This window comes from Cydia fagiglandana, chromosome 20 (assembly GCF_963556715.1).
Source record: "Cydia fagiglandana chromosome 20, ilCydFagi1.1, whole genome shotgun sequence".
NCBI classification, from domain to species: domain Eukaryota; kingdom Metazoa; phylum Arthropoda; class Insecta; order Lepidoptera; family Tortricidae; genus Cydia; species Cydia fagiglandana.
The window spans coordinates 9,426,979-9,553,297 of NC_085951.1; the positions used below are offsets into that span (position 1 = coordinate 9,426,979).

Here is a 126,319-nt window from a genome sequence, read left to right on the forward strand (position 1 = left end):
ATTTCCAGCAGCACAGTAATGCAATCGTCAGTAATGCCACTAAGGGTAACATTCCATTTCCAACGACAGCTGCTCTACTGTCAATTTTACTATGGAAATTGACAATGACAGCGACGCGTTCAGTACCGGTAGTGCAGCTGCGGTTAGAAATGGAATGTTACCATAATGCCGCTCTGTAATACTGTTAGTAAGTACCTACACAGTTTACAGTCATGCTTCCGAGTGCATCACTGCAGGAAGTGGCAATATTACACTATATATTGTAAAATCCCCATACTGTATCAATACAAATAAATAATTTCTGAGTCTGATTCAAAACCACATTAATGAGCAAAAAACAAAAAAACAATATCTCAAGACGACTTCACCATTTTAGTTCAACCGGAAAATCCCCTTGTAACGCTTGATAAAACTCCGTCTATTGAAGGTAGTCTACGTACAAGTCAAGAAAACTGTCATGTCGCTAGTTTCGACGTATTTCAAGTCATTAGACGAAAATTGCACAATGAGTCATGGGCTTAGGTCGTTGTCCCCCGGTCGTTATTGCCTCTGTCATGTTAATCCTTCAAACATCACATAGCTGTTAAGTCTACGCTTGTAAAGATTCAGGTTAATGGCTCGTGAAAAAAAAAATGAAAAACCTGGTAGGTACTTACAGTTACACCAAGAAAAGTTTGCAAGAAAAAAAAAAGATCATCGCTATCAAAATCGTTGCAGACGTTTCTTGGTCTAACTCACGATGGTGTTATAGTTCATTTTTAGCATTAGAAAAAGGTAAACAATGTATGTATACTGTAACAATTATAAATCATATACGATTATTTACATTCTTTTGCTTTCTTAAGTAAAATAAAGTCAGTTTTAAAAGCGTTTTTCAATAATTTTCAATAAAAAGACGCGTCAAGATCGCTTACCTTCTTTCTAAAGCTAAAAAAACGGACTATATAAATATTCATATTTTATAATAAGCATGTATATTGTATATAGTTAGGTTACAGTCGTGTCTCCATTATCGCATTAGTGATAGGTCAGAATCCATTAATCCCAGATCCCAGATAAGGGGCGAGTTACTCCGTCTTATCCTGCTGAGGTCACGTTTATCTCAGTCACGTAATCTATGGTCAGCGGTGTACCGAATATTAGTGTCGGTTAAAACTAGTCTTCTGAGTTGGCTGGCTTTATCCATCATTTATTTATTTATTAATTTTATTAGCCTATTGTACTGTCCCACTGCTGGGCAAAGGCCTCTCCCCCTGATTTCCACAACTCCCGCTGTAGTATCAGTGTATCCATCTTTATCCACGTGATAAAATAACTGTCACCTTTTAACACCGTGCACCGTGGAGTAGAAAGTGACGGACTCAGTTTTATCACGCTGTCACGTAGACAAGAACGATCATCATATCCGTACGAGGGCGTATTTTGAATTTCGATTGCTTGATTTCGTCACTCGGATATAGGTGGAAAACGGCGAAAGGCAAATTTTTAAGGTTCCGTAGTCAAAGGGTAAAAAAAGGGACCCTATAATTACTAAGACTCCACTGTCCGTCTGTCTGTCACCAGGCTGCATATCACGAACCGTGATAGCTAGCAGTAGTATACAGTTGAAATTTTCACACATGATGTATTTATGTTGCCGCTATAACAACAAATACTAAAAAGTACGTAACCCTCAGTGGGTGAGTCCGACTCGCACTTCTCCAGTTTTTTTTAATACGAGCGATAGAAATTACGAATCTTAGTGGTATTGAGCACTCGTTTTCAATTCTATTAGTAGATGCTAAATGCCTAGTAGGGGAGATATTATTGAACGAATTCATTATCAATCAGCTGGTGCAGGAAATCACCTCGGTCCGACCTTCCGACTGGTACTTGTTTCGCGTTGGACGGCTCATATTGAGAAAACGCGGTTGTTGTGACATAATTTGTTTTTAATTTATAACATTATTAGCGACCCGCTTCGCACGGGTTGCACAAAATATGAACAAATTACACACTTAAACCTTCCTCGCGAATCACTGTATTGATAGGTGAAAACTGCATGAAATTCCGTTCAGGAGTTTTCGAGTTTATCGCGAACATACATACACACAGATAGACGCGGCGGGAGACTTTGTTTAATAAGGTGTAGTGAAGTGTTAAACTATTTACAACAAAATTAAGCAATTAAATTTCCCGTAGCTATAATTCATAGTGGAGTTTTGGTATATAGTTGCTTAGTTACGAACATCAGTGAGATTTTTTATTAATTTTGTCTGAATTAAAAATTTAATTTCACAATTAGGGCCACTACTTACCTATCTACCTTACCTTAGGTACTACTATTGGGGTAGGTACTTCACTTTTTATTTATTTGCCATTTGTATTTAAGTATTATCATTTTATACCATAATAAAAACACTAAACAAAAAATAATAATAAAAAAAAATAAAAAATAAAATAAAAAAATTGACCTGTATGTCGTAGTCGCTCAGTAGGGTGCCCAGAAGGCTAGCCGCGTTGCCCCGCTGGATGGCAATGCTGATCCGTTGGGCATAATATTTATTTATTTATTTATTTTGAATTACGAGCTCATAAAGTAATATTTCTAAAAATAATCAGTTTACTTACATGATTAAAGTGTTAAGATGAGACAATGATTTGGCATTGGGTGCCATATTTGAACATGTAAACATACTTCATATAGCATGTAACCTAGTAACTACGTTTCCCGTAATTGTACAGCACTCAAACAGAGCGATATGTAAACAATTATCAATGCCTCAGGTGTTACCTTATCGATCAATGGAGCCCTCATTTGGATACGCTAATGATCACTAATTTGTGTACACTATTACAGAATTCACTAATTAGTACAGAGTATATATACCTACGTAATATACTACACTATACACTTTTTTCTCGCATAGTACCGAATTAAGTATTTCCAAGTAAGGGAAACATAAATACTGGTGCTCGACACGGTCCCAGTACATGTCATCTTGAAACTTAAGTCATTGTCAATAGAGGTGACATCAAGGTGCCATCTATGGGCATTAGCATCTCAAGCACTAGTAAGTTTACCTTATAGCAAAATTAAATGAAACACGGAACATGTGTTCAGTTTTCCCGGCGCGCCTTTTCTGGTAGGTATTAAATATCTCGCATAATAACACTGGCAAAACATATTCTTATTCTAGTCACGTACTCGGAAATATACCTGTTTCAATTGAATTTAAATTACAATGCACTCATAAAATACTTATTTTAAAACGTAGCATTTAAAAACACATTTATTCAATATTTATTCTAAATTCTAACTTAAATCGCAATAAACCATCACCATTTCACCCCAAAATTATTTAAATCATAACAATACATAAAACAAAGATCCAAAATCACAAAATACTATGTTACTTTCATTCAAGAAATCACGCTAAGAATCAAAACAAAAACAAAAGAACATACCGAAACGTGCGTGCGCGCAGACGCTGCGCTCTGAGCACTACTGATCGATAGTCACTTGTTCCACTCCTGAGTCACTCCGCCCTTGACCTTACCAGATTTGGTGCATTTGTGGTAGAGCTTAAATAACACAATGCTATTTTTTACTATCGCATTTACTATCGTGGGTCGTGGAATCTTTTATTATTCAATGACATTTTATGCTTTGGGGCTATTCATAAATTACGTCATTTCAATTTAGGGGGGGGGGGGTCTGGGCATCGGATGACGGTAGCATGAAGTAGGAGGAAATGGGGTCATTTGAAGCATGATTTTTGGATGATTATTGGGGGGGGTCAAAAATCGTCAAAAATCGATGACGTAATGTATGGACAGCCCCTTTGCTTAAGCTTCGATAAGAAATTAAGAATTAAAAAAGTAAGTAGTAATTATGCTTTCAATTGCCTCTGTTGACATCTCATCTTCTGGGGTCCGCTTGGCAACTAGTCCCAAGAATTAGCGTAAGCAGTAGATTTTACGAAAGCCTGTCATCTGACCTTCCAACCCAGATGGGAAACTAGGCTTTATTGAGATTACTCCAGTTTTTCACGATATTGTCCTTCACCAAAAAGCAACTGATAAATACCAAATGATATAGCGTAGGTATTAGGTAAGTTCGTCTGACTGGTACGAGCCAGGGCGTGCCAGGGCTTGAATCCGCAAACTCCGGATTGAATGTCAGACGCTCTTGCCGGTTATAAGCATTCCAATGCGAGTATAACAATAGTTGTTTTCGTGAAGCTGATTGCTTGTAAGCATTGTACTTTTTATTTAGATCCATTACTGTCCAGAACCCTAAAAACTGAAAAGGAGGCCCAAGAGACATCGTAAGTAATTAAACAACACAAACTCATTGCGGTTTTGCTATTGAGATTTTTTTTATGATAATTATATAGGCAAGTAAGGACACCTGCAAAACCAGAGGGGTTGCAATATTCACTATAATTTTATCATGCGATTGAATTATTCACGGACTGGATCCCACAGGATGGATCTCGGGGCAGAGGAAAGACCCAAACGGAGATGGCGGGACAACCTAGATACATTCTGTGTGGAGTGGCGGGAGTGTGCATTAGACAGAGACAAGTGGCGGGAAAGAGGGGAGGCCTTTGCCCAGCAGTGGGACACACTAATAGGCTAATAAATAAAAAAGATTGATGGTTTTAAAAGTAATAATTATGTCAAGAAACTATATAAAAATTATACTCGCCATAGTGGCGGTGGCAATAGTTAAGCCACTGTTCATCAGCGATAAGATACAAATATTATTTAATTACCTAAAGGGGCCCACTGATTAACAGTCCAACGGACGGTATCGGCCTGTCAGTTGTTCGGAACTGTCAAAGTTTTGTTCTAACTGACAGGCCAATACCGTCCGGCGGACTGTTAATCAGTAAGCCTTAAGTATGTTTTAAGTCAGCCAGTTCGATACAATAGTTATTTGTACAACAAGAGATCAAAGTTAGATATTTCTTCGAGTGCTTATTTTGAGTCCCGTGCAAGTGAAAGATTCTATAATAGATTCACGAGCGTAGCGAGTGAATCTAATTTAGAATCTTGAGCGTACTAAGGGATTCAAAAGCGCACGAGATGTAAATAACTTTGATCTCGTGTAGTACACAAAATTTTTCACCCTGAGCAGTGAGAACATACCTAGAGGGACAGAGATAATAGAACCCAAGTATATCGAACTTGTATTAGACCCCGCATGTTGAAATGACATTTGACTATAAAGGTCACTTGAATGACATTTTGTCTCACTCAGTGAGCAAAATGCGATTTTGCTCACTCATTTTGTCACACTCAGTGAGCAAAATGCGATTTTGCTCACTCATTTTGTCACACTCAGTGAGCAAAATGCGATTTTTCTCACTGAGTGAGACAAAATGGCTCAGTGAGCAAAATCGCATTTTGCTCACTGTTTTTAAGAAGCAAAGTACCCTTGTTCGAGCTGCTGAGGTGAAAACTTTTTTTCGTCATCAAATATCGAGAAAACAATTACTATAACATGACTTATAACTTAATAACTTATGTTACCCAACTTGTTTATATTTCCAGTTCCTCAACTAAAAGAAAGCTAAAGTGTTAATCCAAGGAACACACAAAAAGTTTCCCGTAATTGGTTTCCACCGGGAAACGAATTTGGCCTTATTTTATGACTGTCAGGAATCGGCAGGCCATTTTCTTTGATTAAATTCGAACGTCTCTTGGGGATCAGCTCTAGCATTGAAGGAATAGAAGTAGTTGAAGTTATTGTGTTTTTGAGCGAATTGGGGCAACGTTTGAGGGAGGGAGGTCATGACCCTCGTTCCGGGTCAGTCATGACCCTCGTTCCGGGTCATTCCTGATGCAGAGACTGTCTATCGCGGTCCAGCGTGGCAACGCGGCGAGCGTGATGGGCACCTTTGCGTCTGGAAGGGCGCGGGACGGGTTGTTTGATTGAGTTCTCGGTTGTGGCTTTATTTAGCTTAGTTTTAATTTAGTTTAATTTAGAGTTAATTTATTAATTTAATAATTGATCGAGTGTGTTTAGGTATAAGTTTTAATTTGTAATAGGTTAAGTTGTATATGATTTATGATGTAATTCTTATGAAATTAAATAAATTGTTGTGTTATCATTATATATGTTTATTTCGCTCTTAGTTGTTCTAGTCTAAGAGCTAGCTACGGCAATAGGTTTGCAATTTATAGAGCAACGAAATCCCTCTAGTTAGTGTACCATACTATCATTAAGTATTAATTAATTCGAGCGCCTGGCATCTGTTCAGCGGTATAAATTGCAATCCTATTTCCGTAGCTAGCTCTCCGTCTATTCGTACATATGCAAGCGAGCAAGCCGCACGGGCGAATAAAAACAAAATAATATCATGAATATATCAAAATGTACGTTTGAATTGGTCTTCTGAGCCTTATAAATAAATATTCTATAGTCCGTTTTTTTTAGCATTAGAAAGAACTTCGCAGAAGTAAGCTTGTGGTTCCAAATGCGGCACTTTTAGCAGTAATCAATTGAAATAAATTATATGTATTGACCATGCTACATTAGATAATTCAATAATTATTAACAAATAACGAGCCTGATAAAAACTGCACGCTTGCTTCTGTGGAGTTCTTTCTAATGCTAAAAAAAACGAACTATAAATAATGGTTAAGAATTATTTTTCAACTACCCTAATTTAGTTTCAAAATCAAAAGTATCAACGAATTTGGCATGTCTGGTAAAATAGAAAAAAGGAACATAATTATTGTAAACATGACACAAAAACTACAGAAAAAATAAAGTAAGTAGGTATCTGAAGGTAATTATTAATTTATCTTAATGAAGTCGGTACCCGACAATAGGCACTTCTTGGGCTATCCAAGGTGGATCCGTGAAGTTCAATGAATAGGTACCCTAAGGTGTATCTGATTATCTGTCAGCATTGAGGTCACCGTCCGCAGATCAATAAAACTGCCAAAACTCGAACAGCTGGCGGGACCCGGGAACCTCACGCGCCTGCGTACAACGGAGTTGCCAGTTTAGAGCCGTTGAAAAAACTTGAATATATTTTTTTTTATATGAATACTTTTTTTTATGTGGATGTTCAGAGTTTTTACGGCGAATTAATTTCATTTGTTATCTTTACAGCAAATATTCGTACAAGAGGTACCTAATCGGCCCGATTCGAACTTTAGGATAGGTATGTACGTCTGTACGTCAAATATTATAATACGACTAGATACGATATAGATTAGGTATTTCAGTGTCAAAAGTAACGTTTCTTCAAAGAAAGACGTCAGTTTTGACACTTGAATATCTTATCCATATCGTATCTAGTCGTAATACTTGACGTACCTATCCTAAAGTTCGAATCGGGCCGATTATCCAGTATTTGCAACTTTTCCTCTAATCATTTTAAACGAATCACTTAGATCAGCGGTCGGCAACTGCGGCCCTCGGGCCGCATGCGGCTCGTGAACCTGTCACTTGCGGCCCGAGTGCCGCCTTGGCTATTTTGTATGTAATAGTGACAAACGACAATGTCTCATAAAGTCATAAATATTAACAAAATACGTCCCGTGTCACCTCCGTTAACTACTATGTGGCCCTTGGCTGCTAAAAGGTTGCCGACCGCTGACTTAGATGGTTGGCAGTCCTCAACTGTGCGTTACTTCAGAAACTTTCTACGTCGCACAGCTATACTGGTGATACGACCTTCGATGTATAAAAAAAGCGTACTCTGATCTTAAAGACAACAACTTAACTATAATAAAAAAAATATTTCCCTTATTTTTTATACCGTTGAGTGTATTTTAACTTTATCCAACTTTAGTAAAACATAACTATGGAACCTATAACAATACTGTCTTTAATTTTAAGTTTCAAATATATACCGAAATACAAGAAATTACGGTTGCCAGCATTCGAAAATCCAAGATTTTGTAAATGGTCAACATGGCAACACCGTTTCAAAGTGTCAATGTCGCGAAATATGGAGCGAATCCACTCCAAATTATTTTGTATTTCCATTTATTTATGAATGAAAATGGAACATTTCTGACTTAAATCTATAATAATACACCGTGTTAATTCATTTTAAACTATTTATTATAACCAACATGAGTGAGACTACTATTTCTGGATGTTGATAAACTATAGTTAATAATTGTTGTTGTTAACAGTAATTGTTGTATTAGATTGTTGTGAAATTGTTGTTGAATCTAGTCTTCCGCGAGTTTTAGTGATTTTGAGCTTGTTACTTAAAATATCAAGGCAAAGAGTTGTGTCGTAGGTTGTGTATTAAAATAGATATCGGTGTTATTTTTAAAGGTGAGTTCTAATCTGAGGTACTTAGTCAACTTACCTGTAACCCTTTGCCTCTGTAATGGTTTCTGAGACTGAATAAGTCTTCTGAAAATGTATTTTCTAATGTTTTCTTTCAACACAAATAGACAAGAGCCTAAAATTTTAAAATTTAAGTAAGTAAGTAAATATTATTTATTGCACCAATAATCATACATCTTACATACATGTAAAATTACAAAGAAATTTTAGTGGAACAATAGAACCCGGTAACAACAGGCCATATGTGGTCATATTCGAATTATTTTAAAAGATTTTCAGGTGTTTCACAGAGGCACATTTTCTTAATATCAAAGTTAATCAACTTATTTATGCTAGTATTTAGCCCACAACGTAGTCGTCTCGTCATTGTACTTGACTCGATGGCGTCTGTCAACATAATCGATGTCAGATACTTAATCACCATGTTGGTAGTTTGACAGCCGGATTTGACCCGACAATACGAGTAGGTAATCCCCCTAGTCGAGGGTGGAAGCCTTAAACCCGTGGTTGACCTTTTTATGCTCTGAGCACACTCAACTACCCGTCTCGACCAAAATCTAGTGTGCCTTCTGAGCTGGAAGCGGTCTACATGTATTCAATAATTAGACCAGGCGGTCTAGCATAAGTTGCGTTCTCGCGCGCGAGTCCTTACTTAAAGTCGCGCTTGATGTATGGAGTCGCGCGAGTGAACGCAACAGATGCTAGCAGGTCTGAGATGACATACAAAGAATACAATTGACATGGGTTCGTACATCTGTTTTCCACTACAAGTCGCATATTTCAACCGATTCTCGTGAAATTTTGTGAATAGGTTTCGATTCTAACATGGGGTTTTTCTGTCGATTCAGATTTTGGAAAAACTTTAAAGTGCAAGATTGTCCATTATTAATTTATATAGTCCTTTATTCTGAACATGTTTGTTGATTTTAGTAGTATTTTAGTTTTGAATGTTTTTATGAAGTCTCTTAGTTTAGTGTGGTTTAGTGTCGGCAAAGGCCTCCTCCAACTCCTTCCAGTATTTCCTCTATCTCTTGCCACCCTTATCAGGCGTGGCTCACTCTGCGATTTCGTCGCAGGTAGCTACAAGTACATATCTGTTCCACATCAATTTTGGTGGCTAGCCATAAGCCGCGCGTGACGCTGTCGCCACCTAGCGGCCATACAGACTGATCGTAACAGACGTGTTAGAGTGAGTCTTCTGTACCTAGTACTATTATTTATTCTGTGCCCTTGTCCAGAGTGGTCCCACTGTGAGATTGATTAGATTAGTATTAGGTACCAAACTGTGCTTCGCTAGCGTGTGTCAACATAGCTCGCGATCGGTTAGCTAATCAATATATTGGCAGCTGTGTTTGGCAGCCGGCTTTGATCCGACACCCATAATCCCCTGTCCCGACTAAACCTAATCTAGCGTCTCTGAGCTGGATCCAGTCTAGATTTAACCGTCAATTAGATCAGAGACAAAGTACCTAAAGATTGTCAATCTCCTTCCAAAACCATTTTCCATCTTATTGTTAAGTATGGCCTATATGTTTTATGCAGAATTTCAACCTTTACTTTGCTAGGTTGATGAATGTTGAGAGAGTTTTTTGTTATTATTTAACTAACTTTCATTATAGCTAATTAAGTTTACTAGAAGTAGGTATTAACAGAACAGAACTTCTAAATTAGTTGCTCTGTGAGCCGTAAGTAGACCTCGTAATCCCCAGGGCTCCACCATTTAGAAATTAATCTTCCAAAAACTTAATCGAGAAAAAAACCATAGCGTTGAAACCACTCAACCGATTTTGAAATGACTCAATCGATCATTTTTAGAGCTCCGTACTAGGGTGGGTCACTCGTGTATGGAGAAAAAAAAAAGTATTAGTTATCCTTCGGGCACAGTTACAAAAAGTTGCGTAATAATGCCAATAAACAGTATTTCGAATTATTCTGTAATCGGAATTCATTTTCTGCCTCCGGATCCATTTCAAAGTTTTCATATAAATATTGTTACATTTTGTATGGTCTTCGGAGTATATTTATGTATCGTCTCTTTATTCAAACTTTAGCTAAAAAGTTATACAATTATTAGCTCGAAATAGCATGGTAAAGGTTCAGAGCCAATAAATAAATACTCAAAAAGAAATATTTTTTTTTCACAATGGCCATACATTTAACAAAAACTTTGACTAAAATCCGGAGGCAGTAAAATTAAAGCTAAAAATAAAATAAAAATACGTGCAATAATTAATTACCAAATGGCACCTTTTTTTAACTGTGCCCCCTAATAAATTAAAAAAAGTAAAAATGACCCACCCTATTCCGTACCTAAAAAAGAAAAAACGGAACCCTTCACTCGTGCGCCTGTCTGTCCGTCTGTCACAGCCTATTTTCTCCGAAACTACTGGAACAATTAAGTTAAAATTTGGTACACATATGTAAGTTTGTGACCCAAAGACGGACATATAACGTAAACAAATGAATTTTAAACCTGTAGGCCACTTTTGGGTGGTAAATGAGATAATTAAAAAATTAAGTTTTTTCAAACTGTATCGTCTTGCATATCAAATGAAAGAGCTCATTGTGAGAATCTCAAACATATATTTTTTTAATAATTTTAGGACTAATAATTTAGGAGTAATTCAAGAAAATTGGCAAAAAAATTCCCATTCCTCCCCTTTATCTCCGAAACTACTGACTGGGTCTAAAATAAAAAAAAAATACACAAAATAGTTCTTTACCCGTAGATGACAGAAAATCTATTAGAAGTGTGTAGTCAAGAGTGAGTAGTACGTGACTGTAAATTCCCGAGCGCCTGTGGACACCGGAATGGCAATTCTGCCCGCGCGGAATCTGTAATCAAGCCAATTGCCCGCTCAGGCGCAAATTCTATTGTCTACCAAACGCAGCTGTTAATTTGGAGCAGGCTGCCAAAATAGTCATCGGGTTACAGTCTGGTTACAGTATATAATATTTTAAACTTTCGCGTTTTGAACACATATTAACTCACATTATAGACGGGTCTAACGCGAATCATATTCAATTACCTTGATTTACCGACGTTTCGACACAGGTTTCACTGGTCGTGGTCGCGGCTGACTGATGTCCCAGCAAAATGTCAAAACAGAGATTTGTGCATCTACCCGACGAATAATTGAATATAATTCGCGTTAGACCCGTCTATAATGTGAGTTAATATGTGGTTACGGTATATTCACCGAAACGAGTGATTGAAATGCGTGACAGTTAAAATTTCTCACTCCTTTATTCATAAACGCGCTACAAACCTCGATTAGCTAATAATCGTTTGTCTTTATCTGTAATTTTGACTTATGTATTTGTAAGAAAGGGATAATACATAATTTAACTAAATCAGGCCCATTAAGTTTTATGAATAAGGGGGTCAATATTTACATCAACACGTGCGTCGTACAGTTATCTAAATATCTGAAACTTAACTAGTTTCAGTATTTTGTTATCATCATAATGTATGTGTTAGGATCAAGCTTTCCTCATGGCCCAACTACGTATGCACAACTAGTTGTGTCATAAGGATTTTTTTTTCTAAATCCTTCCCATAGACACAACTGGTCTACTGTCGCTTTAAAGATTGCGCAAAGAGGGACATGATTGCCTTCCATATAGACCACCAAGACTGGGAGAAGCTCGCAGAGCAGCGGACGGAATGGCGCAAACGTGTTGTGGAGGGTCGCAAGTTTTGTGATGAGACCTGGTTCGCCGCACTTGCTGACAAGAGGCAAAGACGACGACAAGGTGTCTCAGTACCGGTTTCCGCAAACTTCTCTTGTCAGACCTGTGGTAGACCATGTCGATCTCGCATCGGTCTATTTAGCCACCAAAAACGGTGTTACACCATAAATCGTCTGATATAGACGAAAAGGCCTATGATGATGAATTTGAGTTCCCAAATACACAACTATTCTTGACTCTTGCCTGTTTTTGTAGAATTGTACAGTCGCCATCAGATATACGTAGGTACTTATAGGTCTTTTTCGTGCACATTTGGAATATTTCCAATTTATTAAAAGCCAGTAGGAATATGTGAACATTATAACTTCCATAAATATCCCCAGCGGTAGAGCTAGCGTAGCGGTAGAGTTGTGAAAATAAAAAGTCATTTCTCACTTTTCTTCAACAAAGTATAGCTCCCGCTTTCTTTATCTTAGGGGTTGTGCACAAATCACGCGAGGTGTTTTCGGCTACTTTTTGACCCGAACCCCCCTCCCCCTTGGTGATATTTGGTGTGGTTTTTGGCTACCCCCCTCCTCCCACACGTGTATTTTTTCACAACCTCGCGTGTATTTTTTTGAATTTTTTTCATTCGACCTAATTTTAAAATAAGTAGTATTGTATATAGAAAATCTTGTTTATTTTTCTATTTTCATTAAATAGACTCGCTATTTTGAAGTGCAGAGTGAAGATTTATGTTTAACGAAACCGAGAAAAAGTATCTACTCATGTGGTAGGTTTTTTTTCTTAGTTTCGTTCACTGTAGAAAAATACACGTGAGGTTTCCTTATAGCCCCCTAACATAACCCTCCCCGGTATAAGACACATTCGTCAGATTCCTTTTTCGTCAGGATGCATTTTAGCCTATTTTTTGTCTGACGAAAGCTATCTATTTCCTCTTTTGACTGTAGTTGTGTTACAAAGAATGGGTTAGAGAGCTTTCCTCATGAACCAACTACGTATGCACAACTAGTTGTGCCATTAGGAATACATATTTTTGATGGCACAACAATAGTTGTGCATACGTAGTTGGTCATGAGGAAAGCTTGGTTAGGATCAGCTTCATTAAGTGATAAAAGATAGTCATTAAAATAAAAGACAGTCATTACTAACACCTATAATAAAAACAATAAATTTGCTCATAATCATATATTTATTTGCAAAAAAAGGGTTAGTAGAAACACTCTTTAAAAATAATCTCTGAAAAAAATAGAAAAAACAAGTACATGACATGAGCTGAGATACATTGTAGCATGTCCTAACTATGAAATCGGAGCGTAAAATAAAAAAAAAAGATTGTGCCATACCCTACAATTGTCCTGTAAGTATGTAGGTCATAAAACATGTGCCTATCAGACCAATTCGACCTAACATAATGCACTAACATCAGAATAATATTATTTTTTACAAGCTTTTATTTAGTTTCATCTGACCGTTGTCTGTGTGTAATCAAATCTTACAAGTTAAATTTGATCCACTTCCCGGTTTTCGATTGAGCTGAAATTTCGCATACAGACATACGTAAGTTGGGTGATAATGCAATATTATGGTGTCATCGAGCTGATCTTATGATGGAGACCGGGGGTGGCCATAGGAACTATGTGATAACACAACGAAACCTAGTTAATTAGGTTTTTAGAATTGTCTCGATGCGCATTAGTTGCCTGTGGAAAAGAAAAGTACAGTCAGCGATAAAAGCTTGTACCAAAAATGAAATTTTTGCCAAAAACTTATTTAGTACTTACCTAATGTTATTTAGTTATCATTTAGGTATTATTTTGATGACACAATGTAAGTTTAATCTAAACCTCAGCGGTCCTATGCCAATGTAGTTCATCTTCATTGTGGCAAATGAAAATTGGATTGTCTTGGCAAGTTTTAATTTGTGGGTGGTGTTCGGTATTAAAACCTTATTTATTGTTTTTCTACATTTTAAAAATGACATGCATCAAGAAGATGACTTTTCGTATTCGATTTGTACCATGAACACGTATTTTATATAAAAATAAAGAACCAGTGCGAAATATGTGTTTAATTCATATATAATACATAATCCACTTCATTTTTGGTCCTTCGAGCCGGATGAAGTGGATAACGATAACCACCATATATACGGCGTGGGCGTGACAGGTAAGCAAACGCAATTATGTATGAAAGCGAACGTAGCTTCTAGACATTCTGACTTTACAACGAATCTTGAATTTATTGTCATGGATAAAATAACCCTTCCTCTACCTCATGTACACATAAACACAAGTACATGGAACATTCCTGCAAAAATTAATAAATTGCTTGCAGACCCTACATTTTACGAACCTGACGAGATAGACCTTCTTATAGGAGCTGAATATTTCTATTCGTTGTTGCTAAACAATAAGATTAGCCTTGGACCTAACAAACCTTTACTGATCGAAACGGTCTTTGGTTGGGTCGTTGGAGGTCCTCTCAAAGAATGCATATCGGGCACACATAAGACACATAGCGCTCATATTGCTTTACACATTGTTGACTCGCCTACAACTGATGATTTATTAGTTAGGTTTTGGCAGCAGGAAGAGGTAAGTCCTAAGGTCGTGTTTACACCTGAGCAAAAATATTGCGAACAGTTATTTCTTGACACAACAGTGCAAGCTGAGACTGGACATTTCGTTGTCGAAATGCCTATACAAAACGAAAAGGTTCAAGATTTAGGTAATTCGTTTCAGAAAGCCTATCGATGTTTATTAAATCTTGAGTCTAAGTTTCAAAAAGACCCCACGCTCTACACATTATACAAGGCGTTCATTTATGAATACATTGAGCTAGGTCATGCTGAGTATATTGATGACTTTCAACACACACAAGTGCCACAGTGCTTTTTGCCACATTTAGGTATTTTAAGGCCAGAAAGTCGATCTACAAAATTAAGGACGGTTTTCAATGCGAGTAGCAAGACGTCGTCGGGATTGTCTCTCAATGACATAATGTTAGACGGACCGAACATATACAATGACGTACTTGACATAATACTCAGATTTCGAATGTACAAATATGCGTTCACTTGTGACATAGTCAAGATGTTTAGGACTATTTTGGTCAAAGAAGAGCAAAGGCCGCTACAAAGAATATTATGGCGAGATTCGAAGTCAGAGCCTTTAAAAGGCATTCAGTTAAAGACTGTAACATACGGTACAAAATGCGCGCCTTATCTAGCATGCCGGACATGTTTAGGTTTATAAATAACTTACGTAATTTGACTAAAGTTGTGTCTTTTCTCACAACACAAGAACTGAAAAGTGCACACAACTTCATAATTCAAACGATTCAGCGTGCACATTTCTCTAAGGAGCACCAAGAGTTACAAACATTGAAATCAGATATTATACAGTCCACAAATAATACAAACATAAACTCGAATAGTACAACTAGTGAGAATAACCACACTGACGTTCGTAGCTTACACACTTACAAGTCAAGCCCCCTACGTAAGCTCAACCCTTTTCTTGATGACGATAATATTATTCGTACGGGTGGTCGTATTCAAAATTCTTACATACCTTACAGTCAAGCACACCCGATAGTGTTACCATGTAAAGAACACGTGACAACTTTGTTAATTGAACAGTTTCACCTTCGTTTGTTGCACATAGGCATACAAGGCACGCTTTTCGGACTAAGGTTAAAATATTGGCCAATTAACGGTCGTATGGAAGTCAGAAAAGTCATACATAGATGCGTTCGCTGTGTCAGATACAATGCTGAAGCCTGTGAGCAGCAGATGGCTAGCTTACCCGCTCCAAGAGTCAGTTTAACACGAGCTTTCTTACATGTTGGTGTTGATTTTAGCGGAGCAGTATATATTCGAAATTCTATGCTTCGAAACTGTAAGTACACCAAAGGATATATATGCTTGTTTATATGTCTGTCAACTAAGGCAATACACCTAGAGCTAGTTACAGAATTGTCTTCACAAGCCTTTATTTGCGCCTTGAAACGATTTATTAGTCGCAGAGGTTACTGTACGCATTTGTACTCGGATAATGCTACAAATTTCAAAGGAGCAAATAACGAGCTTCATGAATTGTATCAATTATTTAAAAATGATACTTCATATAGTCAAGTAATAGACTACTGTAATGTCAGTTGCATAGAGTGGAAATTCACGATTCCTCTTGCCAGCCACATGGGTGGAATTTACGAGGCTGGAATTAAGTCTGTTAAAAGTTTATTGAAAAGATATTTAGGTAATGTCAGATTGACTTATGAATTTTTTTACACAGTTCTTGTTCAGATTGAGGGTATTCTGAATTCAAGGCCCTTATGCTCAGTTTTTGACATTCCTGATAATGATAATATTGTTTGCCTAACACCGGCTCATTTTTTAATTGGATCTCCAATTTCAGATATTCCTGAGCCTAGTATTGTAGATAAAGCAGAAAATAGATTGAATACGTATCAAAAAGTTACTCAAATAAAACAAAAGTTTTGGGTACAGTTTTATAATAATTATTTGAGTGAGCTGCAACCAAGAAGCAAGTGGCTGCAGAGAAGGACCAATTTAGATATTGGACAAATTGTTTTGTTAAAAGATGAAGCTACTCCACCTGCTTGTTGGCCGCTGGGTAAAATAATATCTATTAATAAAAATACATCGGACAATTTAGTACGGTCTGTCCAAGTCAGAACCCAGAAAGGTGTTTTTGTTAGGCCAATAAACAAAGTTATTTTGTTACCTATTAATTAGCTAGAATAGCTAGTATAATTTAAGTTAATTTTCTGTTAAAAGGGGCGAGAATGTTCGGTATTAAAACCTTATTTATTGTTTTTCTACATTTTAAAAATGACATGCATCAAGAAGATGACTTTTCGTATTCGATTTGTACCATGAACACGTATTTTATATAAAAATAAAGAACCAGTGCGAAATATGTGTTTAATTCATATATAATACATAATCCACTTCAGGTGGCTAGGGGTTAAATATTAAATAGGTACCTACCCAATTAGAATAGTTCTAAATTTGGTCGCCTGACATTTTATAATTTAATACCAAAGCTGATGCCCATCATAATTATCCGAATCAAAACTACCTAACAAGTCCAATAGACTCGAGTTATATAGCTCGTTAGTGTGCCAAACTTATACAATTTAGATTTGACACAACTTCTCTAACGAGATTGGATCCCAGTCGAAACAATTGTAGTTATGACAACGTCTAGTTTGTAATTTGACTAAAAGTTAGCCCATATTATTCATATTGATTAAAATGTTTGTGAGTGGAATGGTTGGGTTGTTGAGATAACTTTTGCATTGAATTCCGAGTGCCTTCATTGGCGTAGGGAAACTGCGGTTTGTGAATCGATATCATCATTAGTCCAATGGTACAGTCACCTGCTATAATATGTTACACAACGGAGGCCGCAAAAATATCTGACACGATCTTATTTGTAGCGCAATAAGAGCGCGTCACATATTTTTGCGGCCTTCGTTGTGAAACATAATATTATTGCAGGTGACTGTACAGCCAGCAGCAGAAGTTGCTAAGCAGGCGAGGTGTTCAAAATAATCTTGACGCGACTTTATTATTAAGAGAATAAGAGCGTGTCAATGTAATTTTGAACACCTCGCCCGCTTAGCAACTTCTGCTGCTGACTGTATTATGAATACTTTTATAATAACACTAAAATCAACGACTTTTACTGACATGTCCAAATGTATGTGCGTGTTTTCATGTTGTGTACTTGAATATTTGTACTCGTACCAGTCCTCCACTTTGTATCGGGCTTCTATTAGACTTACCTACGATACAGTCTCTTTCTTACATTCCATTTATTTTTAAAATGCACTATTAAAGTCAGCCATGTTTTTTTTTATTATTTTCAAATGTACTTGTTTTGTTGCAGAATCCATAATGCGGTATAAACGTCGTACGTCCCAGAGCACAAGGAACACACGTCACTGCGACAAGAAGTATACAATCCGTAAGTACTACTGATGGTTGTGAAGTCATAATCATTACCTATCTTTTTAAAATCTAAAAAATTAACCCCTATTTTAATAAAAAGATTTCTGTGCTGTAAAATACCAAAACTAGCAATAAATGATATCAGATGTCCAGAAATTTGATGCTTGATTTCAAATCTCACTCCCAAATGTATTTAATGACACGATATCATAGATTTTTTATCGTGTCTTTCATATTCAAGCAAAGCTGTATCACTTTGATATGTCGGCGGCCGATCGTAAGATCAGGCATATCGTGAAATTCCTAGGCATATTGTGAAACGTGAAAATCTTTGACTCGTTCCCTGAGTCGACGGAGCCCCGCTACGCGGGCTCCTATTTCTGGGCAGTTTGCCCTTCGGGCATCTGAAGCAACCTAACGAACCTATCTTACCTATATATTGGTTTAATGTGACTATCCTCAAAACAATACACAGAAACATTACGATCTTCCTGATCTTACGATCGGCCGCCGACAGATATAAATACACTGAAAAAAGCTGAGAAAACTGAAAATTCGCGTATTGAGGTTAATCAAACTATTGGCATCAATTCAGAAAGATACTCATGTAGTTGATAATAATTATAAATGTGGGGGATGTTCATCGTCAGGTCCGCAGGCACGCCTCTACTGAACATAACTACTGAACTGGTTACTATCCAATATCCTTACACGATTTTGACCACATTATATTGTCGCGCCACTGTTTTAGGAGAGTTAGACCACAAACTCTCCATTACAAGCGCAGTGGCTTAGAGAATCTATGTACGGTCAGCCAAGAAAGTGGTTTACCACTTTTCGACTCTATCAATCAGATGATAAAAACGAAAAGTGGTAAACCACTTTCTTGGCTGACTATACAGTCGCCATCCTTTGATTGAAATTGAAACATACCTTTGTATGTTTACATTTTTTCATCTGACCCCTTCGTAATCCTTGTTCTTCAACCTAGCGTTTTCCCGGCCTAGCGCCAGGGTCCGCTTTCCTGCTCCACTTTGCTACTGACCCCTTTATAATAAGGTACAAAATACATTTTACTCGCCATCCGCCCTTTTTAGTGCATCATTAATCATTAAAGAACCCAAACATAAATAGATAAAGGCTCACCTCGCTTTATATTCGCCAGGAAGCAGAGTTGCTATGAAACAGGGCAATAAATGTTACAGCGCACTAAACTGGGTACGGCCAGCAAACCGTTATGTAAACAACCACTAAATGAAGGCCTTTTGTTACACCGTTGCATATGGATATACCGGGTGTGGCCTGTAATATGAGCAAAAAATTAAACCGTAGGCTGCACTCCTCATACTGACCAACATTTGTTCAGCAACTTTTAAAAATAATTTGGTTTTTGATTTTTAATACACTTTAAAGTTTATTCTAAGACGCAATGTATTGCGAATTTTGTTATGTTTAAGGCGTGACAAGCTCTGGTGACAAGCAACGTCAATCACAATGATATGGCGTGGCGATGGCGTCCATTGAAGATAATATTTATTTTGAATGAAAAATAGGGAGTCTAAATACTTCATAATTTTTAAAAGTTATTGAACAAAAGTGTCACCGTTTGAGGAGTACAATCTATGTTTTAATTATTTGCTCGTGTTACAGGCCACACCCGGTATATTTTGTATATTAAATTAACAAGGAGGAGTTCTGGCCGAAGGGTGTCAAGTTCCGGCGGTTTCGCGGCCGGTTCTCTGACACTGCGCGGTCGCGTAATATATCGCAACCATGATTATGTCTTGTAGTTTTCAGTTTAAATATATGTATAGGTTTTGTAATAAACTAGTTTTAAGGTATTTATCTTTGGGCCATTAGTTGCCTGAAATAGAGTTTTTCATTAATTCCTTAATTAGAACGTGAGGATCACTATGACTGACGATGACAGCGCGAACATTATAATGGCCTATGACAATTTGAAATAGACATCTATTAGACATCTTTTAGACATCACCAACATATCTGTGCCTCCAGTGTAAAAGGGTTAAACTCAAAAAATGAAATTTTTCAGTATGGCCGAAAAACGTTTCAAACCGTGTTTTCTCTGCATTGTTTCTAAAAAAATTAGGTTTTTGTTTTTAGTTTAGATAGTTTAAGTCAAGAATTATAACTTGTCATTTAAATTAACCTGACTTATGTGAAAGTGACGGAAATATTGGCTTTCAAAAACAACTTATATCCCTTTTCACAAAAATAATGAATGTGTGAAAAGGTTAAACTGCACTTTCTCTAGTGTTGCTAAAATCTTTTTGAACTTTTGTATTGTGTAAAGAAACCATTTTGGGAACTTAATATTGCATTTTTTTTAGATTGATGGTAAAAAAACAAACCAAAAAGAATAATATCAATGGTTTTAAAGAGTGACTTAATATATTTAATTGATCTGTTGAAATTGTGAATGGTTACTGAACCATTCACAATTTCAACAGAGTAATGTTGTACTGGTAGTAGTGTTGTACTGACACCAGGGCAGTTGTACTTGTTTGTCTTACTTCCCCATCTTTGTTTTTTTTGTTATTGTTGCACAATTATTTCATAATCAGCCTTTTAGATGTCTTTTCTTCTACAGGACTTTCTTTTTGATATTTGACTTCCACCGTTTTGCACAACATTGACCAGCTAAAAAATATATGGAAAGGAATCTAAGTGAACATTAACCATAATCATTAACTCAATTTAGCGAAACTAGATGGTGAAAAACGGTCAAAGTAAATTATTTATACTCCTTTACACATCATGACGTCTTAAAAAATGTTTGTGAATAATAATAAAACTTAAGTTTTACCGTCATTCACGAACTAGACTCGGTAGTAGAAATAGATCTAAGTGAATTTTGATTTCTTTACACCAAATGTTTCTTAAAATGTATTTTATTCACTAAGATTAAACTTTACTTTAACCATCGTTCGTAACACGATTCTTAAGTATCAAATTTTTTAAACGAGATTATATAAAAATAAATCGTTTTGAACATAATGGTTATGATTTTTGGCAAAGTTTAATCCTTTTGCACAATCGATATCTCAGCAATTAGAAGTCATAGGGCAGTGGGTGTCAGCACAAAAGATGTAGTTTCATGAAATATTATTATTTATTATTATTATTATTTATTTATTCATGAACAATGTGACAATTGTATTTGAATATAACTACATACTAAGTTGCTTAAATCTAGGTCCTTAAATCTAAGAATTTTAAAATCTAACATGCAGTACAATATCATACGTATTTATCTAAAATAGTTAATACGAACATTACGAAGACAAATTACTAAGGTAGGTTGTAAACTCCACTATAGAATAAAAGCACTCTTTCAGCAGCAGTGTTTTTAATTTATTTTTAAAGATAACAAGGCTATCGATGTTCCTCCACTCACTGGGAAGCTTGTTGTAGAGCTGCACACTCTGAAATTCTGCGCAATGAGTGACTATATTAAGTTTAGGCTGCAGTTTACAGTGTAGGTATTTTCTTCTAGTACTTACACGTGTCTCCCTCTCTTCATTGGTCTCGTACTCCTTTAGACTTTTGACCAAGTCAGTGAGGAGCAGAAGGATGTACAGACACGGGACAGTAAGTATTTTGAGATTTATGAAATATTCCTTGCAGGACTCAGTTTGTGGAATACGCACTATAGTCCTCATGGCTCGTTTTTGGATAACAAAGGCTTTGTTCATGTTATACTCATAGCTATTCCCCCAGCACTTGACACTATAACGAAGTTTTGATTCCACCAGTGCATAGTATATCATCTTGAGGTATCTTTGCTCCACTATGTTCCGTAAGCTTCGTAAGATATAACAAGCCGAACTAATGGAGTTTACTATGCTTACGAGTTCGTTTTTCCACGTAAGTAAATCGTCTATGTGAGTACCGAGAAACTTTACACTGCTTACGTTTTCTATTTTATCGCCACAGAACGACAGATTCAAATGGTCTCTTTGCCTGACTGTAGACCTCAAGAGCATAACGCAGGTTTTACCTGGGTTCACCTTCAGGTAGTTACAGCTAAACCACCAGTCAAATAATTCCAGCACTCGATTCGCCTTTCTGTTCAGAGCCTCAAGTGAACTAGCGCTTACAATTGCATTGGTATCATCTGCAAAAACTATTAGGCCGATATCCGGAATTTCTTTGCTTATAAATTGTATCAGGTCGTTAGTGTAAAGCACAAAAAAGACTGGGCCCAGGATAGAACCCTGTGGTACTCCTCGCATTAGTTTGATTGATTTTGATTTGATAACATTCTCATATTTACCTTCTACGTTTGTAATTTCCACAAATTGAGTTCTATTGTGAAAGTAAGATTTTATAAGATTTAAGGCCTGGCCTCTAATGCCGTAGAACTCCAGTTTCGCTATGAGAATATTATGGTCGACCATGTCGAATGCGGAGCTTAGATCCAAAAAGATTGCAGCTACTTTAAGCTTTTCGTTAAGTTTTTTTACGACAACATTTATTAAGGTATCAATTGCTTGAGTAGTGCCTTTAGATTTTTGATATGCGAATTGCGTATCGCTCAGGATTGCGTTCGAGTAAAGGTGAGCCATCAGCCTATTTAAAACAATTTTTTCGAGAATCTTGGACAAGGTAGGCAACACCGATATTGGACGATAATTCGTTGGGTCCGTTTTTAGCCCTTTTTTGTGAATTGGAATTATTCTGGCAATTTTAAATTGGTCAGGAAATACCCCCTGAGAAATGCATTTATTATATAGATATGTTAATGGTCCCGCGAGAATTTCCAGATTTTCTTTTATGATGGATAAAGGAATGTCGTCGTGACCCACAGATTTCTTATTTTTCATATTTTTCACGATTTTAATAATTTCTTGGGCATTTGTTTCGTTGAAAGCTATGTCGTTATTTTGCCTCCGATTATTGTTCACTAATATATTTATAGCTAAGTTGGGGTCAAGGAATTGCCCCCCGCCACTGGTGCCTTTGTCAAACACACTAGAGAAGGTTTCTGCAACGTCGTGAGGATCGCTTATGACTGTGTTGTTTATCTTAAGTAACAGCTTTTGGCGATAGGTAGCAGGTAGCTTATTCCTATGTTTGTTTACTACCGTCCAGATTGTTTTAGATATATTAGTTGCATTTTTTAATTGGTGAGTAATACAATTCCTTTTTGCTGCGTTTATTGTTTTCCTATACAAGCAGATATACTTTCTTCTATAGTCGGCAATGGATTTGTCTATACTATTTATGTTTCCACTTAGCAAAAATCTCTTCATCTTGCTCGATACTCTCAGGCCTTTGGTTATCCAGTTTAATTTGTTTTCTTTTCTTAAGTTTATCTTCTTCTTCTGTTTTTTAAAGGAATGAGTAAATACAGTGTTAAAATTGTTAATAAATTGGTCAATTCCTAGTGCGCACCAGTCTCGTTCCATTAGTTTGGTTTTAAACGTAATCTTATTTCCCTCGGATAGGGTTCGTCTTTCCCTGTACAGTGCTTGCTCTTTCGCCGCAAGGCCCGTACTCTCCACTTTTAGACGGCACGAGATTCCTGCATGCCCGTCACCTAAACCATTGTGATCCACTTCTGTCTCGATCACGTAGTCCTCCGGCAGGTTGGTCAGTATGTTATCCAAACAGGAAGAGCTCGAGTCCCGTTGAAAGGTAGGTACATTTATAAGGTGCCTAAAGTTGTAACGCTTAATGAGTGAGAGAAATTCCATAGCCCTGTTCGTATCATTTAAAATATTTATGTTAAAGTCTCCCATCAATAAACATTTCTTGTCGAAAAAGTGCTCCATAAACTTTTCTAATCGATCCATAAACATATCGAAATTTTTATCTACCGGATTTCTATAGCAACAACATACACAGATGTTCGTGGACATATCTTTAATACCGCATATTTCGAAACTTTCACATTTATATAGTTTTTTACATATTAGCAGATCTTCTACAAGCTTATTAGTTTTCCCTACAATTAAGCTACCACCTCTTTTTTTAATTGGTCTGGTATTATAGCACATTAAAGTATGATTATTTAAGTTGAATAAGGGAGCTGTATCTTTGTTAAGAAAGTGTTCGGTGATTCCGATAAAGTCATACTCGACATCAAGACCTTCAAGATACAGCTCAAGCTCCTGTTTTTTATTGCTAACACCGCAGAGGTTCTGGTGGAAAAGGTTTAGGTAAGTGTACTCCACTTTAACCAAGCTATCACACAGTACATTATTCATATTTGGCCAATGTTTGACAGATCCTATTTTCCCGCTAGACACGAAAAAACGATAATGTCTCAGATTTTTCTACTACGGAGATGTGTTCTTGCAAATTTACAATGATATTTCTCATGCCAATGTTTTTAAGTTTACCATTCCGCGAAGAGAACATATCACATGTTAGATTTAAGTTCGGATCAATAAAAATTGAGTATTTATGCTTCAGAATATCGTTATACAAAAAAGTGTTAAAAGTATCTACCCTAGCATTAAACAACAAAGCGCCACATATATATGTCGGACACACAATAATAAAGTTCGTATTACTTAGCTCTTTTAAAACGTTTCCAGTTTGTTTTACCAGTTTATAGTAGTCTTGTGTTTTGCAGAAGTCCCGTTCCCCTGTTAGGATTACACAATAGTCGCTTTTTGTTAGGTTTTTTGCCTGAACGCTCGCAGCACTTAGCAGGTCCTGTAGCCCGCTACTAGGCAGGATGTGGTGACAATACTCGTAATGCTGTAGTTTTTCTTGTCCTTTTATTATTTGTAGAATCTTATTTCTGTTGTTGTCGCTGAAAAAAAGAACCTTCCGTCCCTGTTCCGGCGTCTGGCTGAAGTGATCCTCTTGTTCTTCTTCTCTATCTATGCTAGTTTGCCTTGACCGATGTTCTACTTTACTCGTATCCCGAGAATTTTCCGTTTCGCCTAAGAGTTTTGATTCGTCCGATTGGTCATTTAAACTTAAGGCAGAGTCCGGGCCGCCCGAAACGAGTGGCTTGTTTACTACAGGCACTTGTTTTCTGCATTTTGCCTGTGCTTTGGGTGTCCCCGTTGATGATACTGGTGCTGTTCCCTTCAGCAGGCTCCGGTACAAATCACACTTCTTACGTGTCTCAATTAGGTCATCTTCTAGTTTGTATTTTTCACCTAGCAGCTTTTGGATTTCTGTATCTGCTCCCAGCAATTGTTCCTTAAGATTCTCTATCTGTTTTTTTAAGTCCTCTACTATAAAATTTTGTACTTGTGAGTGTATGTTAGGCAAACTATGTGTATTAGTGTTTCCTGTCATATTCAATTCACTCTGAGAATGTCCATCCTCACATTTTTCGGCTTCCGTGTGTATATTTCGGCTTAACGACACGTCAGGACAACTTGTGTTTAGGGTGTTTTCCAAAACTGAAAGATCTGAGCAACTTTCATCTTGGGATAAAGAATCAAAAGAATTCTGTACTGGTAGGTTATATTTTCGCCTTGTGGTGATATTTTCTGACGTAGGTTGAATATTCGTTTGTGAAGAATCTTGTACTTCGCTGTTATCTACCGGCTCTAATACTTTTGTCTCGACCGGTGTAGCTATTTCTACAGTCTCTAGCTTACACCTCTCCTTTGCATTCTTTACCTTGAAATTTGGCGTAGATGTTGAAGTACTAGATAGTCTTTTTTGTTGAGCTATAGTTTTGTATTCTTGGTCTTTTTTCTTATTACAGTTCATACAAGTCCACTTAGATTTAGCAGACCTATCCATTAAGTTATAACGTTTCTCAGTATTGGTGCAGGTGAGACAGTATGTTTGTTTGCAACATGAACATTTCAGGTAGTGTTTAACTTGTATTATTTTTTTACACTTTTTGCAGGCAGGATTCGGCGCCATGGTTGTGTTACAAATTGTTAAAAGTTTTAGATTATTTTTTTTTTTAACAAAAAAATAAAATAAATTTAAAAAAGAAAAAAACTTTTTCACCCGGGGATCGAACTTGAACTCAAACTGTTTGTTACATGCACATAGTAAAAAATAAAAATACAAAAAGTTATCCCGATCGTAGGAATCGAACTTGGTCGCACCGTTTCACAGCCATAACATTTACTACAACGCCATGTATGCATAGATGTACTGGACGAATTTTAGGACTGTAAGAATGTCTTTTACAAATACACACGATGATATGCTGATATGGTAGGGGTCAAAGTTCAAAACAATTTAAATGTTGAAACGGTCACTTTTATATTTACAATATTCTTATTTGCAATCACTTCGCAGTTTTTGTTGCATAAGTCACTGTATCACACTATTTTAACACGGTTGGTTGTCACTTAATCATAGTTTTGTTTGAAATTTAGTCTTAAAACAAACAATAACACGTCTGTAGTCATTTGTAAATTTACAACACTTCTTGGTCATATTGCACTTAGATAACACTTTCACAGTTTTTATGGATAGTTATTTACATGTTAGACTTATATTTATTTCATATTGTTAGAATTTAATATTTTTTAACAATAAAACATCGCGGAGCACTTGTTTTCGTGACAGCTAGCGCCATCTATCATATATACTATCTATAATAAACCTTTTACTAGCAAAATTTGTAATTTAGATAAACTCGAGTTTAACCCTTTTACACTGGAGGCACAGATATGATAATGATAACGATATGTTTAAGATCTAATCTGACAAATTTGACATTTGCGCGATTCTGGAGATACTCTTGAACGATTTCCACAGGATATGACTTAGAGATCCAATTCACATCTAATAGATATATTATCTTATTCTATCTAACGTAAAAGTGACATTGGTTGCCCGAATTGCGCTGCAAAAGGGAACTAGTTGATATCTAAACTATAACGTATCTAGAATGGACCTAGTACGTGTCGTCTCTTGTGAATAACTTGAAGTTCGAATACGGCAGTAAGTTTCTATATTCTGCTTCTCGTCGTCGTAAATTTAAGAGTTGGACTCTTGTCGGTGTAGCTCTCTCCATTTGACTCTATCCAGAGCCGCCTCCTTGATTTCCTTATACGACATTACAGCTACCTTTTCTTTTATTTGTGTTATGTAGCTTATCCTCGGCCTTCCCCTTCCTCTCTAGCCTGCAATCTTTCCTTCTATTATGTTATTTATAAAAGCGTCATGTCGTATAAGATGACCAATCATTTTCCCTCTCCTACTCTCTATTGTCCTCAACAATTGCCTTTTCTCTCCTACTCTTTTTAACACTTCTTAATTTGTGATTCTTTCTGTCCATTTGATCTTTTCCATTCTCCGCCAGCACCACATTTCAAACGCTTCTAGTAGTTCTCTGTCTTTTTGTGTCATGGTCCATGCTTCGCATCCATACAGCGCTATGCTCCATATTCTGCTTCTAAAGAATATAAATTATGCTGTACATGTTACGGCCCCGTGTGAGGGGAGCCATCCGCCGTTAGCCTGGCCGAACAAAGGCTGCCTAAAGTCAACTCCAACCTTTATTAAACCTTTGACTCGTATGTAACGTTTGCTGATGTGCCCTTGCTATAGAATAATGTATACTAGTACATCTTTTCAATAGAGGTTAGGTACTGTAAGCTTTGGGTATGTAGCTAACGTGCAATCGTTAACGCTCCGTAGCGAACGAAACGCAACTGTCACTGTCGCACTAGTGGGGAAGAGTGATAGAGAGAGATGACTACGACACGCTAAAGAACGTTAACGATTGATCTGAGATAGAAAAAAAATACTGAATCGATTTTAATAGGAAATATTTCTATGGTCGAATATTTCTTTTACACGAGTGTCAAGGAGAAAAAGTAGAAAGAAGTTTATTCTACGACTAGTTGTGACAGGATCCCAATATTCCCAACTACCGGTAATGAACGCGTCGCTGTATTGTCAATTTCCATAGTAAAATGAATAGTAGTGCAGCTGTCGTCGGAAATGGACTGTCACCTTTACTAAAGCAGGCCACTGACGAGCCTTCCAAATGGATGCCGTTACAATGGATTCATCCAAATGGACGGCATCCTAATATTAAACATTGTACGTTTTTGACATTCACGAATCGATTTTGGATTGCAGCCACGCTATTTGGACTGTTGGAAGGCTCGTCAGTGGCCACTTTAAGACTTCCTCTGTCCATCTGTCTTTTTTTTACAGATGATGTATTTCTGTTACCTACCGCCATAACAACAAATAAGTGAGTGACTCGGTGAGCGAGTCTGACTCGCACGTGTCCAGTTTTTACAAGCTTTTATTTAGTTTCACCTGACCGTTGTCTGTAATCAAATCTTGCAAGTTAAATTTGATCCACTTCCCGGTTTCCGATTGAGCTGAAATTTTGCATACATACGTAAGTGACAATGCAATATTATGGTATCATTGAGCTGATCTGATGATGGAGACAGAAGGTGGCCATAGGAACTCTGTAATGAAACAACGAAACCTAATTGTGTTTGGGGTTTTTAGAATTGTCTCGATGAGTATTAATTGCCAGTGGAAAGAAACGTACCTGCAGTCAGCGATAAAAGCTTGTACCAAAAATGATTTTTTTGCCAATAACTTATTATGTTTCCCCCGAACATGAGCTTTTTCATTGTATCCTTTTAACAATGTAAGATAGCGTCTTTATTTATCTTATTCATCCGGTCTTGTTCTTTTCTGTCTAACGAACTAACAAGTTTCTACGAACTAAGGGACATTTGTTCTGCAACGCTGGACTGAGTCCAAACGTACCGCCCCCGTCTGGCTGGCGTCTTGCTAACTACTAATTCAACCATCTTTAACTCTTACATAAGTGTCTAATGGACCCGGGTATGTCCTTAAACTACGTCCAAGATAACCGGTGAACGGGCAGCAGCGTCCCTCAAATTCGGTGTACTCGACTGCGATCGCCAACCTGCCTGTTCAGCAGTGGACGTCTTACGGCTTAGATGATGATGATGATGAATTGTCTAATGCCCAGTTGCACCAACCACATTTAGCGGACTGATCAACATCACTTAGAAGTCAACTAACTATGAAACTTCCATACGATAATAATTTCCTTAATTATTAGTTTATTAGATTAGTTTCTTCTTAACCTTTTGCTTACACATTGAAAACCCGGCTGCCACATCACAGGCATAGCCTAGTGTGGGGCCACAGGATATATATATATATTGTCAACAAGGTTATTTGAAATAAATATTATTCTTATTCTTATTCTTATTCTTATAATATTTAGCGAATGCTTTAACGGTGACAGACGGTTTGGTGCAACCGACCCTAAGTCTAATCAAAGGTCACACTTGGTCGCTTACCATAAGGACGAGATTTGCTTGTATCTTGATACGAATAGCATGTCAAAGCGTTCTTATGGCAAGCGAAAAGTGGGACTTTTTGCTAGAAAATGACACATAATAAGTAGTGGTATGGTATACTCTCTTCCTTCCATTCACGCTACATGGCTTTACGAGTTATATTGTTGCTATGCTTGAGTTTTATGTTTATTTTATTGAGTTACTTTAGATTTTCATTTTGCGTTTAGATACTGCATATAAAGATGCTGATAAAAAGTTTCATTCGCAGTATACCCTATCCCCCCATTCTCCCTACAATTTATATTGTTATATGAATACAATACTTATATCCAGCAAAACTAGTTTTATTATGAGATTTATGAGGGCAATGGCCTTTTAGTATGTCTATTCTGATCGAGAAATGCTCTAAAACATATAGATCGCATGTCTTTATTGTTCTAGCTAGAGCATAGCATACTGTATGCCATGGTAACGTATTGATACTGATAATAAAATTTACAAGTTTTTCTGTTTGTAGGTAAACCTGGCTGGTTGAACCCCCTTATTCATAAAACTTAGTAAACTCTTACAAACATCTGTTAAATTTTTAACCGGTTAACAATAAAACAAATGAAAATTAATGAGCAGTACAGTCGAGTTCATAAATATACATTTCTGAGCGTTTCTTTTATTTTTTGCCATTTTATACATTGTGACCTTTTTGCCACTTTTGTGTTATTTTTAGTCAGGTTCGTGATCCCTGTTCATCCTTATAGAAGAAAGAGTGTCATCAAATTTCCATACCTTTTTCAAACTTTCCTTAATTGTTACCGCAATGCAAAATATATAGGAAAATGGTAACACAATAGGAAAAATACTCTAACACATTTTTTAAATCCCATTAAGATCGAAAGAGCTCGTGATTCTGAGTAGAAATAACATAAAAGTGGAAAAAAAAGTTCACAATCGGTATATAAAAATGCCAAAAAATAAAAGAAACGCTCTTCTTCACCTTAATACAGTAAAATGAGGTGAAAAAAGGTACATATTTATGAACTCGACTATACAAGTGACCAATGTGATGAAAACGCAAAACGGCCTAACAATAAAATTTTGCGACTGCTGTAGATTGTTAGTCCCGTGTGAGTTTGCAAATATTTGGGTGACAGCCAAAAACCGAAGCGGCCTACGTTACGGCCCGGAAAAACAATGGACGGGAGGCTTATATCCCTTTGTTTACCCGACGGCTGCATGTAAAGGCAAAGGTTTTTTTGGAATGTAGACCCTACACTAGGTAAATACATATATACCTAGGTAATATATTATGTATTTTTGGATCATTATATTCTGTTTGTTTATTTATGTAGGTATACGAAATTGAAACGTTTTGTATAAATGAACTGATTTTTTGATACAATGAAATACAATTATTAGATGAGGTACAATTTGCCACTAGATTGACAGTTTAGCTGGTTAACCCCGGGTTAATGGAATGGTGCAAGTAGCGCTTAAAAATATTTCAAGGACTCAGTTAAAAGTTAAGTCATTAAAAGTTATCGCTTGCTGAAACACGATATCTCAGAATCAAGATAACAAGAATTTGATGAAAATTTATTGAAGAAATTACTTCTAATTCAACTTTACTAACATTTTTAAGGGTATATTTTGATAATATACCTAACAAGAGTACCATCAAAAAATGTATAATAGAAAAAAACCTTGGGTTGTCAATGAAACATATTATTATAGTTTTTTATGCGTAATGGGGATCGTTTTATTTGGTTTTTGTCACTCAAGTATTCACCACACGGGATTGTTATGCCTTTTAGGGTTCTTGCTAAATTGGAAATACTGTAGCGTAAGTATTGAAAAACCAATTTAGCTAGCGGCGCGATTCGAGAAATGAATTTGATTTTCACTAGATATGAAAAGGTAAAGATATGATGCCTTTTGCCGTGGAACGTCAAATATCTTTATTATTTCATACTTATCTAGTGAATCTCTAATTCATTTCCCGAATCGCGCCGCGCCGTAGGACCTTTAAAGGCGTAACAATCACGCTCCGTGAAACAAAACACAGAAGTACCTAGCAACAACTTGTCAAGTGGGCATTTCCTTGTCATTACCCCCTTTTCCCACTGGGTGTATAATATAGCGACATTACCTAAAAGTATTGCGGCCACATTCGCTGCAGGTCAGCACCCCTCCGACGTAATTATACATGATGGCCACAGGTGGTCTGGCCTTTAGCTTTTGCATTTGCTTTGGCTTTTGCTTTTGCTGCAAAGATTGGCTACGTCAGTCACCTGAGAGCGCACCAGCGACGCTCTCAGCTGTAGCATAGCAGTCGCTGTAGCCGAAAATGGCTAGGAGGAGATGATGATGAAAAGTATTGCTAAATATCTAAATATTAAAGGCGAATTGATAAAACAAGGCAAGTTTTAATTAATGTGGAGGAGTTTTAAACTCCGTCAGGGCTTACAGCTGACGATTTTATTAAAACAAAACTGACTCCAACTTTGTCTTTTAAGTGATCAAATTAGAGACTTCGTAATATTAAACACGCTTCACTGGGAGTTCACGAATTATTTAAGTACTGATTTGTGTTATGATAAATTTCCTCTCATTTTTAGGTTTTCGTACCCAAAGGGTAAAAACGGGACCCTATTACTAAGACTCCACTGTCTGTCCGTCTGTCTATCACCATCACCAAGCTGTATCTCTTGAACCGTGATAGCTAGTTGAAATTTTCACAGATTATGTATTTCTGTTGCCGCTACTACAAAGAATACTTAAAAGTACGGAACCCTCGGTGGGCGAGTCCGACTCGCATTAGTCCGGTGTTTTTACCTGATTGTGATGTAATGTCTGAATTCCGTAAATGACAGGAGATACCTAAGCTATTTAAGTAGGTTCCTTCAAAGTCAATAATTATGCACGTTTTATTTTTAATTTTATTATTGAAGAAAGGTAATTTTAAAAAATCAAGTTATTGAGTGGACTGGCGGCAAGTTGTGGCAATGGCAATGTCCCGAAAAAAACATTCATTTTGGAAATTTTCGCAATTTTTTCTATTTTGTGAGAGAATATCAGTACTTTCAATGATATTATTAGAGGTCGCAATATTACTGTACAGGTATTGATTTTATACTTTGAGTCTTATTAAATAAAATTAGTTTTTACTTACATATTTTCCTTGATACTTTGCTTTTAGAAAAACATGACTCATATAACTCTGATAGTAATATTTAAGACATTATTTGTAACTTTTAGTTTGATCGACGCTTATAAATAGGAGCCCGGCCGAAAAGGCTTTAGGTTACTTTTCGCTCATTTCGGCTCAGATATAGATGCATATTATTATGGTATGAATGAATTCAGTATAATGCCCTGAACACAAATATATGAATGTCTCGAATGAACTCATACGAATTAATATATCCATATCCAAGACGACTAGAGTGTATATAGATCGGTTTCTAGAAGACTTTTCGTGAACGGGCCGGGCCTCTATAAATTTTAAATATCAAACAACCTACTTAATAATTTAAATACAGAGAGCGAAATAATAACTACCTACTTCAAAAGCGCCTGACTATAAACATTATTCAAAAAAACTTTATACTCGAAACTCGTTAACGTTCTTTATTTCAAATTTCCAACAGAACAAGGACTCTGCCCATGACCAGAGTATAGAATAACTGAGCTTAATTAAAACGAAAACTCGTGCAATTGTCAGGTCATAATAACTTGGGCGTACCACAATTTGCTGACTGAATGGAGAATCATTAGTGTATCATAAGTGACGAGGCGCAAAGAGTTAGAAACAGCGGACGGTGAGGATCTTTGGGCTTCTTTGCGAATCGGTGGAACGTGCTTACATATATGTGTAGTCTACATCCATCCTAGAGCTACCGATGATGTGTACATGCAGTTTTTTCAAAAAGTGGAATCTGTAATCGAATCACTAGATGATAAAGTTGTTATTTTAGGTGATCTCAATCTTAACCCACTATACACGTCTCAGAATGTTTCGCAATATTACTGTTATTTTTTAACTTCTTGTGGTTTGAATGAGAAGAATGAAATAGAGAATATGTATGGGGGTAAGCTTGATGTAGTACTCGTGGCAGAACGCGTCCGGATTACTGGTATTATGGAGACCGTAGGAGGCGGACTTGTGCCGTTTCGTGATGCATACCACCCTCCACTAGATATAGCTTTCCACCTCGTCTCAAATCAAGAGAATCCTATAGCTGGATACATAGATCCAAGCAATGTTGATAGCGAGCTGGACTGGAATTTTGTTAAAGGCGACTACGGCCTACTGTATCACCTAATATCTGAAGTATCCTGGCAAGAGGTGTATAATTCTCATAATGTTGACAAAGCCGTAGATATATTTTATAGCATTGTGTATAGCATTTTTAACGTTATAGCTCCCAGGAGAACGCGCTCCAAAAAACGTACTAGGCGATATCCGGTCTGGTTTAGTAGTGAAATAATAAGTGACATCATTCACAAGGCTAAACTACATCGTGAGTGGAAACGTACGGGTTGTGTATCTACTTATAACGAGTTCTCAAAGCTGCGAGCGGATATAAAACAGCGACTGATCCATGCGTACGATACCTATATGAATGGCCTTCAAGCCAAAATTTGTCATGACCCTTGTGCTTTTTGGAAACATGTGGGGTCCTTAAAATCAAAGGGTGGCTTCGAGGCCTCTGTTAACTATAACGGAGAAGAATATATTGGCAAGGAGGCAGCTGAAGCTTTTGCAAATTACTTCGCGAGCGTATTCCTACCTAATGCTCCTTTACTTGATCACAACGCAGCCAATAACAACAATGAGTCAAAGTCTGCAAACTTTGTGGACATTGATTTGATTACCCCTCAGGACGTGAAAGCTGCCATTAGGCGCTTGAAGCCACGAAGTTCTGTGGGGCCAGACAATATTCCTGCATTTGTGATTAAGGGATGCATCGATTTTCTTGCCCTTCCTATTCATCACATAGTAAATTTGTCTCTATCTACCGGAGTGTATCCAAGCAAGTGGAAACTTACACGTGTTACTCCTATTCCCAAAACCAAAGATACCTCCCGCGTGGAAAACTACAGACCCATAGCCATTCTGTCTTCTTGTGCAAAACTGTTTGAATCTATTCTGCAGAAGTTGATTTCTCCCCAGATTAGACCTTTCTTATGCGACTCACAGCATGGATTTAGATCAAAGCGGTCAGTCGAAACCAATCTTTTAACTGCTACAAGCATTATTTCTGAGTACCTAGATAAAGGAAAACAGGTTGATGTTCTTTACTTTGATTTTAAAAAGGCGTTCGACCAAGTCGATAACGATGTCTTGCTCAGTAAACTGGCTCACATTGGTTTTTCTCCTCGGCTTCTCAAACTGTTTGCTAGCTATATGCATAGTAGGCAACAATTTGTAAAGCACGGATGTTTCATATCCTCCATCTATCCAACAAGATCAGGCGTTAGTCAAGGATCTATTCTTGGCCCGCTTTTATTTGGAATCATGATTAATGATCTTGAACTTGTGCTGAAACACGCAAGATGCCTTCTTTATGCCGATGACTTGAAGCTTATCTGCGGTATAGAAGGAGTGGCAGATTGCGAGGCAATGCAGGCGGACATAGAGGCTGTAGTCGATTGGAGCACAGTAAATAAACTGTTTTTTAATGTTTCCAAATGCTGTGTTTTATCCTATACTCGCTCATTGAAACCACTTCACGCCCAATATTTGCTTGGATCCGAAGTAATAACTCGCGTAAGTACTATAAAAGACCTCGGCGTTATCTTTGATACCAAACTTACTTTTCGTGATCATATTGAGGCTCTGGCTGCCGACTGTTTTAAAAGGCTGGGATTCATCATTAGGAATGCTCGCGACTTTAACAACCCAAAGGCAATTAAATTACTTTATACTGCCCTTGTTCGGAGTAAGCTTGAAGCCGCTAGCATAGTGTGGAGTCCCGCTGAAAGTACGTATGCCTTGCTTCTAGAAAAGGTACAGAAGGCATTTCTAAGATTCTTGTACAAAAATGTTTACAAGTGCTATCCATTTTTATACCCTACAAAATTTTTGTTAGGATCCCTGGGATTCAACTCTCTGCAAGTGAGGCGGAACCATAATCTTCTGGTAGTGGCTTGTAGAACCTTGCGCGGAGATTCCGACTGCCCTGACCTAGTGGCACAGATAGTGAGGCTCTCTGTGCCTTTCCTATCCAAGCAGGAACTTAGGCCTAGACACCATAACCTTCTTGCAGTTCCAGCAACGCGTACTGCAGCACACCTAAAATCTCCTCTCATTCGCGCTCTAAAATTTCTAAACGCGCTTCTGTCATGGGCTCCTGAATGTGATTTGTTTGCAAGTCGATGGGCAAGTGTATGTCGTATCTGCCTGAGGTACTGCGAGGCGATGGATGGTAGTGGTATTTTATAAAACTGTTTGTAAAGTGTTGTGTACCGTAGCGTATAAATAAACTCTAAATTGTTACAGTGATTTGGTTTATACTGTCAGACTGTATAAAATTTTGTTTGAATAAAATAATAATAAAAAATAATAATTAGGGAAAGAGCAAAATTGCTTACAATGAGGTTGTATTGTTTAATATTCTGGATAACATCGTTGATTTTAAGCGAATATCGAACAACGTTATTTGATTGCTGTCGCGGCTAAAACTCGAACTTGCCACTACAATATGTGATACTGATTTATATACTATAATATGTTTTATTGACATGTATTTGTAAATATAAAAGTACGAATATGTTTGTTAGTGTGTATGTAAAATATCGGTGGTCAACATTTTGTAAAGTATTCGTTAAGAGATGTTCCACCATTTAAAGTGACTAGCGATTTTACTTTAGTAAGGAATTTTAAGTATTTTACTTTTTATTTTAGTTAGGTTGGTTATTAAATAACTTAGTTAAGAATTAGCTTTTTAGTTTTTTGGTTGGGGACTGAAAATCAGCTGTCTTGCTGAGTCCCATCCATTTTACTACACAAATATTTCTAAATTCTCTCTGATTTTTTGATTGAACAATGCAATTCATTGTTTTTTTTTGTGTTGGTAAATAAATATCTTTTTATTTATTAAATAAATCGCGAATAATATGGCATACATAACCGCTGGAGGAAAAACATCATGTACACCGATGAATGAATTCCATCCATTATCTGTCCATGCAATTTCGCAGTTCGCTGTACACAGTAACCTTAACCTGTGAAAATATCTGTAAAAGTAGAACCTTGTTAAAAGAAAAACTTCCTCAAATAAAATTTAATTTAAAACTTTCCTTTGTATCACGTTAGGTTAGGCCCCACATTCCCCTAAGCTTTTACCCGAATCATCGGTTTTGAAAACTTTGCACATTCCATGTTTTAGGAACAAATGGAAAACCAAATCGGGAAAATGTTGTGCTGTTTTGTTGAAGTTATTTCTATATCAGTCAATTTGATACAGACTATGTATATATAAATAGACGGTAACAGAAATTAAAAAGTTTTAATTCGGTTTCCCTTAGATTAACTAAGCGTTTCTTTAATTTTTTGCCATTTTTATATAGTGTGACCTTATTTTCCACTTTTGTGTTATTTCTAGTCAGGATTGCGAGCCCTTTTCATCATTTTAGGAAAAAAAATTGTCCTAAAATTTCCATAAATTTTTCAAACTTTCCTTTTTGTTACCGCCGTAGAAAATATATGAGGAAATGGTAACACAATAGGAAAAAAAGTCTGGGATATTTTTTTATCCCATTAAGATCGAAAGAGCTCGTGATTCTGAGTGGAAATAACACAAAAGTGGCAAAAAAGGTCACAACATATAAAAATGGCAAAAAAATTAAAGAAACGCTCACCTATGAACTGGTACCCCAAAATGCCGCGTCCCTTAAGTGATTTGCTCCATCCTTAAGCTCTCGACCCACGTCACACCGCCAATTAAGAGAGGACACAGGTGGTTACTTAGGAAAAATGTGAGTAAAAGTGGCGGTGTCTAACGTCGAAAGGGCTTGGAAAACCTACTGCTACTACCTAAATAATGGTATATTCTGCACAAACTTGGGTAGTCAAGAAAAAAAACTTTCCATAGTAGAAGGTAAATCCATAGTCTTTTAATTTAATTTACTTACTAAATACATTATTATATTTTTGAATTGAAAATCTCTCAGTATATATACGTCGTGCATTTTTTTTTTAAATATGCACACGGCACCAAAATCAATTTTATCAAATTACCGAAAAAGTTTCTTTTCATTAACCGATTATTTTACATTTTAATTAATTAGATACCAAACTCATAAATACCTCTTTTATTTATACATACACTCTAATATTAGATCGAAATATTTTGCATAAAATACATGTATTTAATCATTAGGTAATTATAAATTATTTCGGGTGCCTTTTCCTCTCATTATTTTTATCGTAATCATTAAAGAGGTAATGACTTATGATTAAATCTATATAGTGATAATAAAATTCGTTTTTTTTTTATTCATTTTGCAAAGTATAAAATAGGCCAGATTTGACTTTTGGGACACATTTTCAAATTGTATCACCATGGCTCGGGTATTACCGGTGTTTTTCGTCACGTTAAGTGTATTATTTCAAGCAACATGGTGCTCTGGTAAGTACTTAAACAATATTCATGTTCACTAAATCTATAATAAATCTGTCTGTAAAAGTAAGTGTAGCAATAATTCTACCAATTTATTTCGCCTAGTTTTTCAGTAATAAAATTATTTTAACCTTTATAAATCTGTAAATTAGTCACGACGACTTAAAATTATTTTTTTATACAGCTATAGGTTCCAAGAACGTAGGCGTTACTGGCGGCAAGGTCATCGACATTGAACAAGCACCTTACATGGCCTTACTATACACCCAACCGGACGCGCCCTGTGGCGGGGTTATTGTAGACGAACAGTATATCCTGACATCTTCGGCCTGCTGCAATCAGAGAACGTAAGTACTGATAGGTTTTATATTATATTCTCTTTATAGCATATTTTTGTGTGCCTTGGGGTGGGGGGGGGGGGGGACTAAGATCGTGGGCGGGACGGAGTATATGACGGAATTCAAATACTCTGTATAATATAATAATCTGTATGTGTACGGACGATCAACAAAAGTATTGAATAGGCATGCACTACACATAGCTTCTTGTATGCTTTACGCACGCAAAAAAGGTTGCGTCTGATCTATTTACAAACATGATATATACAGTGGTATTACTAAAATAAATTAATAACTAGCTTAAATCTAAAATAGGCCCTTGAGGCATTGTACCAAGGAAGCTGGCAGCATTTTCTCGCTGTATAGCAATGCTGATACGTTTTACGAGGTAGCCGCCAGCTCTTCGGTAACCAGTTACGTCAACCAGACGCTTCGCGATTTCTGCGAACAACTTCTAATCTGTTTTCTAATATTATGTTCACAGTGAAGACCTCTATTGCTTCGTAGGTACAAATAGGAAAGAGCAATTGGGACGTGCCGTAATAATTGATAAGATCTTCAAGTACCCCAGGGATTTGAAGCCAAGTATTTGTTTAATAAAACTCCAAGAGCCGTTGCGATTCAGTGATGCTGTCGCTAAGATAGAGTTGAATGACGGGAGTATTATACTTTCTAGAGATACAATTGCAACTCTAACAGCATTTGGTGCGGAGAATAGTGTAAGTTCATCATTACTTGCCATATTTACATACTTACTCACTTAACTGGTCATTATTACATAAAGCTTGTAGTATTGCAGTTTGCTATTATGTCAGATAACCATTTGGACGAAGGTAAATTTAAACTTTTATATGCGTATGGTGCTCAAAAATCGTGAGTTCAAACTTCGGTTGTGCTGTATAAAGCAGAAAAAGTCGTTCACTAAAGGAAAAAGACAATATGTATTGAAAGAAAGAAGAAAGAAAAGTCATTTATTCGATAAATCACACATACACAGGACAAAAAGATGAAAAACAAAGAAAAAGAAAAGGATAACAACAACAATACAATTGTGCAATCCATAATGATTTTTCCATAACCGTTGAACTATGGTTCTTACATTACCAATCTACTATACCAAACTTTTCCCTACAATTCTGCCAACATGACTACCTTATCCAAACTCTAAACATTATTACGAATTAGAATCAGGATAAGCATAACAAAACTTATACATTAGCAGAAAATTTAAACATATTTTATGTCATTTTAGAATGATGTATCACTAAAGGAGTTACGTCAGGGAGAAATCCCCATTTCTGATGTCGACTGGTGCAAGAAGGAGGATAAACGCTTAGGCGACCTTCAACTCTGCGCTGGAGATCAGGAATATAATGGCTGTTATGTAAGTATAATTATATGGCAGCACGATCTTTCGAAAAGATTGGCCTAACAATAATAAAAATAAAGTAAGAATAGAGTGCACACTCCATACATCAGTGCTACCAAAACGACTATTATTTTCGCAGTCTATATAGTCGCGGAATTATTAGTACCGTTGATACTAGAATTCTCTAGCGTCGCGACTCACGAAAATTGTATTGAACAGCAATTTACAATTAATATTAAAAGCAGAAGGAGTTGAAAATAGAGTTGATCCGGTTATAATATCAGCTGAAATTGTTGAGCATTAGACTTTTCGGTGGTCGGAACATCTATTGTCAAGTAGCCGTACCAGCCGTGCTGTTAATTCCGTTACTCAATGCTAGATGTCGACTACGAAAATACGAGTAATAGTCTTTTCTCAAACATGCAATGAAATATTGATGTTATGTTCCTTATAATAGGCTGCGAAGTATGACGTTTCAGGTGCGGCTAGGACAAAAGGTCGTTAATGGAATTTCATACACATCTTGCAGGCCTAGGCCGGCAAAGTCCTCTTTTTTAATTTTCATTTCACAGATATTTGTGACACAGCATCGAGGCATTCATCCATTAAAAAAAACTAGAGGCAGTATTTGCTTTATGGTTCGTAATGACACTCTGCCACTACGCCTATATAAAAAAAAAAAACAAAAAACAATGTTTGCTATAATTTGCAGTTTTATTTGTATAAAATCAACATGAACTTAATAAATAATACATTCTATAATTTTATAATTTTAAATTATAAATTTAACTGCACAAATAAAAACATTTAAAATATTTCATCTAAACGTTAGCGGTAAAAAGGTCTACTCAAACACGCGTAGAATTATATTTTTTAAATTGTTATGGAGGTAAAGTTGAAAAATATTAATTCTGTTTTATTGGATTTATGGTGCGTTGTTGATTTTTTGACTTTAATATGAGTTCCGACGAAATAATGAAATTAATATTAATTGTAATCGTAGGTGTTGCAATTGGCAGCGTAAGCAGAATTGATTTTAAATAACTTGCTGCCTCTGCCGCCAAGTCAAAGACGAAGTATGTATATGGTTGCTTATGGCAATTTTATGATTTGAGAAACTAAGAAAAATGGCTTACAGTTTATTAGAAGGTTCCCCTATCTTTGGCATAATTTTGTTTGTAATAATTCTATTGTGCATAATAACTTTAGGCATAATATACTGTTAGCATAAACTCACTTGGTACTGGATTGTTGCGCATACGTGCTCTACGCATAATTTTTATTGATCGAAGTGTCTTTTGGCATATTTTTAATGTCCGAATTGAGACCTGGTATCTGTTTCATTTCGCATAATTTTATTTGTAATAATTTATTTTAGCATAATTCGCCATTAAGCATAATGTACTACAAGCATAAAATCTTATGGCATAGAAATGTTTTGCATACTTGCGAGAATCATATATGTTGTAGGCTCAATATTTTTTGGCTGAAATTAATTCGCCGAATGTTTCGCAACTCGTAACTATTATTTCTCATAATTTCATTTCGCCGAATAACAACAGTTTGTTTTCATGGGGTCGCAGTTCTAACTTAACCTAACCCACTTTTTTGGCAACAGTTTATTTTCGTGGGGTCGCAGTTCTAACCTAACCTAACCCACTTTTCTAGCAACAGTTTGTTTTCTTGGGGTCGCAGTTCTAACCTAACCTAACCCACTTTTCTGGCAACAGTTTGTTTTCGTGGGATCGCAGTTCTAACCTAACCTAACCCACTTTTCTGGCAACAGTTTGTTTTCGTGGGGTCGCAGTTCTAACCTAACCTAACCCACTTTTCTGGCAACAGTTTGTTTTCGTGGGGTTGCAGTTCTAACCTAACCTAACCCACTTTTCTGGCAACAGTTTGTTTTCGTGGGGTCGCAGATCTAACTTAACCTAACCCACTTTTCTGGCAATAGATTGTTTCCGTGGGGTCGCAGTTCTAACCTAACCTAACCCACTTTTCTAGCAACAGTTTTTTTGTTGGGCTCCGCATCTGCTCCGGCGCTACGGGCATAGCAGCCCCTTCGCCCTTGAGTAGCAAAGCGCAGGCGCTAATGCTATGTGCCATTCTGCTAAATGTAGCTTATGACAGATGCGTTTTAGATCATACAAGTTATACCAAATAGAAAGAATCGAAATACGTTTTCTGCGATGTAAATATTCGCCTAAATCCTATTATGCTAAACAGATTATGCAAATCACATTTCGGACATTTAAACAAACGCAAAATAAAATTATTGGTATCAAAAGTCGGCCAAAATAATAGTAGTCTATTTAAGATTCGGACTTGCAAACATTCGGCCTATTGCATATTATACAAACTGAAGCTTTCTGCAAATTTAACATTCGTCGAAATACATTTCTGCGAAATAGGTTATGCCAGATGCGTTTCGGGTCACGGAAGTTCTGCCAAATAGACGGAACCCTTATTAGAAACAGTTTTGTGGCATATTTTAAATGAATGTAACTACAAATTCGTCAACACTGTGGAAATTATACCTACTTATTTACTACATGCATAAAGCAACGATGTATGTGAAACGTGATATCAACATGAAAGACTATGTAAACTTATGTGACGAAAACGACAATCAGACGGATACAAGGCGAAAAAATCAAAGATACATGAAAATATACAGGTAGTAAAAATACACGACTCGTGTAAAACATACGCGTGATAATGATATAGGTACGTGTTGGTTATATTTTGGGTGTAGTTTACTTTTAGTTTTTTCTATAAATAAAACTTGGGTTTCGTGGATTTTTTATTTTATTTATTTCATTGCATGTTTGAGAAAAGCACTATACATACCTCGGCGGGAAATGGGGTTGCCTGAGCTCAGACCTATTCGGTCTCGCTTCGCTCGGCCGTCTATATGTCTTCGGCCGGCAACCCCTTTCGTCCCGGCCTCTGTAGTAATGTACTATTTTGGTACTAAAACTGATGTATCGAGTGAGCACTCTATGGCCTAACCTAATATTGTCGTAGACAGAATATGAGTGAGTGAATGAGTGAGTGGATGTAAGATTAAATTGTAATGTTGATTCTTTACAGGGAGATGTGGGTGGAGCCCTAACCGTTGAAAACACTCTGGTGGGAGTGTTGGCAGTTGTACCAAACGACTGCAAATACCAGCCGTCGCGTTTTGCTAGAATTAGTTCTTACAAACAATGGATCGACCAAGTTATAAGACAGAACCCTTAAACTGAACATACTTATCAGAGAAAACAGTACCTAAACTAGACAGTTCTTGACAACGCAAGAGAAAATACTTGAGGTTCCGTACTCTTAAAATAATCATTCACTTATCTCATTTTACTTGAGATGAGGGCATATTTTGTCTTGTTCCATACTTGACACACTATTTCCAATTGTTTTCTTGGCTCCATTTATGTCTTTAATATTCTTGGCATAATGTGATAATTTTAGCATTTTTATTTTTCACGTATTTATGTATTTATAAATTTTCAACTGACATTTACTATTTTTCCAAATTAATTGTCCAGGTAAATATGTACCTATTTACAATATATTTCAAGTGTTATATTCAACATACCTACTAATTTTTTTCAAAGCAGACTGTTTTATTTTAGCTTTTATAATAAATGCTTTCAATGATCATTCATTTTTTATATAAATCCCGATGTGAATCCCCTGGAAATTTTGGACAGTATAAATCCTAATAAGTTATGAGTTTTATTTCTTCAACTACGAAAGATGCCCAGATTTCCGTATATTATCGTATCCTACGTAACCTATCATAGATTACAAATTATATATATCGTGTACCTAGTATAATATACGAGGCATTATAACATTTATAACGAATATTATATTCTCCGAGCAGCCTTCAGCTTAATGAGCTCGTACGGGGTGTAATAGGATCGTTAATTAGTCCGTCGAACGTGACTCCACGTAAGATAAGGGTAGATGCAATCAGTGTAGCCTCTCGTCGCTTTTTGCTTTACCATTTAGGACTTTATACGGTAACGTACAAGAACTAATTTCAATTAATTTTGGCTAGGAGTAAGATAATATTTTAGGTTTGGAGGTAATTCGCAAATGTGTTATATTACACATAATAAAAGTCGCAGTTAATACGATCAAGTGAGAAGGTTCTGTCAGTACTTAATTTAGTGCAAGTGGTTTATTTATTTATATTTATATTAAATTACATAAATTACTATAAGACATAAATAGGAATATAAAACTAAAATTAACTACAATTAAAATAACTAAAACTAAAAATTAAAAATACTTATCAAAATTTGGTGCCCTCGGGAGGGTGCCCAACACGCAGGCAGCGTTCCCGCGCTGGATTGCGATGGCAATTCGCTGCGCGAGAAAGCTGCTCGCGCGGGGGTCACCCGTTGCCTCCCTCAACCTTTTCCCAAGCGCCTTAAGGAGCATATGTGCGCCTCTGCCCCACGAACCAAGTGTCTCGACACCAAATGCGACGAATTCGTATTGGGCGCCGAGACAGCTGTACTTGGCTTCCTTTAGACGCTCCCGAGTGTCCGCCGCCGCGCCAGCATGCCTGCTGGTCGATCGGACGTAGGACGCCGCTAGCGTGTCAGCGCAAGTGGCGTCCCATACCAACGCATGACCCATCTTCCAGGCGCTGACCGTCGTTCCGCACTATTTGGGGCTCCAGAGCGGCGGGAACGCCGGCACTGACGAGCGCCCTTCTCAGGATGTCATTGAGGGCGGAATGGCGAGACAGGCGGCCGGCACCCGAAGAGCAGGCGAGCCCGTGGTGGCCGAGGCTATCCACTTCAGATCCACATGAGGCGCAAGTACACGCACAGCACAGTAGGCGCAGTTGTGGTCGGCACAGACAGCAACACCTCGCCGGAGACCAGCGGCTATGCGAAGCGTCTCTGGGTCTATAAAGGTGCCGGTGTTAGGCGCGGGATACGCGTGTAGCCACTGACCTGATTCTGGCCTAGATGATGCCAGAAGCCTCGCTCGGTCCCTGCCTGTCGCGGTGTCCAGAAGTGAGTTTAGAGTAGTGACTGATGGTATGTTATCCCAGGCCCTTTGTATTTTCGGTCGAGACGGAAAATTTTGATTCGGTCCAGCTAGCCAAGCATTCGAGGCCTCAACCAGGCACGCGATCTCGCAGTTTGTAGCCGGAGAGGCTTTGAGGATATTACCTGCGAGATCGGAGGTGCTATGAATTGAGGCAAAGCAACACTTGAAATTTTACGGGTACCCAAGCCACCATACCTTATCGGTAAGGTGGCTTGAGTCCATGCCTGCTCGCTAAATCGGATGTTCAAAATTGATTCAATTTGGGATTTATATTTTGGAGATCCAATAGCTATCTATAGTACCTATCTATACAGAGTATCCCAAATTAATCAAGATACTTGCTTTAATTCGGGAGTGCGTAACGTACGGGTCATAAACTTTTAGTATGAGTTAAAGTTATCTAAATTTCCTGTAGACATCTTAACACGTTCGCGGACGCTCAGTCACACCGTTTGGACACCTAAATTTTGTATGGAGATTTTGGGACTGTTATAGCATTCCTGTCACTGCAAATATATATTTTAGGTTTGTATATGACGCGTAATGCTATGCAAGGCGAATGCTATGCAATCTGCGTCAATATGAAGTATATTTTTTATACGCTATATGACAACAAATGCTCTACAATTTGGATGCATAAGCATGTCTGTCACATGACGTAGTCAAGATGTGATCTTATATGACATCGCATGTTATAGCATTCATTCATCGTGGTCGATGAACTTGATGGCTGAGAATTCTGACTACCTAGAGTCAAGATCTTTGCTCTAAAGACTCATTGCTGGCGTCTTCAAACATTTTTCTCCTTCTGTTTTGTTCCCTCATTGCTTATCATTGTCATATTGTGTCCATCTCATACATGCCCCATCCCAAGCACGTTCGCCATTCATTCCACCTAAAATTATGTGATATTACACATCCTGCGTTGGATCATATGTCTGAAGAATCTAAAGGCCCACTCATGGCATATTGCAGAGAGCCGAAAGGGCAATGTTGAGCTCTCTAAAATAGAGTGGTTTGTTTTTCTAGCTGTTCAAGGTATACGCAGCATTTTACGCCAACACCACTTCTCAAAAGCGTCAATCTCGTCCGCATTACACTTTTAGAGTTCCCTGTAAGGCACCGCCGCGTTAAGTTCTGGACGTAAAGCGTCCACCACTTTTCCTGTCAGGCGATGATTCACCCAACTTTATACTATTTTTCGAATGCATCTGCACCAAACATAAGGCGTGAAATATACAAGAATTATGCCACAATACTTGTCATAAAGGTTCTTACCTTGTAAGAGGTGATCATCGAGCGCCAGCAGGCTTATAATTCACAATTATACCATCAAAACTATGACTAGTAACGTAATTACTTGAATGATAGGTATACACATTCATGCCTCACTTTTTCACATTCACCGTTATCAAAATTTGATTGTAGCACAATAAACCACTAGTAAACATGTTTGTTTATTAAAACACATTGAAAAACTTAAAGAAATTGTAAGAAAAACATTAATTACGATTTTATAAAAATCCGTCAAAATCGCTATCGCGCACGAAATTGACCCAAATTTCATGTGTCCACTCCCAGACGCACCTGCCGGGCTACTAAGGGAGCTCCCATACAAAGACGAATGCTATAGCAGGTGCGTCACAGAAAGGGGGGCCCAATTGGAGACGTCACAGGATAATTTTTAACTTCGATAAAACTATGTAACATGGCAGTATGCAAACTTTGATTCTGGTGACTGGTAGAGGAAAAGTTGGTGAATAATATTATACTGTGGTAAAGCGGATTGATAAGCATTTCAACGCAGAAATTTAAAACGACTAACGGATGCTATAGCATACGCGTCACCAGGAGTAGTGCAAAAACGGATGCTATGTAATCCGCGTCCGCGAACGTGATAAAATAAATCAAACAAATAAATTAAAGCTCAATTTTCTTTAGGCATGTTCTTTTTTTCGCACTAGTATCATAAATGAGCAATTCTCAAAAAGTTTGTACCTACATTTCGATCACATCTTAGATTACTATAAAAATTGGCATGCTGGTAAAGTACATGAAGCTGAACAACTTCCACCACATTTCCCAAAATATCCCAGAAAGTTTCTAAGAAACATCCTATTTCATTACCGGATTTCCTTACACATTTGTGATCAAAATGTACAAACTTTTTGAGAATTGCTCAAATAACTACTTTTGCTGCAGTCAGCATCGAGTGGCGCTGAGAACAACCACTATAAAAACAACTTTCACAGTACCTGTCTAAGTATCCGGTGATCTGGTCTATCATTCTTTAATGGTTCTAAAAATAGAAACACATACGAGCCCCGATGCAAATTATTTCGTCTAGTTCCACGCAACAATTTTGTTTATTTTAATAAATTTTACACATGAACATAAAATGACCCAGTAATGGGAACCATAATAGTAATGTTTAATGTAGTTTATTTTGATCGTATAATAAAATTGCATGAGACTTTTATTGCTGAAAAAACGTACTTTTCAAAAACGTTGTCCAAATCATATTGTCCTCTCCTACAGCACTGCTGCATGCATGGGCTCGAAACAAAATTGTCAGTACATTGGCAGAGCCCTGTTGCTTTCCCTAGTAATAGCCCTTTTCACATATGTTGTAATCCTACCCGTCAATAAAAAAATAAAAAATCGTAATTTTTTTCTTTCAGTACACACGGTATTTCTTGTATTTGTATTTAGTTATTGCAGAGTATTACCATATAAAATTAAATTACATTAGTATAAGCATTAAATATTAGTAATTTTTAAACTAAAACATTATTTTTGAACAAACTCGAGAACCTCAAAAAATGGTCTCACTAGACGAAAACATGTGCATCGGGGCTCGTATGTATAATCTCTACAGGTTTCAGTCAGTGTCTTCTTTTTACTGCGGAAACATCGGATTTAATAATGTACTCTCTTACGAGTTATCATAAATGTACTTATTTTCCGGCTAAAAGAACCTCTGGTTTTTTAATCCGTTTGCCATTCGACGATTCTTTGTCTCGCCTCATCGTAATCGGGGATAAGAGATGTCAATAGGGTGATCACATGTGACGACTTTTATGGACGTCCTGATATTTAGACATAGATTTTTTCCATCCCTTGACTCTGAATATAGTAAGAAGATTGATAGGTACACCAAGAAAAGTCTGCAGCGATTTTGATAGCTTACGTAGTAAACTATGAAATTATGACGTTTAAAATAACACTTGCACTTGAACTCTACCTACAATCTACATACATATTTAGGTACGTGTCCCGATTTTTTATTAGAAAACCTCTAATGTCGAATGGATTTGGTAACCCTAAGAGTCAAGCAAGGGCTGCGGATAAAACTTATTTGCTATGTATTTGAAACCGTAATGCGACTTTGGCCTTAGGGATTATACTCTTGGCAAATATACCTAAGCCTTTTTGAGAGTTCCGTAGTAAAAAAGAAAGCCTAAAAGGCCATAGGGCGGGCCGTATTCCTGTTTGTCACCATCATTGTATTATTAAAAAAAACTGTATTATATCGGCAAAAAACAGATATTTCTCTTGCGATGTTTATGATGATAATGTTGACAATTGTCACAAGATTTCAAAGAACTTTCGGTAATTCTTGACAGCAAATGAGTTCTGTGTCGGAATTTCGTGACAATTGTCGTATTTCTTGTGACAATTGTCATTAGCTTCGCAAAATATGTAGGTACTTATTAACTGACGATATAGTGGAGTTTTTTTTTATTAACATGTTGGTGGCAAACAACCACATCCCGTCTGATGGTAAGCGGTTACCGTAGCCAATGGAGGCCTGTGACGTCAGTAACAGTGATGTCGACAATTGTCGGACCTGTCACGTTGGTGAAATAGGGGCCAGGCTATATCTCATGAACCGTGATAAATAGCTAGGCAGTTGAAATTTTCACAGATGATGTATTTCTGTTGCCGACAACAAATACTAAAAACAGAATATAATAAATAATTAAGTGGTGCTCCTATACAACAAACGTGATTTTTTGCCGTTTTTTGCGTAATGGTACTGAACCCTTCGTGCGCGAGTCCGACTCGCACTTGGCCGATTTTTTTGTTACTCGTAAAACTCTCTCTCAGTTAATTTATTTAACAATACGAGTAATTGCTAAATATTAGACGTTAAATGCTAGACTAATGGTAACATTCCATTTCTAACCGCAGCTGCACTATACCGGTACTGAACGCGTCGCTGTCATTGTCAATTTCCTGAACAGTAATGCAGCTGCGGTTAGAAATGGAATGTTACCATTAGTTATATTTTTCCAGCGTATAATAATATATGCCTGACCCAAAAAATATAACTACGATAATTTCCTCTATAGCAGGCGTGTCTCACTCCGCGATTTCGTCGCTTAGCTACAGGTAGCTAAAAGTACACCTGTTCGACCCCAATTTAGGGGTTTGCCATAAGTCGCGCGTGGCGCTGTCGCCACCTAGCGGCCATATCTGTGCTGATCGTGACAGACGTGTTTTGTTAGAGAGTGTCTTCTGTACCTAGTACTATTATTTATTATGTGTCTATAGGTACCTACCTACTCAAAAATATAATGAATGTTGTTTGAGCAATATTTCATGCATGGAAATGACGCCAATGGGAAATGTTGTTTCGAGTTGTGTATCTATTCTATTGCAAATTGCTGTTTCCTAACTTTTTACAAAGCTTCACTGGATTTATGAGACGGCGCGATTCGGGAAATGTATTAGAGATTAACTAGATACGATATAGTAAAGATATGTGACGTCCCACGAAAAAAGGCACCTTATCGCGGTTGGCGCTTACGCTATTATTAACGCTGCTCCAAAATTATTGCGGCGCTATGCGACGTAAACGCCTAAATAAGGTACCTTTCTATTTGTATCTTCACTATTTGATATCAAACGGCGCGATTCGGGAAATGATTAAGATATTCACTAAATATGAAATAGTAACGATATGTGACGTTCCACGGCAAAATGAACCATTGCCCCGGCTGAATATTGGCGCGGCGTTAATAATAGCGTAATAAGCGCAAGCCGCCGTAAGGTACATTTTGCCGTGGAACGTCACATATCTTTACTATTTCATATCTTATTCATTTCCCGAATCGCGCCGTTAGTAAATCTCTAATTCATTTCCCGAATCGCGGCGCCAGCCGCCATAAGGTACCTTTTGCATTGGAACGTCACATATCTTTACTATTTCATATCTAGTGATTCTCTAATTCATTTCCCGAATCGAGCCGATTGTCCTCTTTATTAAGTAGTGTCACTGTGTTTATGAGGAATATGGACAATTTACTTCTCCGTGCAAATATAAATAAATATATTCCACGCTTTTCTCTCTGAATATATTGACTTTATGGAATAGTTGTTTACTTTACAAGGAGGCAAAGTATGTTGCTTAAACCCCCGTGCTAATATTGATACCTAAGCAAGCGAAAGCTTCCAAAATTTGAACTAGGGGAGACCGAGGTGAGTTGTGCAAACGTCGATTTTTTGGAATCTATTAACTAGAAACTAGGTCGCAATAGCGCGCGTTTTTAGTTCAAGTTACGAGCTAACAAACGCACACTGTTGCGACCTAGGGCCAAATTCGACATGCACAACTGTCAGATTTCGCATCCACGTCCAATCAACAGTTGATTTTATCGCATACTGAGTGTTGATTCCATCAACGGTAGATAATATCATTTGGTACAACCAAAACTCCACTCTAAACTAATAGCTCAATAGTGGGACCGGATTTTTGCACTAAAAGTTTTGATAATTCTAAAGTTGAAAAAGTGATACTTATCTGATATAGGACATATTTTTAAGCATATATGCTATATATGATGAAAAGTTAGAACGAGCGTTAGATATAAATTAGGTATTTATATATTTTTAGTAATGATTTTTTAATATTGAATTAAAGTGCAATGTTTAAGTTCCATTGTTTATAATATGTATGACGCTTTATAATGTTAAATTATTAGATATTTTTTTAACGTGCTTCTTTGTCAAACTACAATTAGCTTATTATTTTGTCGATATTGAATTAAAGTTTAATAAATCCACAACAACATATCTAAATTTATAAGTTAATAGGCAAGCTAAAAAGCTAGAAGAATAAGATATATGCTTTAGAATTAATATACGTTTTTTGTTCTATAAGATCTAATATTGAATTAGAGTCTGTAAAAATAAGTCTATTACTATAAAATAATATACGCAGCCATATTATGGAAAGTAAGAAATTTCTGTGTGTAGCTTGCATTGTAATAGTAAAATCTAGTTAAAAAGGCGCGAAATTCATACATACGCCGCGCTGGTCCGTCAGTCGCCGGCGCGGCGCTCGAGAGCCTATCATAGCCTACCTATACCTCGCCCCTCGCCCCACCTCCCGCTCAGTAACACTGTCTGTCTTTTCTTATCATTCATTTGTTTGTTTACCGTGCACATATATAAATTAGATGCGGACATTACGTGAAATTAAAATATCTTATTAAGTAAAAATACCTACAGCTGGTCAATCAGATCTTGTCAGTAGAAAGAGGCGGCAAATTTGAAAAATGTAGGTGCGAAGGGATATCGTTCCATAGAAAATTTGAATTTCGCGCCTTTTTTTAGTGACAAGATTTGCTTGACCAGCTATATTTCATTATCTTGACTAATATTGTAATAAAAATGTACAAGATATTCACAACTATTTTTTACTATACATAGTTTGTCAAAGGACTGTCTCATTTCAAACATAGACAGGGAGAATCATCATACTATCTTTGACTTACACTAGTACTAGCACCCAAAAGAAAAGGATGAATATAGTTTTTTGTTTTTATTTACTGACAAATTGGTTTGACCAACTATACCTATTTCTGGTTCCTATTGTCATGTCCTGTCCTATTCAACGTCAATATCATAATATGTATATTATAAACCAACTTATCAATATTACACGGTATACATCCTGAATATACAATAAGGTAAGTGGCCTCACTTACCTTATTGTATATTCCGTGTGGGCCGTATATGCCTATATACAGCCCACCTTAAATTAAAATGGTTTTTTTTTAATAAACAGGATATGAAGTATGAAAAACTCACTCAAATAGGTTTCTCATTTATTTAAGTTTCTTCATTATACCAAAATAGTTATAAAAATATTACGATACTCTTGGAAAATATACCTTTTATAAAAGTCCTATTATGGGCCTTATTGAACACTACCAGTGTATTACTTAATCCCGCAAAAAATAATCATTTTGACAGTAGGTAATAACAGATTTTATTGTTTTTAACTGAAGACTTACACATATACAAATAACAATATTTGATACTTCATAACAGGAGGATTTATTTGTAATAAGTGAAAATAATTATTTTGGGTCTTAATAACTAAAGATATAAAAATTGTCTAGTTTACGCGAAAATAGTAGGTAACTAAACATAAATCTTTATTAGTTACAGTAGTCTCATCTTTTAACATCTGGGGGCACGGCAGTGCCCCCGCCAAGACGAGAAAAGCGCAAGGGCACTATCTACCTTTTCTCGAAGCGCTTCGTCGTTTTTTGGAACCCTCATAACTTGGGGTTGGATTATACCAGATAAACAAAGTTCTCGGACTTATTAAGCATATCGATTGCATAGCTCTTATACTTTAGATTTTATTCATATCTAAAAACTTCGATTTCGTCACTGACTCACTCACTTGATGATCATCAATACCGGGTACTTCCTGAAGTCCTCTAAGAAGCTGAAATTTGGTATGTAAGATAGTTTTAGTACACAAACAACAAATAAATTAAAAAAAAAATTATCCCTAAGGGGATGAAGATGGGGTTTAATTTTGTATGGGAAATCACTAATCGCTGAACCGATTTAGTTGAAATTTGGTATGTAGATAGGTATTGTCATGGGGAAGGATATAGAATAGATTTCAACCTCAAAGTTTACCCTTACGGGGTGAAGGCAGATTTCAACCCCAAAGTTTACCCTTACGGGGTGAAGGGTTATATGGGGAATCAGTAAGAAGTACATTGTGTAACAGATGCCCCCAGATACTTATTTCAGGATTTTTAATAGTAAATCACCCCCAACCCTTTAAATTAGGGGATGGAAGATTGTCATAAACAACTTACAAAAAGAAGTGAAATCCCATCAAAAACATTTTGATGTACAATGTTGCCCAAACGAAACCATAAGGCTCGCACTGTCAAAAAGTTATCAGATCTCTTGCCAAGCTTCTAACTCTACAAGCCCTCTAACTTTACTAGCTTTACACCAAAAGTGTGTGGCTTGGCCGTTTCGTTTCTACAAGAACTATTGTATGTAAGTATAATACAAAAACCGCCCAAATGCGAGTCGCACTCGCGTTACAAGGGTTCTGTACATTACACAATTTTTAACAATATATTTTTTTAAGAGAAAAGTGAGTAGTCTTTAAAAAACCCGTAGGTATCGGAAAACTAGGTACTTAAGTCCGACTCACGCTTGACTGCACATTTCTAATAGGTTTTCCTGTCATCTATAGGAAGAGAGCTAATATGTGTATTTTTTTCATAATTTTAGACCCAGTAGTTTCGGAGATAAGGGGGGAGAGGGGAATGGTCATTTTTTGCGTATTTTCTTAAATAACTTCTAAACTATTTATTTTAAAATTATGAAAAAATATATCTGAGATTCTTACAATGAGCCCCTTCGTTTGATATATATATATATATATATATATATATATATATATATATATATATTTTTTTAATTTATTGAACAATAAGCTAAATAAAGTACATTATTATTACAAGACCCATCGTGGGCAAAACCTTGAGGAGGTTTGTATGCCGATGGGGAGTTCGAGAAAATAACATGACAATATACATATCTATCTTATACTAATTAAAATTCTAACAAAATTCTCTTATATTAATTCATATTCTAATTCTCTTATATTAATTATAACAAGATATAGTTTTTTTTTCTTCTATTTATCATTCATCTCAAAAGTGACCCCTTTATTTGAATTTCTATTATTTACTTTACGTGTATGTCCTTGGGCTAGAGACTTACATGTGTATACCAAATTTCAACTTATTGGTGCAGTAGTTGCGGAGCAAATAGGCTGTGACAGACGGACAGCCAGACACACGAGTGATCCTATAAGGGTTCAGTATTTTTCCTTTTGAGGTACGGAACCCTAAAAATAATGAATTTAATAAATTTTTCACCTTATGCCCATGTGGCGGTAGTGAAACAGCCAAGCCACATATATTTTGACTAAGGTGTAGAGTTAGTGAAGTTAGGGCTTGTAGAGTTTGAAGCTTGGCTCGACAAGAGATCTGACAACTTTTTGACAGTGCGAGTCTTATGGTTTCGTCTTAGCAACAAAATTTACATGAAAATGTGTTTGGTGGGATATTTTTTTACAGTAAAAATATTTATTCGTAACAGTAAGTATTATCTTTTAACATAATTTTTACAGTACATCTGGTGCTACATTACGACCGGTGCTATAATAAGCACGTTAAAACACTCCCTTTGACCGTGTTTTAAAATTCGTCACTCGTTGCAAAATATCTATTTTTCGCAATTCTATCGTAAAAGAAAAGAAAACTAACGAAGAGGTTTTACGCATACAAGGGCCGCACTGAAAGTTTTGCGTAACTTTTGAATAAAATGATTTATAACCATAATAATACATTTATTGCTTCTCAAAATGTTTCCCTTTACATTCTATGCACATATTCACTCGCTCAGACCATTTTTGGAAGCATGAGGCCCAATCACTTGACTGCATGTTTTCGACGTGGTGATGAAACGTAGTAAGTAACTGCCTTATCCGGAGTCTTAAATGTCAAACCCCAAATTAAATCCTTAATTTTGGGAAATAGATAGAAGTCACAGGGTGCAATGTCTGGATTATAATCCGTATAAGAGACATTTTCCACGTTTTCGTAATTAAAAAATGTTTTTGCCTTTATTGCGGTATCGGTGGACGCATTATTATGACGCAGGAGGATGCGGCTTCTCGGTCGTCTCTCGCGGTCTTTTTCAATGACTGCGGGCACACAAATGGTAGTGTACTACTCAGTATTTAACGTTCTTTTATTATTTAAAAGTACGGTACAAAAAAGTCGCGTTTAAAAAAAACAGACGATCAAAATGTTTGGCAACGCTTTTGGCTTGTTGAACTTCTATGGGCCTCCTGTCACCTTCGAAAGACCCATTGACTGGACTAATGCCTTTTTTCCGGATCGTAGCAGTAAATCCAGATTTCATCTCCTCTAACGATGTTATATACAGCATTTGAACTTTCTTGCTTGTACTTACGTAGCATTTCTCGGCACCAGTCAAAAAGTACCTGTTTTTGGACTGAAGTTAATTCGTGAGGAATCCAAAGACAACAAGGCTTCCCGACTTTTAAATATTCTTGTAAAATCTTTTGTATTTGTCTCATACCTATCCCTAATTGTCCTCAAATTTCGTCATAGGTGATTCGTGGGTTTTCTTCAATGAGTCGTCTCACAGTAGCCACGTTTCCTTGAATGATCGCCGTGGACGGTCGACCTTCACGAAAATCATTATCTAGAATAATACTGTCTCTACTAAATTCACCATACCAACGCCTCACGATGCTCAGATGTGGTGCTTCAATCCCAAAAGCATTTTGAAGGCAAGCACTACACTCTTGCGGAGTAAGCGAACTTTTAAAATCATAACAAAATCATAGCTCTAAAAATATTTTCGCGTTAAAGCCACGTTCAACGCACTGACTTACTTTGACAAGCCATTAAAAACAAAAGACGATCGATTTGTCGCCAACATTTGTCACATTCCATAATCAAAAGCCTGTATTTTTTTTAAATATACAATTCATAATTTAAATGTTTACCAGTGGCCAGTAGTGCAAAACATTCAGTGTGGCCTATGTAGTAGGAGAGAGGAGGAGTTTGTTAAGAGCCAACAGGAGTGGTCATTTCTCCATACAAACGTAGTCCTCGTTTTCCTCCGTGGTTTTTGAAGCTAGAGCAATGATTTTTTCAACACAGACTAATATTGTCAATATCTGTGTCGGACCGTTTTGCTTTTTTTTATATTTTTGTTTTTTAAGGCGCTAGAGCCCTTCAAAAATGGCCAAAATGGCCTAATTGACTATGCCGCAATGAGAGGCGTGGTATTCAAAACTGATATCGATTAGCCAAAAAAGCAAAACGGTCCGACACAGATAATTTCATAGTCATTTAGATTTCCAAATTTGGTTACGATTGGTTAAGTTTTGGAGGAGGAAAAAGAGGACTACGAAACCTCGATTTTTGTCATTTTTACGCAGGATTTTTCGCCTCAGCTGCAGTTGTCCCTATCGCACTAATTTTAGGGGCGGAGTCAAGTTTCTAAATACGTACACAGCCAGAAAAGTGATGGGCAATAGTCGACATTTAATGTCGATAATCTAGTGATGTAAGAAGTTATCGATAAACCGTCTTGTGTGAAAATATCTAGATCCTCCTAAGACACAAGGGGTTTTGCGTTGAGAGGGAACACATTTTTGTAGTTACATAGGTACAATCTATTTTGAACTTTTTGATTCTAATATTTCAAATTAGAAATCAAAATCAAAAATATTTTATTGCATGGTTATGGGTTTACAAAATTTTTAGGTACAGTTACGCTCCGTGATTGTCGAGCAATTTAAGGTCCTAGCTAGGGAATGCAATCTCGCACCAAGATTGGCGATTCGAGATCTCGCACGAAAAATCCGAATCGAGATTGGGTGTTTCGAGATCTCGACAGTCAGATTTTCGGGATCGAGATTAATATCTCGACGAGATCGAATTTGACAAAGTAACTAAAAATGTGTTATTTTAATCAATAATCTCTAAGAATTCCATAGATAAAGACATCGTAAAATCGGGCGTATCGAGATATTCCTAGGAATATAATGAAACGCCGACATTTCATGATCTGCCTAGCGAACACCAGCCATTTTGCGCAAACCTCAAGGTGTGATATTCTGATATTCCTATAGTCTATAGGCAAATTAAACAAAAGTCGTCTCCTTCACGATTTTCGTCGACATCTCTTCTAAATACCTAAAACTGGTATGGACGTGCTCCTCGTGGTCCAGAATATGAATAAACCGGTTTTTATTTTATGGAGGGGGGGGGGGGGACGTGTCGAAAAAAAGGAAGGAAAAAGTGGGCGGCCGACCAGCATTGATATTTGTTCACGTCTTTAGTCCTATGGGACCGATCGGTTCGTGTGAGATGTCGTTTGAAAGAGTATTAAACGTGCAATTATTGTTTTATAATAACCGTAGTCATGACTGTAGTCATTTACAAAATATTTAAAATATATGATTTTTTACCGTGCATGGATGGCATAAGTACTGACAAAACATGCGTCTAACTCAATAAATTATAACTTTATCGCAATTAATGTTATTATAAAATATACGATAAATTTCATTAGCTTTCCAAAAACATAAGTTTTATTGATGTATGATAATATACATATAACAAAGTAATGATGAATTTTGTTCCGTCACGTAAATGGCGGGCGACCGACCTCAACTGATTATTTCTCGGGTTCTATTTTACTGATCAATTGGTGATGCATACCATTAGAAAGAATATTAAACATACTATAATTGGTTTCTAATAACCGTAGTCATAACTGTAGTCATATAGGAATATCAAAGAATGCATTGCACTGATGGATCTGCCGTCTCTTTCATAAGGAAGATCGTGATATGCCTGGGTTAATATTAGATCAGGAAATGGTGGCGTTTCATGATACGCCAAGGATTACGATTTTTCGATATGCCGCCGACATACTACTTATTTAAGGTAACTCATGTTATATTTTGAAAATAACAACAACAAATTAAATATTTAACAAATTCAATTTTAATTTTTACTTTACTTCTATGAAATGCTATCGATGTTAAACCACTATTTACCTTTACTTAGAAACTGCTTAACAATAATAGAGCTAAAGCCGGACACATAATAGCACTGCCTGAACAACATGAATCTAAGGTCATATATTACTTAAAACAAAGTATTTCACTTTCAGTCTTGTTCGAGATCTCGAATATATTAATCGAGATCTCGACCGAGATTGCATATATCGAGATTTCCTGTCAACTAGGTTAAATTTCGAAAATAGGTGCGAGATCTAGCGAGATCTCGGAATTGCGAGATCTAGATAGCATTCCCTAGTCCTAGCTGAATTGGTTGTTTCATACACTTACTCTTACTCTATAGAATGTCCAATCCTGCCTTACAAAGACGTTAATATTTATATTTGTCATGTCTATACTTCGTTTCTGAGCATTATTGAAAAAAAAATACTTACTTGATACTAGTATTAACCACTAAGGGGTCATCTATTAATTACGTCACACGTTTAGGGGGCGGGAGGGGGTCAAGAAAATGTGACATATTGTGACATGGGGGAGGGGGGAGACACAAACTTTGTGACGTCACTTTAACTTCATCAGTAACCGAAAATTTATTTAAATTATTTAGTTCGCTGTACATTTAAATAACAAGTTTTTAAAACGAAAATAGTTTTTAATCGTTTAATTTTCTTTCCTAAGCAGTTTTGGGTTATAAAATTACTAATATTTATATCGTCAAAAATATTTTGATAAAATATTATTAAAACTTAGGTACTTACTTAATTCGATTTGGCGATTTCGTAGAAAAAATGTGACGTCACACTAGGGGGGGAGGGGTTTGCCAAATGTGACCAAGTGTGACAAGGGGGGGGAGGGGTCAAAAAACTTAGAAATTGGTGTGACGTAATTAATGGATGACCCCTAAGTACATAAATAGGGTAATTCGCCAGTAACAGGCCACTATTAGTAACTGGCCACAGTGGCCACGCCAAACCAAAAATGAATTCTATTCACCTATAAATAGAATTCATTTTAGTATAAGGTGGCCAGTTATTGAAACCTTATACCTACTAAAATGAATTCTGTATAGAGGTGAATAGAATTCATTTTTAGTTTAGGGCGGCCAGTTACTGGCGAATTACCCTATTCGATATCGAGTTCCGTAAACGTAAACGTAAGCGTACGTAAGTAAAAAAGTTCAATCGCAATAGGGTAATTCGTCAGTGGCCACCCCAAACCAAAAATTAATTACATATATTCACCTATAAATGTGACGTCCCACGGGTGAAGGTGCCTTATGGCGGTTGGCGCTTACGCTATTATTAACGCCGCTCCAATATTATTGCGGCGCTATGCGACGTAAGCGCCAGCCGCCATAAGGTACCTTTTGCCGTGGAATGTCACAAATAGAATTAATTTTAGTATAAAGTGGCCAGTTATTGAAGTTATTGAAACCTTATACTAAAATGAATTCTGTTTATAGGTGAATAGGATTCATTTTTAGTTTAGGGCGGCCAGCTATTAAAAGTGGCCAGTTACTGGCGAATTACCCTACTTAGTAGTAGCAGTAACAAAAAGTGGCAATGCAAATTGCAATCAGTGAGGTGCGCGCCAGCGCGAGTACGGGCGCACCGCACGCGTCTGTGTGCGTGCATTACACATACAAATACAGTCTCTCACGCCGCGGTTACGCCCCGTCAGAGCGACGGGTATATTCAGCTTGAAATCTCAAAATTGACTTTTAGCTCAGCTCCCGTTTCGTCTTAAGAACTATAGACAATAGAAGAGGAAGGATGCTTGGGCACCTGATACGACACGACGAATTTATCAAAAATATCATAGAAGGGAAAGTTGAAGCAAACAGGAAGAGGGGAAGACCAAGGAGAGCGTACATGGATCAAATAAAGGAAAAGATCAAAGTCGTGTCGTATCGGGCTGTCAAAGAGAAGGCGGAGGACCGCCAAACATGGAATTTGCTCCACCGACAAGAGTCATACTCTTAAATATATGATGATGATCGTAAATACCTACCTATGTATTAACAAAAAAAAGTCACTTGTAATTAGTTACTGCCTGTAAAAAGTATAAGTGCCTCAATGTTATTAGACTTTTTGATTCTTTAAAACGTCTTTAGGTCAATAAAGCAAGTGAAAAATTATTAGAGTTAGACCAAGAAAAGTCTGCAGCAATTTTGACAGCCCACGCAGTGCAAGTGTTATTTATAAGTCATAATTTCATAGAAGTTTCTTCAAATCGACCTTATTAATAAGAGATTAAAAATATTGAAAATTATCTTAAAATATTTTAATCTAATATTTCATCTCATACGTTCAATAAGGCCCGGGACTAGACCTTTTTACCTGCACTGACAGTGGGCCTTCTTAGCAACAAGTACAAATTCAGAATAATTGGGAATAAAAGGGAGCAACTGCTATTTTTGAATGCTGGGCCTTGTTACCCGCCGGGCCTCATATGCCTGCACCTCATCTACCTTATTTATTTGTTTTACAAGGGGAAAAGTTGTTGATTAACCGCTCGTGCTAATATTGATACCCAAACAAGCGAAACATTTTTTTTTATTAAATAGGAGGCAAACGAGCAGACGGATCATCTCGTGGTTAGCGATTACCGCCGCCCATGGACACCCGCAACACCAGAAGGGTTGCAAGCGCGTTGCCGACCTTTAAGATGGGGGTCTTTGAAGGTTTGAAGGTCGTATCGGACAGTTCATTCCACAGTTTGGCTGTTCGAGGCATTCACAAATTCAAACATTCTAAAATTGAACCACGAGCGTATTAGTTAGTGGTTCGTAAAGTTGAACCTTGAGCGTAGTGAAGGTTTCAAGGGACGAAGGTTAAATAAAATTTTCACCACATCAGCTCGTAAAGGCCCTCTTGATTGTTCGTAACGGATAAGAAAAGTGGCATTTAATTTGATGCAAATTTTGAGTTGTTACCGTAGGTAAATTGGATCAGTTGGTTGGTAATATTGACTTTAAAATGATAAATATTGAATAACGTCAGTTTGAAATTGATTTTATGATAAAGTAAATATTATCGGAGATGATCGCTCTTAAAAAATATATGTCGCTAGTCATTTATAACCTAAAAGCGCCAAATTACGCAACATTATATTGAAATGACACCTGTGTATTGAATTTAAAGAATACTTTAACGAGGGTAGTTATCTGTATGACAATGCACCTAAAATAATTTTCAAATGTACATATCTATTATTTCTGTACTTAACACGATAACGAATTCTACGTAAACGAAACCGCGGGCAATCCCTAGTACATATAGAAATAAATAAGGGAAGGTAAGTTTCCATTAGTGTACTGTGTAAAATAACTATTTACCATTGATAATAATTTTATAAACGCTTTGCGTATTTTTAAGGGCACCGCGCTAACCGCTAGCCCGCGACCGTCGATCGCTGCCTCCTGCCACGGCGCGGCGCACAGCGCGGCGCGCGCAAATGCCGCGCGTTTGAAATGTAACTTAATATAAGCTCGGAATGCATACTTACGTATCAGTATTTAGTGTCGCCGTGATTTTATATTTCTAATCTTTTGTGTGAGAAGTAAGATCTTTATTATGACCGTGTAATATTAACTCTACAAACTTTAATTCAATATTGGCTATACTGCTTAACGAGAAATCAATATCTAGACAAGCACATTGTCTACATTTCTAACTTTTTACATGTATACTAAGTTGATAGATAATATCGTAATTTTGCAATATCAGCTACTCTAATTCTGTATTTTCATAATAATTCCTGTTTTTACGTTCACCAGAAAGCAGCTGTTCCAGATTTCTAAAAACCGAATAGTGTGAATAAATTAAAGTGTTATTGAATATGTTAAAGTTTTTTGTAACTTTAATTTTATATTTACATAGTTATTTAGCAAACATCAAAAATTTAAATATGGCCGAACGCTCCACCTAAAATTTTCTAACTTTTTACATGAATGTTATTTAACATGCTTACAATAACATATCAAAAAAGAAAAAACTTTAATGTTATCAAAACCCATTTTTGTTCCACCGCTGGTCTATAAGGGTGGTTCGGTTTGGTTTGCTTGTCACCCTAACTGTGGATTTTTTGTCAAATTTTGACATTGTACGTATTCGAGAACTTATGATTTTTCCCACATCAACGGGAGATCAACACGATACGTCAAACGTCGCTCGTCGAATAGGGGTCCTAGTTTCTAGTTAATAGATTCCAAAAAATCGACGATGTCACAACTCATCTCGGTCTCCCCTACGAGTACCGAGTGAATCGAAAAGTGGAATCATGAGCGTTACGTGCCTTTCAAGGCTTTACAAGGCTTTACTAAGGCAAGGGTTAAACAAACTTTGCTACCGAGTGAAAAAGGAAATTTGTCATCATACCAACGCGGGGAAAATACGAACTGTAATGGCTCCTCTTCACGTTGGGCCAACGCCAACGCCAACGAGGGACGCATTTATGCGTTAGAGGGAGCAAGTAATATTGCTATCTCATTCTACCGCATGGCTGCGTCCCTCGTTGGCGTTGGCGTTGGCCCAACGCGAAGAGGAGCCTTAAAAGATTACAAACCGAGTGAAAGTGAACCCAATTAAATAAGTATTTAAGTATCATTCAAAATCGTCACTTTACAACTTCCACATGCGTTTTTGAAGAATAATTAGAGCCTTTTGATGTAGTTAAAAGTTATTTAACACAATTCAATGTATTAACCACATTATTCTCTTCGTTTTTTTTATTAAATATTAACTATAAGAGATCGGAGCTCCAAAAACACGGAAGAAAGAATGAGTCCAAAAACATGTACATATTTTTTTCGATTATTTTTATTTCAAACACAACATGTGATAAATATTGCGTCTGTATCGTATTATTTGTTCATTCTGTATACGTTTCCCGCTGTTTTACGCACGTGTCTTAAATTAGGGATGGCGGGGGGGGGGGGCATAAGATTACACGTGGAACTGTATTATTATATATTCTTTCCCCTACCCTTTGAAAAATCCTAAAAATCGTGAAAGCTAGACAGTTGAAATGTTCAGAGATGATGTATTTCTGTTGCCGCTATAACAACAAATACTGAAAACAAAATAATATAATTTTTTAAATGGGGCTCGCATACAACAAACGAGATTTTTTCGTAATGGTACGGAACCCTTCGTGTGCGAGCCCGGCTCGCACTTGGCCGGTTTTTTATCAAGAGCTCTCTAAAAACAAAGGTAGAAAAAAGAATTCCATTCAATCTTTAGGTATTAAGGCTCCGTCAATACTGTTGATGATTTAGCCAATGTCAAAGTGGGTTTCACATGGAATCGAAACAATAGGTACTTTATAGTTCGTTTTTTTCTAGCATTAGAAATAAGGTAAACAATCTTGATGTGCATTTTAATTGAAAAACACATTTTAAAAATAAGTTACGGCAAATATGTAACAATTATGAATCTAATATGATCATTTATATTCTTCTGCTTTCATAAGTAATAGTTTTTGATTTTAAAAAAGCGTTTTTCAATTAAAAGACATGTCAAGATCGCTTACCTTGTTGCAAGTTCTTTCTTATGCTAAAAAAAACGAACTATAGTTTAGGTTATAAATAAATTCCAGTCAGTGTAGGTTATTAATTATTAATAGCACTATTATGAAATCAAAGCATATAATATAACAATGAGCGGTGCGGAGTCTAAACAAAGGCTTGGCCGGACCCATTTAATTCCATTGTTCTATACATCCCCTATTAATCCCAGAGGGATCAGATTCTAGATCTATTGTTGTGCTAGTGATTCAGTGAAACTGAAATAGGGGTGTCATCTTTAACATCTCTAAAATAAGTGGGGAGACACTCATCCTTTCGGGCAAACTCGGCTCCATTCGGCTCAGCATTGCTTCGAGCAATTAGGATTAGCACCACTTGACGTCCTTTTGCGAGCACGACCAACCATAAGATAATAACTTGAATTTTGACAACCCTAAATAGTCGAAAGGGATAATGCCATACATAAGAAAGGGATAGCACGGTTCGTCCCTGAATCGCTGTCAAGCTTCGGATTTGTAGGAAGTGTCCTTTCTGAACGGTAGTACCATTATTAAGACTAAGTAAGGAATGGAGAGATCCGTCGCCAATGTGCATGGCGTGGGTTTCGTCATTATCAAACTAAAATGGATTTGGGCGGGACATGTTGCTAGGCAGAGTGATGGCAGGTGGACTAAAATGTTAACAATGCTAGCCGCTTTCGGATGAAAGAAGCGCCTGGCGTCCGTTGGCTCGTTGGGTGGACGACATCCAGAAAATTGCGGAACACTTCTGGATGAGATAAGCTCAAGACCGGGACAAGTGACGTACTGGAAGAGAGGCCTATGCTCAGCAGTGGGCGATAAAGGGCTGATATGATGATGATGAGTTATTCCGTGCTAAAATGATGGATCGATGGATGGATGGATGGAGCGTCCATGTAGGTGACAGTCCATGGAAATTGACAATAACACCGACGTGTTCGTACGTACTAGCAGCGGGCGTGTCTCACTCCGCGATTTCGTCGCTTTGCTACAGGTAGCTAAAAAAAAGTGCATCCGTTCGGCCCCAATTTTGGGGTTTGCCATAAGCCGCGCGTGGCGCTGTCGCCACCTAGCGGCCATATCTGTGCTGATCGTAACCGACGCGTTTTGTTAGAGAGTGAGTCTTCTGTACTTAGTACTATTATTTATTCTGCGCTAGTAGTGCAGCTGCGGTCAGAACTAGAATGTTACTCTAAGAGTGCGGCACTTACGCAAATGACTAGTTAGTACAATGCGACAGCGGCAACCGCGACCGCATAGCTGCCAGGAGAATATCATGAGTGACGAGGGTGGGAAATTAGCGCGCTGGTGTCTCAATTCTCGCCTATAGTATGAAGAAGGTTAATGTCAACGGGTATACGGGTATGAATAAGGTTAATGTCAACGGATATGTAATTTTTTTTTCACGCAAACAAGTTGAATCTGAATAATTAAAACAAACCTGTCTCTCACTCTGGTTGAAATCATGATGTTTTTGTTTCAATTGCTTTTAACTGAAGCATCGATATTTAACCGGACTGACACAAGCAAATAATGGCGTCGAATAACATGAAATTTATTATAAGGACACGAGTATACGTCATCTTTTCATAGAAGTTTGACGTGTGAAATAACTAACTCTAATATAAAATATTAGCAATACCTATAATCTCGTTTTTGCCCATAACACTCGCTGTCAGGAAGAAACAAAAGGAAAATTAAATCTTGACAAGCAACTTTTATATTAAAAGCGGGAACTGAATTTAATTATCGGCTCAAGTTCGCTATTACTTGTTTTATAGCGATTACACCTCCTGAATACAAATTAGAAAATTTAGAAATGAGAAATGTGAGATCTTCTTCAATTCGGCTGTGAATTTGATAAAATTAACAGCAATATTTCACGAATTAATAAGACTAAATGGAGAGGCCATCATTTTCGCCGCGTTTTCAGTGATTCATCTCAGTTTTAGTTCGTTTGTTCATTCAGTAACAGCTTACAATCGTGTTTCAATATTCATAAAGCGCGCGGTTTTTTCATGCGACAAACGCAGCGTTAAGGGGCCCACTGATTACCAGTTCGCCGGACGGTATCAGCCTGTCCATTAAACGCAAAATTTGATAGCTCCGAACAACTGACAGGCTGATATCGTCCGGCGAACTGGTAATCAGTGGGACTCTTTAAACGCAATGCGTTTGTCGCACACCCATTTTAGTCTAAATGCACTACATTATTTCAAGCGGTAAACGCAGCGGTAAGCGCATAGTCATTTTTGCTACATTCCATTGACACATGCGTTCAACGCTGCGTTTATCGCACAAAACATTTAATGCAGTAAGGTGTATTCGGACAATTCCTAATAGGTACTTCACTTGTTGGGTTTTATTAGAAACGGACTTAACGTTGTGGTATAATGGATTGGTAAAAACCACTCGTTTTAATTTATTTTAAATATCTGACTTTCAAAAAAGTTTCGTCATTAAAATTAAGAATAACGGCGCGATTCGGGAAATTAATTAGAGATTAACTAGATACGATATATTATAGTAAAGATATGTGACGTCCCACGGATAAAGGTAAGTACCTTATGGCGATTGGCGCTTCTATTATTAGGTACCGCCGCTCCAATATTATTGCGGCGCTATGCGACGTAAACGCCGGACGCCGCCATAAGGTACCTTTTTCGGTGGAACGTCACATATCTTCACTATTTCATATCTAGTGAATCTCTAATTCATTTCCCGAATCGCGGCGCCAGCCGCCTTAAGGTACCTTTTGTAGTGGAACGTCACATATCTTTACTATTTCATATTATTATCTAGTGAGTCTCTAATTCATTTCCCGAATCGAACCGTAAAGCAGCTAAAAAAGTTTTCTAGTTCCGATTGTGCCGTTCGCGGGAACAGCGACGGGACGTCGGGACGCGTCAGTCGCTCCTGTGACGTCGATGAGGGACGCTCGCGTCTGTCTCGGTAAACTCCCGCCAAAATTACGCGACACCGGTAATTTACGACTAAATTACGCGACACCGGTAATTCACAACAAAATTACGCGATACCAGTAATTCACGGCATAAACTGCGCTTGGGTTAGGGATGTGTTTATTTATTTAACAGTTTGGCTATAAATGATGTTGCTTGTTAACTTTAACATGGTGTCAGTGAGTGTAATTTAATAAATATCTACTTAATTATTTATCTGTGTTAATATAAATAATTAGTTACAAGGATTTATCAAAAAATTCTCACACATGCAGCGTAAAAGCGACTAATACCAATAGGTACTTGTAATAAAATTATGGAACGGATAAACGCTATTTTATGAAGAAAAGTGTTTTGGAATTGTAAGCGAAATAGTTATCAAAATATGAACGTGTGTGCTTTATGAAATAAAACATTTAACTAAGATATAATGTATAAATATATCGAGTACGTGTGGTGCCGGCTGGGTTTGAGATGAACAGATTTGAAAATACAGCTAAAAGGGACAGGGAAGATGAAAATGCGAGGGGAAATTGTACGAAACAAACAAAAATTCTTGGTAAGTCGCTGAGAAAAATTAATGTTTTTTTTATACTACGGCAAACAAGCATACGGCCCGCCTGATGGTAAGCAGTCAACGTAGCCTGTGGACGCCTGCAACTCCAGAGGTGTTACATGCGCGTTGGCGACCCTAATACTCGGCACCCTCATTGAGCTCTAGCGACCTTACTTCCCGACAGTGTAGTGTCTAGTGTTATTTGGCTACGATTTTTTGTAAGGTGTGACTAAAATAAATATCTAATTATAATATAATTTATATGTAAGATATCCACAACAAAGGCTTCGCCCCATCATAGAGACAAAAATACGTACATAGAGTGCTCTGCTCACGTTTTAATAGTAGGTACCTACCATCGAGTAGCGGAATTATCAGTACTGCTACTTGGCAATAGATGTCCCGACGACCGAAAAGGCTTAATAATTTTCAGCTAATATTATAAATTATAACCGGATTAACCGGAACTCTATTTTCAACTCCTTCTGCTTTTAATATTAGTTGTAAATTGTCGTGCAATACAATTTTTCTCTCAGTTTTTATATTCTTATGTGAATCAATGCAGTTTTTAATGTCTGCAATTTAATTGTCAGCAACCAAAGTCGATCACCATCTCCAGCTGACCATCCAGTTAAGTCTACATAAATTATTCTTACATTTGTACATTTGCCCCGGTAAGGGCATTTATTTGTGTGATGAACACAGATATTTGTTCCTGCGTCATGGGTGTTTTCTATGTATATAAGTATTAATACAGTAAAATTATACATTTTGCGTTTGCGTCAAATGCGGTAGTTCTGATTTTTCGCAGGCTTGTTTATGACGTTGGCCCAATGAATAATCCAAGTTTGTGACCTCGAGCGCCGACCACAACTTTGTCAAAAATCGAATAAACCGCATTTTTTTTAGATTTGGGCGATTATAACCCTAAAGTACTAGTTTTTGATAGTAACTTCCTAAGGCGTTTTAAAGTAGACTAAATTTGCTAAAATAAGACACTAGAATTGTCTCTGTATATTATTAATATTTTCCGAGATAAAGCCTTTCAAAATTTTACACCAGTTCTTAGCTATAATATAAGGGTCCGGTAGGTAATTTATATGGAATCATCACCGCCACGTTCTAAAAAATATTTATTTTCCATAAAAAAATGTATGAGTACCTATTTTGAAAAAAAAAAGTTTAATGCAAAATAAATATTTTGTAGAACGTGGCGCTGATGAATTCCTTTATAAATGACCTACTCGTACCTAACCCTTATATTATAGCTAAGAACTGATGTAAAATTATAAAATTTTGAAAGGCTTTATCTCGGAAAATATTAGATGTACAGAGACAATTCTAGTGTCTTATTGTAGCAAATTTAGCCTACTTTAAAAACGCCCTAGGAAGTTACTACCAAAAACTAGTACTTTAGGGTGATAATCACCCAAATCTAAAAAAAAATACGGTTTATTCGATTTTTGTCAAAGTTGCGTTCGGCCCTCGAGGTCACAAACTTGGATTATTCATTGGGCCAACATCATAAACAAGCCTGCAAAAAATCAGAACTACCGGATTTGACGCAAAAGAGCCAGGTTACAAAATTCGACAAAGTTACTGGATTATATGTTTATATCGTCGCCTAGTACCCATAGTACAAGCTATGCTTAGTTTGGGGCTAGGTCGATCTGTGTAAGATGTCCCCAATATTTATTTATTTATTTATATTTATTTATTTGTATACGAGTACATGTACGTCTTATTATTCATATCATAATATCAGACACTTATATTCGTATCAATAATTAACTTCGAACGTCAAATTCCTCGTGTAACAAAACTAAACTAAAACATTAAGCCAGCAACATTTCAGATATTATAAGTTTTTTAATGCTTTTTAAAAATCGGGTCCAGTCCCCGCGAAGTTTGCGGGCGGCTGAATAGGTAAAGCCTGTGGAATTTATGTAGGTACATAACTCTTATGAAATACCTATTATTCAACGCAAAAACATTTACAATATGTACTTGAATAAGCAATTCTGACAGATAAAGTTGCTTCTTCAGTGATTTACGAGGGTAAAACAACTTGTCAAAATAATGGAAATTAAACAAAGGATTTCAGATCAGTGAACAATTTCAGAAGTTGACACCGAAACGCTTAGGGCAAGCCTTCCAAATACTCAACAAATAATAGCTGCCGATTCTTATTTCACCTTTTGTTAAGGTTTTGATACTTCTGATACACCGCTGACGCTCATTGGTGCATTAGCGAAATAAAATGGAAGGCATTAGTCATCTCGTTCGCACTTATTGGTGGGTAGGCACTGTCATTTAACTGTGTAACATTGACTGCCGGTTTAGCAATCGTCACAAAACTGACGGTAAATGTCTAATCCCATATATTCTGTCAGGAATGTGACAGTTAGACAGTCGCGCTTTAAAGTAGACGGCGCGCGAACTCGCATACGATTTTAGTTACATTGCGGACTGTTGGTTACGTCCAATCCAACCTACCAATCAAAACCCGCAATGGTATGAAACTCGCATGCGAGTTCTCGCATCGTCTAAATCAGCCCTAGTAGTGACGATCATCTTGGTTCTATTAAAACATGATCAAACCCGTAACAGATTGTTAGATAAGAATCGGCCTCACACTTTACATAAGCAAGGCTCGGCCTCCACAAAAGAATACCTCATCTGACACCCCGGGCGTGAAACGTCATTACTGTCAAGTTGCCACTTTAAACCGAACAATAATGTCATGATTTTCTTTAGTCATTGACGGCAGATAAGTAATCTTTGCTTCACTCATAAAATAAATATTTTTCTATATTTTGTCTTTAAAGGAATATTTAATAATTTTAATGAAAACAATATCAAGGTTTTGGACATAATTAATGAAAGTATTAATTTATCGATGTACAGTCACCTGCAATAGTATATAACAGGGCCTTCGAAGACTGTTACCAAAAATATGTGACGCTCTACAAATAAGGGAGGGGCACCCCTAATAATACGCCTAACATTAATTGTCATAATATGAATTCGCATAACAGATTTGGCATAATATAATTGTGCATAACATTGAACAGGTATAATAATTAAAAAACATAATATTTATTGTGCATAACAATGAATTCGCATAATTGAAATATGCATAGCATTATTAACTATAACTTTAATTGACGCAAAATGAATTAGCATAATTTTATAAAGCAACCGAATTAGATGGATCAGGGCAAAACCAACTCGGTTAGGTTAGGTCCAGTTCGATGTTAGGTATTTTTAGGGTTCCGTACCCAAAGGGTAAAACGGGACCCTATTACTAAGACTTCGCTGTCCGTCCGTCCGTCCGTCCTTCCGTCCGTCCGTCTGTCTGTCACCAGGCTGTATCTCACGAACCGTGATAGCTAGACAGTTGAAATTTTCACAGATGATGTATTTCTATTGCCGCTATAACAACAAATACTAATAATTTTTAAGAAAAAAAAACCGACTTCCATGGGGGCCGATGAAATATTACTGTAGATGGTACACTATGTAGAAAAGGAGGTAAAACCACCCACTTTTCTACTAGCATTTCGCTTCTGTATAATGGCTCCTCTACAGGATGGGCCAACGCCGGCCACTCCAAGGGACGCAGCCATGCGGTAGAATGAGATAGCAATATCAGTTGCTCCCTCTAACGCATAAATGCGTCCCTTGGAGTGGCCGGCGTTGGCCCATCGTGAAGAGGAGCCATGAGGGTCGTAGTTCTAGCCTAACCTAACCCACTCCTCAGATAGCAGTTCGGTTCTGTGCGGATCGCAGTTCGAACCTAATCAAACCCACTTTTCAAGTAGCATTTCGTTTCTGTAAGGCTCGCAGTTCTAACCTAACCTAATCCTTGTTCGGTTCTGTGAGGATCGTAGTTCAAACCTAACCTAACCCACTTAATGGCGCATGCCGTGCGGTGTACGGGGGTTTAAGCGGGAGGGGCTAGTAAGATTGGCATCATCGTACTTTATACCTACATTAATTTTATGGTAGGTAATCATAGTTGTTTATTTAGTTAAGGTATCATAGTGGTTTTCTGGATCAAGGTCCGGGTCCGAGTCCGGGTCCGAGTCCGGGTCCGGGTCCGAGTCCGGGTCCGAGTCCGGGTCCGTGTCCGGGTCCGAGACCGGGTCCGAGACCGGGTCCAAGTCCGGGTCCGAGTCCGGTTCCGAGTCCGAGTCCGAATCCGGGTCCGAGTCCAGGTCCGGGTCCAAACCGGATCCGGGTCCGAACCGGATCCGGGTATGAGTCCGAGTCCGGGTCCCAATCCAAGTCAAAATCGAAATTCGTAATCACCAAACGTGTACCATGCGTCATTGAAGAGTTCTGTTCTGGTCATCATCAGCAGTTCCACTTCATCAAATGCGACAGTTTTTAATGTAAATGCTTGATTTTATGATGAAAATACAAAAAAATCTATATGTATGCCTCTAATATTTGAGGAGTTCCCTCGATTCCTTATGGATCCCATCATCAGAACTCGAGCTTGACAAAAATGTGGCTTAAAAACTTAACTTGCTTAACGAACATAACGAAAAGGAAAAATCGCCAAACGTGAACTATGCGTCGTTTAAGAGTTCTGTTCTGATCTTCATCAGCAGTTCCACTTCATCAAATGCAACAGTTTTTAATGAAAATGCTTGATTTTCTAATGTAAATACAAAAATCTCTATATGTATGCCTTTAAGATTTGAGGAGTTCTCTCGATTCCTCATGGATTCCATCATCAGAACTGGGTTTTGACAAAAACGGGACCAATCTGTATGCATATACATTCAATCAAAAAAAGAATTTTCAAAATCGATCTAGTAATGACGGAGATATGGAGTAACAAACATAAAAAAAAATAAAAAAATAAATAAAAAAAAACATACAACCGAATTGATAACCTCCTTCTTTGAGATTTGGAAGTCGGTTAAAAATAGAATAAAATAAAGATTTAAATGCGGCTCCCATACAACAAACGTAATTTTTGACCAAAGTTAAGCAACGTCGGGCGTGGTCAGTACTTGGATGGGTGACCGTTTTTATTGCATTTTTTTTGTTTTTTTTTTGCATTATGGTACGGAACCCTTCGTGCGCGAGTCCGACTCGCACTTGCCCGGTTTTTTCTAACCGCCCAATAAATTTTTACATTCTAGGCCTGCAGCGAAACCCGAAAATCGAAATTTGGTTATCTGCCACTCTATCGAGTAAGATAACGAGTAAGGTAAGAGTAAGATCTCGAGTAAGATAACGAAATTCCGATTAACTCCTCAGATCTAATTATATAAATAAAATAATATACACAACCAAAATTACATTTGTCAGTAACTGAATTGGTAAATAAAACTGCTTTTTGAGCACGTAACATTTCTTTTCTTCCTTTTATTTTTATACCGTTTAATAATTATGCAAAGTACCGTTATGCTTATTACATTTATCCCAAGTAATTGTTATGATAATTTACGTTATGCGCATTAACATTAAGAATGTCCTATAATATTTATTTATTATAGCTAGTGCCTGTACATGTGAATTTTTCGTTTTTCAATTTTTATCATGTCCTAATAAATCAGTAATGGATTTATTAAGATTCCAATTTATAATAACGTTTTCAACTTCAATCATATAAATTCAACATCAAAGCCAACGTCACAAAAATGGATGATTTCATTCATTTCTTTTCTTTCTTTTAGGGCGTGTTAATAATTAACTTTCATGATGGAAATAGAATTTTATTCCTGCATTACTGCGCAATTTAATTTTACCTTTGTGAGGCTGAAGTAGATTGTTTCATAGTCACTTCACTTTTAGGAATTGGTGTTAAGAGTGAAAATAAAAAGATACCTTCGTGGAAGTAAAACCAAAAAGCTTTTTTCATAATTGCCTAATACCTATTTCTGGTCTAGCATTTGATAACTAATAACATTGTACTAAGAATATTATGTTGCATTAAACATAATTGTGAAACAAAACAGGTACAAAATCTTAGGAAGTGATGTACAGCATCTTTTACTTGAATTCTACATTTCCCGCTACCCGAAGGTTGTCTGGAAGAGATCGCTTTTTAGCGATAAGACCGTCTGTTGTTTCCTCGTTATATTTTCCTTTTAATTTTTTTTGTAGTTTTACATGTAAAATGTATTTTTATTAATGCAAGAATATTATTATTATAAGAGCAAAAGTACCACATCAAATATGCTGAGATAATAGTAGTTTGTGTTACAAGGGATCAAAATGATATATTTCCGTCAAGGGCGTACATTGAATCCTGAATGAATTGATTAATTTAAAGTAGAATCCTGAGCGCAATGAGGGATTCAAGTGTTAACGCCCAAGACGAAATAATTTTGATACCGTGTGACACATACCTACTGCTTTTCACATCAACTATGAGGGAAATAAAATCTTAGTGTCACAATCTGATGTATAAACAGATTATTTAAGCTAAAAAATATAATGTGCAAAAAAAAAATTAAAATAGTGTGCTAGAACAAAAAAGTGTTACTTTGATCCCTCCTAGCAGGGAAGAAAAGTGCCACTTTGATCCCTCCTAGCAGGGAAGAAAAAGCTCTTTTACGAATAGGTGGTGTGAAAACCCTTTTGTCACACTTCTTGTTATTTTCGTGTTTAGTTTTAAAAAACCCTTTTCTTTTTTCTGTTTTATATTCTTGTACCTATGTGTATGATGACTATGTGAGTGGCAATAAATCATTATTCTATACTATTCTATTCTATTGTAAGAACTATTATTCAACTTAGAATTGCTTGATGATGGATTAGAAGGAGGTTTAACGATGACAATCTTTGAACGTAGCAGACGCCTAAAAGGTTTTGCATGTTGCCGTTCGCGCAGCACCGAATAAAACTTTGTTATACTGCCAATACCTATAGGTATATTTACAATATATACGAGTTAAGGCATGCGCTATCTATTTCTGGTATCTTTTTAAGTTCTTTAGCTTCGAACATCTAATGTTCGATTATTTAGGTTTTAAGTATTAAGTACCTTTGGTACAAAATCTAGGTAGATGAAATGAAATCATTATATGATCAAATAATGTAGGTTAAAGACAGGTCGTTCAGTGACAGATCCTGGCGCTTTTATATTTGGTTAGTTAACCAACAAATGTTATAACTACTACAAATTGTTTGTTTACCTTTACTTAAATACCTAAAGATACAGAGTAAAGACATTTATTTGAGAAAGTTTTTAATAACAGATATGAAAGTATTTCACAGGTGAATTGCCCCGCAGTTTAAAGAGTTATTAGTACTTACTTACTTACTTCGCTGGCTCAGCGACTCGAAGTGGATCTTGGCTCTGACGTTAGATTGCGCCATTATTTCCTTTTCTGTGCGATCTGACGCCATTCAGCCGCTTGCGTGCCACACAGGTCTTTCTGGACCTCGTCGATCCATCTGTACTAGGCCTTCCGACCGGACGTCTCCCAGTTGGTCGCCCCAGATAAGCTCTTTTGGCCGCACAATCCTCTCCCATCCTCTCCACATGGCCGAGCCAGCGAAGTCGAGCAGCCTTGCTCTCGCCGATGATGTTGGGCTCGCCCACCAGTTCTTCAACCTCCAAGTTTCTCCTCACTCTCCAAGAGCCATCCTCACGTCTTGTAGTTATTAGTACGTCACGTATTAAAATGTGTATTATGTGGTTGTTTCAGAGTTGGACCTGGATTATCTGGAGCGCGGGGGAGGCGGCACCATGACAGTGGGCGCGCCCAGCGTGGAGCCCAGCCCGGACAGCTTGGATCTTATCAAAGTGGTGCTGCTTGGCGCTCCGGCAGTGGGCAAAACTAGTATCATACAGGTAAACGGATCTTGATACAAAACCGGGCAAGTGCGAGTCGGACTCGCACACGAAGGGTTCCGTATCATTATCTATAAAAAACGGTCACCCATCCAAGTACTGACCCCGCCCGAAGTTGCTTAACTTCGGTCAAAAATCACGTTTGTTGTATGGGAGCCCCACTTAAATCTTTATTTTATTCTGTTTTTAGTATTTCTTGTTATAGCGGCAACAGAAATACATCATCTGTGAAAATTTCAACTGTCTAGATATCACGGTTCGTGAGATACAGCCTGGTGACAGACGGACGTACGGACAGCAGAGTCTTAGTAATAGGGTCCCGTTTTACCCTTTGGGTACGGAACCCTAAAAATGGGTTTGGGTAGGCTCAAAAGTTAAAAACGGGACCCTATTGATAAGAATCCGCTGTCCGTCTGTCCGCCTGTAGGTACTTTACTTAATTACATAGTTATAGTTCTATAAAAGATCTTAATTACAAAGCAATTAAAGTGAATTGGTTTATTCGCTTTTTGTAAGGCATGTATTGATTGATTCATGGTGGATACCAAGATGACGTACCTATTAAAAGCATCCGTTGTAACATCTCCCGCGTACCAATAATAATTAATAACGCACTCGAATAGGCTTCTTATAGTCGCAAGAAAAGTCACTAAACCCTTATTAAAAATAGCTAAGGAGTATACCTATACGTATAAGGAGTATAATCGCCAACAGTACCTACCTAAATACATTAAAGTGACCAAAGTTTTCAAAAATATCTGAACATCGCCACTTTACCACGTTTTAAGTGCATTTCCAGATATCTTTAAGCACTTTTGCCGCTCCGATACCTCTAAGATGGCGACTGTATGATTCAATTCCAAATGCGGTCATAAAAATTGCAGACTCTCCGCTCGGCTTCTTAAATTATTCTGATCAGAAGTTTATCGTCTCACTGGGAAATAAAATTGAAGGAATTGAATGGCGCTTATGTTCCGTATGTTATCTAATATTGTGAAGATAGTTTTCTTTTATCGAGCAATAAGCTTTTGTATTCAGTACGGATATGATGGTCGTATTTGTCTACGTGACAGCGTGATAAAACGGCGTCCGTCTCTTTCTATCCCGCAGAGTTAAAAAGTGACACTTGTTTTATCACGTGGATAAATGTGGATAAAGCGATCCATAATAGGCTTACTGCTGAGTAAAGCCTTTTAGAAGAGGATGGTATAGAAAAACGAACATCGCTATACTTACTTTATAAAACAAAGTCCCCCGCCGCGTCTGTCTGTATATAAGTTCGCGATAAACTCAAAAACTACTGAACGGATTTTCATACGGTTTTCACCTATCAATATATGTATATATTCTTGAGAAAGGTTTAAATGTTCGTTAAGGTTTACCCGTGTGAAGCCGGAGCGATTGGCTAGTAACTGGAATAAAACACAAAATCTAGTTCAAGTTATATCCTTACTTAATAATAAATATTATAAGAATTAAAAAACTAATCTGACGATTTATTTAAATCCCTAATATACTTTAATAAAAAATATGGCTTGTTAGTTTCCTATATTTCAATTTATTTCTATATAATGTTGGAATAAACATTCGCCATTTTAATGAATCGCACTTGTAGTTAGCCAAATTCCCGCATATCTAAAATAAAGAAAAATCTGAGTCCTTGTTTTATATGTATATTATCCATATATTCTTTGGATTAAGAGCAAAGTTTACGATCCCCTTTTATGTGAGTCGAGTTGAGAGGAAATGACTTATGAGTGCCATCGATCAAACATCAGACCCGACCTTTTCCTCCATTGTGAAACGAATTTATGCGAATAGTTCCTTTTCGGAGGTATTTCTTGGCTCCGTAAGTTCATTTTAATATCGTTAATATCGCCATTCTTAAAAGGATATTTTTTACATTAACTAAGTATTGTTAAAGTTAGGTGTCACAGGTTGACCAATTTCTAAATGCATATCAAGTACAGTCAACGGTAAAAATATGGGTGTACAAATCATTTCAAAAATATGTCCCATAACTCTTATGTCAGTGAATTAAGAACTATGGGACATATTTTTGAGTAAGTTGTCTACACCCATATTTTTACCGTTGACTGTACCTAAATATTTAGAGATTTAAACGGGTGTAACGCGATTGAATTTCATTATTTGTACCTTATCCGACGTTTTAACTGGGTTGCATCAGCTGTAAACTGAAATCTACAAACAGAATCCAATTAAATTAAATCAGAAAATATAGCTACTCAGAATTATGAGGACTGTTAAATAAAGAAACATAAGTATTTATTTTATTTTTTTAATCGGTACTCAGACATTATGAGTCGATAAATATGCCTTATTAACGTCACTATTTCGAAAAAAATTAAGACATTTTTTTTTCGATTTGGAATTTTAGATTTATCAAATTATCAGGTTATAAAAAACGCCATTATTAATTAGTCATAAATAATACCTTTGTCTTAATAATTACACAATACCAATGTTGTTAGTATTCATACATTTAGTTGAAATTCCCGAACACGTCTCTCAATATCTCCTGTAATGGAAATGGATATTAAATTGTAATTTGATGCGACATGTAATATAGTAAATTGCTTGCGTAATAACACATCTTGTACGTGGCGGAGAATGTTAAGGCTCCTCTTCACGTTGGGCCAACCCCAACGCCAACGAGGGACGCATTTATGCGTTAGAGGGAGCAAGTGATATTGCTATCTCATTCTACCGCATGGCTGCGTCCCTCGTTGGCGTTGGCGTTGGCCCAACGTGAAGAGGAGCCTTTAGAGTGGCAAGTATGTGCTTGTTAGATATGAATACAGGGGCTGATTCTAAGTAAACAATTTGTTAAGGTTTTGATGTTGTTTTCAACGTGACCTGCTTACGCTAATTGGTGTTCTGGAAATACAATAGTCATATCAAAAAAATATGTAATCAAATTGTAATATCAGAATCGGTCTCCAAATTCTAAAAATGTGAACGTTAGACGTGATGAAGTATTTAAATTGAAACTGAGTGACACCAGGGGCCAAATTCGACATGTACAACTGTCAGATTTCGCATCCATGTCAAATCAACAGTTGATTTTATTGCATACTGAGTGTTGATTCCATCAACGGTGGATAATATCATTTGGTACAGCCAAAACTCAACTCTAAACTAAGGGTGGTTCGGTTTGGTTTGCTTGTCACCCTAACTGTGGATTGTTAATGTCAAATTTTGACATTGTACGTATTCGAGAACTTATGATTTTTTCCACATCAACGGGAGATCAACACGATACGTCAAACGTCGCTTGTCGAATAGGGGTCCAGTGTTCCCAGCTGCTATATTAATATTCGTATTCACAAACAAGCAAAATATACAAAACTATACATAATCATTAACAAACGCGATCAATAAAAACAAGTTTTGATGATTAGTTAAACACTGTACGATATCATTAATGTCATTTAGACACTTTTTAGGGTTCCGTACCCAAAGGGTAAAACGGGACCCTATTACTAAGACTTCGCTGTCCGTCCGTCCGTCCGTCTGTCACCAGGCTGTATCTCACGAACCATGATAGCTAGACAGTTGAAATTTTCACAGATGATGTATTTCTGTTGCCGCTATAACAACAAATACTAAAAACAGAATAAAATAAAGATTTAAATGGGGCTCCCATACAACAAACGTGATTTTTGACCAAAGTTAAGCAACGTCGGGAGTGGTCAGTACTTGGATGGGTGACCGTTTTTTTTTTGCTTTTTTTTGTTTTTTTTTTGTATTATGGTATGGAACCCTTCGTGCGCGAGTCCGACTCGCACTTGCCCGGTTTTTAAGTATATCGCAAGTTGCAACGCCCGGCAAAGTCAGGAGACTATAACCACCTTAGCGTAACTCTAGAAATATTTTCTCGTTCGCCGACAGTCTGAAGGCCTCCCGCGAAACACGTTCGACGTGTTGTCTTCCTGTCACCCTTACGTACGAACTTACAAGTGCGACAGAGAAGCAACACGTCGAACGTGGTTCGCGGTAGGCCTTTTGACATAAAAGCAATAAAATAGTACACCTATGTGTAGTAGCGTATGTACATGTATGTAACAGGAAAATAAATTTTATGGTATAAGCACTATGCCATCAACAATATTAATGACATATTATATGGCGTGGTTTACTTGTCGTAACCATGTAAGCCTGGACATAAAGGAAAAGGACTTTTATCTGACGTAAAAGTTGCGTCAAAATTAACACACACACAGTAATCTTCTACTGAAACCAAGTACCCTTACTAATGACTCTGTTAGGCCTCGCGCACGGTCCGTCATTTTGAAAACAAATCCATAAAAAATCTACAAGTAGGTACCTACTATCGAATTTGCTCACAAAATTTCATGAAAAATGCGAGTAAACAAAAATAATTACAATTCAAATCCAGGTAACAGAATCTTCACGTGAGGTACTTAATAAAGGAAACAATTCCAATCTGCTCAATGAAACGAAACTTACTCAGAATTTGAATTCCATGTATTCCTATACCAAGTTCAATTTATCCGTATAAATGTCGGCGGCCGATTGTAATGTTCTTCTGTAATGTTTTGACGACAGTCCCATTAACCTCTAGCCGCCCAGAGACCTATAAAATGGTCTCCTGTTCCATTCTAATTTGAACTTTATGTTGACAAAATAAAATTTCATTTTGCTTGGCAAGGTTGACGTATGGGCGGCTAGAGGTTAAACCAATATGTAGGTAGGATAGGTTCGTTAGGTTAGGTTGCTTCAGATGCCCGTAAGGCAAACTGCTCAGAAATAGGATCCCCGCATAGCGGGGCTCCGTCGATTCAGGGAACGAGTCAAAACTTTTCGCGTATCACGATATGCCTTGGAATTTCACGACATGCCTGAACTTACAATCGGCCGCCGACATAAATACGACGTTGGGTGTTATCTCACACGAATTAGGGCACCTTGCCAACGGCGTAACAGCGTTAAAATACCCCTCAATGCTCAGCCTTTCATCCGACTAAATCAGTGCCAAGTTAGTCACTCTCGCAAGTTTCCCGTTCTGTGAATATTTTATTCTACTTCATCCGTGGACAATAGGAGCTGTCAGACCAACCGTACTCTAGCACAGAATAAATAATAGTACTAGGTACAGAAGACTCACTCTCTAACAAAACGCGTCTGTCACGATCAGCACAGATATGGCCGCTAGGTGGCGACAGCGCCACGCGCGGCTTATAGCAAACCCCAAAATTGGGGTCGAACGGATGGACTTTTAGCTACCTGTAGCTAAGCGATGAAATCGCGGAGTGAGCCACGCCTGACTCTAGGAATATCCTTTTGTGATTCAAGTGTAGAAAATAATCTTTGGATTCCTAATTTAACATACCTACAGTGTTAAAAAAGCAACTCCTGGATCATTATGAAACATAATTAAACTGTTGTAGATTTATAGTAGAGTATCTTTTGCCCGCGACTTCGTTTGCGTGGAATTAGAGACAGCAGCTAAAGTAGGTTATGCGCCTGGATAATGCTAATAGCAATCATCCAATACGCGAATTGCTTGAACAGACAGACACACTTTCGCCTTTATAATATAAGTACCTATGTAGTGTAATATGTAGAAGTGTAATAAAAAACAAATGAATAAATAAATTTATTACTATATTTTACATTGCAAATACCCGTTTATACCTAAAGCAAGGGCCAAAGATTACGTAAAAATGGAAAAAATCGTATAAGTACAATTAAACCCATCAACCTACAAAAATGTAGAAATCCCTTTTAAAATTTGTTATTCGTGAAAATAAAATCTCGGTAAAATAAATCCTCTAAAAACTTTCCAACTAACACTGTTGGTTGGCGTAAACCCGTTTCCAGGCTAGGCTAGTAAATGGAATAATAAAGTAGGTAGTCCTTTATTAAAAATATTAATCTGGTTGCCAGGCTTTATTCATGAGCTCGCACTGTGTCACTATAAGTTTTTCCGGAAATTGCTCCCAGCAAAATAGTGTCCAACATAGACTAGGAATCCTCTCTGCTTTAAACTCGGTCTGAGTTTAAAGCAATTATTTCATGCAACCGATGATGCCAAAACTGCGGGGGTGCGCGGGACGAGGTGAGCGAAGTCCCGTACCGTGATTGGTCCGTTCAAAGACACGGACGTCACACAAAGACACTTTCGACTCGAACATAAAAATTACCGTATGCGTGGCAGAGGGGGTAGCGCGACTATGCTCAGTCTGGAGGATGTTTTGTCTGTGTTGTCCAACAATATGTGTACTGTATTTTCTCTTTAGTACGTAGAATTTATTAACCCCTTGTCAGTAGGATAAGGATCCTGGCTGAATTTTTAGTCTTCATTTTGCATTTTTTTCGAGAGCTTTTATTTGTACTAATAATATGAAGGTTAATTTTTTTGTAATTATGCTGTATTTTACCCGTTTTATTGGCGCCCTAGTTTCCTGGCTCCTCTACACGATGGGCCAACGCAGGCCACTATGAGGGACGTATTTATGCGTAAGAGGGAGCAAGTGATATTGCTATCTCATCCTACCGCATGACTGCGTCCCTTGGAGTGGCCGGCGTTGGCCCATCGTGTAGAGGAGCCATCCGAAAAGCTGCCAAATGGTGCCTCCGTTTAGCCGCTAGCCCCTATATTTCGTTTTAATTTATGTGCATTCGTAGTATAAAATGCAAATTGTATAGGTTGCCTGCATAACATTACTATAAAAAAAACTATTCCTGAAAATTACTGTCTGAGTTAACAATATGGGTATAAAGGTACAATATGGGTAGGATAAAATCATTAAATTCATTTATTAATTAGTTACGCTTACATCTTAAGCTACTAAGGCCGACTTGCACCATTTCACTAACCCAGGGTTAAGCGGATAACTGTTAACCCAGTGTCAAATTGTACTGGTAACCATGGTAACTCCAGGTTTAACCGCTTTACCCCGGGTTAGTGGAATGGTGCAAGTCGGCCTAAAGGTTTAGGTATTTAAAATTCTGTTTGAATTTTGTACTCGCTATCATTAAGAGCCCATCAACGTGCATATTAGCGCCACTGCTAAATAATCGTGATTACTGATTATTTAAATTTAACGACAGGTATTTAAAAAAGAGGGCCGCTCAGTACCTACTGTATTGTATATTTAAGTACCTTTTGAATACATAAAACTAGTTTTTATGTTGCTGGATTCGTCAATCTAGGAACTCAAAACAAAAACGGCATAGAAACATTATATAATATAATAATATAAATATTTATAAAAATTCCTCTTCTATCTAATTGTCAGTTAGTTATTTGACATGTTTGGTTAACACTTACTTTTCTTTCCAGCAATTCGTCTGGAGCGACTTCTCCGAGGAGTACATACCGACGGACAAGAAACACACGTTCTATCCTTCGGTGATCATCAACGAGCACCTCTACGAAGTCAAGATCACTGACGTGCCAGTCATTCCGTACTTCCCCATCAATTCGTACTACGAGTGGGCACATTACCGCTTCTACGGCCTGAGGAACGCCACTGCGTACATCCTAGTCTTCGATCTGTCGAACGTCGAGACCTTCCAATACATCCGCACACTCAGAGACCAAATGGTTGAGAGCAGAGACATGAGGAATGTCCCTGTCCTCGTCGTTGGTAATAAACAAGACTTGTTGTGCAGTAACACGCCGTCAGCCGCAAGCGGTCTACAACAGCTAGCCATAGCTGAAAGCGCTTGTGGAGATTCTAGAGAAAAACGACGGAATATAGTAAATCTTGTTCGCAAGCATTGGAAGTGTGGCTACGTGGAGTGCTCGGCTAAATACAACTGGAGGGTAATAGCAGTTTTTAAAGAGTTGATGGAGATGATTGATGCTCTGGAGTGGAGCGGTGGGGGGAGGAGTTCCGAGCCCCCTCCTGACTCCTCGGCAGGAGGGGCGTCGGAAAACAGATGCACCGTTACTTAGCACCATTGCAAGACTTATAAGGAACGCCTGAAGGAATGGAAAAGGTTTTGTTAAGATTGGACAATGTTTTAGCATACGTGAGAAACGCACACTAGATTAGTGTTGTCGATGTTATAAATACAGTTGTTGTAATAGGTACAATGTAAGAATTTATCAGAGTTATTTGATAAACACGTTCAGCTTAATTCTCCTCTTTGAGGTTCGGACACGCGTTATGTTTTTCTCTCAATTTAAATATTTGCTCTTCGTGTATCAATGTTTATAAAAGCTTCCGCTTCATTTACATCCATTCCGCATTTATCAAAATGAATAAATACTTATACTATCTACATATAAGACAAAGAAAGAAAATATAAAAGTTATTATGATTAAAGTGTATTAAAAAACTTATATAGCGAATAAGTTCCAACTTTTTATCTCATCTGCAAGGTTTCAGAAAACAACTAAAGCACATATGTTTTCATTACTACGTTTCGAAGAATCTACCTACTTATTGCTTTTTTCTTTTAATCAATTACTTCATATAACAAACTGTACTTACTTCTCGAAATTCTTGACTTATGAAATTTCAATAACAATTTAAAAATGTTCTTTCCAGGGTACTTTTTGTACTTTTGTACCTACTCTAAACTATCAAGTATAAAGTACCTGTAGATAAAGATGTTATCTATGTAAAAAAGAAATAACAATAATTATTAAGTGTTAGGCCTATTCATAAACTCCGAACTTTACATTACTTTAGACCGGGCCGTGTCCGAGCCGGAGCTTCCAGCGCATTGTTTTCTATGGAACGCATCACCTCATGTCATAGAAAAGTACAGGCCGGAAGCTCCGGCCCGGGCACGGCCCAGTCTAACGTGAGCCATCCTTACACTCAAAACGTAACTCAATTGATAGGTGTTTAAAAAAAAAACGATGTTATATTCTTAAATCTGAATGTCGCTTTCTCGAATAGTTGATAATGATAATTTATCTGAAGTGAAATGCGTCCATTTGTAGATAATGTGCTTTTTCCAGAATAACAAGTTTAAGGAAAATACCTTTACGTTAAACCCCTGCTATCTTCTTGTATTTTTAGAGAAAACGCATAAAATTTATCCCATAGATGCAATAATTCGGTTGGCCTACCAAAAGCCCTAAATGAAACATTGTTATTTTCTTACTAAATATATTTACAAAAAATAAGGCGGTTTTTCTAATGTAAACAAAACTTTTGCCAAAACAAAGACAAAAAACACGGTTTGGACTGTATGTAATTGTAATTTCTCGCTGTATTTATAAAGCCATGGTATTAATGGGCCCCACACCAAATCAAGTACTGTTGCGGTACTCGTAGAACGAAGTACGTATATATGCTTGTACTGCTTTGGGTAACCGCATACAATTTATGGGCAAAGTACGGAGCCAAGGCGGTGGAAATACTGCGCCAAGCTGTGTAAAGCTAATCTTCACTAAGTGTCTGCCGCTTCGGTTCACTATCTACAACTACTGAATGATCTGCCAATCGTTCTACCGTAAACAATATATGCCATACTTTATTTACGTATTTATGGGCAAAAATAGTTTCTTCTAAAATCTTTAAAGGCTTGTCGCAATCTGGACGATGCTTAAAACATTTCTTTACACTTGTGACATTTTACATATTATGTATGTACGAGTATAAAACTTAAGAAACTAAAACCCGTTCTGAGGCATGCCGGGTCCAAAGGTCCCCATTACACTAGCAGCGTTACCCCGCTGTATGGCGATGGAGACCTGTTGGACAAGCCATGACTCAGAACGGGGGTCATTCCCCTTTTCTCTGACGCGCTTTCCAAGCTCCCTAAAGAGCTCTCGTGCCTCCCGTCCCCAGGGCCCAGCTGTCACATTATATAACTGACAAGGCCTTAAAGTTGATCATATTTTGGACCCACTGCGCCATGAATTTATTGAATTTATAGCACCTTAATTTCGCTTACTCCGTGTTGTGCTTCTTCTGCGTGCTTCCTCTAAAGTTGTTATATATTTAGTGCTAATTAATACTAAATACTTTCTGCAATCTTCATAATTATATGTGATAATTTGATAAAAGTTATTTTTTGTACGTATAAAGTGTTTTAGGTATTATTTGTAAATGTTTTAGGCTAAACATGCAATCACTTTTCCGTTACAATTGCCAAATAAGTACATGCCAAATATCAAAAAACTTAGGAGTAACTTAATCGTTTCAACATAGGTACTTAGGTATTTTTTTAAGCAATAAGTGTTAAAATTATTGAATAAGTTTCAATATTTTCACTTTTTAAAACCATAATAGATCTTGTGTAAATTATCGCTATACGAATTATACATGTATAACAATGATACATTCTTGTTATTGTTTTTCTCCATTTGTATTTTCTAATTTAAAAAATGGGGTAATTATATTTTGGTGTTTTGTATCAATTCATGAAGTATGATGATGATGAAAGATATAAAACGACCTATTTAAAAAAATATTTTTACTTATATAGTGTTCTGTCAATAATAAATAATAATGTTAATATTTAGGCCAATTATTTCATTGAATTTTTAACACTTGGTCGCAATCCCTAAGATTATCTGTGAAAGAAAAGAAATTAGTAACTTAGCTGTTGTTAAGGTTGTTAGAATGAATAAGAATGAAAAGCAATTGTCTGTTTCTTTTCACTTCTAAAATTTGAACTGTATAAAATGTATATTTCAACAAATACCTACACACCGGAAAAGGTTTTGCACTGTAAATGTATGTGTTAGTATTAAGTCTAGAAAATCATAGTTTATTTGAGTTACTTTGGCTTTTTACTTGCATTAAAGTATATCAGATGTTTTGATACGTACATGTTGTTGAGAAAATGTTGTACAAATTATAAGTTACATTTCTCTTGTACCTACAGTTTTACTATTAAAAAGTAATAGTAGTAGTGTTTTGATAATAAGCTACTGTCAAGTATTAATCATTATTTTATGCAGTAACTATGAAATAATTATTTATTAATGTTTGCCATCTTGTTTATAGAGTTGGGCAGAATGTATCTAAAATCTTGAAAGTTTTACTATTACAAGTTGCTTTCTCGTCATGTAACAGATACTTATCATAAAAATCCCGTGTGAATGTGTTAAACTAATACATGTTCACCGGATTTACCAAAAATCTGTTTCAATTTAAGTTGTTAAATAGGCAAATAGTCAATATTTATACAAATGTTCTTTCGGCCAGAATAAAAATACCTAAAATTACCAATATTGGAGTAATAAGCACTCACATTTAAAATATAAAGGGGGAGGCCTATGTAAGGGGGAGGCCTATGTTCAGCAGTGGACGTCTTATGGCTGAGATGATGATGATGATGATTTAAAATATTAATAGACTTAACCCCAAACTTGATACAAAGCTTTGCGGTCTACGAAAAATGTTTTGAATATTAAATGTATAGTACCTATGTTAACTAATGTGTTCAGAATTAAATCATATCTTATTATTTAATGTGAGGACAATCCTCATAGCTATGCATTCTACCCGACTCTGTCTGTTAAGATCTTTATACAAAAGTTAAGCGGTGCAATAAAAGCGTTGTGAATAAATGGTTGCTTTATTGATCCATCAAGACCACTGATGACCCCTGATACTGTGACAATTGCCATCTTTGTAAAATGACATGGTCCAGTGGTAGACGATTTTTAACCTTTTGGACCGATATAACCGCACCGGAAGTCCAACGCCAAAGACGGATTAATCGGTCACAGACCACAGAGCAACATAAACCTACGGGCATATGCGTAAAGTTCAATTTCAGTTTTGACACTTCGGCGACGTGGCGTCCGAGTGGCAGCTTTTGTGTTTGACATGGCGTCGAAAAGGTTAAAACAACGAAACCTGTCTAATTAGTAATTAGTTTACTATACTATCCTTATTACTAGATTCATCTGGCTGCTGTTCATCGGTAGTCTATGAAGTCATTAGCTTTCCTTGTATATGTATCTTCAAAGTGAACATATTTTCTGAAATGAGAAAGAAAAACACACGAGCTAGGAGTTCCGGCGAACAACGCAATATCCGGGACAACCTTCGCCGGAAACTAACTGGGGAACTACGGCTTCCGGCCGCTCTTAATAAGGGACGGGATAGGCTTTTAAGAAGGGGCTAACGCAAAATTGTGGTTTCATATTGAATTTATACACATTTTAATTTACAGTAAATGCTGGGAACAAAATCACACGGAAACTAGACTATGATTCAAGCACAAGCACATCATAAAAGGTTAAAGTTGGCGTGATAGAAAAAAAACGATTTTTTTTTTTCAGTTGAATATCGTTACCCTGCATGCCATAGTAATATAAGTTTAGTATAAAATAACTAGCTATATTGCCAAGGGATCTAACGAGAATATTTTTAAACGTAAGTTTAACCCGCGCGATGGCCATTTTTAGGGTTCCGTAGCCAAATGGCAAAAAACGGAACCCTTATAAATTCGTCATGTCTGTCTGTCTGTCTGTCTGTCTGTCTGTCTGTCCGTCCGTATGTCACAGCCACTTATTTCCGAAACTATAAGCACTATACTGTTGAAACTTGGTAAGTAGATGTATTCTGTGAACCGCATTAAGATTTTCATACAAAAATAGAAATAAAATAGTAAATTTTTAGGGTTCCCCATACATAGAACTGAAACTCAAAAAAATTTTTTTCATCAAACTCATACGTGTGGGGTATCTATGGATAGGTCTTCAAAAATGATATTGAGGTTTTTAATATCATTTTCTTCTAAACTGAATAGTTTGCGCGAGAGACACTTCCAAAGTGGTAAAATGTGTGTCCCCCCTCCTGTAACTTCTAAACTAAGAGAATGATAAAACTAAAAAAAATATATGATGTACATAACCATGCAAACTTCCACCGAAAATTAGTTTGAACAAGATTTGGTAAGTAGTTTTTTTTTTAATACGTCATAAACCGTAAACCGCAATTTTATTGTTACTTGCTGTTACGGAACCCTTCATGGGCGAGTCCGACTCGCACTTGGCCGCTTTTTTATTGTAGCAAGTATCGCACAGCGCGCCATACGAGTATCTTGTTCTAATTTCCTGGCTTAACGCCCCCTCTTAACATATTTGGGAAAGTATGAGACGGGTGGACTGTATTTGACAAAAATATTTTTTGAGTAAAAACAAATATTTATCCGTTTTAAAATTTAGCTCCGACAAACAAATTACACGATAAAAAAAAAGTATGCATTTAAATAATGTTTATTTTTTCAAGCCCAAAGTACTAGGTAGGTAGCGAAGATTTTATATGAGACTAGCGACCCGCCTCGGCGTCCCACGGGTTACACAAAATCTTAACAAATTATACACTTGACCCTTTCTCAAGAATCACTCTATTCATAGGTGAAAACTGCATGAAAATCCGTTAAGTAATTTTCGAGTTTATTGCAAACATACACATACAGGCACACAAACAGACAGACGTGGCGGGGAACTTTGTTTTTTGTTTGTTTGTTGTTTTGTTCTTTGTTTGTTGGTGACATTGACATCATCATCATCATCATCATTTCAGCCTATATACGTCCCACTGTTGAGCACAGGCCTCCTTTGCCCTTGCTTGCCCTTGAGAGGGGCCTTGGGCTATAGTCCCCACGCTAGCCCAATGCGGATTGGGGACTTCACATACACCTTTGAATTTCTTCGCACTACTACTAGCTTTTCGGTGAAGGAAAAACATCGTGAGGAAACCTGCATACATCTGCGACATTGACAATTCATTGGAAACCTTGCACCTGGGGCCAAATTCGACATGTGCAACTGTCAGATTTCGCATCCACGTCAAATCAACAGTTGATTTTATTGCTTACTGAGTGTTGATTCCATCAACGGTGGATAATATCATTTGGTACAACCAAAACTCAACTCTCTCTAAGGGTGGTTCGGTTTGATTTGCTTGTGACTAACTGTGGATTGTTAATGTCAAATTTTGACATTGTACGTATTCGAGAACTTATGATTTTTCCCACATCAACGGGAGATCAACACGATACGTCAAACGTCGCTTGTCGAATAGGGGTCCTGCTCTTATGAATCAACTCATACTCGTACATGAGTGCTTATTAAAAACTTTTGAAAAAGACAGTAAAAAGACAAATAAATAGCTTAGAACTAAATACATTTAAGAATAAAACTAAATTAAAACTAACAACCCTAAATATATCTAAAATAAAACAAGGAATATAAAAACTACTGGAAGAGGCCTCCCCGCACTACACCCGGCGCAAAGGTGCCCATCACAGTAATAACCCAAAACTCTTTAGGTATATCTTCAGGTATTTAGGTATTATTGATTAGTTAAAAAATACGTTGCCTCCAAAATCATTATATATTTTTTTTACTTTTCCGGTTTTTTAATCATCTCTACCTGAACTCAAATTAAGTTCAAATATGCCCAAAACATAGATATTTTTTTATAGGAAAATTTAAACTCATTTCTGTCCTACCAAAAGTACGCAGCGATAAACAACCTCTGTCACTGCACCACGAGGGACCCATTTGGCGCAGCCCTCCCCATTCATTGTTAATTGTCCTTTTTGCAGGCTCTTTTCAACTGACACTGGGGACCAAATACCTGGCACTATGTTATTTATTAGTATCTCCGCGATATTGTGTGGACTTGAAAAAGGCCGGCAAGTTTTCTAACCTCTAGCCATAGGGACATATGGAATATTTCCCAGGGTATCAAAGAAGTTTTTCTATAAGATGCTTCGATTTCTTTACAGTGAAAATTCAATAAAACTGGCCTTATTTTACTTTTGGAATTGGGGAAATGCTCCTTATTACTATTTTTATGTCTTTTCCATATCTCGGGACCATGGGGTCCCGGAGCTTTGGGAGGCGTACGTGGGGCCGAAGCCAACAGCGCAGAGGCCCTTTAAGACACTTTAATCTAAAAGCAAGGGATACACATGGCGGATACCATCCCCGAACGCACAATGTGATACATCCGGAGATGGTCCCCGCTAGGTGCAAAGACTATTGCAGTGCAGCACTTTTGTGCTGCGATGGGAACTAAGGTCATGGGCTATAGATTTGAAAGTTGGATGGACTGGGCTATGGGAGAGACTAGCGGACACCTGCCGTGACAAACAGTCTCAAAATTGTATAAGACAGGTGGTGACTCGCCAACTCATTGAGTGGGCCCCGCAATGGCCGCACGCACAGTGCGACAACAGGGCAACACTTTGGAGCGGCTGTGAGGTTGTCGAGAGGTGAGTCTGCGGTAGCCAGATCCCGGTAATCCGTTCAAGGGCCGCCGGCGTTATGACATTTTACACTTCCAACCTGGAGCATAGGTCCCGCTCTTGCGACTCCACTCTGGCCGGCCAATCAAGGCAAGCACAGAGGTGAGGGCCAGATGACAGGGCCCTCTGGAATAGGGGTCCGCGGTGTCGCCACTCACCGTCAGCTCGCCACAAGCTGCCCCCGCGGGGCTATTTTTATTATTAGTAAGAGATTAGACCAACATAACAACAATTGATGAGCAATATTTGAGATTTTTTTTTTAATTCTAACATAAACCTTTCGTAACTTTTTCCAAATTATATCAAAGCACAATGTAGGGTAAAAACACAACTTCTTGATTCAGTAAATTCGATTTTTGTGAACAAAAACATACTTTAACTAAATAGTTTATTTTCTTTTTAATGTTTGTATCTACTTGAAACTGAAAATAAATTATTAATAGTAAACTGGCTTCCTCCGAACCTTACTTGAACACAAATAATATACACCGTGTTATTATTGAATTCCGTTAACTTCGGGGTATGGTTAGGAACGTTTAAGAGAACTAAATGGCATAGTTAATTTTCAAAAAGAAAAATTTTTTTTTGCTTTTTTGACAAAAAAAATTAAGTTTAAAAAGTAATTAAATGTAGCATATAGCGTTGTTGTAACACGGGCTTTATATTTAACTCAACCAAACAATTGAAACCTGTGACATATCAATGTCATTTCGAACATCGATCGACCGAGATTGTACTTAAGTTTAGTAGCAAATGCATGAACTCATTCTAACCACTAATCAATATGTAAACCGGCCCTAAGGCAAGTGTACACGCTTGTAGAGGCCTTATAGGAAAAAAATAAATAATTGATTATCTCCGAAATGGAGTTAATTAGAATATCGGTGTCTTTGAGAAAGTTACTTGATTTTAGCTCAGGAATGCACCCCTTAAATTAACGGAAATAAAAAAAAAACACGGTGTATATATAAAAGTTATAGTTCCGTTTTTACGGGTACCGATCCCCACGTCAAGTCGTAGACAACTTTATGAGCACCCAGGATAGTTATGATGTTACATCTACCAACATACATATATCGTACGAGTAAATTACTACGAAGCACCTCCATAACCCGATATTACATGGCGGCAACGTTAAGGACCCGAAATTATCTTTAATGGCTCCTCTACACGTTGGCCAAACGCTCCGCCAACGCTTGGCCCATGAGTTGGCCGTGCCTTGGTCGGAACGCTACTACACCTGGCCAGTGTGGCCACGTATTCGTCATTTTTAATTTTAAAAAACACAAAAAACCATGAACGTCCACCCTCGACCGCGTCCGAGCACGCACTGCCGATTGGGCCACGTGTAGATGCGTATCGCAATCGCTTGGCCAATCCCTTTGATGTGCGGCCGAAAAACCGACACCGCGGTCAACTATGTAATTATTTAAAAATCTATGAATGCAGTTAATATTGTTTTTTTAAATAACATAAAGTCTGTTTGTTCTATCTGTCTGTGTGTTTGTTGTACGCACTGTTTCGAGTACTGTATTGGAATATGGAATAGTAATATTGTCGTAATTACATTTTCAATGATAGGTACGAAATACTTAATTTGAAGCAAGGCACATCCTTTTGGTTTCACATATTTGTCACTGTTTTATACTTACATTACATTTTATGTCATGAGTAACACTAAAAGTTATGAATCTTAATTAATCTAAATTCTTTAGCATAGCATAGACACCTATACAAAGCCACAACAAAGGAAATATTGGAACACATAAAACAAAATCGACTGTTTACTTATAAATGAGATAGAACTTACCTTCCTTACTTCTCTCTGGTAAGAACTTTTTAAGTTTTCTATCTTCCTTTTCACTGTTGCTTCATTGGCATCGGGTTCAATTTCTTTATATTTAGTTATTAGTATCTCCCAGGCATTCTTCTTAACAATTTTATCAGAATATAAATGAGACGAAAGATCCCATAAACAGGGTAGGTCACGATAAATTTCTAGTATTTCAGCGATCACATCGCGTTCCCGCTGCGGAGTAACCATGGCGAGTAACGATACGAGCGCACACGGCGCGTCCTAGGACGAGAGAGAAAACGAGACCGCACTAGGCCATTTCGCTGGGAGCTCCCAGCGAAATGGCCTAGTGCGGTCGGCGGCGGGCGGCTACACGGTTCCGAACCGGCCGCTCAGACCGCGGTCGCTGGCGCGCGCTCGCATGCCAAGGGCGTCCGGAGGTCAAACGAAATTTTGTTGGTAACCACTGTCTACACGGTCCGGGACAGACCAAGGCCACGCGGTCTGGGGGCTTGTCGGCGATATTGGACCAATAGATTGGGCCAACGTGTAGAGGAGCCATAAGGAAACTTGAGTACGGTAAATACCAGGCTTGCTAAGTTCTTAGGTAAAGTCTATTAACAGCAAATAAGCTTTTAGGTGTTTGCTTCGAAATTTAAACGAAAACGTACCTGTAATACCGACCATCGACCATCTTAATAATATCTGACACATGTTGTAATGATGTTATTTTTTTTCTTCTCCCACACAATCAGTCCACAAAACACTGAAAGTTGTATTCAGACAACGTACAGTCGCCATCAGATATATCGGAGCGGCTAAGGTGCTCGCAAATATCTGAACACGCCCCTATTGTCAGGGCGTTAGAGTGCATGCTCAGATATTGTGAACACCTTAGACACTCCGATTAATCTGATGGCGACTGTACCTTCAATACTTGTACCTACCGCACCTACTTTTGGTACCTTCATACTACGCAATAGAAATTGTCGTGTAATGTATTCACAGTTAGTGAGTAGGTATCTCTTTACATTCAGTAGTATTTTTAAATAAGAGTATCTAAACACAGATTAACTTCGATCACCTTCCAAATAATCGAACGAGTCACCCCACTAAGGCTTAAAGGCGTGATCACGTAAGTGACAATGCCAACAATGTTCATTTTCAGAGAGAAATCCTATCATCGAGTTGGTGATAATAGGCTTATTCTAGCCTTCTAGATACGCGTGTGAGGAACTTACTTATTCCTGAGCGCGTATTTTGTTTGTTTAAATACAGGACGCAGGTGAATATAATCCTTAAGTACTTAGTCCTTAATTTCTTCTTGCGTTATCCTGGCATTTTCGCCACGGCTCATGGGAGCATGGGGTCCGCTTGACAACTAATACCAAGAATTAACGTAGGAACTAGTTTTTACGAAAGCGACTGCCATCCAGCCCAGAGGGGTAACTAGGCATTATTGGGATTAGTTCGGTTTCCTCACGTTTTTTCTTTCACCGGAAAGCGACTGGTAAATATCAAATTATATTTCGTACATATAGTTCCGAAAACCTCGTTTGTACGAGCTGAGGTTTGAACCCGCGACCTCCGGATTGAAAGTCGCACGCTCTTACCGCTAGACCACCAGCGCTTATTACGTGGCGTGAATGTAATTTATGTAATCCTTATTATCCTTAGTGAAGCAGCTAGTATATTCTGGTCTCTACGAGAAATTCGTAAATCCGTAAGAACTAGACATACTTATTCGTACATAAGGAAACAGATTTATATTGGATCCTCTAAATCAGCGGTCGGCAACCTTTTAGCAACCAAGAGCCACATAGCAGTTAACGAAGTGGACGCGGGCCGCACTTTGTTAGTATTTATGACTTTATCAGACATTGTCATTTGTCAATATTACATACAAAATAGCCAGGGAGGCTCGCGGGCCGCTGGTTGCCGACCGCTGCTCTAAATGTTGCACTCGCCTGTCCTTGGGAGTTGGGAAACTATTACCCCCCGGTTACCTAATCTAGCGTCAGGTCGTTCAACGGCTGATTGAATTTCTGATCAGCTCATTTCGTCCCATCTGTAGCACCTAGGCTACATAGTTTAGAGGGAGATAATTAAATTCAGATGCCAAGATGGAAATAGTTTCAAAGCAATTAAGTACTAATTCCTTTTAGAAATAAGATATTGGAGTAGTCTGTACTGTCTAGCGGGTGATATGACCTTCTTCTTCTTCTTCTTATGGTGCCGATGCCGTCTTTTGTCGGAGGTTGGCTATCATTAGGGCTATTTTCACTTTTGACGCTGCAGCTCGAAACAGCGATCTGGTGCTCATCTTGAACCAGCACCTGAGGTTTTTGAGCCACGAGGTAGACGTATTCTTCCACATTTTAGTTTTCCCTGGATTTTCCCCATGTATCTCCGTTTGTCTGTCTGCCTGTGTGTGCGCGTGCGCGTGCGTGCGTGAGTGCGTGTGTGTGTGTGTGTGTCTGTGTGTGTGTCGGTGTGTGTGTGTGTGTGTGTGTGTGTGTGTGTGTGTGTGTTTGTGTGTGTATGTGTTCTGTGTGTTGTCTGGATTATCAGCTGGAGGAAGTGGTATTTGTCATTTCGTAATACATGACAAATACCACCTGCTAGACATAAATGGATAGCGTCGCTGTGCCTACAAAAGTCGCCATGTGTTTTTAACCTACTTTACAGGAGACACAAAAAACTGTTTATTTCGATAACTATTGAACATATTCAAATCATAATTTTTATGATAAAAGTATTTGCACTTTAACATATATTACGGAATTACCTGAAATGATATTTTAGTTTCATTAGTAAGAAAAAATTTTTTTTTTATAAATATGTTACATAGCGATTTTTGTTTTAGTCGTAAAAACCGCTGAGTGTCTTAACCAGTTCATAGGTAGATTTAAATAAAATGATGGGGGTGTTCAATAAAACAGAAAAAAAAAACTTTTAAGTCGATATAATGGAAATTTAATTATGATTGAATAGTCTACGTACTTTTTTATTATAACTAGATATTACTACATATTAATATTTCCTTGTTTGTAGGCAACACAAGGGTCACTGCGGTATTTGCGTGGCTTGTAAATTGAAATTTTGTTGTCTTCTAATATTTCTTTAAACTTCTTTCTCCCAACACAGCATACGAAAAAATAATTCAATCGACTCTTTTACATATATTCTGGTACTTATTATTTTCCTTTGAAAAGACATGAATAATTAATAATGTATTTGTCTGATGTTTACTGCTTTTTTTTTTCATTTATTATCTAAGTTTGTGTTACAATATTAAACACGACACGATATTGCCTAGCTGAGTTGAAAATAAACCATTTGTATTTAAGATATATTGACCCTGCCTGTGAAGGCGATGGCCCTGGGTTCGAATCGGGTCCATATTGGGTCGCATAATAATTGATTGTCCTAATGTAATGTTACGCATAAAACTCATTTCGCATTATTGTTATTGTGCTGGAAATATTAACATTTCTGAAAAATTATAACACAAACCATTTGCAATGCAAAATATTTTCGAAAATACTTTCTGTTTCAGTTGGAGAAAAAATATGCGAAAAGAGATTTATGCGTAACATTACAAATTATGACAATCAATTATTATGCGATGATACCTTAGGACCCCGTTCGAATCCCAGTAAGGGGTTTTATTTGTGTGATGACACAAATATTTGTTTCTGAGTCATGGCTTGGTCATGGTTGTATGTAAATATTTATATATTATTATATATATCGTTGTCTGAGTACTCACAACACAATCCTTCTTGAGCTTACTGTTGAACTTAGTCAATCTGTGTATGAATGTCCTATAAAATAACATGATTTTTTTTTCTTTAAGTAATGCGTAAATGCACTACATGTTCATGTTATAAAGTACATTGCGCTAACTTTATAATTTTTTTTTATCAGAGATAAATCAAAATTACATAATTTTTTGATCCAAATGCATCGGTAAACCAGAATGGTTTGTCTCGATACTCCATTCCGCAGTACTTGAATGGGCGTTTTCGGAAAAAAATATTTGGGTAAAATATCACTGTCCCACGACTTTGGTATACTTTTTTACCGTCAAATACTGTTTTAAAGTGTACTACATTTATACAAAAATTGTAAAGTGATTTATTATCTGAGTATTTATGGTAAAAAAACTGATTAAATGGTACTTTAAAGTAAAGAAAATGTACAAAAACTGAAGAAAAGGAGATGATTTTTGAGTGTCCCATGCACACTTTGCATACTTTGGATCCAAATATTATATATCTGCCTCCTTCTAGGCCCGAACCTGGTTGTTGTGTGATAAGATCGTACCAGCCAAAATCTATTTAAAACCTTATTTTTTAGCACCTAAAGTAAAAATATGCATTAAAGTTTAATTTATTGTTGTCCTTCAATATCGACGTAGTGGAAATTTCCACCAACGTCACGGAGTTTTTACCAACTTAGTAGCAAAAATCTACTAATATCATACGCATTTTTACATGATCGTAACATTATGATCCTATAATTACCCGGTGTTTAGGTTTTACAAGGCAATTGGGCTCGAAAAAAGCTAGTGTAGGTTGTGCGTCACGCTGTGCAGAAATTTGTTTTCCACAACGAACTGAATTAAACTGAAGATAAGGAGCCAATTATTGACTAAATATTTATGAATTACGTTAGATTAGTATGTGTTGTATGATATCAAATAATTATAATTATGAAAATTCAAACGATGAGACCGCTATTTCGCTTTATTAACCAACCGGCATGCCTACGTCACATCCAAAACGTTACGTGATGTATTAGTGGAACAAAAAAACGTGACGTATGGAATGAAAATGCACGGTTTACATGCCGTCATTTTAAGTTGCCAAAATATAGTAGGTAGAGTGATATTACAAAGACACAAATAATTTTATTCTAGCTATATTCTTCTAACTACTCGACCTACTAGTAATTACTTAGCACCAGTGGCGGCTCGACCTAAGAAACGCTGGCAGGTGCAGGTTATGCTTTCGACTGCAGCAGTATTGCAGTACGACAATACTGCTGACTGCAAATGTCAAAAAACTGGGCAGCAACATCTATTTTGATTTTGTAGCAGTAATGCAGTCGGCAGTATTGGCGTGCTGCAATACTGCTGCAGTCGAAAGCATAATTACTGCAGGAAATTTCAAAATCTGTTAAGTTAAACTATAATAATAGGTATTAATTACTAAATTATTTAATTCAGTACAACATTAAGTAGGTACTAAATTAAGTAACTATTTTCCGCACATGTAAACCTTTCATGTAGTTCCTAAACGCGATATTATGGTCCATAACGTCACTTTGTCCTACTGTGGCTGTGATTGATTTTATTAGAATTTATATTAATTATTACGATAATTGATACTGATTTCGATCTCATTTGCAAGAATAATATATGATAATTATTAAAAACAACTTTTTATAATACCTTTACCTTACGTTTTTTATAACAAAATGATTGCAAAGCAACAATTGTAACGAAAAATGTGACGTATTGGAAAGACTTCTTTAAATAACTTTATTGTAATACTTAGTATTGCAGTTGTTATTGGTTTTTAGAAAATTAATATTGTTTTGTATTTCAATAAATAAAAACTGGTTCACTTAAAACACTCCGATCTTCACTAAAAACCTGCCTAAAACTTGTAACGTAAAGGATCGTCACATTGGCTGTCATTCAGTTTAAAGTGATTTATTAAGAATATAAATAATGTATATAGAAAGAAAGTAACATTTTCATAAAATATATAAATAGTAGATTTAATTCAACCCATTTTTAGTAAAAAAAAATTTTTTTTTGGTGTGTGGAATTCCATTACGTGACGGACTCTAATTCTAAAAACGCCCGAATAAGTAAATATACAATAGGCAAAACATATTTTTTATTTTTTATGTAATTTTTCATTCACTTGTTACCTTTAAAACTGCCAACAACTTGTAACGAAAACTCACAAAACTCAATTATATAATTATAGTACACACACGTAATAACATACGGTAGACTGGATACTGGATTGTTATAAGAAAATTCCGCCATGTGTCGTAACAGGCACGGTCTGGGAACATAGCATCGACTCCAACTTGTCCAAAAATTATCGCTATGTGCGAGGAACTACATATCGGGCGCAAGCGCATCTAATCATTTTTCAATAAACTTGTAGAAAATATCGCTATGTGTCAAGAATGACATAGCGAGCGCACGTCTGTAATTGCTGTTGAAGTAAGCTAATGTAGTTATGTGATTTATTCCAGTTAGCGATTATAGGAAGAGCATTCATTGTATGGGCATCACATACCTACATTTGTTAAATCCTTAAATAGTGAAATAAGCTCAACGCTGTTTTTGGAGCATATACGTATGGAAATAAGGTTCAAAATGGCATTAAAACCTAAAAATCGTCAATAATCACATAGCGACTTTTGTAGGCACAGCGACGAGCTGTGACTTGGGTGTCTGGTGTTTGGTTTGGTGTCTTTGGTGTCAGATTAGATTTTGCCTGAAAACGTTACTTTGACGAGGCAAGATTCCACAAAGCTGTATCAGCACCACCTACAGAGGTACGGAATAGTCCGGATCGCTGAGTAATTGCATCCCGACTTTCCGAGTGCCGCTCTCCAATTACGGCGGTTATGCACTAAATGCACTCAGCGCGGATCGGTTGAGAAGGCAGCTAATATTTCCAATACATATACACCGTGTTTTTATTGAATTCCGTTAACTTCGGGGTATAGTTAAGTACGTCTAAGAGAACTAAATGGCATAGTTAATTAAAAAAAAATGTTTTTTTTAATACAAAATTAATTTTAGAATGTAATTTAATGTAGCATATAGCGTTGTTGTAACACGGGCATTACATTTAACTCAACCAAAGAATTGAAATCTGTGACATATCAATATCAATTCGTACGTCGATCGACCGAGATTGTACTTAAGTTTAGTAGCAAATGTATGAACTCATTCTAAACACTAATCAATATGTAAACCGGCCCTAAGTCAAGTATACACGCTTGTAGAGGCCTTATATGAAAAAAATAAACCATTGATTATCTCCGAAATGGAGTTAATTAGAATATCGGTGTCTTTGAGAAAGTTACTTGATTTAAGTTCAGGAATGCACCCTTGAAATTAACGGAAATAAAAAAAAAACACGGTGTACATACCGTACCTTACATACAGAAGTCTACAATCCTGAAGAGAAGTCTACACGTGTGATATTTCATAAGATTTCAAGAATAAATTATAATTATTTTGCGTGAGTTATGTTAAACTTATGGCATTCAGTGGGTAGTGATTAAAAATGTGATTTGTGTTTACCCGAATATTTGTTAATTAATCTGTGGGTAGTCGCGAAAATGACCCTACTCTCCTACCCGCCAATTCTAATGAGGGAAAAGTATAAAATGTAACTTACCATGGGATGGAGGGATCATTCTCGCTTGGCGCTTGAACCAGTAACATGTAGCACGAAGGGTACGGCTTGTTAACTAAATATTGTCAAAGAGTGTTGAAGTAAGAAGTTGGAGTAAAATAAAAGTAATTGATTGTACGAAGGACTTTGATTCATCACAAGTCAGAAGCGGTGATCAACGGCGCCCATAAAAGGACTAGAACGTGTGAGTACCTAGTATACATATACATATTTTATATACTCAGACGTTATGGTAGTAAGTTTTAAGTTGCAATGCTTGTAACCTCAAAACCTGATTAAGAATACATGTAGATTCGCGATCATGGTCAAGTTGAAGTAACGAATGCAGACTTATTACATAATTTAGAATTCTGCTGGTAATCAAAATCGGTACAGGTATTGAGCGAGTTAACCTTATTTTTTTTACAAGAGCCATGTTTAAGATAAGACCGTGGTTACAAGTTGTCTTAGAATTTGAATACTTACTTACGATTAGTGTGTACAGTGTAGTAGTATGTTATTTTTAGTGTTCCGTACAAAACTTTGTTTACGGAACACTTATTTTGTGTAATATCGATGTTTAGCCGAGCATAGGCATATACGATACGTGATCGCGATTATAGTAAAATTGGATACGATTTGGATAAATATTTAATGAATCCATTAGCAATTAAGATACAAACATGTATAATTGTACGTGTACGGTTATAGGCAAGTAGGTAAGTTTATTGTCATTAAAGGAACAATTTCATTTAACAGAGTGGTTTTAAATTTAAATAGCCCATATTGTGAAGAAACATACAGCGTGAAGTGCTCTGTTTTCATGCAGATTTAGTTTAAATACTTGCTGTCGTTAAAATGAAAGTATTTACATCATGCATATTGAATATATACGTGAGTTTCGAATACTGATCTTAATCTATTCTAATAAATAGTATGAGCTAAATTATCTAATAAGTAAAGTCATACATGATAACGCCTTTGATTGGTTTCTGAAATGAATAAAGGGCTCCATTAGGTTAATGACACGTTGTCATTAACAGTGTAGTCACCATGTAGGTGGTGTACCATCATAGTCAGACGGGTCAGACCCTAATGTCTTTGTTATACAGATTTTTATTGGTAAATTTTTCATGTCATTCAATTTTTACAAGTAAAATTATTAATTATAATAAGTGAAAATGTTATAGTAGGTAAATAAGTAATTAATAATGGGAGGTAACTGTTAGGACTTAGAACCCTATTCAATACGATGTGTTGGAATCAATAATCGTTTTGCATAGATAATATAGATACGTCAATTGAGTAATAAGCGTGTTCTAGAAGTAATTATTTCAGTTTTTGTTGAATGTTGTGTCACTTTTTGATTCCTTTATGTCAGTCTGCACTGAATTACAAAGTGTTAGTCCATGATCTTGAAGAAAGGCTTCGTCAGCAAACATAACGCAGGTTGTGTTTGTGTTAAGTATCTTTGGCAGGTCAAGAAATAGTAGGCATCCACAAACGCTTCCCTGAAATATTGACATAATGGAATAAACAATATGACGCGATTTTGATGTCACGGTCTTTAGTTCCTCGCGGTCCTTATCTAAGTGTTCTACTTGTACGCATTGCTTACGGTCTCAGAGGTACGATTTGATTTGAACCAAATATACAGAGTGCCGCGTATTCCCATCCCGTACAATTTACAGAGTAAGATTTCGTGTGATACTTTTTTATACGCTTTTGTCATGTCCACCAAAAATCCTAAACTATGTGTTCTGTTGTCTTTATGACCTAAGATGTTCTGTATGTATTAATAAAATGTAAATGATAAAATACTGTACTTTACGAAAAAGTTGTGTTAGACTCCATTTATTAAGATAAAATCGGGTAAGAGTGCGATAGGTCGATATTGGTTTGGATGGATTACGTCACCGTTTGTAAATATGGGTTTAATAATGGATATTTCATGGATATTAAGTAAGTCCGGGAATATTCCTTGATTAAATGACTGGTTAATCAGTTTTGTCAGTGGCTGTGCTAACTTTACAAGAACGGGCGGGATTTCATCGACTCCAAGACTATTTTTATTTTATTTTTTGAGTTGTTTTATAATTTTTATTGTTTCGGTCACCGGCTGAATGAATATTGAGTTGATGGCGGGGTATGCACACGGCGCGCGCGGTCCGTTATCGCTCCTGCTTTATTAAATATGAGAACTCTGGCGCTGATTGATAAATTGTTGAACTATGGGGAAGCTATATATCGTAACATATCATATAGGCGGTACCCTATAACAAGTGCTATGTTGCTCGTGGACCCGATGTTCCATTACCTGAGTACGGGAAGAACGATCTAGTTGCCACGTTATTACCTACATATATTTAATATTATACTACGTACACAAGAGCTTGATCCTATGATTAGTGGTTTGAATATATATGTTTTTGATAGTATCATTGGGTAATCGCTTGTGGTCGCGGTGTGATCGCTTTGATTTTTTAGTTGAATTATCTTGAGCCATGTAGGCGAGCTGTTTAGGAGTGCATCTGTTTATGAGTGCAGCCATCTATTAGGTGTGCTACCAGAAAGTCCACAGCCATGTAGATGTGCTGTTTATGAGTGCGGTTATGTAGTGCGCAGCTAGAAAGTCGATAGTCATGTAGATGTGCTGTTCATGGGCGAGGCCATGTAGGTGTGCTGCTCGAGTCTACAGCCATGTAGATGTGTTGTTTATGAGTGCGGCCATGGAGTGTGCTGCTGGAGTCTACAGCCAAGTAGATGTGTTGTTTATGAGTGCGGCCATGTAGTGTGCTGCTGGAGTCTACAGTCAAGTAGATGTGCTGTTTATGAGTGCGGCCATGTAGTGTGCTGCTAAAGTCTACGGCCATGTAGATGTGTTGTTTATGAGTGCGGCTATGTAGTGTGCTGCTAGAGTCTACAGCCATGAAGCTGTGCTGTTTATGAGTGTGGCCACGTAGTGTGCTGCCAGAGAGTCTATAGATGTGGTCGAAAGTCAGAGTTAGGATCTGAAGAGTTAAAGAGTAAAGAGTTAAAGAGTTAAAGATGAATTAAGTTAAAGAGTTGAATTGAGTTAAAGAGTTGAATTGAGTTAGAGAGTTGAATTGAGTTAGAGGGTTGAATTGAGTTAGAGAGTTGAATTGAGTTAGAGAGTTGAATTGAGTTAGAGACTTGAATTGAGTTAGAGGGTTGAATTGAGTTAGAGAGTTGAATTAAGTTAGAGAGTTGAATCGAGTTAGAGAGTTGAATCGAGTTAGAGAGCTGAATCGAGTTAGAGAGCTGAATCGAGTTAGAGAGCTGAATCGAGTTAGAGAGCTGAATCGAGTTAGAGCTGAATCGAGTTAGAGTTGGATCGACCTAAATAGTTGGATCGAGTTAAAGAGTTGGATCGAGTTAAAGAGTTGGATCGAGTTAAAGAGTTGTATCGAGTTAAAGAGTTGGATCGAGTTAAAGAGTTCATGGAGTTAAAGAGTTAATGGAGTTAAAGAGTTAATGGAGTTAAAGAGTTAATTGAGTTAAAGAGTTAATGGAGTTAAAGAGTTAATGGAGTTAAAGAGTTAATTGAGTTAAAGAGTTAATTGAGTTAGAGTTAATTGAGTTAAAGAGTTAATTGAGTTAAAGAGTTAATTGAGTTAAAGAGTTAATTGAGTTAAAGAGTTAATTGAGTTAAAGAGTTAATTGAGTTAAAGAGTTAATTGAGTTAAAGAGTTAATTGAGTTAAAGAGTTAATTGAGTTAAAGAGTTAATTGAGTTAAAGAGTTAATTGAGTTAAAGAGTTAGTTTTGAGTTAAAGAGTTAGTTTTGAGTTAAAGAGTTAGTTTTGAGTTAGAGTTAGTTTTGAGTTAAAGAGTTAGTTTTGAATTAAAGAGTTAGTTTTGAGTTCAAGAGTTAGTTTTGAGTTTGAGTTAGTTTTGAGTTTGAGTTAGTTTTGAGTTTGAGTTAGTTTTGAGTTTGAGTTAGTTTTGAGTTAAAGAGTTAGTTTTGAGTTAAAGAGTTAGTTTTGAGTTAAAGAGTTAGTTTCGAGTTAAAGAGTTGGTTTGAGTTAAAGAGTTCGTTTCGAGTTAAAGAGTTCGTTTTGAGTTAAAGAGTTCGTTTTGAGTTAAAGAGTTCGTTTTAAGTTAGAGAATTCGTTTTGAGTTAGAGAGTTCGTTTTGAGTTACAGAGTTCGTTTTGAGTTAGAGAGTTCGTTTTGAGCTAAAGAGTTTGTTTTGAGTTAAGGAGTTTGTTTTGAGTTAAAGAGTTTGTTTTGAGTTAAACTGTTTGTTTTGAGTTAAACTGTTTGTTTTGAGTTAAACTGTTTGTTTTGAGTTAAACAGTTTATTTTGAGTTAAACTGTTTATTTTGAGTTAAACTGTTTGTTTTGAGTTAAACTGTTTGTTTTGAGTTAAACTGTTTGTTTTGAAATGGACTGTTTGTTTTGAGTTAAACTGTGTGTTTTGAGTTAAACTGTGTGTTTTGAGTTAAACGGTTTGTTTTGAGTTAAAACAGTATAGTTTTATTTTGAGTTAAACAGTTTAAAGAGTTTTATTTTGAGTTAAACAGTTTAAAGAATTTTATTTTGAGTTAAACAGTTTAAAGAGTTTTATTTTGAGTTAAACAGTTTAAAGAGTTTTATTTTGAGTTAATAGAGTTTTATTTTGAGTTAATAGAGTTTTATTTTGAGTTAAACAGTTTATTTTGAGTTTAAAGAGTTTAACAACTCGCTGGCGTAGGGTGATAACAAAGTTTAACAACCAATCATGCAGCGCACTGAAATTTAATTACAGGGTAAAATGGATTCCGATATTGACACCCGAGATCACCTAGACTGTCGTCACGAGCACGACGGATGCAGAGTCGCGAGCGGTAGACGCTGAAAGTCAGCGACGGTGAATCTACCACAGAGGACGCTGTGGACTGCGACAGCCGAGCGTGAGGGGCCTGAAGACAGATGTCGTCACCACAGTAGGCGCTGACGACGGGGCCTCTCTCAGATGACCAGTACGAAGAAGGCGACGCTCAAGAGGGACTTACAGTGGAGGACGTCATCAAGTTTGTAACTAAAGTATTGTAATTTGAAAAAGAAACATCTGATTTCAGAGAAAAAAATCATTAGATAATTGCATCTGTTAATTACAAACCTGATTAAGCCGTTAATGTAATCACGTAGCTTCCCCAAAATATTATTTCCATAAACAGTTCCTACATTTACTATGGAAGGTCTAAAAATTCGATTATTAATGTCAATTATTATCGCTCATGCTGTGGAAGTTGTTTCTTTCTTCTTATATCAGGCAAAATTTTATTGCTCGCGTCATGTTTGTTATAAGTAGAACTTAATTGAAAATAAGTATGTTACAGTACTAAAATCAATGCAATGAAATTTGGGCTTATATTCTATAAGCACGTGCCGATAATAATGTGTCTATAACCCTGCGTGTAATTAGGTAAAATAACTTATCGTATGGGGATGTAAATTTTAGTAAAAGTAAAGGGTTTGACAGTGTGGACGATGTATTTCGTGAACCTTTACATGATTAGTAGTATAAGTAGGTATTTAAATATCCCTTTTTATGTAACAATAATACTAGTCTGAAGAATAAATACCGTTCACATCTGCAATACCTGCTACCATGAGTAAATTAAATAATTTGAAGTTTACCTCTACTTAAGTTGCTGTAATTCTTTGTATTATTTTATTGTATTCTGGTGTACAATGATTACAATGAAGAGTATTGGTATTGTATAAATAAACTACTTTTAACTAAAATAGGATTGAAAAGGCAATAGGCAACACGGCCGAGTGTGATATTATTGTTGATCGTGCACCGGAGGTAGCACGCAGTCGGATGGCCGAGTGTGATATTTCATAAGATTTCAAGAATAAATTATAATTATTTTGCGTGAGTTATGTTAAACTTATGGCATTCAGTGGGTAGTGATTAAAAATGTGATTTGTGTTTACCCGAATATTTGTTAATTAATCTGTGGGTAGTCGCGAAAATGACCCTACTCTCCTACCCGCCAATTCTAATGAGGGAAAAGTATAAAATGTAACTTACCATGGGATGGAGGGATCATTCTCGCTTGGCGCTTGAACCAGTAACATGTAGCACGAAGGGTACGGCTTGTTAACTAAATATTGTCAAAGAGTGTTGAAGTAAGAAGTTGGAGTAAAATAAAAGTAATTGATTGTACGAAGGACTTTGATTCATCACACACGTTAAAAGTATCATTCTCAATACTCTGTATCGTTAGGTATTTAAATAAAAGTAAACAAATCATTTGTTAATTTTCGGGTAGTTATAACATTTATTGGTCTGTTACTGGCCTAGATCAGATACTGAACGACCTGACTTTAACCTACATTATTTGATCATGTAATGTTTTCATTTACCCTCAACTGGCTTAAGGAGCCATTAGATTTTGTTTACTTTTATTTAAATACCTAAAGATACAGAGTACCTATAATATCTTATATTTTTGACTTTGACGCGTACTGCAGAGACATATATCTAGTTAGAAATAGATCTAGTTAGAGATAGATATAGTATTATATCTAGTTAGAAAAGTATTCCAGGATGGCAAATATTTTTGGCGCGTTATTCCATCCGCTACGAGAGTTTGTTCGGAAAGAGAAAAGTCGTGGAATGTATCGGCCCTAATACATTGTACGACTCTTCTTTTTCCGCACAGACTCTATTGATGTTGACTATACGGCTCTAAACCCACATCGACACTGATTAGGCGATGTAAGTTTGTGGTAAACTCTTTCTTGTAGAAAACACATAAGGGGTCATCCATTAAATACGTCACACGAATTTCTAGGTTTTTTGACCCCTCCCCCCCTCCTTGTCACACTTGGTCACATGTCACAATATGTCACATTTTCTTGACCCCCTCCCTCCCCCTAAACGTGTGATGTAATTAATGGATGACCCCTAATAGAAATAACTTAGAATCAGGAAAAAGGTTGGAGTTTGTCATGAGTCATGACATATCAGCATTATCATGACGAACAGAAAGGACTTTTTTCTGCGTATGTGTAACCTTTCAGCACAACCTGACTGCGGCTAGCTGCATAATTGCATCACAAGTGCCTCTCTCCAATTACGGCTGTTATGCACTAATGCACTCAGCTCGGACGGGTTGAGAATGCAGCTACGACCAATACACATACAGAGTACCTCACAACAACATACAGCTGTCCACAATTTTGGTACAGCCCAAAACCTCATCTAGACTGATGTTAAGTGTTGTAAATTAGTCGCAAAATTACAATATTAGGCTCCTATTCTCTTTAGGAACAGAAGCGTCAACTATTTTGTTTTGCCTGCGTAACTCAAAAACAAAATGTTATAATACTTATAATGTAAGGGCTCAAGGGCTCTTTCACAATTCAATACATAGGTACATTTACGTACAGTGACATCATATAGGACATACTTAGGTGATTGTTTACAGTAGTGCATAATTATTTTCCATCGCAATTTCTCGGAAACGTTCGTATTTGTCATGCTACTTCAGCCAATCTCAGTACAATTTGTACCGAGACTGACTGAAACAGCAAAACACGTTTGTACGTTTCCGTGAAAATACGATGGAAAATAATCATGCACAACATCTGTAATTGGTTATGAGTATCATTGATATGTTGGAGGTCTGTACGAGTCCAAGGAGAATTCCATAAATGCTTGAAGTTTTATGAATTAAGAGCCCTTCAACGTGAACACTAGCGCCACATATAAATAATCGTGGTTATTTAAATTTAACGAAAGATATTGAAAAAAGGGGGCCGCTACGAACTGTATTGTGTATTTAAGTACCTTTTGAATACATCAAACTAGTTTTTATGTTGCTGGATTCGTCACTATATGCGTCCAAAGTTAAAACGGCCGTTTTTGTTTCGAGTTCCTAGATCGACGAAACCAGCAACATAAAAACTAATTTGATGTATTCAAAAGGCACTTAAATACCTACACAATACAGTACGTAGCGGCCCCCTTTTTTCAATATATTTCGTTAAATTTAAATAATCACGATTATTTAGCTGTGGCGCTAGTGTGCACGTTGAAGGACTCTTAATAGATGACAGGTCATCTAGTACTTGTGTATTGTGTGTGATATTTTTCCATTCTGGATTGGTTTTATACAGTCATACCTTTAAGCCTTCGTATATCTGAGCACTGATCAGTGCGCATGAATTTAAATCTATAAGTTTAAATTCATTGGCACTAATCAGTGCTGAGACAACTGTAAAAATATGGGTGTAGACAACTTACTCAAAAATCTGTTTTTTTTAAATATGTCCCAAAGTTCTTAATTCACTGACATAAGAGTTATGGGACATATTTTTGAGATGATTTGTACACCCATATTTTACAGTTGACTGTTTGACAGGTTAAATAAACAATAAATGTTTTATCGGTCACTTAATGCAAAATATTGTACATATATTGAATGTACAGTCTTGCAGAATATATTTCAAACCAATTTCAGGGAACGTAGCTTCGTGTCCGCGTAATTGAATCCCGAGTGCCTCTTCAATTACGGCGGTTAAGCACTAATGCACTTCAGTCCGCCGTGTTGAGAATGCAACCCTTGGACTGATGACCTAGCGCACAGAAAATATGTTCCATGCGTGGAAAATGAGTCTAGCTCTTTTGTTTACCATCAAGTTTTGAGGCGATTCGATTTTCATACAAAATTCAATCGGCTTTCATTAAGTAACTGCACACTATTACTACATAAATATTTTCGCATTTATCTACTTTCGAATATTCGTTTGCGCTAAATTAATAAAAAAAACTTTTTTTCATACAGAAATCATGCAAAAATTATAGTTAACTTTTCATCAATTTTACGTATGTTTGTGTCACAAATGTAGTGTACAGATACATTGCGGCGTTGCCATTTCATTTTCATAATGTACCTATTGTTTGTCCGCATTTTCGTTAGTCACAATTTGTTTTTTTTTCTCAGAAACGCGTAACTTATCAGGATTGCCATAAAACAAACAACCTTACCTAACCTATCTATAGGATAACCTTACGAAAATCCTGAAAAAGTTAACTGTTTCAGTGTTAGGGCTAATGATAATATGACAAACAATACACTATGCGACTTAAAACTTTATGTATATCAGACTTTTGGGATTCGTTTGAAGCACCCTGAAATACCGAACCAGTTTTAAGCATAACAAAAAGGCAGCTTTACAGTTTTTATAGCGGTAAAGACAGATGCATCGGACCGACGAATTTTCAACAGGTATAGTCGTTAGAAAGTGTGGCAACAATAAATACTTACTTCTTGACCCCTATTCGACAAGCGACGTTTGACGTATCGTGTTGATCTCCCGTTGATGTGGGAAAAATCATATTATGATTTTAGAACGAAAAATCATATTATGATTTGTACGTACGTATACTTAATAAGTTCTCGAATACGTACAATGTCAAAATTTGACATTAACAATCCACAGTTAGGGTGACAAGCAAACCAAACCGAACCGCCTTTAGTTTAGAGTTGAGTTTTTATTGTACCAAATGATATTTTCCACCGTTGATGGAATCAACACTCAGTATGCAATAAAATCAACTGTTGATTTGACGTGGATGCGAAATCTGACAGTTGTACGTGTCGAATTTGGCCCCTTGTTTATGTATAGAATTATAGTTCGTTTTCTTTAGCATTAGAAAGAACTTGAAAGAAGGTAAGCGATCTTGACGTCTTAATTGAAAAGCGCTTTTTAAAAATCAGTGACTATTACTTATGAAAGCAGAAGAATATAAATGATGGTATTAGATTGATAATTGTTACATATTTGCCGTGACTTATTTTTAAAATGTGTTTTTCAATGAAAAGACACATCAAGATTGTTTACCTTATTTCTAATGCTAAAAAAAGGACTATGGCCTTTTTGACAGCTCTGTCAGTGTTTCAGTTTTAATTAATTACACATTCACAAAAGTACAAATCTAACACTCTGGCGACGAGGATAGGATGTAAGATGTAAGTATAAATAGTCGATAAGGTGTTTATTTCAATACCACAAACTTATTGTTGAGATAGACCTACTATAAAACTGTTATTATTACATATAATAAAGAGCATCCTCATATTGCAGAAAGGACTTAACCTTAAAACAATAAAGCTTTATAGTGCCGTACAGTTTATAGTCCATATTGGTTTTCATATTGATGCTGCGAAGCAGAAAATAGTTGCCATTGCTTGGAGACTAAAAGCTCATAATAAAATTAAAGCAAAGGCTTATTCTAGAAAAGCCGTGATTTTAATATCCTTTTCTTTGACAGTCCGCCGTCAGAACAATTATGAGGGCTTATTGGATTCGAGACGGCACGCCTGACTTAGCAACTGACATAGCTACTTTCCTTATTATATAACGTCATGTCACATGCCACGTCAAATTGACAAGTAAAGTTTAGCGGGCGTATGGTAGTCAAAGTTTATCACGTGGATGATAAGGGTAATTCTTTGAATATGTCTGTGGCTGCGTCCAATTACCGCGTCTCTTTTCATACATTTATATGAAAATATATGGGTCACGGCAATTTGACCGCAGACCGCAGACATATTTTTTGAGAATGACCGATAGAGCAAACGCCACTTTCGTCCATAGGCGATGGAGACTGCTTACCATCAGACAGGCCGTATGTTTGTTTGCTACCGACATATTATAAGAAAAAAACTTTTTAACACTGCCTGATTGAAACACATAGACATACTTACATTGATACTACAGGTGGCCCAACAATACCTAAAAATTTTTACTTTACATAATGTTTTAACAAACCTTTGAGATTGTGTATGATGATTGTAGTTTTAATTTTTAAAATACGTGTAAGGAAGAAAAATACCTATACATAAAAATAATGTCTACTTATTTTTGAACCACCCTTAAGATGTCACATACAAAAGTACCATCACATACGTACAGTGCTAATTCAAGGACTGATGAACACAAACCTTAATGGCTTTTAAAATTGAACTAATTCGCCTCCAATTTACAACCAATTTGAACAACTTTAATTTCAAATTAAATATTCACTTCGGAATATTTTTGGAGGGATCATTCTTCTGTAAATATGCCAGTCTGATCTCATTTCATCCCTTTGGAGGGAAATAACGGTAACTTGAGTTCCAAAGGTCATTAGAAGGGCGGCGAACACGTTTTGAGGTAAGTATAAAATAGTTAATAGATCTAGAAACGATATATTGTAAGATATTTTTATTATAAATTATATTATGTTTGTTTTAATTTATATCTACATATAAACTCAGACTATGTTTGAACGAATAGGTACATTGTTTATACGACAACGGTTTCACTCACTTGAATTTTTAGTCGCTATTGGCGACATGTTTCGGGCCCGTCAGCGCGCGCGCAACGAGCGACAAGGCGGGCGGCGCGATCAGTGCACGAGTTGCATTCGCCGCGAGAACGAGCGCCTGAGGAAGGACCCCCGACGGGGCCGAAACCGCCAATAGCGACTAAAAATTTAAGTGAGTGAAACAGTTTTCGTATCATCATCATCATCATCATTTCAGCCTATATACGTCCCACTGCTGGGCACAGGCCTCCTCTCATGCGCGAGAGGGCTTGGACTATAGTCCCCACGCTAGCCCAATGCGGATTGGGGACTTCACATACACCTTTGAATTTCTTCGCAGATGTATGTAGGTTTCCTCACGATGTTTTCCGTCACCGAAAAGCTAGTGGTAAATATCAAATGATATTTCGTACATAAGTTCCGAAAAACTCATTGGTACGAGCCAGGATTTGAACCCGCGACATCCGGATTGAAAGTCGGACGTCATATCCACTCGGCCACCACCGCTCTCCAGTTTTCGTATAAACAATTTAAAATATGTCTCACGAAAGTTTAATATCGAATAGGTACATATTTAATATCAACATATTTTTCCTTTTCATAACGAATGTAACGAATATAATATTCTCCACTGCTAATGACACTCAATCCCTCAAAACGTAAAAACGATGAATTCACTGAAACAAAGATATTCTAAAGTCAACCTTAATTCAACGCTCTACGGCTGAATATCAGTTTTATAAATTAATCTGTACAATTCAATCGGTTGAGTGATTTTATACAAAAAAGAGATTTATTTGTCCACTTTTTAACTCGTCCAATTTTCCACGTATGGAACTGAAAGGAAGTACATGTTAAATCATTTATCCTATTTAGAAAAGTTCAATATTATACTGGACAGACTTACCTATAAGTACTTAATTAGTTACAGAATACTATAGTGTCGGCGAGCCGAGCTTCACATTTTTTTAATTAAAGGATGAAATTTTAATAATGTGTATAATGCTCCCAGGCGGCTTAGCACGGTAGCCTTTTTATCGCTTGTCACCATGCCTGTCACGTTCTAACAAGTATGTAAGTGCGAAAGGGACGCGCATAGTGATAGTCGATAAAAATGGAACCGTGCTGCGCCCGCAGGTTGAATTTTATTATCATTTTCTTATTTTATTTAAAGTATGAATTAGTAATCAAACAGAACGTCAAAATTCTGTTACGCATGTCAAGAAATGTTATAAGTGTTATAACTACCCCAAAATGTACAAATTATTTGTTAACTTTTATTTAAATACCTAAAGATACAGAATTATAAATAGGTCATGTCACGACTAAAGTTAAAAAACTTATTGATATATTTACGGGTCCTCTGAAACCTAAAACTCACATTTAAAGGGTGTCCCTACAGAATTGGCGTCCTCAGAAGTACGCTTCGAGGTTTATTTGATACCGGCTTTTGAAAGGAAAAGGGATAATTGATATGGTAATTTACCTACTACATATATTCAGAATCTGACGTGAATGGGTCGAATGATCGTATGGGAGTACATATATCGGATCTCGGTGTGTGTACATCGTGTTTCAAATTTTACTGCCATCTATCGTCACATGATTAAAACTTTTAGAACGCCATTTGACTTTGACCCATGTGTTATTGTTAATTTAATTCTCGTTATTATTAGTGACCTGTTAATAACTAGTATCAGTATGTATTTTATCTGCTTTTAATAAAATCCACTAAATCTAAAATTTATTACGTGTCTAAATTAATTACAATTTTAACAGACGGTTATTCATTAATCGTTCAAACCTCGGCTAACGATGAAATATGACGCGCATACGACGTGTATAAATGACGGCATCTTGCAAACTGTCGACGGTTGGCTGTGCCAATTTGTGCGTGAAACATTAGGGTAACGTGGTGTGAAGTTTATAATGCTGCAGAGATACGAAGAAGGTTAAAGAGAAGGAAGATGCCATTATTGAAGTGAAAACTTCTTTAGCGGCGATGAGCACTTTTTGAGGTAGGGAAAAAATGATAAACTCGATACAGCGTAACGCGTAACGCGTCGTAACGCTGACGTCATGTGTCACGGACAATGTTATTCACCAAAGAACTTTAGGCATAACGTATCATAATCAGGTCAATTATTTAAAACTGGACTTTTATATTAAGCAATAAAGCTCAATGTTTTAATCTTGTACGGGCTGAAATACGACGATCTCACAGTTACATTCAAATTTTATACCACTCTAATATAATTCAATAATTCAATAAAGTCTCATCTTGATGAAATCGCTAATAAAAGTGAACTCTAGTACTGGTGAATAAAACTCAAAATATCATGACCAAATACATTTAGATGCGAGGTCTGCAACTGCAAGGTAACTTTACAATTTCTATTCGAATTTTAAACAATTAACGCCACAAATTAAAGCTCACTGGCCAGCAATTTCGGAACTAAAGTTTTTCAATAGAAAGGAGGATGGGTCAATTATACATACAGTGCTGCAGACATTTTGGACTAGTCATTGAGTTTTCACTTCTGTCGGCACTCCTGGAGTGCAACCCGTTGTTTTTTATTATCACTTAAATAATTCTGCACAAAGCCGTGATGAGTGGCGAAAGACAGGAGAGGCCTTTGCCCAGCAGTGGGACACATTAATATAGGCTTTAAAAAAAAATATTCTGCAGGGTTATGAAGAATATTAAAGCTTGCCCGGACAGGGCCAGGTCTAACGTGAGTCATCCTATATTGTATAGTACGTACAGGAAGTAGTGTCATAAGGTACAAATTTTGGTATCAGATAAATTTACTTTGCACAGATGCTTATACGTATGCTTATGGTGTATCGTAATTTTGTTTTTGTATTTTTTTACATGGAAATTAGAGTCGATCGGACAGATCCGGTCCAATTACTCTTTACTAGGGAATGCAAATCGGTTATTTTCGGTTATTTTTTGTATGGAAATAATCGGTTATTAACCGAAACCGCGGTTATTTCCATACAAAAAATAACCTATTTGCATTCCCTACTCTTTACGCTTGTTAAAATCCTATATTTGACTGTTATTTTATGTTTTATAACATGGTAGTAGTAGTAATCACTTTATTGTACACAACACAGGTTTACAAAAATAAATCGTGTGACAGGAACATTATAGTATTGATAGTATTTAATTATGTTAAACCGGCGTCTTATCTGTGGACATTACAAAAGTTAATGATCTGTATACATTTTTCCAAGTCGAGACAAAAGTCATACAACTTAGATGGCAAATATTCTAAAACTGTAAAGCAGGCCACTGACGAGCCTTCCAAATAGGTGCGGTCACTCCTCCTAATATTAAACATTGTACGTTTTTGACATTCACGGACCGATTTTGAATTGCAGCCACGCTATTTGGACTGTTGGAAGGCTCGTCAGTGGCCACCTTAAGTAAGGAGTTTAAAAAATACATTAATACGGCAATTGCACCTTCTACTCATTTACTTACATATTATAGTTTTTCAGGACAATATCTTGAAGTAGGTACATAAATAACTAAGTTGTAGATAATACTCGTAGTTCCGAATCTTAGGTGCCTATCTATCTCAATAAATCTGTGGTACGACAGCTTATTGTCCGAAGTTCAGCAGTAAAACTACAATTTATGACAATCCTAGGTAACATTAAATTGTAAATCACATATTTATATCTCACTTTCAGCCATAACTACTGTACTTTAATGTCCAATAGTTTTGCATTTGCAGTACCTAATAGGTGGCTTCATTTTTAGTGTTCCGTAGAAAACTTTGTTCACGGAACACTTACGGTCTTGCAAATCAGTTAGAGCCCCCCCACATCTGGCGTCTTTCGAGCGTCGGCGTCTGTCGGCGTCTGGTCAGCGCTATGGAAAATGACGTCGCGTCGCTGCGCAGTTGCGTGGACGCTGCGTCGACGTTGCGTCGAGCAGCGGCCATAGAATTGTAGACGCCGACGCTCGAAAGACGCCAGATGTGGGGGGGGGGGGGCCTTAAATGCATTTTTGACACGGCGATATTTATAGTTACTCGCCCAGCGGTGAGCTATAAATATCGCCGTGTCTCTTTTATTTACACGGGAGTGCTTATCTTTTGTTCGTGTTTATAGCCGATAGCTCATACTCGTAGCTTACTAGCTCGCGGTGGGACCAGTGCCTTAGAGTGCGTGTTCAGATATTGTGAACACCTTGGCCGCTCCGATATATCTGATGGCGACTGTGCTACTCGAGACCTATCAATTGAACTCAAACTCAATGTGTTTCTATTTTTCCATTGAGGAGTTTCTTTGGTTACCTTCCGACTGTATCATCAGATCCACTCCATTTTGAAAAAATTAACTAAAAGTCAAACGTTACAGAACAAAATATTCAGCAGCACTTTGCAGCCGTTTCATGGGTACTAAAATATCGGCACCGATAACAATAATATGAAACCGACAGAGCCAGTCCGATTCGAACTTTAAGATACGTAAGTTAATAGATATAGAAACGATATGGATTAGATGTGTCAATGTCAAAGGTATTTATTTAATCGTATGGCATGTTTTTAGAAAATAGGCATAGATACTAGGGATGTACCGACTAGTCGTCGACTAGTCGGGAAAGCCGACTATCCGGCCTCATTTGTAGTCGGCGATTAGTCAGCGACTAGTCGGCAAAAATGGCCGATTAGTCGGCACTTTATAAATGACAGAAAAACAGAGCAAAAAGAAATAAAAAGCAAATATTTACCATAAGCTTTTCACCTATTTTACCCAAATTCCTATTTCGGGTGCTTACGAAAACATTTGTTCGAATTATTGACCGCGAGGTCGTCTTTTGTCCGGTTGTCGTATGAAATATAGCCTTAGCCGTTACTACATGTATATTTATAATGAATAGAAAGGGGTAAAATGGAGGTTCTAAGTGCATCTGAACCGTACTTAGACGCAACTAATGATCCGTCCGACTAGCCGACTAGTCGGCCGACTAATCGGCCATCCGAGCGCCGATTAGTCGGCTAGTCAGCTTGTCGGCCAAATCAATAGTCGATACATCACTAATAGATACCTATTATGTCAATGTCAAACGTTTATGTTTGAAGAATCGTCACATTTGACACTGACATATCTAATCCATATCGTTCCTAGATCTATTAATTGACTTACCTTAAAGTGCGAATCGGGCAGAGCCAGTGTTTATACTCAGTCTTGAAGCACAACTTTTATTGCTTTTCTGTAAACTATACACAAACACAGAACTAGGTACATAAGAGTGGCTTAAGCAAAGGTTATCTATCATAAAATATTGGCACCGATACCAATATCGTGGGACCGTTAAAGCCAGTGTTAATACCCAGCCTCGAACTAAAGCTCAGTTCTCCCAGCGCTACTTTTATTGCTTCAGATACCTAATAATACTGGGGCTTTCTACTCCAATATGCATTAAATGGAACTTTACAAAGAAATCGGATTGTACGCGGTAAACCGCTTAACTGAGTAACAAATGTATAATGTTTGTTTGTATTTCTCTATGTAAGTGAATTATATAGTTAAAGTCTTAAGTATTTTAAGCAGCACATAACCAATATTAATAACATAAGAACTTATATTTTCATGACGAATATATTCGTATCAACAGAAATAGGTATATTTATTTATTTAAACTTTATTGCACATTAAAAAATTGTACAAAAGGCGAACTTAATGCCAGAAGGCATTCTCTACCAGTTAACCCACCAGAGTTACCAGTATATCATCGATTCTTTACCTCGTCTCTTCACGTCCGCTCAAGCACTAAAGCGTTTTATCCACAAATAGGGTTGTCAACTGATTCATGTAGAAATCTTAAATGAAAATTCTATTTTACCATTATTTCAATATTTCAGCAGTAGTTGTCAAGTGGACCCCAGGCTCCCATGAGCTGTGGCGAAAAATGCCGGGATAACGCGAGGACGATAATGATGATTTAACCTCTAGCCGCCCATACGTCAAACCTTGCCAAGCAAAATTAAATTTTATGTTGTCAATACAATGTTCAAATTAGAATGAAATAGGAGACCTTTTTATAGGTCTCTGGGCGGCTTAGGTTAAATATTTCAGAATCGGACACCTCATCATCACTTAACTATAGTAAAACCTCGAAATTCAGATATCAATTATAGTTTTAATACGAATATGGTTTATACCTAAGTATATAGGTAATGAAAGAGCCAACGCTTTTAATGAAGAACGTTTTGCTTTTTATCGATATCAATAACACTAGACTCAATACTTAGAGCTGGTAAATTTTTGGCCCCGTCTGGGGTATGAATTGATATTCCACATTTTACCTTTCTCAGCATTTTTTAGGCCTCATTCTCATGAGCACTTTATCAAAGCGCTTTAAAAAAGCGCATGAATCCGTCCGCACGCTAAATTCAATTTAACGACCAACGCTTAAAGTCGAAAGTCTGACAACGCTTGATAACAAGCGCCACTGTTATCGTGAAAATAAATACATATGTATTTGTGTCATTCAAACGCTTTTTTAGGGTTTGAACAGGAGTTTGTCAACCCTAATCACGGTACTCATAAAGCGAGGCTTAGGTAAGTCGAAGGAAGCCTTAGGAATCTGCCTCGGAGTTTTAATAAGGCAAGTTTGGTACATATTACGGGAATCGAGACCAAAGCAGAGAGATGGAATTGCGAATTTTATTTATACTTACACGTGTATTGATGGTTGATATGCATAGGCAACCAAGATGGTTATAAATAACTGTCAATGTTAGGCAGAATACGTTAAGTACGTGTCTATAACGAGGGTTAGTCAAAATAATCCTGAAAATTGCGTGAGAAAAAGATACTATAATAAATGCAGACCAGAACCCCTAGAGTTTTCATTCAATAGAGTGATGTGACGTACTCGTACGCGTTCAGTATCATATTGTATTGGATTTTGAACAGTAGCGCGTCAAGTGGGACGTTTTGGAAACTAGGTGACAGTCCATTTCCAACTACAGCTGCATTATATAAGCATGACTCACGTTAGACCGGGCCGTGTCCGGGCCGGAGCTTCCGGAGCTTACTTTTCTATGACATTACAGGCGATCACGTTATGCTTTCAATAGAAAACGATGCTCCGGAAGCTCCGGCCCGGACACAGCCCGGTCTAACGTGAGCCATCCTTTACTGTTCATTTTACTACGGAAATACAGCGACGCGTTCGGAACTAGTAGTGCAGCTGCGGTTAGAAATGAAATGTTACCATTAAATCCCATACGAAATGACACTTAACGCAAACGCGTATCTCACGTCACACTATCGAATGAAATTTACACTACGGGTACAAATACTTTCATTCATTATTCATGTGATTCCATAACGCCGTATAGAAAGAACAAAATCTAGTTTTGTTCACACGAACCCATTTTGCATTGCGCATACAAAGTAATGTCAAAGCCTAGCGCTGTACGAAACGCATATAGACACTAAGCCGCAGTCACAGATTACTTGCATACCTTACCACCTAAGTTAAGAATGACTCACCCTATACCGGACCGTGCCCGGACCGAGGCGTCCGACATGTCATTTTCTATGACGGCTGATCCGTGATCACGTGGTGCTTTCCATAGAAAACGAAGCTTCGGAAGCTCCGGCCCGGCCACGGCCCGGTCTAACGTGAGTCATTCTTTAAATGACTAGAAGTTGATACCAGGGCCCCCTGCTTCGGTCCCAAACTCAAAAAACTGTGCATAATTTTCGCCATTTTGAACACAAAAACCAGCTCACGTTTCACGAATCAGTTGAAAAATGCGACCTGCGGAGATCGAACATCCGGACATACATATGCATACGAAAGCATTATTTCCAAAGCTGAAACTGAGACCTACGCTAATGCTCGGTGCATCAAGCGCGACTTCGAGTATGGATCTGGCATTCTAGCATGAGTTGTGTTCTCACACGCGAGTCCACACTCGAAGTCGCGAGCGATAGATGTGTGGAGCTATGGAGCTATGGACTCGAAGTCGCGCTGGATGTATGGAGCTATGGAGTCGCGCACGACAACGCAACTCATGCTAGCAGATCAGGATTCGAACCCCGCATACTAGTACTGAATATTACTGAATCTATTAGCAATAATCTATGGACATGTTCAACACAAAAGCAGAAATATTCCGTGTTCTGCAGCGAATGGTTTACGAGTGACAATGGTTTTGTGCTTTTCAGAGAGCCACCACTTTCAGTTCCATTTACAATGCATATAATGTGTTAATTATTAGTGTATTGTTTTTTTTATTTGGGGCGCTTATTTATCAAACAAAGATATACTTACCTATATAAAATGGTATTTTTTACTTTCGAATCAAACACATTAAAAAAAATACACAATTAAGGAATTTAGACAGAGAACTACTAGAAACGTTTGAAATGTGGTGCTGGCGGCGAATGGAAAAGATCAAATAGACAGAAAGAACCACAAATGAAGAAGTGTTAAAAAGAGTAGGAGAGAAAAGGCAACCGTTGAGGACAGTAGAAACTGATTGGTCATCTTATACGACATGACGCTTTTATAAATAACATAATAGAAGGAAAGATTGGAGGCAAGAGAGGAAGATGAAGGCCGCGGATAAGCTACATAGGTTACACAAATAAAAGAAAATGTAGCTGTAATGTCATATAAGGAAATCAAGGAGGCGGCCTTCGATAGAGTCAAAGGGAAAGAGCTACACCGACAAGAGTCTAACTCTTAAATTTACGACGAAGGAATTTATTTAATCTAGTTTGATGTTCCGTCTACACGTCATGAATCCCATGACACCGATAACTATTCAGCTTCTGACTACTCACAAGGGACCAAATTGTAATTACGGGAATGGTTTTCGACATATGTATGTAACACATGTCAGCTTTACATGAAAGCACATATGCGGCTGGGTAGTTTCATCTTTGACATTAAAATTCCTGGACTGAAAACTCTTGAACTAATGGGGTTGGCAACTGTCAAAGGTTTGCATATATGGCGCCATCATAGCTTGCCCCATCTTCTAGAGATTTGGCTTAATGGGCTGGCATCCAGGGCATAAAACTTAATTGAAGAAACAAAAATTTGACACATTTCTAGGGACTGACGACTGACAGGGCAAGCTATGCTAGCATTGCTGGCGCCATCGTTATTTTTTAAATTATAATATTTTATATGAGCCTAGAGTGTCCCACTGCTGGGCAAAGGCCTCCTCCCTTTCCACGTATCCCGGTTTTGACCCATCTCCCATCAGTTCTTATCAACGTCACAATTTTTTTAACCCATGACTATCGGCATGGAGGCAGGGACACTACTAGTGAAATAGATAGTACAATAAAGAAAATCTTCATCATCTTGTATTTTCGGCGCGATTCGGGAAGTGAATTAGAGATTAACTAGATACGATATAGTAAAAATATGTGACGTCCCACGGGTAAAGGGGTATGGCGGTTGGCGCTTACGCTATTATTAACGCCGCTCTAATATTATTGCGGCGCTATACAACGTAAGCACCAGCCGCCATAAGGTACCTTTTTCCATGGAACGTCACAAATCTTCACTATTTCATATCTAGTGAATCTCTAATTCATTTACCGAGTCGAGCCGTTTATTCGCTCAACCTGCGTAGATACCTACTGTAGGTACATTCGTAACGTGATCACAAATCACAAACATCTTCTATGATAACGTTCCAAAAATATACACGGTGTAACATAAGTAAACCGAATAATTTTAACAGCGAATTCCTGATCATATTTAGAGACAAAAATGTCCTATAAACTTTTTTGAAATTCGCCTAGTTTCAGAGATAGTATTAATTTAAAAAAATTCAAGCTTTTATTGTTACATAGTGTTAAAGGCCTTTTTAACCGACTTCCAAATCTCAAAGAAGGAGGTTATCAATTCGGTTGTATGTTTTTTTTTTTTTTTTTTTTATAATTATTTTTTTTATTTTTTTTATGTTTGTTACTCCATAACTCCGTCATTACTGGACCGATTTTGAAACTTCTTTTTTTGATTGAATGTATATGCATACAGATTGGTCCCGTTTTTGTCAAAACCCAGTTCTGATGATGGGATCCATGAGGAATCGAGGGAACTCCTCAAATCTTAAAGGCATACACATAGTGATTTTTGGTTTTTTATCAACGAATCAAGCATATACATCCAAAAAAGTGATATTTGATGAAGTGGAACTGCTGATGATGATCAGAACGGAACTCTTCAACGACGCATAGTTCACGGTTGGCGATTTGTCCTCTTCGTTATGTTTGTTAAGCAAGTTAAGTTTTTAAGCCACATTTTTGTCAAGCTCGAGTTCTGATGATGGGATCCATGAGGAATCAAGGGAACTCCTCAAATATTAAAGGCATGCGTATAGAGATTTTTGTATTTACATCAGAAAATCAAGCATTTTCATTAAAAACTGTTGCATTTGATGAAGTGGAACTGCTGATGATGATCATAACAGAACTCTTCAATGACGCATAGTTCACGGTTGGCGATTTGTCCTCGTCGTTATGTTTGTTAAGCAAGTTAAGTTTTTAAGCCACATTTTTGTCAAGCTCCAGTTCTGGTGATGGGAGCCATGAGGAATCAAGGGAACTCCTCAAATCTTAAAGGCATGCGTATAGAGATTTTTGTATTTACATCAGAAAATCAAGCATTTTCATCAAAAACTGTTGCATTTGATGAAGTGGAACTGCTGATGATGATCAGAACAGAACTTTTAAACGACGCATAGTTCACGTTTGGCGATTTTTCCTTTTAGTTATGTTCGTTAAGCAAGTTAAGTTTTTAAGCCACATTTTTTGTCAAGCTCGAGTTCTGATGATGGGATCCATAAGGAATCGAGGGAACTCCTCAAATATTAAAGGCATACGTATAGATTTTTTTGTATTTTCATCATAAAATCAAGCATTTACATTAAAAACTGTCGCATTTGATGAAGTGGAACTGCTGATGATGACTAGAACAGAACTCTTCAATGACGCAGACTCGGACCCGGACTCGGACCCGGACTCGGACCCGGACTCGGACCCGGACTCGGACCCGGACTCGGACCCGAACCTTGACCCAGAAAACCACTATGATACCTTAACTAAATAAACAACTATGATTACCTACCATAAAATTAATGTAGGTATAAAGTACGATGATGCCAATCTTACTAGCCCCTCCCGCTTAAACCCCCGTACACCGCACGGCATGCGCCATTAAGTGGGTTAGGTTAGGTTTGAACTGCGATCCTCACAGAACCGAACAAGGATTAGGTTAGGTTAGAACTGCGAGCCTTACAGAAACGAAATGCTACTTGAAAAGTGGGTTTGATTAGGTTCGAACTGCGATCCGCACAGAACCGAACTGCTATCTGAGGAGTGGGTTAGGTTAGGCTAGAACTACGACCCTCATGGCTCTTCTTCACGATGGGCCAACGCCGGCCACTCCAAGGGACGCATTTATGCGTTAGAGGGAGCAAGTGATATTGCTATCTCATTCTACCGCATGGCTGCGTCCCTTGGAGTGGCCGGCGTTGGCCCATCCTGTAGAGGAGCCATTATACAGAAGCGAAATGCTAGTAGAAAAGTGGGTGGTTTTACCTCCTTTTCTACATAGTGTACCATCTACAATAATCTTTCATCGGCCCCCATGGAAGTCGGTTTTTTTTTCTTAAAAATTATTAATGATGATGTTGCTGCTATGGGACGTAGTCTAAATATCCTTATTGATAGATGTCAAAAAGTGACAAGTAACACTTTGCAAAAAGTAGGTTCTACGAAAAAATAAATGTAAAAATCAATTTTAAGTGACAAATTTACCAATAACATTTATTTTTTATGTACAAATACATTCAAAAAATTTAAAAAACTAAACAAAAAAAAATTTTTTTTCGGCGATATTGACCTAAACTTATATTACATTTTTTACTTCTTTTGACCTCAGAAATGCATGGTTAAAATTATTCGGTTTCCTCATGTTACACCGTGTATTTAATCGCTTCTAAGAAACTGACAATAAAGTGTAAATATATTTTTAGAATGGTGGCTTGTGAAGGTGTTGTGAACACGACCGTACGAGTATATCACATCTGAGACATTCGCCATCTTTGTTCCAAAGGTTGAAGACTAATCGAGCGCGAAAAATTGTTCACTCCGAAACACTCGGCAATATCTCGATATCTAGTTAGAAGTTGGCAGACAGCCAAATCGGGTTCGTGATATTTCAATTTTGTGCCGGAATTTTTGGCCGGGGGGCCAAAGGCTCTTTGGTAGATTGCGGAATGAATTTCTAGCAAAGCGCAATGAAAATTCGCGTAAACAGTCTTGTATTTCAAAGGACGATGCAGTGAAATGCATTGGTTTATTTTGCTCGTTGGAAATAAATACGATCTTTGTTGTATGTCCTAGAGTTTAAGGTGTAAATTTGCATGCTACTATGTAGTTAATCATGTGTTACCTAATAACAATAGCATAAGAACCACCGTACCATGTTTATTGCAAATAATTGAAATCTAAACTTTAAATCTAATCTTTACTTTTTGTAAAATAAGACAAAAATAAAATAATATAACTAAAGCCACGAAATCTATTATACTTAACCAAGGCGGTCGATAAAAAGATGCTAATAATGAAGGCTTGGATGTGAGTAACATTACTGTATTGTACTAAGCGAGAATTTTTTATATTTTAAATATGTTTAGTCCCAAAACCAAGCTACCTTATACTGGACAACCACTGTGATATTACTTTATTAACTACCTGAGTGAAGTAGTAAACTTAAAGTAGAACAAAGTCACAGAATAAGTAATAGTACTACCGAACAGAAAGGAAACTTCCTACCAAACCGAAGTATGACAGCGAGTCAGGGACGAATCATGCTGTCCATTTCTTATGTATGGTAGGTACTATCCTTGTCGGCTATTTACCGTTGTCAATATTCAGGTCATTATCTTATATGTTCTCCTGATAGTCTAGAAATGACGACTATGACGGGCAAAGTTGAGGGCCAGAGGACTCGCGGCAGACCACCCGCTAGATGGAGCGCACAAGTCACTACACCGCTGCATCTACATCTGCAGGAAGCCGTACATATGGCGGATGACAGAAGACTATGGAAGAGACTGGTCAGCAACATTAGGACATGATGTCACGATCCTCAGCATTGAGGGAACGACTGATGATGATGATGATGATCTTATATGTGGTCGTACACGCAAAGGGATATCAATTGGTGCCAACCCCAATAATTGCTCGGAGCAATACTGAGATTGCTGAGCCGAACCGAGCCGGGAACGCCCGAAAGAAAGAGTTTCGCACCCCTGACAAAGACAGTCATCACTTTTTTTAAAGAGTTGTGACTAAAAATTTGTAAAAAAAAAGTCTGCTTCGTATCAACCTCAGGAAAATGAAATAGCGTTCGTAGGCACTCTGTGGAATGCTTGTCATAGTTTTTATAGCTGATACAAACTCGGCTGCGAGCCCGAAATGTGCCTCTCAGGAGTTCAAATGATCCGATGCTCGTGTAGCAGCGACGCTACATACGGTCGTATATTAAAAATTTAAATATTGCTGTTTGTTTTAGGTTTTCGGTAAACCTAATGTACAGCCGATTTCAAAGATATGTTTACACTAAACTTTTGCACCTTACTCCTATATGATAAGACAAAAAGGTAAGCAAGTTGATATTTTTTGGATATTTGCTCCATACTTCTTTTATGAGCTTTACCCATTTTATGAATATCGGTACCTACAATGTGTGTAAATTATTTAATTTAATAATTAATTGGTGAAAACGGTACACATAAATTCGTTGTAATAAAGTACCTAATACTTCAATTATTCTTTTATTTATTGACTATTTAATCCACTTATACCCAGTATGATGGATTTTTTTTTACATAACTTATGAAGGCTTTGTGTAAAACTACTTAATGAAAAAGTTGCCCAAAAACTTGTAAGCAAATATTTTTACTGCGGCATTTCGTTGGATTTATGATGTGTGTAGATAAACTTGTTTACGAAATTGACTCAACCATAAAAGACAACTCACGCTAGACCTGAGGGCCGATTTGTGAAATTCGTGAGACCACTCGATTTCGTGTATTTCGATATATCCACTACTAGGCGTTTAAATTCTACCAATAGAATTCAAATCGAGTGGCCAATACCACTACATTGCAAATTTCGGTCGCTCGTATTTCAAAAATTAGTATTTTGTCGTTTTCTACTGATTTTCGAGTGACGACATCGAGCGATCGAAATTCAAAAATCGGCCCTCTGGCTGTGCCCGAGCCGGGGCGTCCGACATGTAATTTTCTATGACGGCTGATAGGTGATCATGTGGTGCTTTCCATAGAAAACGAAGCTCCGGAAGCTCCGGCTCGGCCACGTGAGTCATCCTTAAAGCCCGTATGTCGCATTTTAATCTGTGCTCTTCAAACACTCATAATATATCTTGTCAATCGATCGTCATTCGAGCCGATGCGAGGTCCGTCCTGAAATAGAACCTCCTCATATTTTACGACGCTATAGTGACACTATACGGACTTTATACTCTAACAGCACAGATCTAAAATGACGAGATAAAGATGGGTAAATTCAGTGACGGATTTGCCCTAAGGCCATTAGGCCCGGGCCTAGGGCAAGATATTAGGGCCGGCAAATTGTGACAAAAAATTCGCTGAGGATAACAAAAAATAACTCAAAATATAGTCAATATAGGAGAAAAGGGCGGCTACAGGGCCTGGGGCCTAGGGCGGCAATGGCTGCAAATCCGCCACTGGGGTAATTGAAGTGGGCAAAAGGGATAACGTATATGCACAATGCACATTTCATTAGTGCGAAAGAGGCAGACTACAAATAAAATGACGTGCGGCGGGTGCCGCTAGCGGCCGCTAGAATCAATGTACGGTTAGTTAGTAGTTACTAGAAAATACGAAAAGCTGTATTCGGGAGATATGGTGGGGGTTACCTAATATCTTTATCATGGAATATACTGTTAAAAAAGCAAATGATTTATTCAATAACATTGTTATTTCTTAATTAATTACTATCAATTATATTCTATTTGACATCATTCCGCTTTTCGTTGTAGGTACTTTTGATATTTGACAGGGTAGGTGCCAGATCCGAACAATTACTCAAAACTAATTGAAAGATCTCAGTTAAAACTAGGTACATAGTTTTCACCGAGGACTTACGGAAAACTAGTTTGAATGTTTGAACTAGTGAAAAATCGTTTTCACTGATACGGAAAACTAGTTTTAACTATGAAAAACGCGATTTCACAAAAATTTTACGTAACATCTAGGATTCTACATACAATCTTAGCACCTATGTACGCATAGGTACATAACATAATACATCACAGCTATATGTGTTAAATTAAAGGAAGGTACCGTTTGTTTAGATCAGTTCTATATGGAACCTTTTCCTGTTTACTTTGTACAAGGTTAGGATCTGTCAATAGGGGAGGTCGGGACAAAACGGAAGGGTTCTAATCAGTTTGTTTAGGCGCGTACCTGTACTATATGAGGTTCGGAAGGGTCAATTTAATTATGGAATCTGCAATCAAAGAGAGAAATAAAACGCTTTTGATGTTGCTGAGATACGTGGTAGAAAATTACGTAGCCACGGCAAAAAATAATACTATGGGTTCCGGTCTTCAAGCTCACTAATTCGACTCACACTTGGCCGGTTTTTTATTATGTGCCTTTATACCCACAGGAGGCATATGTAGGTACCTACAGTATTATTATAACATAACATATTTCCTAAAGTAACCAGATAACCCACATTTCCCAGGACGCTTTCCCATCGCAGCAAGCTCTCATGAAATAATATATTTACATAAAATAATATTTGTCTCAGCCGCTGTGTATGTACACTGAGACAGGAAAGTGTTATATAAAACCAAACGATTCCGTGCCCTGAATGGAGTATATGAAATTATAGTCCGTTTTTTTAGCATTAGAAAGAACTTCGTAGAAGTAAGCTTGTGGTTCCAAATCCGGTTACTTTTAGCGGTAATAATTTGAAGTAAATTATATGTATTGACCATGCTACATTAGA

General features: G+C 37.1%; 1 protein-coding gene across 2 annotated transcripts; it reads left to right on the forward strand.

Moving 5' to 3' along the window:
• Window positions 1-7,967: 7,967 nt before the first annotated feature.
• LOC134674564 (ras-like protein family member 10B) lies at window positions 7,968-82,574 on the forward strand. Of its 2 annotated transcripts, XM_063532678.1 has the most exons (4): window positions 7,968-8,293; window positions 17,923-18,000; window positions 74,305-74,450; window positions 81,781-82,574. In XM_063532678.1, the coding sequence occupies exons 2-4, from the start codon at window positions 17,931-17,933 to the stop codon at window positions 82,396-82,398; spliced, it is 834 nt and encodes a 277-aa protein (XP_063388748.1). In that variant the 5' UTR covers window positions 7,968-8,293; window positions 17,923-17,930; the 3' UTR covers window positions 82,399-82,574. The 2 variants fall into 2 exon arrangements, with proteins under 2 accessions (XP_063388748.1, XP_063388747.1); XM_063532677.1 differs by lacking the exons at window positions 7,968-8,293; window positions 17,923-18,000 and adding an exon at window positions 66,460-66,631.
• The last annotated feature ends 43,745 nt before the right edge of the window (window positions 82,575-126,319 follow it).

Coding starts and splice junctions, on each gene's coding strand:
- LOC134674564 (XM_063532677.1), top strand. CDS start 66,547: ATGAACAGATTTGAAAATACAGCTAAAAGGGACAGGGAAGATGAAAAT. Junction 66,632..74,304: donor GAAACAAACAAAAATTCTTG/GTAAGTCGCTGA, acceptor TGGTTGTTTCAG/AGTTGGACCTGGATTATCTG. Junction 74,451..81,780: donor GCAAAACTAGTATCATACAG/GTAAACGGATCT, acceptor TTTTCTTTCCAG/CAATTCGTCTGGAGCGACTT.